General features: G+C 37.3%; 2 protein-coding genes, 1 non-coding gene and 1 pseudogene across 18 annotated transcripts; 2 read left to right on the top strand and 2 right to left on the bottom strand.

Moving 5' to 3' along the window:
• Nucleotides 1-3,485: 3,485 nt before the first annotated feature.
• On the top strand, nucleotides 3,486-32,407 carry TMEM64 (transmembrane protein 64). The gene is made up of 3 exons (XM_030862857.2): nucleotides 3,486-4,564; nucleotides 21,875-22,030; nucleotides 28,197-32,407. Exons 1-3 carry the CDS (start codon nucleotides 3,761-3,763, stop codon nucleotides 28,386-28,388), a joined length of 1,152 nt encoding a protein of 383 aa, XP_030718717.1. The 5' UTR covers nucleotides 3,486-3,760; the 3' UTR covers nucleotides 28,389-32,407.
• On the bottom strand, nucleotides 20,116-90,944 carry LOC138842387 (uncharacterized). Of its 16 annotated transcripts, none has more exons than XR_011376851.1 (5): nucleotides 90,224-90,944; nucleotides 82,216-82,350; nucleotides 73,726-73,869; nucleotides 20,928-21,064; nucleotides 20,116-20,242 (listed from the first exon to the last, which is right to left on the bottom strand). XR_011376851.1 is itself a non-coding variant. In XM_070043968.1 (5 exons), exons 1-5 carry the CDS (start codon nucleotides 90,316-90,318, stop codon nucleotides 20,217-20,219), a joined length of 441 nt encoding a protein of 146 aa, XP_069900069.1. In that variant the 5' UTR covers nucleotides 90,319-90,944; the 3' UTR covers nucleotides 20,116-20,216. The 16 variants fall into 16 exon arrangements, 3 of the variants coding, with proteins under 3 accessions (XP_069900069.1, XP_069900068.1, XP_069900070.1); XM_070043968.1 differs by lacking the exon at nucleotides 73,726-73,869 and adding an exon at nucleotides 80,153-80,200; XR_011376852.1 differs by lacking the exons at nucleotides 20,116-20,242; nucleotides 20,928-21,064 and adding exons at nucleotides 68,354-69,249; nucleotides 69,339-69,441.
• On the top strand, nucleotides 47,153-47,225 carry TRNAK-UUU (transfer RNA lysine (anticodon UUU)). The gene has a single exon. It is a non-coding gene; the product is annotated as a tRNA-Lys (tRNA).
• On the bottom strand, nucleotides 56,902-59,086 carry LOC115856552 (vascular cell adhesion protein 1 pseudogene; annotated as a pseudogene).
• Nucleotides 90,945-121,896: the final 30,952 nt, after the last annotated feature.

Genomic DNA, 121,896 nt, shown 5'->3' with positions numbered 1-121,896 from the left:
ACTGGAAGTTTTATCTGTAGAGTCAGCCTATTGCTTTTCATTTTCTTACTGTGAGTAGTAATTACTAAACAATTACTTAGCTGATATGAGTGCATTTTTCCCTTCTTTCCACTAATCCTTACCTGCCATCTCTGACAAGATCCACTTCTTTGGGGTCAAATATATAGTGAAGAGCAATGAAAGAGGAGAGGGGAGCTGGAGATACTCCTCAGGAAGATGTATACTTGGTAAAGGATGGACAGGCATGTAAGCGTAAGGATGGCAGATTGAGCCTGGATGAGACTGTTGCATTTCCCACCATAACTGTAATGCTGGACAGAAGGCATTGTAGAAGATTGATTATATTCACAATTTAGCTCAGGGAATTAAGGAAGCCTTTAATTGGAAGTATTCTAGTTAAATACAACCCAGGAACAGAAGTAATAGCACTCTTTGGAAATGACTACCCCATCAGTAATTATCTTCCTTGTCTCTGCCATCCCAAACCTCTTGGCATCACTCTGATGCACCTATCACACATGATTTGTAGTGGAGTTATTTTTCTCTTCTCCACAATTAGACTCCCCAAAGGTAGGAAATGCCTTTAATTCATCTTTACATTCTCAATGGAATCTATCAAAGTATGTATCTCCAATATGCTCTTGTTGAACAAATAAGTTAAATACACGTCATTCAGAAAGAACTAGTTGCTAACACTGAAATAGCAACTTCATACAGGGTCCAGATATACTCATTTAAATTATATATCTTAAGCAGGTCTGAAAAGAGAAGGCATTTGTCTTTTATACAGTGCTCCAAAAGGGTGTTCAAAGTATCCATCTTGCTAGCTAGAGAGCCTACTGAAGAACAGCACTGTTCTCCTGTTACTACCTTTGATGCAGTACTTACACTTCCATTTCCTTTGGCTGCAGTAGTCATTGAAAGATGCCTGACGTGTGTTTATTTGACACAGAGTTTGTCATGAAGAATTCAAAGGCTTCTGGAAGCCTATTATAAAATAAGCCAGATTCTAATTTTGATCCCAGAGCCCCAAAATCTCCCCCAAAACATACAAATCAAAGACATAAATAGAAGCAAGAGAAAGGCAAAGACATCACAGACCACCCAAGTCAGAAGAAAAAGAGATGCTTAATTGTGCATGAGAAATAATTTGCATGAATAACAACAAATCACAGCAAACCAATTTTAACTGTTAGCTTCAATATTCACATATCAAACTGTATTTATCACTACTTAAATTTAAGTGAAGGTAACATTTTACAGTACATGGAAATCCATAATTGTAAAATAGATAATTCAGAGTTTGCAGAGTAATTTACCATTGAATTAGTTTTTAATAGCATCTTCCCATTTTGCATTTAAATATGATTACTTAACAATGTTTGACTGAATTCCCTCTTCTACCCCATTCTCTGTTCTCACAGATACTAACAAAGTAAGGTATCTAAATGACAAGCACAGTGGAAAGTCTACAACAAGGAGGCCGGAAAAATGTACCCATTGTATGACTGACACCTGAAGAGCTGAGAAGACAAATCAGTCCTTATTTGTGATGAGGGAAATTCATGGAAATCATGCCCTAGGCTACCAAAGGAGAAAGAAAAACTATCAGCATCTCCCCAAATACATTCAAATAAACCCTCAAATGACAGACTCCATTACAATTAGAAATAAGCACTGGCAACTCTGCATTCATTTCTATATCTCTTCTTTGAACTTCAAGCATTGTCTCCTCTGCATCTAATCCTTTCCCCAGATCTTAATCCCATTCCTTCTAATCTCCTTCAGAGCCTGGCTTCATCACTTACTTTCTCCCTTCTGTTCCTTAACTGTTTTCTCACTCCAGCCTTCTTTATCTCAGTTTATAAACACACTGGAACATCTCACTTATAATATCCCCATCTTCCTCATCCTGCATTACCTTCTAGCTGTCATCCTTTCTTTCCTTCCTTTTTGTTCAGGATGATCAAAAGAGCTATTTAAACTCACTCTTTTTTTATTTTTTCTAATTTTCTATTGTAAATTACTTATAAAATTTACCATTTTAATCACTTTAAAAAATTTTATTAAAGTATAGTTGATTTACAATGTGTTAGTTTCAGGTGTACAGCAAAGTGATTCAGTTTATATATATATATGTATATATATCCACATATATATATTTTCAGATTCTTTTCCATTATAGGTTATTACAAGATATTGAATATAGTTCCCAGTGCTGTACAGTATGTCCTTGTTGTTTATCTATTTTATATATATCAACAGTAGTATGTATATGGTAATCCCAAACTTCTAATTTATTCCTCCCCCCCCTTTCTACTTTGGTAACCATATGTTTGTTTTCAATGTCTGTGAGTATATTTCTGTTTTGTAACGAAGTTCATTTGTATCTTTTTTTTACATTTCCCATATAAGTGATATCATATACTTGTCTTTCTCTGACTTACTTCACTAGGTATACTCGTCTTTCTCTGACTTACTTCACTAGGTATTATAATCTCTAGGCCCATCCATGTTGCTGCAGATGGCATTATTTCATTCTTTTTTATGGCTAATATTCCATTTTATATATATATATACACACACACACACACACACATACACACATATACCACATCTTCTTTTTCCATTGCATTCCATGCAGGAGTGCAAGGGAGGGATAGGAAAAGAGACACAGACTTGGGGCTTATCAGCATATGGGGACGCAGTGGGATCAAAGCTATGGGCTCAGATGAGAGGGTTTAGCGAGCTCTAAATAGGAAGAAGGAAAAAAGAGGACCTGGGGAACACTAACCTTAGAGGGCAAAAAGAAGAAAGGAAACCAGCAAAAAAATAGTTTGAGAAGGAGCCATCTGATACTGCGAATCCTAAAAATGTCCTTCGGTGAATCTTTTTGAGAAGTCCCTAGTCCAGGTGTCTGGCGCTCAGTAAAGGACTTCTGGGGTCAGAAGCGGCATTCTGTCAAGGTTGGGCCTTTGTACCTAATTCCTTCAGTTCCTTAAGGACCAAACGACGACCTGAAACCTATACGGGAACTTCACTACCTGGGTAGGTAAAAATTAGCAAATCCTCCTTAAAGCAGATCAAGAACTTTTTCCTCTAGTGTCCCAAAGGAGCTGTGAATGTGAACGATCAGAGGTTACTGCAGAAACAACCAACAGGTATTGGGCAAGGATCCAAGCAGCTGGCGGACTGCGACTGGGTCCGAGAAAAGGAGAGCTTGCCCTGACAGGCAGGCACGCGCACGCCTAATAGGAAGGCCGGGAGCGCCCGGCGCTCCCCGCGCTCACCGCGCGTCACCCGACTCTACACCTCATTGCAGTCCCCTCCTTCTCCGGTGCCCGCATACTCTCTGATCTTTCTGCCCTCCCAAACGCTCCCCTCAGCATTCCAGCCCTCCCTACGCGGTCACAACCCCTCTCTTTACCCGCTCAGCCGGCTGGGCTGTGCGTCACGGTGGCGGGGCCAAAATGTAGCTCCCGCCAGGCCCCGCCCCGCGCGCCTAAGGCCCCGCCCCCTCTGGCCGAAACTGGGAGGGCACTGCTTGTGTGGGGTCCGGAGTTTTCTAACTCAGCGGCATCATCCCACCGTCTCCGAGTCCTTGCCTTTTTCTGAGGCCCTCTACTGCCACCTGAGCGAACGCGGGGAGTCAAGGCCAGGCGTGCGGGGCGTCATGAACGGCCGCCGCCTGATGGGCGCGGCGGCGGCGGCGGCGGCGTCGGAGGGACTGGTCGGCTGAGGGCCTGTTTGGGGCCGAGGCATGTGGAGCCCCAGCGGGAGCTTGCTTCAGACTCTGCCACGACTTCTGCAGCACGACACCCTTCCGGGCCACGCAGAACTGCCGCCCCGCTGGGCCCTGCCGCGGGCGGCGGGCGGGGACGACTCGGCGGACCGCCTTCCCCGCGGGGGCGGGGCGAGCGCGGCGGAGGCGGCGGCGGCAGCGGCCTCCGGAGCCTTGCTCGGAGCTTATCTGGGGCACCACGGTCAGCCTGCGGCCTCTGAGCTGCCGGCGCCGGGCGCGGCCTTGGCGGCCAGCCCCGGGAGCGGCGGCGGCGGCGGCGGCGTGGTGGTCGGCGTGGCCGAGGTGAGAAACTGGCGCTGCTGCTGCCTCGGCAGCACCTGTTGGTGCCGGAGCCTGGTGCTGGTCTGCGTGTTGGCCGCGGTGTGCTTCGCTTCCCTGGCCCTGGTCCGCCGCTACCTGCAGCACCTCCTGCTCTGGGTGGAGAGCCTTGACTCGCTGCTGGGGGTCCTGCTCTTCGTGGTGGGTTTCATCGTGGTCTCGTTCCCCTGCGGCTGGGGGTACATCGTGCTCAACGTGGCCGCCGGCTACCTGTACGGCTTCGTGCTGGGCATGGGACTAATGGTGGTGGGCGTCCTCATCGGCACCTTTATCGCCCATGTGGTCTGCAAGCGGCTGCTCACCGCCTGGGTGACCGCCAGGATCCAAAGCAGCGAGAAGCTGAGCGCCGTTATTCGCGTCGTGGAGGGAGGAAGTGGCCTGAAAGTGGTGGCACTGGCCAGACTGACCCCCATACCTTTTGGGCTTCAGAATGCAGTGTTCTCGGTAAGTGGTGTCCCGCTGGTCCATCTCTCTCCAAGTCTGTTTTTGAGCGATCTTGTGACAGCCCTGGGAGGACGCTCCAACAGATAAATGCCAGCAGAGAAGTGACATTAACAACAGGAATTAAAATTACTTTCCGTCGTACCCTGAGAAATCTCAAACAAAGCAAATCTAAGTCCGGCACTCAATAGGAGATTTGGTAGAGAAAGAGCTACTCCTTTTTTGGCGTATGAGTTTGATTGAAAATGAAGAGCCCTAGAGAGGGTGGGAGGGAGGCTCAAGAGGGAGGGAATATGGGGATATACGTATACATATAGCTGATTCACTTTGTTGTACAGCAGAAACTAACACAACATTGTAAAGCAATTATACTCCAATAAAGATATAAAAAGAAATGAAGAGCCCTTTTAACTATGAGGGGAGATGAGTGGAAATATCCATTTTAAACATTTGTCATCTGATTTCTGTAGCAGCTTTGGCAATAGTCAGGGGGTAAAGGCTTCACATGCCTAGCTTTCTCTCTAACCTGCGTAAATGCATCCAGTGTTTTGACTCAAGTTTTTAACAACGTGGGGCTAAAGGAAGTGTTTGGGTAAACAGTGTAGAGGGTAGTTACAGACTCCATATTTTGGAGTTTCCTAAAATTTTTAATAGGCTTTTTTTTTCATCAAGTAATGTGCTTTTACAGTGTAATGGGGGGGAAGCCTCCTTTTTATCTTATTTTGGAGGAACTTCATTTTGAAATCACTAGGTAGTAGGATAAAACAAAATAGGACAGATAACCTTTCTCCCAGTGAGAATATATTTGTCTTTTTACACACCTTCTGTGCTCTTTTTGCCTTGTATTCATATGTTCTGCTTATTCAGTTTAGGTATTTCTAGTTAATGTACATCACATTGTAACTGACTGAGGAAGAGAAACACTGCGAAGTGAGGAAACCATCCCATTGGAAGAAAGGAATCCAGTATTTACAAACTTAGTGTCTTTGGAACAAATTATTAACACTATCTGCCCTTGCTTTCCACTTTTCTAAGGTGAAGGGGTTGAAGTGGTTACTGAGTTCCTCAAATTCAATGATTCTAAAGTTCAAAGAGTTCATATAGAGATTCCCAGGAACTCAACTCTTCAGCTAGACCTAAAGAAAACTGTGTGAAGAAAGAAATTTAGCACTCAAATCCATAGGAATCAATGTATTTTATGTTATTCTGACACATTCTTTTGTCTCAAAAATAAATTGGTAGTCTCTAGAAACTTTCTCATTTGTTTTATGTTAAGAATAATTCTAACCAACCTACCTCTCTGTGATGAAGTTAAGATTTTTCTCTTTTTTCTTCTTTTCTTTTTAAATGCCTTTTGCAAATCTCATGTTGATTCTAACCAACAGCAGTAATGACTGTAGATTGAAGCTTGGGGAGGCATGGATATAGATAAGGAGTTTTCTGTACAGATACAGTTTGGTGTTTACAGGCAGTTTGGTATGTTCGCTTCCTTAAACTTTTACCTTTTCACAACCTCCTATAAACATGAACTTTGACCCAACCTTGGATAATAATAGGTCAATTATCCTAAGACTTTGAAAGAGAGTGGGAACTAAGGAACCTGAATAGTTTCATACCTTTAGTTTGCTTCCTCTCTAGTATAATTTCCGTGTGCATTTTCTTGTCCACCTACATGTGCCTACTATCCTAGGCTCTTTCCCACCTATTATTTCTAATCTAAACTAACCCTGCAGAAGGTGATTATACATATTTTATAGACTATTGTCTAATAGTCTGGAACACAGGGCTGGTGCTCTGGAATTCTACTGTCCCCATAGAATCTGTTGACCTTGGTCAAGTTACTTATCCTCTCTGTGGTTCATTTTCTTATTTGCAAAATGGGGAAAGTAACGGTACCTACTTCATAGGATTATTGAGACAATTAATAAAATAAATACTGCTACTGACCTTGGATTAACAAACACTCACATGTTGGCTTTTGTCACCATTACTGTTGTTATTACCCAGGGTCACCTAGGTAGAGTCAAACTTTGCACTATGGTTTGAAGATAGGGTCTCAACCCATAACTCTGTTTCTTCATTGTATATTTAATACCTAGTATAGTCCCGGGTATATAATGTGGACTCTATATATTTCTTAATTAAAAATAAGTTAGGTTTTTTTAAAAGTAATCTCTTAAACATATTAAACATGTGATTAAGAAGTTATACTTCGTACTTGGAAATAATTTAAGGTAATTATGTAATTGAAACCAAACTTGACAAGGGGCAATTCTCAGTTGGCCTTGTGGGGTCAAGAGAAAAGAAGGAAAAAAAGAAAACTGGCCTCTTAAAATAGGTATTATTGGTACAGTTTTACTGAGGAAGAAATGGAGGCTCAAGCATGCAGGAACTTGTTCAGGATCACCGACCTACCAAGTGGTGGAGTTGAGTTATAAACCCCAGACCAGCTGAAAAAGTGCATGGTACTGTGTGTAATTCTCACTCTTGGCCATAAGCAGGGGGTTTGTGGAGCCATTGGATATAGTCTATTATATCTTGTTCATTTCTATTATTGACTGTCTGCTTAGTAGCTCTTTCAACCAAAACTGTTTACTGAATTCACCCAGGGTATGTGAGTGAAAAGAAAGCTTAGTTTAGGCTGATTTTTGTTTTAGCCTGACTTTCCCTTCTGCCTTCTAGAACTTCATTCTGCCTCTAACCTCTCTGCCCTCCTACCCCTCAGGCTACCCACAGCTGCCCCCTTTCCAGGCATATTTCTTTTGTTTTTTTCTTCCCTACTTATCTTTTTTTTTTTTTTTTTTTTGCGATACGTGGGCCTCTCACTGCTGCGGCCTCCCCCGCCGCGGGGCATAGGCTCCGGACGCGCAGGCCCAGCGGCCATGGCCCACGGGCCCAGCCGCTCCGCGGCATGTGGGATCCTGCCGGACCGGGGCACGAACCCGCGTCCCCCGCATCGGCAGGCGGACTCCCAACCACTGCGCCACCAGGGAAGCCCCCTACCTATCTTTTAAATTATCCCATTTCCCCGCTATTTCAGTTAAAACTCATCTTCAGTGTCCACGATTGATTGATCTTTAATCAATGCCCATGATTAAAGAAATTTATCTGGGCTTACTTCAAAGAGGAAGTGAAGTATAGTGGTCATGAGGGGCACAGGCTTTGGAAATAGACAGTCCTTGATTAGTCTGTGCTGAGTTATGAGGCTTAAATAAGCTAATGCAGTGAAGGCATTGAGTATTTGCCTGGCACATACTCAATTCTAAAAAATTATTAGCAATTATTATTCTTAGTGGTTTTTATATTTTAGAGGCAGGAGCTGATTGTAAAAGGTGAATGTATAGAAGAAGGAAAGGTGCTCTCCCTTGCTTCCTATCTATTCTTTATTTCTTTCCTTCTCCCATGTGTGCTAGAAAGGGATAAGCAAACTGACACTCACTTTTGAAAAGCTTGAAATGGAAAATAAGTACATAACACTTCATTGTATCAATTCTTAGATTATAAGAAATATAATTTCCAAAGGACATATTTAAATTTTTTCCACTTTTAAAAATGCACTCATTGTTTCTGTTGGGAAATAGTTAACCCCTCTCCCCCGACCAGTGTTTTTGATGTAGTCTTGTATCCGTAGGTATTATTGTACATTAAGACAGATTTCTAGACGTGCAGTCTGTGTGTGTTTCTAGATACTGTTCTTATCTGGGCACGTATCTAGGATGACTGTTTCTTACTGCTTCAGTCAGGATAGGCTAAATTATGCTACAGTAACAACTCCCAAACCTCAGTGGATTAAAAAGCAAAGGTTTGTTAAAAATGCAGCTTGAATTATTGTTTATGATGAAAAGGAGATAAATTTAATTTATATTTTGAATTCAGCTTTTATGATTTGGGGGACTATAATATATGCTTCCAGCATTTATAATACAATTAAAAAAATTTTTTTGATTAAATAGACTCTATATTGCATATGATGCCATATTTTTCCCATGACTTCTCATAAATATATGTTCTTTAAGTATAAAAAAGAAAAAAATCAAAGGTTTGTTTACTTACTTGACACAGATCCAGGTTCAACTTGGTTTGGGGAAGGGGTGGGGAGTCTCTGCTTTATGTCGTTTTTACTTTGGGATCCAGGATGACAGAGCCACCATTTTTCACTTGGTTTATGTGACATGGTGAATTGCGCACTGGTTTTTAAAGCTTTCACCTGGAAGTAATCTCACTTTTTACTGGCCTGAACAAGTTACATGGCCACAGCTAACTTCAAAGGGGTAGTGTGTGTGCCAGGAAGGAGAGAGAACTGGAGTGTTTGGTAGCAGTCTTCATGACTCTGGCACTTCACTTATGGATTCTGCCTCCCAGGCCCTTCAGTTCAGTCCACTGCCACTACCCTGGTTCAGGCATCTCAGGCTCCCATCTGGTCTCCTTGCTTCTTAAACAAGGGTTTCTAATTTTTTCTCTCTCCAGAAAGATCTTTCTAGAATGCATATCCAATCTTGGTACTCCCTGCAGGGAAACTCTCAAGTGGGTTTTCTTTTCCCCTCAGGATAAATTCCCAGTGCTCACCTTACCTCTATAGCCTCTCTCTTATCATTCCACAATTACTAAGTGCCCTTTGATGTGTTAACTATTTCATCCTCATTCTAAGAGGTAGACATGATTATTTCTGATTCAGACATAGCAAATCTTGTCTGTAGCCTCAGAATTTCCTTTTTGTTGATAAAGTTGAAAACTGTAAACATTCATAAGAATAACATCCCATGCTGTATTGAGTAAGCATTAAAGCATTCTTGTAAGGTTTCCTATAAGATGCCCCCTTGGAGACATCTGAACTTCTACAGTTTAAAGTTACCACCTGTGAAATGTCAACTTTAATCCAAATATATTACACGATAATTGGTTGTTATGGGTAACAGTATTCATATTGGTGCTTGCAACTTCCAAAGGGGTTTGATTTTGTTGTTGCTGTTGTTCCATAGGAGATCCTAAAAATCATTCTCTGTTTTCACTTCGGTTATAGAAAAACTTCTCAAACAATTCCACATGGGAAATTTTCTTTCCATCATGGTTAAATCTTTGAAACCTCAAATAAAAACATAAAACATAGTATGGAAGCTCCTCTTTTTCATATGTTGTATACCACTTTACAGTATGCAGAGCAAATTTACATACATGATATTCTTTAATCATCACAACACTCCTCTGAGGAGTTATTAGTGACTTATAGGCAGTTATATAGAGGACAAAATATCACACACTTGAAATTAGATTTAGTTCTAACATTTACTCTGACGTCTTGAGCTACTCTTTTGAGCCATACTTTCTGTTGTAAAATGTGTTTACTAATACCTGCTACAAAGCTGTGGTAAAATATATAGCTTGCTCATTACTTACTATTTCTTTCTGTCTATCCTCTGCGTTCCAAAAAAAGGACATTGATACTCAAAGTTTTTTTGGTTTGTTTGTAATTTAACCATTATTTATATTGTACTTAATAACTGCCAGGCACTGTTCTTCTAACATGTACACATTACTTATTTAAGACTCATATAAACCCTAATCCTCATCTTAAGCTAAGGTAGTTGAGGCAGAGTGATGAAATAACTATCCCAGAAACATACAGTTAGTAAATTGTAGAGTCATGAACTTACCTAAAATTCTATTGTTGATCTGAGCAGAGCTGGGTTGCTCAGAGATCTCCTTATTCCATTGATAGTTGCAGAGCACTTGCCCTAGGGCCTCCCATGTGTCAGGCACTGGGCAAGGTTCTACACAGTTGAATTAGACATCATCCCAGGAAAATGATTTGAAAAAATATCAGAAGAATAATGTTTTGTGCATGTGAGAATTACATGAAATTGGAATTTTAACATCCGTAAATAGTGTTATTGGAATACAGCCATGCTCATTCATGTATGTACAATTTGTGGCTCTTTTTAAGATAAAACAGCAGAGTTAAGTAGTTGTGACAAAGACCCTATGGCCTGCAAAACCTAAGATATTTCCTACCTGGCACTTTGCAGAAAAAGTTTGCCTTAGAGCTACAGCAGTCACAGCCACCAGGCCTGAGCCCCTGCAACTGTAGGAGGAGGCCGTTAAGCTCTCATATATATATTTTTACCTTTGTATTTAGCAAAACCCTTTTTATAAAAAAGACCATATGTGGATAAAAAGAAAAAAAAAAGAAAGAAAAGAAAAGCAATGAGTAAATTTAAAAGTGCAAGGCCTGACCCATCATCCTGGCTCACTTCTCAGTGGAACCACTTTAAAGAATTTTATGTTACCTAACTGTTAGTTACTTTGACTATTTTTATTAGCCCACAATAGGTTAGAAGCAGCAACAGAAAGGTTCTTTGTTTGTTTTGGGAGGGGCAGGGAGCTGTGAAACTGGTGTACTGACTAAAATAATGACAGCAAAATAAGATTAAAGACAAAGTTGAAGCAAATGTAACTGTAGTGTATTTTCCTAGAGTTTGCCTTGAGTAATCAAGAAAAAGATACATTACTTCTAGTAATTTAGTTCACAATCGAACTGAAATTTATTATAATTAAATAAAAGTATTTTATTAGCTAGTGACTGAAAGACCAGAAAAATGGTAAAATCTTAGCCTCATGGACTCTTTGGGGACCTTAGGTTCTGTCTCAGCTCCTGTGTGACTTGGTGAAGTCATTTAATGATCTGGCCTCCAGTTTTTGTTATTTGTAAAATGAGAGAGGTTAGACCAGGTCTCAGAGTTTGCTCTTAAAAAGACAAATGTTCTGAGTAACTAGCATTACTTTTTATTTAACAGTTTGGTGATAGTATGTTTTATAAAAATGTTTTCTCATCTTCTTACATTCTGATTCTGTGTTACAGATATAATCATTCATTCATACACAGATGATGGGTCATGATACTTGTCACTGTACCAGTATATCTAATGATTATTTCTTCTTACTATTAAAGGATACTGATTCATTGCCAGTGGTACAGTTCAGGTGGAATAGAAAGACAGAGGCACAGTCTGTGTTTTGAAGGAGCTTGGAGTCATCAAGTCTTAAAGGTTGAGACATGATGACCACGTTGAAAAATGTCATGCCACCTTAGCCCACATCCTTAGACCTCACAGTACCACTGAGTATAGCTGGCTATTGCTTCCTCAAAACTGTGTTCTCCTGTTTGTGCCTCTTCAGTTATCTCACCAGCTTCTGTGGTTTTCATGTATCATATATGGGGTTAGAATTCACAAATCTGTATCTCTAGCGTGTTGTATCACAGTAATGAATACAGTATATCTTATTACCCCTTCCTAGATAAAAAAAAAATTTCTTTAGAGACAGAGAGTCTTATTAAAACTTATTTTAACAGTATTTGCTTTTTCTATGAAATAAGTATTCATTGTAAAAACTTTGAAAAGTATAGTAAGTACAAAGAAGAAAAATCAGTAACATTTCAGTGTTTGTTTTTCTAGTCTTTGCGTTTGTTAATGCATGTGTTTTCATTATATAACATTGTGGGTGAATGTTATAAATGATTTTTGTAACTTTTTACTGAATGTAATGAACATTTTGGTCATTAAGTATACTACAAAATGACTTAAAATGACCACACAGTCAGCTGTGGTTTTCTATCTTTGTATCTTTATCCTTGCTTAGACCTGGGCCTTACGTGTAGAAGGCATTTGATAAATTTTTGTTGAATGACTAGAAGTAATAAACCTATCGTTTGTCATAACTCTATAAAGAAGATCTTTTTAACTTATGTTCCAGAAATTATATGCAGTAAGATATATATATATTTTCCCCCCCCGGGGAGGAGGTTCAATGTGTGTATTAATCAGATTCTCAAATGGATCACTGACCCCTAAAATATTTAGGAACCATTAAAAGCAGTTCCTAATTTAGGGATAGTAAACTAATGAAAAAATCTGTATATATGAAGATGGTTTCTGCATTGTAGACAGATTTATTGTCCTATCTCTGTCAGTAGAAGCCTCTACACTGATGCTCTCTCTACCTGTTATTGTGGGGTCTCTCAGAGCCCTTGCCTTGTTGGGTTTTTTTTTTTCCGGTAGCAAGACTTTTCTCAGTACATTGAGGGTTGCTGCCTGAACAGAGGGTCTTAACCTTGATAACAGGTTGACCTCAGAGGTTACTGGAAATGCTTTTAGTGTTCATTCAGTATTCACTCAACAAGTAACTGATAGGTACTACTCTGTGCCCACTGCTGTTCTAGATGCTAGAGATACAATAGCAATGAATAAAGCCATCCCAGATCCTTCAGGGTGCTTGCAGTCTAGTGGAGAAAACATTCTGGATATATCAAGGCTAATATTTTGCTGATAATGAATTAATTTCCATTTAATACATTATTTCTCTGAGGGGAAGGGGGAAAGCATGTTTAGTTTCTGAACAGCCAATTACAAGTGGACTTTGCCTCCTAGCCTGTTTATAAACTGGCAACTATTATAAGTCTCCACATTTATAAACAAAACAATTTTAATGTTGGTACAGTCTACATCCAATCAACATATATTTAGTATCTGATATATAGTAGGCATCATACTAAAGACTAGAGACACAATGAGGACCAAGACAGATGGGTCCCTTCCTTTACAAACTTATAGTCGGAGGAAGGGGTAAAGGGCAAACAGATGGTGAAACCTTCCGTTACTCTCTAGTGTGAAGGGACTTGGCAAGTAATAGTGTCTGTCAGAGAACTTGAGAGCAGTTCTTAATGCAGACTTGGGACCTTGGGATAGGTGTCCTAGAGAAATTGATGACTGAGTAGTGAAAGATAGTTTGGGACTTTGCCCAAATAAAAGGAGTGGGAGGAAGGGTCTAAGTGTTCTTGCCAGAAGGAACAATGTATAAAGGCCCAAAAAGAAGAGAGCAAGGAATGTTCTAAGAACAAGAGAATTTTGATGTGTCTGGAACATAGTGTGATATGAAGCATGAGACATTCAGAGGCCAGGTCATGAAGCAGTTTGCATGTTGAAGAACCTGACCTTCATTCTGATGGCAGTAGGAAGGAGTTTAAGCAGGATCGGATTTGCATTTTTAAAAGATTTCTGCAAAATTTAGCATAGGTTGTGAGTGGAGGGTAGGTCTAGAGTATCAAGACTAGAGAGGGGGAGACTGAATAGGAATAGGCACAGACAATGGGTAGATTTCTAACATATGTAAAAGGTAGAATCCATAAGAAAGGGTAGATGATTGGATGTGAGAATGAGGGAAGAATGAGTGGTGTGACTGACTTCCGAAGTGTTTAGCTAGGGCAACTGAGATTGGGAACCCTGAAAGAGGTATTTTGGGGAGGGAAGGGAATGGGCAGTTAATGTTTTTCCTTTAACCAGTTTTTAAAATTTCATATTTCTGGAAATGAAAACTACTTGCCATTTGTTGACTATTTCTCCCTCTCTGTTTCTGAAATATTGATAGTAAGTATCAATATTTAGGATATATATTATAAAATATATAATTTATCAATAATATTTAGATGAAAAGAGCAAATGTAGTCATTTTAACTTCTTTTGACCATTCCTTAAAAATTATTATAGGGATTCATGATTTTTTTCTGTATAATATTACTAAATATATATTTTAATTGGAATTTACTTTAATAGTAACTTTGTCAATAAGCAGCATTGCTTTTATATAAACTAAGAAACACACCTATACAGGAAGGTGTAATTTGCCAAAACTAATAGAGATTCACAAAGCTATGGATAAAATTTGAGTTCTTCCATACACAGATCACCTTTATATTCTTCACTCGATCTGTGTCAAGATATTCTTTGTAAAAATGATAAAGTTTCTTAGTGTGTTAAATTAAAGCCCGTAAAGCCATTGTGTAAACAGCCATAAATAGAGAAAGCAGAGGGGCTGGAGGCAGGATTGCCAGGGGAGCTGTGCTTTGTGCCGTGCCTGAAAGGACAGCAGGCCTCAGGTTCAGTGAGCATCTGAGTGATCCATCTAAAGACAGAGTTCTCTTACTGTCAGCTTCAAAAATATGTGTTCAGAGAAGAATCAGCTCTTGCTATTCAGAATTAAGTGTTTGTTTCTCTTTTTTTTCCTTCAGATGGGCACGTCTTTGTTTTCAGGATCTATCTGGTATATGGTAAAGTAATATTCTACAGTAACCCCTACTGACCCAGACAAGTGAGTTACATCTCCAAGTAAATCACAGTACCTCTGAGAATAAGAATGTGTATACTTTCATGGTGCTTCTAGAGTTTTAAAAGCATGGGAAGATGGCTATCAGGTAGCATTCACCATCCCTGGAACACTCACTGGAGTATTTCTGATCACAGAATCTAACCAGCAGGATAACACTGACATCCTAGGCTGAGATTTCTAGGAGTCTTTGGAGTAGGAAAACAGTCCTGAGCCAAGATCCCAGGGTATTGTAGTCAGGAATTCCAGTGGGAATACTCTAGGCTCACATTTAATGTCTTTTTGGAAAGTAGGACAAGGAGTCATGTTTTGTTTTGTTTTAAAATCTTTATTGGAGTAAAATTGCTTTACAAAGGTGTGTTAGTTTCTGCTTTACAACAAAGTGAATCAGTTATACATATACCTATGTTCCCATATCTCTTCCCTCTTCCGTCTCCCTCCCTCCCGCCCTCCCTATCCCACCCCTCCAGGCGGTCACAAAGCACCAAGCTGATATCCCTGTGCTATGCGGCTGCTTCCCACTAGCTATCCACCCTATGTTTGGTAGTGTATATATGTCCATGCCACTCTCTCACTTCATCACAGTTTACCCTTCCCCCTCCCCATATCCTCAAGACCATGCTCTAGTAGGTCTGTGTCTTTATTCCCGTCCTACCCCTAGGCTCTTCATGACATTTTTTTTCTTAGATTCCATATATATGTGTTAGCATACGGTATTTGTTTTTCTCCTTCTGATTTACTTCACTCTGTATGACAGACTCCAGGTCCATCCACCTCACTACAAATAACTCAATTTTGTTTCTTTTTATGGCTGAGTAATATTCCATTGTATATATGTGCCACATCTTCTTTATCCATTCATCTGTTGATGGACACTTAGGTTGCTTCCATGTCCTGGCTATTGTAAATACAGCTGCAATGAACATTGTGGTACATGATTCTTTTTGAATTATGGTTTTCTCAGGGTATATGCCCAGTAGTGGGATTGCTGGGTCATATGGTAGTTCTATTTGTAGTTTTTTAAGGAAACTCCATACTGTTCTCCATAGTGGCTGTATCAATTTACATTCCCACCAACAGTGCAAGAGGGTTCCCTTTTCTCCACACCCTCTCCAGCATTTATTGTTTCTAGATTTTTTGATGATGGCCATTCTGACCGGTGTGAGATGATATCTCATTGTAGTTTTTTTGTTTTTTTTTCGTTTTTTTTTTGCAGTACACGGGCCTCTCACTCTTGTGGCCTCTCCTGCTGCGGAGCACAGGCTCCGGACGCGCGGGCTCAGCGGCCATGGCTCATGGGCCTAGCCGCTCCGCGGCATGTGGGATCTTCCCAGAGCAGGGCACGAACCCGTGTCCCCTGCATCGGCAGGCGGACTCTCAACCACTGCGCCACCAGGGAAGCCCTCATTGTAGTTTTGATTTGCATTTCTCTAATGATTAATGATGTTGAGCATTCTTTCATGTGTTTGTTGGCAATCTGTATATCTTCTTTGGAGAAATGTCTATTTAGATCTTCTGCCCATTTTTGGATTGGGAGACATGTTTTTTTAAAAGTCGGTGGGTAAAGGCTTACCAGGGAAAGAAGGTTGGATGGGTCTCTTTGTGGGAACAGGTATTCTAAATTAGCTTTGTTTGTCAAAGACTGGAACTAGGTGCAGATTCTGAATAGGATCATGGCTTATAGGAAATGCCATATTAGAATAATTTAGAAACTGTTTATCTTTAATACACTTAGTAATAGTTGAAAAACTGTATGTGTGTGTATTATTGTTTTGTTCTATTGGTTAAATTATTTGACACACCAGCAAAACAGTTTACAATGATTACCTGAAATTAGTTTCTTTGCTTTATTTAGCTATGCAGCTTTTCAGAAAAGAACCGTATTTAAATAATAACACTTGCTTTTTCTGTAGGATGAGGTTCGGTCATGAAACGTTTGATAAACTTTGATTTATGCTTTGGACAAGGGTCTTGTTAAAGAGTTAAGTGGCAGGGTTGTTTCAGATTTATGATATCTGTTCTTAAAATAGCCGTTTGGATATTATTGACGTCATCCATGAATGTCAATTATGTGTTCTCTTTGGAGAAACTTCATTACATTTAAAGATTATGAACTGAAGCTTTGCATTCTGATATTTTGGAACTTAAATATTTATTTTAAAAATAACTTCCCTAACATATAATGTTATTATTAACTGCAGTGTAATAATTTTTATGATTCATTTTTGTCATATTTACTTATTTTATATATTTGACATGTTTAATTCTAAAGCAAGTTTTCCATTCCTGTAAGTGCTCCAGACTGATAGAGGAACCTTCCTAATACTTAGCCCCATTCATGTCATTCATGTCATTAGACTCCCCAGAGCTTTTCTACTGAGTACAAACTCATTCGCCTTTCACCCAAGGCCCATAACAAGTATCACCCCAAATACTTGCCCTGTCTTTATTTTACAGGATTCCCTTGCCCTATAAATAATCCAAACTGTACTGCTAACTTTACTAATACATCCTGTATGTTCCCTACCACATTGTCCTTATTCATTCTCTTCTTGGAACACCTTAACTTCCTCATCCCACCTATCTTTGCCTGCCAAACCCATATTAGCTTGTGGAGTTCATTTCAAATTCCTCTTATTCCACAATATTGCCCTTTGGCCCCCCCCACTCCTACAGAGATTTTAATCCCTGTTTACTCTTTAATACTTTCTGTGTAGTTCTTCTCAAGGCTCCCTTTCTGCCTGTTTCTGAAGTAGTGTGTGTACTTGTCAGTGTGTAAATTCTTCAAGGTAAAAGTTGTGTCATACTGCCTCTCTTGCAGGCACCTACCAGAGCATCTTGCATGGAGCAGTCTTTGAGTCAGTAATTGTTTAGGTGAATCTTTAACAAGCAGTCACTGCAGTAATTCTTTCTAAACCAGCAGTGGTGTATCTCCAATTAATCATCTATGAGTAGAGATAAATGTATCTTTATTGAAAACATGATTTACATAATTATTAGGTTAGATTGTAGTTATAGAGTAACCTGTAGCTGATTAAAATACCAGACTCTAAAAATTAATGAAAGTGAAATTTAATAAAATAGCCACTAGCTTTCTTATATAACAGTAATACCCAGTTAAGGATGTGGAAAAGTTATTCTCAAAATTAATGGCAGTAGCAACAACAACTATAACACAGAATGCTTAGAAATAAACTAATAAGAAATAACTGATACATGTGAATAAAACCACCAAACTTTAGTAAGAAATGTGGAGGATTTTTAAGCAATTATAAAAACATTTCTTGATAAGAGGACTGAATATTCTGGAGATTGCATCTCTGTCCAGATTAATTTATAAATTTACCTTAATCCTAGTTTAATATTTACTAATTTTTTTGAGTGACAGAGTGATCCTAAAATGTATCTGTAAAAATGAATAGGTAAGAAGGTTATACAAATTTTAGAAAGAAGAGTAATAGGGGTTTGAAGGATGGGAAATTCCTTATGAGATATTAAATTGATAGTCTTTACAATAATTTGATTTCAACACAAGGTTTAAGATATCAGTGGACAGTATTAGAGTCCCAAATAGAGCCCTTTATATACAGTAACTTCATTTATAATAAAGTAAACATCATAAGTTGCTGGAGAAGTTATTGATTATTCAATAAATAATGCTAGGAAAATTGGCTACTGGGGAAAGGGAGGAATAAGGAATCCTCACCTTTAATTCAAATAAATTGCAGAAGGAATAAGTGGTAAATATTAAAAGGAAAATATAATAAAAGAAATATAGGAAGAAATTAACAATGGGTTCTGAAAAGACATTCTTAAGCTAAAAGCAATGGAAAATCAGAGGAAACAATTAATAAAATATATAAATAATATATGTATAAATTTAGAAACATTTGAATGTCAAAACATAAAATTAAAGAGACACTTTAAAGGAAAATATTTACCACATATAATGGACAAAAAGTTGCCCTTACTATAAAAAGAATAAATATCATGAATAAATAAGAAAACACTTAACATTTCAATAAAAATGAGCAAATGTGAACAAATAAAGCCATAAAGATGTGCAAATGTATATTTAAAACTAATGTAAATATAAATTAAAATAGTACAGATTAAACAATGATCAAACATTATTTTTACCCCTATCAAACTAAGAAAGATTGAAATTTAAAACTTAAAGTTGGTAAGAGTATGATGAAATGGACACACCTATACATTACTTACTGATAGGTATGTAAAACTGTGAACCTTCTGGGAAAACAGTTTTTACTGTTTGATCCAGTAATTCCATTCCGAATGATCTTTCCTAAAATAATGGAGTTGCATATTAGTCATTTCTTGCTGTGTAACAATCACTCCAAAACTGAATGGCTTAATAAACATTTATTATCTCACAGTTTCTGTGGGTCGGGAATTCCTGTACAGCATAGCTAGGTGCCTCTAATTCAGGTTCTCTCTCAGTACTACAATCAAGATGTTGACCAGAAAAAAAAAAGATGTTGACCAGAGGTGCAGCCATCTTATGGCTCCACTGGGGGAGAATCTGCTACCAGGCTTACTCTGGTGGCTGTTGGCAGGTCTCAGGTATTTGCTAGCTGTTGGCTGAAGGCATCAGTTCCTTGGTACAGCAAGGAACTGTAAGCTCTCCATAGAGCTGCTTACAACATGGTAACTTACCTTCTTGAGGGAGAGATGGAAGTCCTGTTTTTTTTGTAACCTAATCTTGGAACTAACATCTCATCCTTATGCTGTGCAGTCTGTTTGCTAGAAGAAAGCACTAGGTCCAGCCCACACTCTAGGGGAGAGGATCACACAAGGGCATGAATACTATGAGATGGATTTATTGGGGATATTTTAGACACTGTTCTCCCACAGAGGTTAATGTAGAAAGGTTTTCATATAGGTTTAAAAAATTTATAATAGCAAAAAAAAATACGTAATCACATATACACAAAGAAGTAACTAAGGAAACAATTTTAGATGTTCTACAGCAAAAGATTGGTTAAATTGTGCTACATCCACGCAGTGTTATTGGGTTGGCCAAAAAGTTCCTTTGGCTTTTAAGTAACAATAAAGTATACATTTTTCATTTTCACTGAGAACTTTGTTGACCAATGCATTCACTGTTTTGTTCCACTACCTTCTGCCATTTTCAGGCAACTTCATAATTCCATCTTTCCAAAACTTTTTTTGAGCAAAGAACTGTTCCAGGTGCCTTTTACATCCTTCCAGGAAATTGAACTTTTTTCCATTAAGAGGAAAAAAAAAAAAAATATATATATATATATATATATATATATATATTTTTTTTTTTTTTTTTTTTTTTTTTTTTTTTGTGGTACGCGGGCGTCTCACTGTTGTGGCCTCTCCCGTTGCGGAGCACAGGCTCCAGACGCGCAGGCTCAGCGGCCATGGCTCACAGGCTCAGCAGCTCCGCGGCATGTGGGATCTTCCCGGACCGGGGCACGAACCCGCGTCCCCTGCATCGGCAGGCGGACTCTCAACCACTGCGCCACCAGGGAAACCCTATTAAGAGAATTTTTTAAAGACATAAATAAATGGAAATCCGAAGGTACAGTGTCTGGTAAATATGGTGGATGAATCAGCACTTCCCAGCCAAGCTGTAACAGTTTTTGCCTGGTCATCAAAGAAACATGCAGTCTTGCATTATCCTGATGGAAGATTATGCGTTTTCTGTTGACCAATTCCGGACGCTTTTCATCGAGAGCTGCTTTCAGTTGGTCTACTTGGGAGCAGTACTCGTTGGAATTAATCGTTTGGTTTTCCAGAAGGAGCTCATAACAGAGGACTCCCTTCCAATCCCACCATATGCACAGCATGACCTTCTTTGGACGAAGACCAGCCTTTGGTGTGGTTTCGCTTGCTTCACGATCGCTTCCATTCCATATTATTGTACAGTATCCACTTTTCATTGCCCATCACAATTTGTTTTAAAAGCAGAATGTTTTTGTTACGTTTAAGTAGAGAATCGCATGCGAAAATACCATCAAGAAGGGTTCCCCCCACCCCACCCCACCCCGCCCCGCTTAACTTACAAGGAACCTAAACATCAATGCGATTAACATAACCAAACTGGTGCAAATGATTTTCAATGCTTGATTTGGATATTTTGAGTATGCTGGCTATCTCCCATGTGGTTTAACGTTGATTGTTCTCAATTAATGTCTCGATTTGATCACTATCAACTTACCTGGTCTACCTGACAGTGGAGCATCGTTCAGCAAGAAATCTCCAGCGCGGAACTTTACAAACCACTGTTCAGTCATAGCACCTTCTCCATACACTGCATAAATCTTTTTTTGCGTTTCAGCTGCGTTTTTACCTTTCCTGAAATAATAAGCATAATATGCAGAAAATCTTGCTTTTTTTCTTCCATCTTTAATATTAAAATGGCTACACAAAAATTCAGTTTTGATAAGTTATTGTTTAAATGCACACCGATACGACAGCTGTCACAATACAATCTAACAAAATTGTTTCGAATGAAGTTAAAGACACCTAAGTGCTACTAGAGCCATCTTATGGAAAAAAACTGAATGAACCTTTTCGCCAACCCAATAGTGTAATTGTATAATAATAATAATTTCTACCTTTTTGAGTGTCAGTCATATGCTAGCATTTGTTAAGATATTTACAAATATTTCTCATCCTAACAACAACCATGTAAGGTAGTGGTTATTATCCTCATTTTACAAATGAAAAAACTGATATTCAAAGACTCTGCCCTTCAATGTCATTCTAGAGTTACCTGGCTTCAAAGCCCAGTGACCACATTGCCATTTAAGTATGCTTATGAAGAATATTTAAATGACATGAGGAAGACTTAAAAAACTGTTTTTACAGAGTGATCTGTGTGTGCACATTTTATTTACGTGTAAGGAAAAAACAATAGTCACAAATGTTAGCTTTCAATGGCAGAATAATAGAATATTAAAATTTTTCTTTAAACTTTTATTTCATCTTTTACATTCTGTATGTATTCCCTTTATAATCATTTTTAAAAACCAGAATGCTTTGAAAAGTAGTTCAGCTTCCTCTACTCCAAGGGAAAACTGCTAGCAAGACTTGTACCACAGTTTTATGTAAAGTTGAAATTTTATGTTGTAATGAATCATTCCATTTAATCTGCTCTTCTAGATTACTGATCTCTCCTTACCCAACTATCTGATGGCATCTTCGGTTGGACTGCTTCCTACCCAGCTCCTGAATTCTTATTTGGGTACCACCCTGAGGACCATGGAAGATGTCATTGCAGAACAAAGTGTTAGTGGATATTTTGTTTTTTGTTTACAGGTGAGTTTAAGGCCAAGGCTTGTCTTTTTTTGTTTCCTTTTTGTATGACATTACTGATTCAAATCTAAGAAATTTCACTGAAAATAATTTAAGAAGATTTTTTCCTTTTTACACCTTTTCTTGTTCTTTCAGTACTACTTCATATTTTGACAACACTTACATTTTTAATTGTGTGGATATATGGAAATATATAGAACTGAATTGACACTTATTGAAAATTCTCTTAAACACAAAAAAAAGGAATGACAAAAATAGGTTTCTTTTTGCAGTGATTATTTTCAAAGTCATGACTAAATCAAATACTGTTTTGAGTTTGTATGAAGTGTTAATACTACATTTCTAAAGATAATGAGATTTGGTAGGGTTGGGTTTTTATCTTAGTTACTTTACCTTCAAATTTTGAAGTTATTGAACTCTTCTATTTGTATTTTTTAGATTATTATACTGGCAATGTAAATTTATTTCTAGTACAATTTGATGTGAACAAAAATTTTTTAGAAAGTATTGCTTTATAAAAAGTATAGAAGTATTCCATTATAAGTTCAAATAATATTTGTATAATAAATTATTACTACCATGCAGATTATAGCATAGTTTGGGGTACATACAATTCAATATAAGAGGTTAATAAAAGAGGAAAATCCTGCTATGTAGGCAGACTTATTCAGTGCCTTAAATTATATGCAGGAAGAGTTAAAAATTCATTTGCTTGTGATACATTTCATTCCTGAGATTTACCAAAATATAAAATCACCATAATTTTTGATGATTTAGTAAGATGATGATGATCACTAACATTTATTGAATGCTTTATATGCCATATATTTAAGCTCATTTAATGCCTACCAAAACCTTAGTAGGCATATAATTTTATTATCTATTATCTCGAGCCAATTGTACATTCAGTGATGTCACACTGGTAGCTTGAAATTGGTCATGACGGGGGTATCTACAGTTATGGAAAATGGCAAGTGCTCTAAGTCAAGCTTCCCACCTCCGATCCTTAAGAGCTAGTTTACTAGCACACCATTGGATAATAATTTGTCTAATGTCTGAGCTGCAAGGGGTAGGATCAGGATTTGAACAAAGGCAGTTGGTTCTAGAGACCACACTTATAACCAACGGTCTACTGAGCAGATAATACTAGTGAGATAGCTGACTTAACTTACTGGTCCCTTGACTTGTAAGTTTTAATTTATACTGTTATTGAATATATGGTGTCACATTGCAATTTACTGTTAGTGGTATTCTCAATTTATTGAGGTACTATATTGTATTAAAAATACTACGATAAATAAAGCCAGAGTTAATTTTCTTTGTGCTTATGCAGTATAAGTTTAGTAAACAAAGTAAGCCCAGGAATATTTACATTAAACTATAAATAAAGCTTGTCAGTGAAAGGGCTTGCTTTAACAAAAATTTTGTAATAGTTTTGATATTCAGGAAGTCAGTTTTTATTTTTCTTTACTATTTTTTCTTCAGAGCTACATTTTTTTAAGATAACCTGCTATAGGTTTAGAGTTTTTGTTACAGTTGGTTTATTTTTATTAATGTAGCATGCCAATCACATACTAAACTTTCTATGTGTTACGTAGTATCTATGTTAATAATTTATGTTTATAATCATCCCAAGGTACTCTAAGATTCTGATGTACACTACATTCTCAGATTGATTTTTTTAGTATATTTAAGCATATTTTATGTTTTTCAAGTTTCCTGAAAACAATTTGAAACATCTTTTTTCTTGACATTGTAATTAGAATTCCTCATTATTAGTAGTTTTCAGAAGATATTCACTATTTGATACTTTATATTTCTATGCATCTTAGTAAATTACTCAACTATAATCAATGGAATTGTAATAGAACAAACTAGTTCATGCATTTGTCAGTGGTGCTTCTTAAAATATAGGATGTTCTTTTTTCTAAGCGATTTCTTACCCCTTTGCTTGAATTGGCAAATTATTTAAGCTTAGGATACAAAACAGGGGGAAAAAGGTAAATGTTTCTTAGCCCAGACATTTACAAAAAACAACCACCACAACAACAAAAAAGTGAAGGCATGTTTATGCCTTGATTGGATATATTGATGATGTTACTTGTAATTTGTTTCAGGGAGGATTTAATTTAGCTTACAAAAGATATACAGGAGAATAAAAAGAGAGGAGAAAGAAGTCATCTTGAAGGAGAAAATTAGCATAGGAAAAAAGGATGAAGCATAGGTTAAAGTTAGCAGAGTAAATAACATGAGGTTCCTCATATTCACTAGAAATGAGCCACAAATTTGCCTCCCACTGTAGCCACCTAAATAGAGTCCACAGTGTCTGTAAAATCAAAGAAATACCAAACAGATGTTCAGAGGAAGGCACAAGTATTTACTGTACTGAAATCCAACTTAGATTCCATGGTTTGTCAGTTCAGTTAATCTTTTCCATATATTTTTGTGTGTACTCATCAGCCAAAACCCCAATCCTGGATAAATGCAAGTTTTGATCTGCTTTAGCACCTGCTCTTTTGGGGAAGTCATACAACCAAGCAAGTTGGTGATATTTAATTCATGGTTGCAAACCTTCAGCTGGTTTCTCAACACTGCCCTATATTCTGTTTCCTTTGTCTTCGCATTCCCCCATTTTCCTCAATGACTATTTCAAACTTATCCTCACCCTCCTCACAGTTTTTTCCTCCTCTCCTGGCTTCCTTCTTCATTCTCAACAGATTACCTCTCTTGCTTAACAGAAAAATCAAAAGTCTTCAAATGGGAAACCCCTCAATTTCCAACTAAGAAATGTACTAACCCTCTTATGTTCTGCTCATACTCTCGGCTTGCTTTTCAGTTAACAGCGGAAGAAATCACTTTCTGTAGGCTTTCCCCTTTAAAACTTGTCTTTCTACTTGGGTTTGATTCTTCTGTTTTTTTGTTTTTCTTTTTGTTCTTTTTTTTTTTTTTTGATTCATTTTAATAGGGAAACTTTTAAAAAAGTTTTTTGTGTTTTTGTTTTGTTTACTTCACTGGGCTGTTGGGAAGAGTCAGTACACATTGCCAGGCCCTGGGCTCCAGAAAGGCATCTGGGGGAAAATCCCATGTAAAGATGTAGCCCATTCACCCTTGCTGGGAACCCAAAAGACTTTTTCAGTGGTTCTAAACTTATTTTCTGTGGCCTCACCAAATTCTTCCCTCAAGCTTTCATCACTAATCTTCTCTATATCAGATACACTTTCCAGTTCTCATCTTAACAACCTAAGATTCTGTTGACTATGCCTTTTAAAAACACCTTCTTCTCTTAGCTTCTTTGATAACACTCTCCTGATCTTTTTTGCTGTTTGCCTGGCTCATTTATCAGCACCTCCTTCTCTTTTCACCCCTAACTTGGTCTTCCTCAAGATTCTAGCCAGAGCTTTTTAGTCTCACTCTGAAAACTTTTCTTCTTGGTAAATCAAGTTCCTGTGGTTGCTGCTATTATGTTTATTGCAAGGACTCCCTAATACACATCTTCAGCTCAGCCTTCTTTCCATACCTTTAGACCCATTCACTGAATTGCTTTGGATATCTAATAGGCACCTCAAATTCAGCATGTCCTAAGCAGAACTTAGCATCTCATCCACACCCTCCCCCAATTAGTTAACATTTTTTTCATCTCTTTACATTGTATCACCATCCACATAGTATCAAACTTAGGGTGTTCAATAAGTATGTCTTGTGTTTTTAAGAGAGCTCATATGTTAGAGAACAAAGACAAGATTTAAAGGCCTACATTTAAAATAACTAATTTGGGGCTTCTCTGGTGGCACAGTGGTTGGGAGTCCGCCTGTCGATACAGGGGGCAGGGGTTCGTGCCCCAGTCCGGGAGGATCGGTACAATGAAATAACAATGTGGTATACAATGAAATAACTACTCAGCCATAAAAAAGAATGAAATAATGCCATTTGCAGCAACATGGATGGACCTAGAGATTATCATACTAAGTGAGGTAAGTCAGACAGAGAAAGACAAATATCATGATATCACTCATATGTGGAATCTGATTTTTAAAAAAGATACAAATGAACTTATTTACAAAACAGAAACAGACTTACAGACATCAAAAACAAATGTATGGGGCTTCCCTGGTGGCGCAGTGGTTGAAAGTCTGCCTGCCGATGCAGGGGACGCGGGTTCGTGCCCCGGTCCGAGAGGATCCCACATGCCGTGGAGCGGCTGGGCCCGTGAGCCATGGCCGCTGAGCCTGCGTGTCCAGAGCCTGTGCTCCGCAGCGGGAGAGGCCACAACGGTGAGAGGCCTGCGTACCGCAAAAAAAAAAAAAACTTATGGTTACAAAAGGGAAACTGGCAAGGGAGGGATAAATCGGGAGCTTGGGGTGAACATACGTACACTACTATATATAAGATAGATAACCAACAAGGACCTACTGTATAGCATAGGAAACTCTACTCAATATTCTGTGGTAGCCTATATGAGAAAAGACTCTAAAAAAGAATGAATGTATGTGTATTTGTAACTGAATCACTTTGCTATACATCTAAAACTAACACAACATTGTAAATCAACTATACTCCAATAAAATTAAAATATTTAAAAAAAGAAAATGTTTTAAATAAGGATGAATAAAATAAATATCTTTGTTTCCTATAACATAAAAAATAGAATAAAATAACTAATTTGATTAGACTTGTATTAAGTAATGGGTATTCGCTTCATGTACAGATTCCCTTGTGCAAGTTCCAGGTTCCCCCATCTACTCAACCTACCTTACTCCCAGTATCCTGCCCTTCCCCCTACCTCCCTCAACGCTTGTATTTAGAATATTTCTCCCATAAAATTATAGGTAGGCTTAATTGAAACAGTGTTATATTTAAGGATCACTATGCTTAGAGCAGCCTTTGAAAGCTTGCTGGGACATTAAACAATATCTACTGAGAATATTTGCTCCGAACTCTAAAGAACTGCTTTAAAATGAACTTTGGAATAAATACCATTTAAAAGATGTAGACTGCTTAGACATTCATTGTGCTGAATTGTATGTAGAATGTTTAAGCACAGAGGGACCACAACTTTTGGACAGTGGGAGAAGCCCATGTGGTTTAAAGGGACTTACCTGAAATCACAGCACTAGTGAGTGGCTAAACCAAGACTAGAACCTGATTTTCAGTTTAAAGCTTTTTCTAGTTATCCCTTTGACTGGCGTTTTTCCCCTCACCGTGTTCCTTTGTTTTTGTTTTGAAAAGTATAGACAGTTTCGTGTTCACAATCTCTAGTTAATTTCTTTTGAAGCTTATTGGCATTTCATTTTTTTTAATTGTTTAAATTAATTTATTTATTTTGGGCTGTGTTGGGTCTTCATTACTGTGCGCGGGCTTTCTCTAGTTGTGGCAAGCAGGGTCTACTCTTCGTTGCGGTGCGTGGGCTTCTCATATGGTGGCTTCTCTTGTTGTGGAGCACAGGCTCTAGGCGCACAGGCTTCAGTAGTTGTGGCACGTGGACTCAGTAGCTGTGGCTCGTGGGCTCTAGAGAACAGGCTCCGTAGTTGGGGCACACAGGCTTAGTTGCGCCATGGCAAATGGGATCTTCCTGGACCAGGGCTTGAACATGTGTCCCCTGCATTGGCAGGTGGATTCTTAACCACTGCGCCACCAGGGAAGTCCGGCATTTCATTTTTTAAAAGTGTTTCTTAATATTTTAAATTTTGGCTGCACCAGGTAGGTCATTTGCAAATGGTAGTGCTTCTCTCTAAGTGGGCTTAAAAATACCTATGGACATTTATAGTTCTGCACAGAAATAATACTACATTATTACATTAATAAAGTTTAGCCAGCTTTACCTCTATTGTAGAAATTTTTTTTATTCCTTGAAGGAAACTTTTTGGTACAAAGAGAGAAGCTTGACTTGTATCAAACAAACATCATTTAATATGGACTAAAAGGGATGTATAGTTGCCTTGTGTTAACCGGATACCATATAATGGTTACCCTGTAGATTTTGGCCCTCCACACCCGGCAGCCAAAGGAAGAATAAATGACAACTGTGTGTAAACTATTTAAAAATTTTACCTAACGGTATTTGACAAGCATCCTGTTTGTAACATTTCTAAGACAAATATTTATTGGATATATTTCTCCCCTTTTTCCATGTAAAATATTGTTAACTGTAATATTTTATTTTTATTCACAGATTATTATAAGTATAGGCCTCATGTTTTATGTAGTTCATCGAGCTCAAGTGGAATTGAATGCAGCTATTGTAGCTTGCGAAATGGAACTGAAAACCTCTCTGGTTAAAGGCAATCAACCAAATATCAGTGGCTCTTCATTCTACAACAAGAGGACCCTAACATTTTCTGGAGGTGGAATCAATATTGTATGATTCTAATGAAATGTATGATTGTCAGAGCCTAGTGTGTGGTCCAAGGTCTAGCAGTCCCCTCGCTAGTGGGCAGATGCAAGTTCTAATTGTATTACAGCACAAAAAAACAAAACAAAACAGAAACTGACTAGTTTTTAAATTGCACATTTTTTAAAAAGCAAGAATAATTTTCTGGATAAGTAAGTGTAAATGTAGATGCAATTTTGGCTGCAACTCTTTATCATTTATTATACCCATAATGGCCTATAGGTCTGCACTTTAGTTTTTCTTCATCGTTTTCTTTATGGGTACTTATGAATAGAGAAATAATCCAAATATTTTTTTGCTTAGTGTCTTTATTTATAAAGTCTATGAATAGTTGTAAGCATCTTTCCTACTTATAAAGATGAGTAAAAGTATGCAATTTTAAATGTATAATATTATTGGACATTCTTTGCTTTGGTAGTCTTTCCAGAAAGGATAAATGGTGTGTGTGTTTTTTTTTTTTTTTCTAATTGTTTTAGGTGGGACCACTTTGCTTTCCTTTTCCTTGCTAGTTAGAAAATAGACGTGAACTTTTGTTTGAATGTATTTTTGTAAGGATCAATTATACCGATACACACAAGCTTAAATCCTACATTGTGGGACTGAAGTGCTCTTAAGATACCTTTTTTAGTTTCACTGTGTAATATGCAAAGCAAAAGGGAAATTATTTAAATGGGTGGTGGCTCAAATTAGAACTTGAGTTCTAATTTCATTACATTGGTTTTACCCTCCTTAGGTCTTCCATCAAAGGGCTGTCCTATTGCAGTCTTACTAAAACATTTTATTAAAATAAACTTCTTTTTCTTTTTATATTCATAATTAGGCTTTGAAATAAAGATGTTATTCCTTTAAAGTGGTGGGCTTACCATCATTAAAGATGTCACTCAGGTGGCCTTGTTTGATCAAAACGCCTTTCTAAAACACTAAGCTTTAAAATCATGTTTATAATTCCATTGAAGTACATATATATTTTTCCCATAGTCTTCATCTTTAAAACTATAAGTAATGTTAACTTAATGCCCAGATTTGTATTATTTGCCATACTGTAGAGTAGGCTTATTTTGTTTGGTTTCTGGTACTTATTTTTCTCTAAGACTCAGGAATTCTGAAATGTGAAATTAAGTCTCGCAATTCTTTCTCCTGTAGAATGAATTGAGTGTATTTATTAATAGCACTTATGTGTATAGAATATAATGATTTGGCAATATGATTCATATGACATATTATTCATTTATCACCTTATATGTTTTAAATAGCTTAATTGTGAACTTAATGATTCATTTTTTTTACAATGGAGATTATAGATATGAATGCAAATTTTCTAATAGGTATCTCTTTTTTAGCTATGAAGATGTCACCTTATCAGAGACCTCCCATATGCCTTTTCATTAGGGTAAAATCTTTGCCCTGATTTACTAAAGTGCAAAAGAATTATTTGTAAGCATATTATTTTAGTTTTATGCTAAAGATGCATTTGACCACTTTAATGTGTAAATTTTTTGCCCTGTTGCAGGTATAATTGTTTTCCTGTCCTTCATAATGCCTAAGTTTGCTCACCTTTGAGTAACAGTGAAGTTCATATGTACATACCAAGAAGAACTCAGTGCAAATTATCTTATAGGCACCTGGGTCTAGTCTATAGCATTCAATTGGCCTACAAATCCTTCCTTCTTTTATTGGTAGAAAAAATATATAGTATTGGAATATTATTATTCTTTTTTGAATCCTAATTACTTGTTTGGTTATCTTTAAAAATTATTTAGTTTAATTATCCCAATAAACAATATGTTTGATTTATTCTTTTCTGTCTAACTTGACAGTATTTCTCTTGTGCTTCTTGTTTGTGTTTAGTTTTTGGTAAAGAAATCAATAATTTAAGATCACTACTTTCATACACTTGTATTACACTTCATGTATTTTGAAGTGCATTTATTTAATTAGCATTTTGTAACTTGAATAATTTTGCCAAATGAATACCTTTTGGTAGTTCGTCATGAGTTCTTCCAACTGTTGCATTTTGCTTAGTACTTAAAATAAATATGTAAAGGTAAAAGAGAAGTAATTTTCTGTATTCTGCCAACATAATTTTATATAATAAAATCATCCATTTTTACTTAAAATAGTATGGATTTACTATTTCTAAAATACTAATCTAAAGCTGCAGTTTTCCTTTTGTTCATCATCTCTAGCCTCCACATAAACTATTTTCCCTTATAGCCATGCTATTTGATAGCTGGTTTTTTATATGAGCTGTCTAAAAATTGTACAAAGCATTACCATGCCTTATTCACTCCATCTTTAACTCTGTATCCCAGATTTCTGGCAGCAACAAATTTCTACAGGATCCTTTTATGTTGCCCAAATATTACATCCAGTCGTAGAGTATATATTTATAAGAGAAAATGTTTTGGATTTCTCAGATCATTTAAGTGCAGTATAAAGTTGCTTTATGCATATTTTTAAAAGCACACAATATACCTTATCTCAAATCTGATGAAAGATATGTTCTATTTTTAATTCGTTGGGCCTTTTTCTTAGTTTTCCACATTTTCTGGGTTATTACTAATGATTTTGTTTACTCTTTGCCAAGTTCTGTCATGTAAATTATTTTTAAACAGCAGCACCTCTTTTTAAAAACATAATAATTTACTAAATGTTTTCATGTCCATTTTCATTTGATCATCTGATTTGTGAAATAACTTGAAATCTGTACTTTGGTTTGTGAAAATAATAGAACCAAATCGCTGTCATTAGAATGTGTATTTTGAGTTTATGTTCAGAAGTGACTTTGTGGGTTTGTTCAGAACCAACCATACTCTCCTTTTAAGCACTTTGTAACCAACTGCAAACCTTTTAAGAAGACTTTCCCCTGATAGGATCAAGCCTATGACTATAAAACATTTCCCTCCCTGCGAAGCTATTAAGTTCAGTATCTACTCTTATTTACCATTGCTCTAACTGAGCTAGGTGGTGGAGCTACAAGCATATACCAGTATGTGTTTGTTAATGTGCAATGCTGATTGGAACTGTTCTTAGGAAAGGTGCTATGGCTTACATACGTCAATATTTGTGGGACTTTCTTTAGAATGCTGAAAGTTGCTAGGTATGTGCCAGGTTGATGCAGGTAAATCCTGAGATGCATGGTAAATCCATGCTGTTCAAAACCAGTCAGCATTTGCAGAGAATAAGAGAGCTTTAATGAGGACCTCAGGAGCAATGATACTGACCTAGGTTGATGACTTCAATGATGGAATTTTGTTTCAGACACAGGCCACTCAGTGTACCAGAATGGTGGTCTGAATAACACTATCTGGTTTTTAAATTGGACATTGCTAATTTCTGTTATAATAAACTGTTCAGGATATAATTTTTTTAAAGGTCATGTCTTTAACCTAAAAAGCTTAAAAGAAGGGAGTGGAATCACTTGTTCCACAGGATATTTAAAGCTAAGGAGTTCCAATAACCTCACATATGTTGAATGAAAACTGTTAAATAATTCAACAACTAAATAATAACTTGGTACTTCTGAATTGCAAAGTGATTGCTGCAAACTATTTTCTCAGGTAGCTGAAGATTTAAAATAGATAATTCTAAAGGTAAATCAGTAAAATCTTTTGATAATTGGTATGCCAGATCACTTGTGTGCCTGAGAAAATAAAAGATTATGCCAGGGGAGGGAGCAATTCAAGAACAAAGGAGGACATGCTCCTAAAAATGGGAATGCTGGTAATTGACCTTAGATGGGGGTGGTTATGGTTATAGCAGAGGCCCTGTGGAGAAATGGTTCTGATGTCTTACACTGACACTCGATCTTCTGTGTTTTTTTTTCTAATATCCCCAAATCATGAAATGCTACCTGCCAGTCAAACAATTGTTAGTCATGTATCTCAGGCTGCAGTAATGCTTATGATGCCTTTCATAATGTTACAGGACTTTGGTAAATCTAATTTCCTGTTGACCTCTACCCTGTTTCTATGACTGTTTCCTTGAGGCCACATTCCAGCTGCCATAAAACTTTCGTCTTAATACTGAGAAAGACACTTGTTCTTGTTTATTTGTAGCAGATCCCATCCTGTTGCATGTATACGTTTCCTAGACATTTTAGGTCAAAATTGCTTGCTAGAGCATAAAATAGGCCAAAGACGGGACACCACATGTTGCAGACTGCCTTCAGCTGGGGTGGTGCAGTGGAACACTCACTGGATAAATGTGTTAGCAGTGTGTTCATTACCCAAGATTGTACAGTACTTTCTGCCATGCTCACTCTCCTTGGCTGAGGGTGCCTGTCAGCACTCAAGTGTGTGGGGAAAACATATTTTAATAGTATACAGTATTATGAGTTAAATATTATGAGTTAAATATTGAACATTTTTAGGGAAAGCATTATATGTGTGATAGTGTTAAAACAGGATATATGTAGGTGGTAAATTTATATTTAATCATTCTGTCATGTTTCAACAAACCTGATTATCTGAATTAAGTAATTACTAACTGATACTACTGTCTTAACAGTGACTAATATTCTGTGGGATAACCTGTTGATTGAAAGCCTTAAAAATCATAAAATATGCACGAAGCTGAATAGAAAAGAGTGAGTAGAATATATATTGAACCAGAAAAAAAGAGTAATTTGAAAATTATAAAATTCTTGAAGTAGGTATACAATTATGTTTTAATGTAAGTATATTTATCCGAGGATGCATAAAACTCATAACCATCATAAGAGTGAATTCTTTGATTCTGTCTTTGTTAGTTATAAAGCCATTTTCAGTAGAAATGTTTTGATGCATGGCCTGTTTCATGCTCATTTCTTACAATCCTGCACTCAAGTTGACCACAGCTGGGAGGACAGGGAACTGAGTAGTTTTCCACTAAGGTTTTTCAGTTCATTATTCTGCTGTTAAGTTAACTAACTGGTTTTATGTCATCATATTTCTATTTAAATGTATAATAGGACAGCTTTGCTTGGAATCAGCATTCTAGGTAGGTTTCATAGCAGTGCATTAAATTATTAAATGGACTTGGAACAGATTCTGGTAACATTGAACCTGAGAGTGTCTTTGCTTCCCTCCACTTGGCTGCTAGGATCAACTCTATTATGAGTTTGTGGGGGTCTTGGTATACAAAACCAGAGCAGGGGTTTCTCCTGCATGGGCTGCCAAATGCTGGTAAGAAAGCCTGGAAAGCTGCAGATCTTGGGGAGACTTCAGCTTTGAAATCCTGTGGGTTTCCGAATGGAAGTTTGATATCGGTCGCACAAAAATATGTCAGCTCTCCCTGACCTCTAAAAGGCTGAGAAGGAGCTGAATGACCTTAATATTCCTTGCTGCTCGAAGAGGAGAGAATTCAGGAAGACCATATATAGAGAAGCTTCCTGCAAACTTCCTCGAAGGAATTCGCAGCGAGCCTACTTCACATTCCACCTCTGGCATTTCTGATGCCCCATATTAATTGCAGCATTGTTCTTAGTGCCAAACAACTGGAGACAAAGTGAACACGGTTCATAATAGGGGAATGGCTAAATAAATAATGTACCATCCATACCATGGGAGATTGACTAGCCACTTCCTTAGAAAGGAAGAACCAGATTTATGCCAGTAAATTAGAGGGATTTCCAGGAAGTATTGTTTTGTGAAATAAATGAGATGCAGAAAACTACGTAAAAATACCACATTTTTGAGAAAAAGTCCTATCTCACTTTCCTGTGCATGAGTTTCTGTATGTGACTTTCTATACATGAATTTGTGTACATGTGAATAGGTGCATCTCTCCATATCGGATTAAATGAGTAGCGAGAAAAATGTGAAAAGAAACCTACTAGCTTAAGATGGGTTATTTTGATGGTGGTGGAGAGCAGGTGTGGGGGACTAATAGAGAAGAAATGAAGAGGAGAGAGAATGAAGGTAATACAGCCAAAAGGAAAGTGGGGAAAATTGCACTAATTTTTTTAAAATAGGTAAAGTGAACCTATATTCCTTTCTTTGGCATGGTAGAAGTCATCCTCTTATTAAACCATCCCAATTGATAGATATTCTGTTCAAGTACTCGAGGTCATATAGTACAATATTGAAGTTGGCTCTCTTAAGGCCAACTGCCAGTGGTCAAATCCCAATACCACTGCTTCCTGGCTACATGACCTTGAAACACTAAGAAATTACTTAACTTCTCTCTGTGCTTCAGTTTCCTCACCTGGATGATAGCCTACCTCGTGGGGTAATTGTGAGAATTAAAGAGATTAAAATGGGTTAAGTGCTGAGAGAATACCTGGTAGGTAGTAAGAATATAATAAGCGTTAGGTATTATTACCCAAAACCAACCTTTTAGGAGTTGCGAAGCACTTTGACTATTTGAGTGTATATTTGGCAGACTACATTGAGTTGATCATTTATGGAACAGAATAGGGCAGAGTATTAAAACTTTTACCTGGCTCCTGTGTTTACAGAGCACACAGTGAAGTTGGAGAGAGAACATATACACAAAATAACCACTATATAATATGTACAGGGTAAAATATCAGTGAAAAATTATAGCACAAATTGAGTAATTAGTGAAAGGAGTACTTAGATCATTGTATTTAGGTAAAGGTTGGGGAAGTTTTCTAAAGAAGATTTAGCTTATTGTTTTTTTGCAGATAGGGGCTGTAAAGTACATGGTTCTCAAAGGGATCTGTGACTAAAAAAGACTAAGACACATTGTTATGTGTCTTAGTCTTTTTAGGTAAAAGGTGAAAGTTGTGCAGATAGGAATTTTGTTCCTTTCCTTATTGTGTACATAGTTTGAATTGGTGCATCAGTATATTTATGTCTCTCCTCTTCCTTTACACCTCATAGACTCTATTCATGTCTGTGAGGCTAGCCACTTTCTAAATGCTAATAAGAAAACAAGTTTCACCAAAGAAAACTGTAATTTATCCTACTTTATGCTATTTGAGGGTTGGTTTTGTTTGTTTGTTTGTTTGTTGGAAAATGAAGGAGTTTTCAGTCTAGTAAGTTTTCCCCAGTGGACTGCTTTCTCTACCAGCAGCTCTTTTAATTTTTTAAGCCAACATATAACTTAGACGTATTTGAATTGATATCTTATGAACCTAAGTTATTTCCTTCATAAACAGTTGACTTTAAGTTTATTGCCTTATTGTGGTTTGTGATGCCAATATTACCCTTTTATCAAGATTCGAATTTTCTGAACATTTATTGTCAGTCATTTTTTCAGAAAATACTGAAAAAAAATTAGCTAGATATCAGACATTCTGCTAGGCTTTGGAGTTAGAGAGATAGGAATAATACTAGAGGAACTCTCATTTAGTGGGAAAGGTAGAAGAATAAAGGAACAATTACAATAAAATGTGATCAGATCCACGATAAATGTTTATACCATAGAGGCAGAAGGTTAAATTAGAATCAAGAGTTGCAACAAGGACAAAGGGAACTGGGGGGGGGGGGGGAATGAACCAGGGTAGGAAAGTATTCCACAGTTAGTGATAACTGAATTGAGTTTGAAAGGATAAGTGCAGATTGTCCAAGGGAAGAGGAAGAAGAGCATTCTAAAGACAAAAGCACAAGAGCATGGCAAATAATTAAATACAGCTAGAATATAGAGTGCAAGTGGGAATATTGAATTAAGGCTAGAGAATTACATATATGATGTGTGTGTACGTGTGTGTGTTATATACCCACATATATATCACATGAATAGATTTATGTAGAATATTAAAAAGTAAGAAGTTAGGATTTTATGTTCATGGATGAGGAGATATCAAAGTGGCAATTGAGTCTGCATTTTATATGACACTAAGAATATTGGAGGAATTGAAGAGTCGAGACTACTACTCACTCTGAAGACCAGGGGAGAAATGATGAAGGCCACAAATAAGACATAACAATAAAAAATTAAAAAAGAGAAAGTGTTACATTTGAGAGGTATAGAAAATAAATTTGGTGAGTATAGGATGAGGGTGCCAAAAAAAAGGGGAGAAGCTGTGATGGCTCCTCAGGTTCTGTGAATGGTGACATATTTATGAGCAGTTTGGAGATGTGGGAGATGGTGAGTTTGAAATGTCTATGAAGCATGGAGATCAAGAGGATATGATCTCTCTGATTAAGTGGATATGTGGGTCCAGAGATATGGGCTGGGAATAGAGGTTTGGAACTTATCAACACACATAGATGGTATTTGAGGCTTTTGGTGTGGATTTGGTACCAAGTGAATACGATGGTGACTAGGAGACTGATAGAGAGCAGCCAGAGAGAATAGCAACCAGGAGGGAGTGTCATAGGCAATGGAAGGAAAAAGTTTTGAGAAATAGGAGGCTGTTAAATACTACAGAGAGGCCCAAATAAGTTAAAAACTTGAAAGTATTCATTGGGTTTGACAATTAGGCAGTCATTGGTAACTTGGTGGCAGTAATTACAAGCAAGTAGGGGGTGTGCAAGCCATGTGCAAGTGTGTTAAAGTGTAAATGAAGACTGCAAATGTAGACCACTCTCAATAAACTTGGCAGTGGGAGCATAGAAAATTACAATTAACGTTGAAATTAATTAGAAAAGGACCTGCTTTTCAAAAAGATTTGCATTTCTTTACCTACTCTAAAATTTGCATTGCTTGTATAGTTTCTACATTAATTATGTCATTTAAAGTTTTTAAAAGGCTATGAATTAAAGAGGAGAAAGCAGTAGCTGGGGAGTGGGGAAAGATAAAGGAGGAGGTAGGACTGTGGTTCTCTCACATTGAGTCACCTGGACACCTTTCAAAAAATATCCATGCTTTGCCCTTACTCACCTATTTTCATAATCTCTGCAGGTAGGGCCTAGGCATTGACTATTTTTTAAGAGCTCCAGGTACCTTGATACCCACTGAAGGTTGAAACCACTGAGAAAAGATTTTTCTCTTAAGATGGGAGTGACTGAAGACTGTTTAAATACTGAGAAAAATGAACAATCTATAATTTATATAGCTTATTGATTATATGTTATAATTTATTGATATGAGATACCATTAGCTTATATCAGAAGATACTGTTATTAGAGAATTAAATAGATTATTGACCTGGGGGTTAAGAGACATATGCACTTTATTTCTGACTGTCACCAATTTGCTATATAATTTTGTGCAAGTCAAAAAATATCTACACATGTATACAGTGTGGAGGCTATGATTCTGTACCTAAGGACCATTTCCATCTCAATTTCATCTTATTTTTCATCTACTTCTTGAGCAGAATCATGGCTCTCTAGAGTAAGTATCTAATTTGTATCTGCAGTTAAATATAGTTCCAATTCCAATTAATCTTAGGATGTTTCCTTAATTTTCCTTTTCTTCCATCTCTGAAATAAAAATTTCAAAATGTTTACAGGATGAAGCACATCCTAAGAACTGCATGGCTTAGAGGAAACTCATACTGCGTTTACTGCATTCTCTTCTACTCTCAACATTCATACTCCAGGGAAATTTATTTTTAAATTAGTTTGTTCAATTTTGGAAAAAGGTGTTTTAAAGCTGAAAAGAATGAAGATTCATCTAGTTCTGCATTCTCATGTTGAAAGAGGAGGACACAGGATCAGAGAAAGTTAGCAACAGAGCATCTTATTCCCCCATTCTGTGCCTTCTATACTAGTGCACTCTTTGGCAGATGGGAAGCCTACATAAGCAGTGACACAAAAGCATCCAGCCTGTGTTGCCTTGGTGACATGGGAAGCTTCAGAAGCACCACAAAGCCCAGGGACCATCACCCTGATTAAGTGAAAGTTTTATTACATATCCACTTAAACTTGATATAATTTGATTAACGCTGAATTTTAAACTCACTCTGAAAATATCAAGCCCTAGAAAATTGCATCTATAATAATAACAAATAATTATCAAAATAGTTTGAGGCAAATGGAAAAATATGTATTCCAATCTCTTAGTTTTAAATATTTATCATTGAGATCAAGAAAAATGAATTTTAGGGCACTTAGGTTAGACAGTGTCACTCAGAAAAAAGTTTGTTATATGTAAAAATAGATATAATTCCCATGAAGCAAAAGAAGCAAAATCTATTTTCAAAATACAGAGAAATTTACAAAAAGTAATTGAAAGGAAAAGGAAAAGTATTCCTAGGTAGCAGTTGCAAGCATTATCATATCTCCTGGATGTAGAAGTAGGGCATCAGTTCAGTTATAAGATCATTTCGGCTCCAGCATTAGTCTCAAGCTTAAGAAATGATAGTGAAAGTTCTAAGTATGCATATGGTTATAAAATGCTTTCAAGGTTAAATATGTGCACTAAACACTCAGGAGTAGATATCAACTGAGCTTATTATCAGACTTAGCTTATGGACTTTTTGTACTTATTGATTTGATAGACAAAATTAGAACTAAAATAGGATTTATTCAAACTGATTGAAAGAAACAATTTTAGTTGTAATACTACAGAAAAGTTGAAATTTTATAGAAACTACTTTGACAAATCATCTAACCTAAAGTTCTGAATTATTTAAATGAGTTAACTCTGCAGAGAGGAAAGTGAACAGTAGTTGGCTTCTGATTCAATTTTTGTACTGTATCCCCCCCAAAAAAGTTAAATGCAAAGCACTTATCCCATAACAGACATTTAAGAAATGTGAATTCCTTCCCTCACTGCTCCCCATTTTTTCAGTGACAGAGTTAATTACCATTTCTGCAGGGGACACTGTATATAGGCTCCATGGGCGAAAGGGAGGCCCTAATTGTCTCACTGAGATATAAGAGACCAAATAATTGAAAATTATGTCTCTGTTGGGTATCAGAGTTACTCTTGGCTCATCAGTTAAGAATTAGCCTATTTAGATGCAGCTTTTACTACCATTTAGTATCACATAAGTACACTGAATTTCTTGCCTTGTTACTCCTGACACATGAGCTGAAAACTCTTCGTGTTGATTTAACTTGAAGTCAAAGTCAAAATTGATAAAGCATTTTTAAATTTTATAATCAAATTAGAAACACCTCTCTCATTTTGACTTACTCTTTCATATCATCATTCAAATAAATAAAATAAAAAAATAAATAGAATGTTGTACTATTTTTCTTACAGGGATTATAATATATTTAAACTTTTAGCTGTTCTGTTAGCTGGGAATGAGTGAGCGGGACTGTACTATTCTTGTAACATGAAAGAGGCAGTTCATCGCATCGTTAAATCACACATTGAATTCTCTCAAATTATCCTGTCAAGTAGGTCTTCTTACAATAATTATTCCAAAGCATTGTTCTTGATTTTTATTTTAATAAACTGATGCACGGATCATCTGCAATAATAAAAGTGTGAAAATGTCCAGGAAAGTTTAAAAAAAAGGTAACAAAAGAGGACTTTCTGTGCAAAAATTTCATATGTAAAGTCATTGAAATCAGAAGAAATAGTTAGATTAATGGAACAGAAGAGAAAGTGTAGAATCAGACCCATGTATACATAAGAATATATTATGTAAAGAAGGTGATATCAATAAATAGCATTGTGAAAACAAGCTATCTTTTGAAAAAATTAAGGTGAATTAAAGATTTAAAGTGGAAAAAAAGGAATTACAAGGTGCTACCCTCAGAATTAATGAACAAGGATAAATTTTAAATTTTTAAAAATAATTCAAGCCTAATTCCACCTCCCTAAAATGTTTAAATTTTTCAACTATTATCCTATACATATTGTTTAATGCAGAAATGTGTGTTCATTATGTTTTACATTCCATTTTATTTAATGTTGTATGATTTGTCTTAGGTCTATTTAGTATTTTTAGTTATTTTAATGAAATCTTATCTTTTTAACAGGTATATATAATTCACAACTAACAATTTAGTGCAAAGATTTTTGGATATTTTTCTCTATAAATATGCATCTAAATAGGTTTGTATGCATTTATCTCACTGACAAAAATGGAGACATACTATATATACTATCGCAATCCTTAATTTTTTTTCTCTATAAAATATATTTTAGAAATGACATAACCTTTAGAATCAAACTCTCTCATTTTGAAGTTCAAAACAAAAAGACCGTCTGTGGTTTTGTTTGGAAACCAAATTGTAAAGAAATCATTATTTTCTAAATTAATTTCTAGGCTGCATTTAAAATTTTTTCTACTTTGTTATCTATTTTAAAGAATATACTATTTCAAATTATTTTTATTTTTATCTGAGATTTACTTATTTTGATTGATTAATTTTTGCCACTTTTATGTTTTGTCATTTTACTTTATAATTTAAAAATTTATACTTCTCCCTTTTCCTTTTTCCATTATGGTGTTACTCTATTTACATTAATATTTTAATAACGTTTGAAAGTAAATATCGTACTTTTAACACTTTATAAATGAGTTAAAGCAATTCACAGTCATGATACTGCAATTATCAATTTATAACTAATCAAGCATCCTACATTTTTGTTTCCTTTTAAGGAGAGAAAAATAATTTTATGCTCTTTAGTGATGTTTTCTGTTCCCTCATTCTTCATCATTAGTTAAATGGGAAAGTCTTTTTGTTGTTAGTTTTAACTAATGTTTCAGTAGTCATAATAAGTAGTAATATTACATCCCTTACCTTTCTAGAGTATTCATAATTACTCTTGTTCTGTCAGTAATTACATCAATTTTTAGTTATAGTAACGTTTTTTACTCATCTCTAAACTACATAATACTTATTCTAAATATTGAACTGCCTCTGTTGGGACCTCTTTATCCCTGTCCACAGGTTGTCTTGAGTTTTCTAGAGATCTTTACAGGAAACATATACTTGGGTAATAAATATTGCAGGTCTAAAAATGTTTTTAGGTACTTTTATACACAGATGATAGCTCTATTAAACAGACTAATCTTTGACTACATACTTTCAGTTTTTAATTCAACTTTTTATTTTGAGATAATTGTAAATTCAATTCACATGCAGTTGTAAGAAATAAGAGATCTTGTGTACTCTTTACCAATTTCCCCCAACGGTAACATCTTGCAAAACTAAAGCTCAATATCACAACCAGGATTTTGACACTGATATAGTCAAGAAACTGAACATTTCCATCACAAGAAAGGAAATTTCTTTCCTTTTATAGCCACAGCATGTTGTTCTTTTATAGCCACATTCATTTCCCTCCTCCCACCCCCTCCTTTATCCCTGGTAACCAATAATCTGTTCTTCATTTCTATAATTTTGTCATTTCAAGAATGTTATGAAAATGGAATCATAAAGGATGTAAACTTTGGGGACTGGCTTCTTTCACCAGTATAATTCTCTGGAGATACACATCCAGGATGTTGGATGTATCAATCATTTCTTCTGTGTTATTTTTTCTAAAAGTTTTATAGCTTTATAGTTAAAGTCAGTGATTCATCCTTGAATGACATTGAAAATTTCCCAGGACATGTTTGATCTTGGTTTCTGTTTGTTGGTTTTCTTCTTTACTTCCTCCCCAACTCAAATCATATTTCTTAATATATTGAAAAGCATCTTCAGTTTACAGTTGTACCCCTTATTAGTGATTCTGGGGGGTTTTGTGTGTGTGAATTCTTTACTTAGCACTTCTATTATTCAAAAATTTGTGTCTGTATCTTTTCTTTTCACTGGTGCATGTCCTGCTCTTAAAACAGCACCTGCCACATGGTAGGTGCTATATAATTAACTGTTAAAGGATTAAATAAATATCTTTAATGTTTCTCAGCTTATCTGTCATTTTCTTTCTCTGTTATTTTCCCCTCGTATTTTGTATTTCTTCCTTAAGTTTATATACTATTTCACTAAATTCAATTTTGTTTTTTTGTTTGTTTGTTTGTTTTAAAGGTACAGATTCCTTTTTTTAACATCTTTATTGGAGCATAATTGCTTTACAATGGTGTGTTCATTTCTGCTTTATAACAAAGTGAATCAGCTATACATATACATATATCCCCATACCTCCCCCCTCTTGTGTCTCCCTCCCACCCTCCCTAGTGCACCCCTCTAGGTGGTCACAAAGAACTGAGCTGATCTCCCTGTGCTATGTGGCTGCTTCCCACTAGCTATCTATTTTACATCGGTAGTATATATAAGTCCATGCCACTCTTTCACTTCTTGATCGGACTGTTTATTCCAATGATGATAATAACTTGTTTCAAAGACCTGGTGTTTATAAAATATTTTGAGATGGAGTGCAACAGTGTCCCAGAGGAAAGCCTGGGGTTGCTCAAGGAAGGAGCACAAAGTCTAGTGGTGACCTAATGAGGTCATGAGATTGGTTTTATACATGAGGAATAAATAAACACACTGTGTATAATGGAAGTCATGTTTCTCACTGTGATAGGAAGGAGCTACAAATATGGAAAGCAGGAATGTTAGAATGAACTTTTTGGCATTGGATTAGAATTTCAGTCTTGATTTTCTAAACAGAAATAGAGATATGTAAATATATATTTATATATAAGTATGTATGTGTACACATATGTTGTATATGCATATAGATTTTTTTTTTTCTATCTCTGTTCACTGAGATGGTCTGGGAGCAATGGCACTCCAATAATAATGAGAACACCTAGTACCCAGATCTTGGTTTCAAAATGCCATTCTCTGCTAAAAGGAACCAGTGCTCCTTGGACAAATGGTTAATCCTAGCTGGGACAAATGGCTAATCCTAGCTTTTTTTTTTTTTCACCAGGCAAGGGCAGCTGTGTTCTTCCTTCTCAGACACTTTCTCACCCAGCCTGACCATAACCCGGCCTTGTTCCCACCCCACTTTGTCCCTCCTTTGGTCTTGCTCTTTTTGTGAACAGAGCAGGACAATGTGGTCCTGGAGGTGTTTTTTTGTGGTGAAGAGAAGGAAGTGCTCGAAGAATGATAGGACACCTCAAAGCAAGAAAACAAACAAAACAAAAAAAACCAGGAGCTGGCCTGAAAGGACTCCTGCTGGCCAATTCTGGAACAATTTGAGCACCAGCATAAATAAAGATAAAAACAAGTCATAGCCCATTAATGAAATAGGAGTATATGAGTCAACACTGAAAAAAATTAGTAAAGAAATGGGAAAAGAGAAAGCTCTACTTTATAGCAGAATGCCAACTAATAAATCTAGAAGATATTGTGGACATAAAAAATCACCATTCAGCAACTACCAGACTTGTGGAGAAATCTGGCTGGTACCACCTTTAACCAAGTGCATATCACCAGAAATGGTATCATCAAAATTGTATACCACATATATGGTGGCCATGGAAATGCCCTGCTGAGAGAACATACCTTGGAGAGAAAAGCTGCTGACACTTCCAGCCACTATCCCTATGAATGCTGAGGTCCACTTCTCCTAGTCTACTCCCAGCCAATCACTGAGCATGGTGGGGATATTTAAGCCTGTCCATTCCTGCCTGATGTGGGATTCCTCTAACAGGAAACATTTTCTTGGGGACACCCCATCAGTCTGTCTTGAGGTTTTCTCAGAACTGCACTAGAGTGTGAGTTCTTACCTCCTTCTCACCTTTCTCAGGTGTTTGTCCCAAATATTGGTCTAAAGACCCTCTCTCTGCCAATTCCTGCTTCTTCCCCTTTATTCTTCACAGGCATTTCTCCCAATAAGTCTCTTTTGTGTTTAATTCAACTTGGCATCTTTTTCTTGGAAGACAATCCAATATGAGGCAATGAGGGGGGAAAAAACATCACTTCTGTGATATTTATGCCAAAAATGCATAATCTGAATCTCTTTATTAGACAAACCCACACTGAGGCATCTTGTACAAAATAATTGACCTGTAATCCTCAAAAGTATGAAAATAAAAGACTGAAAAACTGTTCCAGGTTAAAAAAGTCTAGAGACAATATAACTAGAATGTGACATGTGATCCTGGATTGAATCTCTTAGTCACAAAGTCATTATCAAGATAATCGGAACTTCCCTGGTGGTGCAGTGGTTGAGAGTCCACATGCCAATGCAGGGGACACGGGTTCGTGCCCCGGTCTGGGAGGATCCCACATGCCACGGAGTGGCTGGGCCCGTGAGCCATGGCCGCTGAGCCTGCGCACCCGGAGCCTGTGCTCCACAACAGGAGAGGCCACAGCAGTGAGAGGCCCGCGTACCGCAAAAAATAATATTAATAATAAGATAATCGGAAAACTTGAACTGGTTCTTTGTATTAGATGGTAAAAACGTCTTGATGGCAGGAGAGGAGATACTCACTGAAGAATTTAGGGACTATGAATGCATCATCATATCTGAAACTGAGTTCAGGAAGACCTTTGTCTTTGCCCTATACCTGAAAATTTCCTGTAAATTTGGAATTCTCATTTTTCAAAAAGTAAATCTGGTGGTATGTGGAGTATGGATTAGAAGAGGCCAAGAAGTAAAGTCTCCAGACTTTCACAGGTGCCCAGATGAGAAAGACTGGGCCAGCAGATTTGGCAAAAGCAACAATAGATTCAAGGTAGATTTAAGTGATAGAATTAGTGACTCATTAATAAATTGGGTATGGGGGGGTTAAAAAAAGACTTTTTGTTGTTGGTGGTGTTTTTTTTTTTTTTTTTTTGACCACACCAGGCAGCTTGTGAGATCTTAGTTCCCCAACCAGGGACTGAACCCAGTCCCACGGCAGTGAAAGCATCGAGTCCTAACCACTGGACCACCAGGGAATTCCAAAAGAGGTTATTAAAAATAGATTTTTGTTTCTGGCTTTAGCAACTGAGTGGAGGCTAGCCATTCAGTGTAGCAAATAAGATGGAGGGGTTAACAGGTTTGAGAAGAAATTCATGAGTTCTGTTTTAGACATGTTATAATTAAGAATCCTAGTATTAGTAGGCAATTGGTTATATGGGTCTAGAACTTAGAGTAGAAGTTTGGGGCAGAGATGTAAATTTAGGAGTTATTAGCATATAAAAGCCATTGAGATGAATGAGATCACCTGCAGAGAAAGAGTAGACATTGAAGAAAGAAAGTCCATAAATTAAACCTGGATGATCTCCAACATTTACATATCAGTTAAAGGAGGAAAGCAGCTAAGTAGACCAATTCTGATGGAATCTATTTAAATAATTGCTCATCTGTCCCATACTTCTAAAATGCAAAGTAGATAGGATCTGCATATTTATCCAAGAGGAAGGCATGCCAGAGTGCTAGGTTTGTCAGCTCCTCTCTCTCTCCACATAGCTCTCTCTATCCACATAGCTCCCTCTCTCCACATAGCTCCTCAGGCTATGTGGACTGACCATTCCTTCCTTCCAGCATTATCCTCCATTGCAATAGTAGCTGAAAACAGATGAGCTCTAAATCTGGTTTTAAATTTGCACATGCAGTAATACGCTCATTCCTTATAAGAACTTGGGAATTATTGTTTCTCCTGGGGCTCATTTAGAAGCTTCCTAGCATTAACAAACAGGTAACTATTTGCCTTATTACATATATAAGAGAGAGAAAACTACTCTCACTTTCAATTCACTATCAGTATAATCATCAAAGGGGATTGTAAATGAGAGCTTTCTTAAGAAATACAATTAGCTTGAGACTACTTAAGTATTCTTTCACAAAATTTTAACTCTGTCTCTGAAAGATACAAAACATATGTGGATTGATTTTATATATTTTACATTTGCTATTACACAAATTCAATAAAAATAGCTGGCATTTTTATTTTTAAAGATAAGTCATGGGCTTTCTGGGTACCCCAGTAACTGGTGAATGGGAAAGAAAAACAAAACTAAGTAACCATTAAAACAGTTCTTCCGGGCTTCCCTGGTGGCGCAGTGCTTGAGAGTCCATCTGCCGATGCAGGGGACGCGGGTTCGTGCCCTGGTCCGGGAAGATCCCACATGCCGCGGAGCGGCTAGTCCCGTGAGCCATGGCCGCTGAGCCTGCGCGTCCGGAGCCTGTGCTCCACAACGAGAGAGGCCACAACAGTGACAGGCCTGCGTACCACAAAAAAAAAAAAACAAAAAAAAACAAAAAAACAGTTCTTCCTAGAAGCAGGATAAAATGGATGATCCTGATGACATTTTGGCAGGGGGATTTCTAGGAAGATGTCACAGATATTCATAGTGACTCCAAGGAAGATATCTGGTCCAGTGTCCATAGGGTATGTACTTTGTACACCCTTACAAAATTGTATTAAGAGAGATATTTAGAATGCTGATGTTGAAAGACTTGAAGAATCTTACTTGATCTGTAAATTTAATAGAAAGAGTTCTATCTCAGCTCTGCCATTCACCTGTGAAAGACTTCACTAAATGGAGTTTGGCCCTGACATTTCCCTCAGTTCGTGTTTTCTGTCCTTCTCATGTTTATGAACAAGCATAGCTAGAGTTCTTGGCTCTAACCCTCCAAAATTTTAATAGTAAAATCAGTAGTAGTAGCATATTGAGTTACTTGAATGGTATTTGCCATTGCACAGAGTAAAAGAAGGGGCCAGCTGGAGAAAGTCTCTCTTCCTTATCACTAGCCTGTACACAACTGCTTTTCTTCCCTTTCCTAGAATAGACCAGGGACACTGATTAGGGCTCAGCTGAAGCAGAAATACAGAAACCAGATGTTTCATGGAGTCTTAGTCATAGGTACTAATGTATATTTAATTATTTTATTTCAACACCCTCATTCTCTCAGAGGCACTTGTCTTATTCCCTGTTTTGTTCATCACTGTATTGCCAACACCTAGAATAGTGCTTGATATCAAGTAGATACATTACAAACATTTGTTGACTTACTGAATACTAAAATTAATATGACCTTGTGTAGATGGAATATGACTTGCTTACTTCACTGTATTTAATAAATATTCAAAAATGTTGACTCTAGGGAATTCCCTGGTGGTCCAGTGGTTAGGACTCCACACTTTTACTGCTGAGGGCCTGGGTTCAATCCCTGGTCAGGGAACTAAGATCCCGCAAGCCGCGTGATGTGGCCCCCCCCAAAAATGTTGACTGTAAATAACTTTTCACTTCTCATACGTGATATAAATGCTAGGGAATATAATTTAATACTCATAATTATACTATACCTGAGGCTCTTTCCTTTTCTGCATTATTGAAAACAAGAACATTTAATTTTTTTGTGAATTTAATAGAAACTTTCTGAATACTTTCATAAATTCACTGAGGGATATTGTAGAGCTCAGTGTAACAAGTACAGCCATTAAGGTTTAGAAATTAGTTTCTTTCTTTACTTTCAGTAATTCAATGTTTATTTTCTTAAATCTTTTATCAATACCTTAGAAATTTTGATATTTCATAAAAATGGGGTAATTTTTTGATTAATTGATTAACCCTTTGATATTTGTATAGGAAGTATTTTTCCCAATTTATTTTCATTTTATTTTTCTTAGAGTTTTATAGATATCTATAAAAGACTGATATAGATATAAGTTGTTATATGTAAGCCTCATGGTAACCACAAATTAAAAGCCTACAGGAAGTACACAAAAGGTAAAGACACAGGAATATAAGCATACCACTACAGAAACTCATTAAATCACAAAGGAAGAGAGCAAGAGAGGAAGAAAGGAACAGAGAGGAACTACAAAAACAGCAAGAAAACAATTAACAAAATAGCAATAAGCACATACCTATCAATAATTACTTTAAATATAAATGGACTAAATTCTCCAATCAGAAGACATAGGGTGGCTGAATAGATTAAAAAAACAAGACCTATCTACATGCTGCCTACAAGAGACACCCTTTAGCTGTAAGGATATACACAAACTGAAAGTGAAGGGATGGAAAAAGATATTCATTGCAAATGGAAACCAAAAGAAAGCTGGAGTATTTATACTTATATCAGACAAAATAGACTTTAGAACAAAGACTAAGAGACAAAAATAATAATAGACAAAAAGGGGCATGATAAAGGGGCTAATCCAACCAGAGGATATAACATTTAAAATATTTATGCACCCAACATAGGAGCATCTCAATATATAAATATTAACACACCCAAAGGGAGAAATAGACAGCAATACAATAATAGTAGGAGACTTTAATACCCCACTATGCCAAATGATAGATCACTGAGACAAAAAAAAAAAATCAATAAGGAACCATCTGCCTTAAATGACATGTTAGACCAGTTGGGCTTAACAGATATTTACAAAAGGTACCATCCAAAAGCAATGGATACACCTTCTTCTCAAGTGTACACAGAACATTTCCTAAGATACATTGTGTGTTAGGCCACAAAACAAGTCTTAATAAATATAAGGGGATTGAAATCATATCAAGCATTTTTTCTAACCAATGGTAGAAATGAGAAATTAATTACACAAAGAAAACTGGAGAATAAACATGCTATGGAATAACAAATAGGTCAAAGAAGAAGTCAAAAGAGAAATCAAAAAATACTTTGAGACAAATGAAAGTGGAAGTGTAACATACAAAAATTTATGGGATGCAGTAAAAGCAGATTGAAGAGGGATGTTCATAGAGATAAACACCTACCTCAAGAAACAAGGAAAATCTCAAACAACTTAACTTTACAGCTTAAGGAAGTAGAAAAAGAAGAACAAACAAAGCCCAAAGTTAGAAGGAAGAAAATAACAGAGATTAGTGCAGAAATAAATGAAAGAGACTAAAAAGACAATAGTAAAGACCAGTAAAACTAAGAGATGGTTCTTGGAAAAAAGTTAACAAAATTGACAAACATTTAGCTAGAGTCAACAACAACAAAAGAAAAGATTCAAATAAATAAAAATCAAAATTGAAAAAGGAGATATTATAACTGATACCACAGAAGTACAGAGGATCATGAGACCAATATGAACAATTATATGCCAAAAAACTGGACAACCTAGAAAAAAATGGATAAATCCCTAGAAACATACAACCTACCAAAACCAAATTATGATGAAATAGAAAATCTAAACTGACCAGTAACTAACAAGGAGATTGAATCAGTAATCAAAAACTTCCCAACAAACAAAAGTCAAGAACCGTATGGCTTCCTGGTGAAATTTCACCAAATATTCAAAGAAGAATTAATACCAATTCTCCTCAAACTCTTCCAAAAAATAGAATAGTGGGTAATTCTTCCAAACACATTTTACAAGGCCAGTATAACCTGATGCCAAAACCAGACGAGTTTGCCATACACACACACACACACACAAAGAGAAAATTACAAGCCATTCCTAATGAATATAGATGCAAAAATTCTCAACAAAATATCAGCAAATCAAATTTAACAACACATTAAGTGGATCATACACCATGATCAAATGGGATTATTCCCCAGATGCAAGAATAGTTCAACAGCTGCAAATCAATCAGTGTGATACACCACTTTACACCATTAGTAAAGTGAAGGATAAAAATGATATGATCATCTCAATAGATGCAGAAAAAGAATTTGACAAAATTCAACACCGATGTATGATAAAAACTCTCAACAAAGCATGTATAGAGGAAGCATACCTCAATATAATAAAAGCTGAAAGCTTTTCCTCTAAGATTAGGAACAAGACAAGATGTCCACTCTCACCACTTTTATTTAACATAGCATTGAAAGTCCTAGCCAGAGGAATTAGGCAAGAAAAAGAAATAAAAGGAATTCAAATTGGAAAGTAAGAAAAAACTTGCAGGTGACATGATATTATATACAGAAAACCCTAAAGACTCCATCAAAACACTATTAGAACTAATAAAGAAATTCAGTAAAGTTTCAGGATACAAAATCAATATACAAAAATATGCTGTGTATGCTTATTAGTGTATGAGCTATCATAAAGAGAAATTAATAATCCCATTTACAATTGCATCAAAAAGAACAAAATACCTAGGAGCAAAGTTAATCAAGGAGGTGAAAGACCTGTATATTAAAAACTAAAAGACATTAATGAAAGAAATTGAAGAAGACACAAATAAATGCAAAGATATTCCATGTTCATAGGCTAGAGAAATTAGTTTTGTTAAAATATCCATACTACCCAAAACAATATACAGATTCAGTGTAATTCTTATCAAAATTCCAGTGGTATTTTTCATAGAAAGAGAACAAACAATCCTAAAACTTATATGGAACCACAAAAACCTCAAAGAGCCAAAACAATTTTGAGAAAGAATAAAGCTGAAAGCATCACACTTTCAGATTTCAAACTATATTTTGAAGTTATAGTAATTAAAACAATATAATTTTTGGAATAAAAACAGACACATAGATCAATGGAACAGACTATAGAGCCTTTACAACAAAAAAACCAAGAATACACATTGGGAAAGGAGAAGTCTCTTCAATAGATAGTGTTGGGAAAATTGGACAGCCACATGCAAAAGAATGAAACTGGACAGCTATCTTACACAATACACAAAAATTAACTCAAAATGGATTAAAGGTTTGAACATGAGCCCTGAAACAATAAAACTCCTAGAAGAAAACATAGTCAGTAAGCTCCTTGACATGGGTCTTGGCAATGATTTTTTTGTATCTGACACCAAAAGTAAAGCAAAAAAGCAAAAATAAACAATTGGGAATACACCAAACTAAAAGGTTTCTGCACAGCAAAGGAAAATATCAACAAAATGAAACGTAAAACTACTGAATGGGAGAAAATAATTGCAAATCATATATCTGATAAGGGGCTAATATCCAAAATATACAAAGAACTCACACAACTCAACAGCAAAAAACAATCCAATTTAAAAAATGGGAAGAACACCTGAATAGACATTTTTCCAAAAAAGACATACAGATGGCCAAAAGGTACATGAAAGATACTTGTCATCATTAATCATCAAGGAACTGCAAATCAAAACCACAATGAGATGCCACCTCACACATTTCAGAATGGCTATTATCAAAAAAATAAGAAATAACAAGTGTTGGCAAGGATGTGAAGAAAAGGGAACTCTTGTGTACTGTGGTGGGAATGTAAACTGGTGAAACCACTATGAGAAATGGTATGGAGGTCCCTCAAGTAATTAAAAACCAAACTAGCATATGATCTTGCAATTCCACTTCTGGGTATTTATCCAAAGGGGAAAAAAATCACTACCTTAAAAAGATATATACATGTCCATGTTCACTGCAGCATTATTTACTATAGCCAAGATATGGAAAGAGCCTAAGTGTCCATTGATGATGACTAGGTAAAGAAATTGTGGTATATATCTACAATGGAATATTATTCAGCCATAAAAATAATGCAACGTTGCCATTTGCAATAACATGGATGGATCTTGACAGCATTATGCTAAGTGAAATAAGTCAGGCAGGGAAAGACAAATACCATATGATCTCTCTTATATGTGGAATCTTAAAAAAGAATGCTCATAGATACAGAGAACGGACTGGTGGTTGCAAGAGGCCATGGGTGGGTGAATTGTTTTTGTTTTGTTATTTTAGTTTAAATAAATCTAATTTAAATTCTTTAAAAGAATTACAAACAGTATTAATTAGCAATAATAATTTTAAAAAGAAAATGAAAATAGGCAAGTCAGAACAGATTTGTTTACAACTAAAGACATGTCTCAGGGGAAAAAAATGGTGACGTTTGCCAGTGAAGCCATCTGGTCCTGGGGTTTTCTGTTTAGGGAGTTTTGGGGCTTTTTTTTATATATATAAGAAAATAATAGATACCACAGAAATTTTACCCAGTATCTCCCAGTGGTAGCATCTTGCATAAGTATAGTACAGTATCAAAACTGGGGATATCACAACTATTGCTACAGTCAAGATATACTACAGTTCTATCACCACAAGGATCCCTCATTTTCCTTTTTCATAGCAACACCCACTTCTCTCCTGTCCCCACCCCCTACTTAATCCTGGCAACCATTAATCTGGTCTTCATTACTATAATTTTGTCATTTCCTTTTTTTGGCCGTGCCACACGCCATGTGAGATCATCTTTCCTGACCAGGGATCAAACATACAGTGTTTGATCCCTGCAGTGTTTCAAAAATGTTATATAACTCATAGCATTCTTCATGGTGCCCAACTTCAGGAAAGACTGAGATGCCATCCTTGTGGGGAAACACAAGTAAGGCCGGATCCAGGGCTCAAACCAAAGCCTCAGGCAGGGGGTCCACAGCCCGCTTTCTGAACCCCCCAAAACTCTTATGCCCTAGATTCTCAGGAGGCCTGCCATGCAGAATGCCATGAGTTAGAAGCTGGGGGAAGGAGGGCTTAGAGGTGCTTGAGGGACGTCCTTAACCTACGTGAAATGTTGGAAGTTGAGGTGAAAAATATGGCTTTGATATCTTCATGGAAAACTGCATTATTTCAATCCTGAATCTGGTTCAGTTCCCTTACTGACTTATTATTATATTAAAAATGTTTATTTAGCAGTGATTGTAAAATGAAAGTAATTAATATGCAATGTTTTTTGTGGGGAGACTAAGGGGAAACAGGTGTTCAGCCTAGAAAAACATTTCTCATTGGATTTCCTGTGAAGTCAGTGTGTCTTGGGTTTAACTTTGAAACAAATTAAAAAGTTTAAAAAGTTTAAAAAAAAAGTTATATAAATGAAGCCATATAATATGTAATCTTTTTGTAATGGCTCTATTTCACTCAGAATAATTCTCTGGAGATTCACGCAGACTGTAAATAATTTGAAAAGAATTCAATCTAGTAATGAAGAAAATATAAATGAAGATGATGGTGATATTATTTTGTTAAACCGCCAAAGCTTAAAAAACAAACACACAAACATCCAACATATGTAACACAGCAGGGAAATATACACTTTCATGAAAAACAACTAAAATAACTAACATTGAATGCCTATTACTCAGGCAAGGTTCTAAGTATTTTTCTGTTTTAATTTACTAATTCTTACACAACGCTACGAAGTAAGTGCTGCCATTATCTCCATTGTATATATGAGCAAACCAAGCACTGAGACGTTAATTTGCCCAAGGTCATAGAACTAGTAAAGGTCAGAGCCATGACTCAAACATTTGTTTCCTGGTTATTTTCAAATAACAGATAAGCATTATTGTAACATCAAAAATTCATCTGCTCACAATTAAAAATCGTCACCAAGTGTTCTGGCATCATAATTATTTCAATGCTTCACTTTATCGCCTATGTCCTACAGTGCTAAACACCAGAGCAACAAATAAAAATTGGTATTATTATCTCTAATACAAATAATAACCAAGTTATTTCTATATTTATAATTTTTTAAATATTTTTTTCTTTTTGACTGTGTCCAAAAGCTCTGAAATCATGATTATCAATACCTAATTTAATAAAATGCTACAACAGTAAGGTGTATTAACATTTTACTCGGTGTTATTTCCCAAGTTCTAAAATATCTGAGGCATCTACAAAAAAATGAAATTTATTTCTTAAAAGGGGGAATTTATTTTAGACATACAGACACAGATATTTAGAAATGAAGGGGAAAGAAATCAATTACCCTGAAAATATCACCTAATATAGTGTTTTAAAACTGTAAGCATTCTTTATGGAACCAGAAATCCACATTAACTCAATGGGTTGCAAATAATCAAAGCTATTATGTTTATCAAAATGATTTCTGAGTGTATATAAGTGAAACATAGTAATAATTTATATAGATTATGTTAATCATGTAAATATTGTCTGTCTACTTTTTTTTTTTTTTTTTTTTTTTTGCGGTACGCGGGCCTCTCACTGTTGTGGCCTCTCCAGTTGCGGAGCACAGGCTCTGGACGCGCAGGCTCAGCGGCCATGGCTCACGGGCCTAGCCGCTCCGCGGCATGTGGGATCCTCCCGGACTGGGGCACGAACCCGTGTTCCCTGCATCGGCAGGCGGACTCTCAACCACTGCACCACCAGGGAAGCCCTGTCTGTCTACTTTTGTAATAAAAAGCTATTTACCATTTTTTCCTCTGATATTTGTTCCACTCTAAAAGTGCTGTTACCGTTTTTCAATTTTAAAACTATACTTTATAAATATATGTACATATACATTAATCAGAGAAAGAAAATTACATAATTATCTTAACATTACTCAGTTAAAAAGAAACTATTTTTCTAAACTTAAAACTACCATATTATGATTACTGTGGCTTGTTGCATTTAAGTGGTGATTAAAATTACAGCAAAGCATTTATGCTTTCAGGCAAAAGTGTTGTATATATGATCAGCTTATTGTCATCATTATACATGTAACTGTGAAGGTATATAGACAATCTACCCAATATTAACACACCAAAACCAAAACAAAACAAATAAAAAGTAGTCACTGAAATGTCTGTGAGCCAGAGCACATTTGCATGTGAAATCCCTTACTTCAGATACACAGACTTATTCTTGTCACTAGAAATAATAACAATAAACGTATCTTTCTTTTGACCCCTGCGCCATTATAAATCAAGGTTGAAAATGTGTTCATTTTGGGGCTTCCCTGGCGGCGCAGTGGTTGAGAGTCCGCCTGCCGATGCAGGGGACACGGGTTCGTGCCCCGGTCCGGGAAGATCCCACATGCCGGGGAGCGGCTAGGCCCATGAGCCATGGCTGCTGAGCCTGCGCGTCCGGAGCCTGTGCTCCGCAACGGGAGAGGCCACAACAGTGAATGTGTTCATCTTGGATTTTCTTCTTTTTTATGCTTCTTGAGAGTATAAAATACTATCCCATACAAAATTATTGTGTAATTTTGTACAGAGATTCCTTGTAGCAAATTCTCCATAGGTGAAAATATAAAGAACTCAAAATAACTCTCAACAGATTTCAGATATTAATTATATGTTTTAGCGGGAAAAAAAAAACCATTAAATTTGCCCTTCTGCCACGGAACATAAGAATTGTCTAAATGAGATGTTAATTACATGAATGAGATAGAATCTCTGAGAATTAAATTCTATTTAATATTTAAGTATTAACTCTCCTTTCATATTAACAACTATTCAGTTTGATTCACATATTTTGGCTCTTTTCAAGGTAAGTAAAATTACTTCTTGACTTCATGAAATTCACATTCAATTTTATAAAGTTTTCAGATAATAATACTTATGCAAAACCCATATTATCTTAGGTTCTTAATGGTCACAATAAGTAATTTAAATGATATTTTCTTTAATGTAGAAAATAGTTTCATTTCTGAAATGGGACTCTGTGTTTAAAATACTGTAAATTAGATCATGTTTGCCCATTGAATTCTACTCTATATCTAGAATTATTCTTTGGGAAAATGTAAGCCACAATCTAGTTTAGATGTGGCATGGCTCTCGAGGGCAGAGCATGAAGATTTTGATGGTTATAATGTAGCACTAGCTCTAGTGACCCATTCATCTTATGGGAAGTTTGTGTACCTCTTTACTCCATATGATCTGGCTTACTCATATTCGGATAGTACCAAAGTTTGAGTACAAGGTAACAGCTAACTTTTTTTGAGCTCCTACTGTGTATCAGACATAATTCCAATCACTTTCAGGGATGATCTAACTCTGTGCAGTAGAATTGATTAGCCCCCTTTACAGGTGAGGAAAATGAAAGTCAGAGCTCTCATGGCTAAGAAGGGCTTGAGAACACAGTTTGATTTCAGAGATGAGTTTAGGACCACTTTGCTATGCTGCCTTCCCATTTTCAAGACTAGAACTTCTCAATCATGAATGGGTAACAAATATGTTCAGATATGGGCCCTCTCAGCACTTGGGATTGATGGACAGGACCTGGAGCCCAGAACCCTGGTCTGTTCCCATGTCTGTGAGCAGCTTCATTTACTTACACCAGTGCACTACACAAAGATGATTTTCTACATGTGCCATAGTGTGAAAAAGTTTGACAAGCATGCTGCCCTAGAGCAAGGAAAACATTTAGAGATAAATATATTAACTGTGTTCCTAATTTGTAACTGACATTAAATTTTCAGAGTCAGCAATCTTCTGACAAGGGATAATTTATATACCTTATATAATTCTACTTTATGTTGCTTTGCTAATAATTTCCTCCACTGATATTTTGTTATGCTTCATATTAATTCTTAACTGGCAACATTTATCCTGACTAGAGTTACCATGAATTCTTTTTTTTTTCAATTCCAGAAATTATCACTTTACTATACAAAAAAACCTAAACATTTACAAAAGAAAATCAAAAGAAGTTGCATTTTTAGACCTCATTGGGAAAGTTACACAAGAGTCTGATGAAAAAACAATATCATAAAACGTCTCCGTACCATGTCAGTACCATCCAGAGAAATCCAATCAACCATTATACCATAGATTGAAGTGTTCAGTACCTGAAAGTCAACCCAGTGCCCTCTTGGTTTATCATTTGCCTATAACAATATAAAACTCTAGCATCTTTACAAAACATGGAATTGTTGTCTATGAACTTTATAGGAATAAAATTTTGTTAAAGGAAATAATATAGTACAAAGATGACATGGTTCAGCTGCCAATCAATATTAACAGGAATTAAGTTATAACAGTCAGTCCAAGCAACATTTTAATAATTTTAGAAATGTGACTATAGTGTGCTGATATTCCAAGCAATCTTGCTCTGACATAGTTTTATTTTACATATATACAAGTCATGTTATTGCATATACACATCAAGAAACTACTCCAGTTATCACATCTCAAAGGTAGTGCCTATTTTTTAGGCCAAAATTTTCCTTTGGCTTCTGGCTCACAACAAGGGGCATAGGCAGCCATTTCTTTCCAAGAGTTTACTACATTCAAGGAAGTCTGGACTCCTAGCTTGTTGTTTTCCTCATGGAATGATGAGCAGTACTGAGGATTTGAACATTGTGTCTCTGAGCATTTCAAACATTAGCTACACTTTTGATTTCCTTGCTTCTACAAGACTGTATGACCCTTTCATGTTAGCTTTTCTAGCAAAGTAAATAATCATTCCAATGGCAGGTATTATTAAGGAGGATGCACAATAGAGCATGAGAAGTTCAGGAGAAAAATAGTTCTTGTTACTTTCTCTTCCTTTAACATCGAGTGTTATGCTTGTTAATTGAAAGCCAACTTCATTTTTAGATTCACATTCATATACTCCCGCATCCTCTAACTGGGCCCTGTGGAGGGTATATGCACCATCTGTAGACTTAGGCACTATGTAGCCTGACTCTGCTTTTTTCTTCAGGATTATCAAAGTTTGGGGAACATTTCCACATGTACAGGAGATAATGACAGTGTCTCCTTCCTTGACATTCTCAGAAGGAAAAGCTGTTAAGTTGTATATCTTTTGGAGCAACTTGGATAATTAATTTGACTTCTTTTCTGCTTATTCCAATCTGTTTAATGCCTTCACAGACATAAATACCAGAATCTCCTATTTTTGTAGACGTTAAGGTGAGAGTGATATTCTCAGAAAGAGGCTATAGATCCCCATTACTTAGCAGCCTGCTCCACAGGATTTTCGAAGCTGGAAGGCCATCGCTAGAGCATGTCATATTCACAGACCTACCTTCCTCCAGGATGGAGGAGGGGCTGACCAAGAGGGTTGTATCACCAGGAGCAACATTAACATATAGTACCTGTGTACTCTGCCTTTGTTTATGTTCAAATTCCATTTCATCAATAGGTAACTTAGTCAGACAAACAAGAACTTTTCCAGTATCTTCAGTGGTGGGGATGAAGATCATTTCCAATCTCTTGGTCTCTAGGGATTTCTTACTTACATCTTCCAAAAAGATTTTATTTTTCATAATACTCTCCCCTTTAAGTAATTCAATCTCCAGCCGGTCAAAAGGATACACAACAGGAACCTTGCAGCTTACAGTGACCAGGTTTCCACTCACTAACAGACCACTCATCTCAATTTCTGGATCTCTAGGGAAGGAGTAGAGCTCCACCTGGATTACCTTTTCCAGTTTCTTATGTCCACATGTCACAGTGCATAGGTAAAAATGTTTGTTCTCAAATCTCACAGGGCTCAGGATCAACGTGGACTTGGACCCCTTGCTCCTCACCTTCCCATTCAGAGGGCTGTCTATCTGGGTTCTCCAAGAGAAAGACAGGGACTCGCAACACATGACATCACAGGTCAACACAACTGAGTCGCCAATCTGAGCAGCAATCTGGGATCCAGGAGAGATCTCTACAGTAAACATTTTCTCTTGAACAATTAATTTCACCTCTTTTCTGTCTTTCCCAACCAGGTTAACTCCTTCACACACATAAATTCCAGAATCTTCCATCCTCATAGCAATTAAAGTGAGAGTTGCATTCTCAGAAAGGAGCTGTAGATTCCCATTGTCTAATTTCTTGCTCCAGAAAAATCTGTGGAGCTGGTAGACCTTCACTGGTACATGTCATTGTCATGGAGTCAGCTTCTTGCAGGCTTGTGCAGGGATTCACAGATATAACTGTGTCCTTGGGTGAGACGTAGACTTGCAGTTTTTTTGTAGTCCCCCATACTTGGGGTTGAGAATCAATTTCATTAATGTGTACTGTAGCTTGACAAACAAGAGCTTTCCCAATATCCTCATAAACAGGAGTGAAGGTTACTTCCAAACTCTTTGTTTCCTGGGACTTCATTTCTGAAGGCTCCAGAAAGTTCTGTGTCTTCACTGTACGGTTGCCCTTCAGTAATTCTATCTCCAGCTTTTCAAATGGGTAAACAGCAGGGACCAAACACATGACTGTGACTGGCTTCCCAACTTCCAGGGAGCCACTCAAATGAATCTCTGGGTCCTTAGGGAAAGAGTAGATCTCCACTGGGATTCCTTCTTCCAGTTTCTGGGACTCACAAATCACTGTGCACAAGTAATAGTGTTCATTCCCCAGACTAACAGGATCCATGGTCAGCGTGGATTCTGTCCCCTCATTTCTCACCTTCCCGTTCAGCAGACTGTCTGTCTGAGTTCTCCAGGAGAACGATGGGGACTCGCAGTCTGTTGTGCTGCAAGTCAGTGAGATGGAGTCACCAATCTGAGCAATAATTTTGGATTCAGGGAAGATGTTGATTTTAAAAGCTTGAGCTGCTAGTATTGGAGGGTCTCCTGCAGAGGTGGGGGTTGGCTGTGGCTTACCACAGGGACAAGGACACTGGCAGCAGAAGCTCTGGGAACTACTCCTTGGTGTGAGCCCTCCCAGAGTCCGCCATTAGCCCCACCAAAGAGCTGGGGAGGCTCCAGTGCTGGGTTTCATCAAGCCAAACAACCACCATGATTTCTTGAAATCATTAAAATGGAATTTTAATTATTCTTGATAAATTATTTTTTACTGTTCATATGGACTGCCTACTTCTCAATCAGAATTGGCAAATATTTTGGCTTGAATGCTGGAGTAACACAAAGCACATGAGGGTGAATAAAGTATTGATAAATAAGGGAATGCTTTCTTCCTTTCTTTTTTTTTTAAGATGGGGGGCAGGCTCCCCAAATCCAAGGAGAAGAGTTGCTCAGGGACTTCGAGGTCCAGGCTTTCTTTCTTGCCCCTGAGGATTTCTACTGTGGTCCCCCCACGCTTCCGCAGTCCCAGGCTCGACTCCATGCCACTTCCCACACCTCAGCCACTGTTCACCTTGACCCACCACTGACCGTCACCTTGACCGGCCCAGCTGCCAGGAATGCTTTCTAAAGAAGTGATGCTTGAAAGTTAAAAAAAATATATGGAGAGTCTGTTTCTATTTTGTAAATAAGTTCATTTGTATCATTTCTTTTTAGATTCTGCACATAAGTGGCATCATACGATATTTCTCTTTCTCTGATTTACTTCACTCTGTATGACAGACTCTAGGTCCATCCACCTTACTACAAATAACTCAGTTTCATTTCTTTTTAAGGCTGAGTAATATTCCATTGTATTTATGTACCACATTTTCTTTATCCATTCCTCTGTCGATGGACATTTAGGTTGCTTCCATGTCTTGGCTGTTGTAAACAGTGGTGCAATGAACACTGGGATGCATGTATCCTTTCAGACCATGTTTTTCTCTGGATATATGTCCAGACTTAGAGAATGACTTATGGTTACCAGAGGGGAAGGATTGGGGGAAGGGATAGTTAGGGAAAGTGGGATTGACATGTACACATTGCTATATTTAAAATGGATAACCAACAAGCGTCTACTGTATAACACAGGGAAATCTGCTCAATATTATGTAACAACCTAAATAGGAAAAGGATTTGAAAAAGAACTGATATATGTATAACTGAATCACTTTGCTGTACACCTGAAACTATCACAACATTGTTAATGAACTATACTCCAATATAAAATAAAAAGTTAAAAAATAATGGAGAGAATAGGAGTGCTGTCTTAATGAGGAAAGCTTGAGCTGTTTAGAAGCCCTTGCACAGTACTGAAGTGAATTTTGAGACTTCACATCACTTCAATGCCAGGATAAAATTAAGACAGAATAGTTTAGAATCCCTGGGACCGTTAGAAACAGCACAGGGAAACCCAACTGGCAATCCCAACTGTCTTAGGTCAACGTGTAGTGATGCATAAACACTTGCACTCAAGTGTTTTCACTGTGTTTAAAATGATTTGTTCAGAACGCATTAACCATGGAAGCTCATCTGGAAGTGTGGTTTGTGGTTTTCCAGATTTTACCTCCATAAAAGTTTTCAGGTAAAGATAAATGTTGCAGGTGAGTCAAAAAGGAAAAAAAATAATTTCCTATTGGTTGCAATAGCCAGAGAATGATTGCCCAATTACACATGTTTGTTCTGGCTTAGAACTTTGGTGGGGGCCATCCTTGGAATTTGGACAGTTTGCCATCTGGTTTAAGTATGTGATTACACGTGAGATACCAGGGAAGGGGAAGGAAAGGTGACTCCAAAGTTGTAAGCCTCACTGATTCAGTAATAATGGGCCATTGTCAAGGAAAGTATTACCAAGAAGAGGAGCTGGTTGGGTGTGTTTGGGGTGGAGAGGATGATGAATTCTTTGGAGAACATGTAGATCTGAAGGAATGAGGAGGAAATCCAAGTGGAGGTTTCATGAAAGCAAATGAAAATGCTTGCTTGGAGTTGTGTGGAGAGATTAGGACTGACGGTTTGTGTTGGAAGTCATCTATTCATAGCCTTAGGAGTGAAAGAGATCTTCTCTCCAAGGAAAAAAGGAAAAAGATAAACTAAAGGGCACATTGCATGGATAACCATCTTCACAGGGGGAGAAAGGTGGAAACAAAGGAGACAGGCCACACTGGCCTCCGTGGTGTCCTTGAACCCACCAAGCATAGCCCCCTGAGAGCTTGCACCTTCCATCCTCAGCCTGGAATACTCTTCCCACAGAGGCAGAGGTGCTTCCTCTGTGCGCCTATAATACTCTAAATGTTTCTGATGCTACATTCACCACAGATTATGACTTCTGTTTGTGTTGTCTCACCTGATACATAATAAATATTCAGAGAATGAATGAATGAATGGGAGAAGTGGAATGAGAAGAGATTGCGTTCAGGGTCACATTTCAGAAATGAAGATCTTGGAGTTCTCATAAGTTGGTCAGACAATATATTATTTCAAGAAAAATATAATCCAGTGCTTATTGTGTGCCAGGCACACAATCATCTGGAACAAAAGCCAGATGTTTTGGGACTTCCCTGGTGGCGCAGTGGTTAAGAATCCACCTGCCAATGCAGGGGACACAGGTTTGATCCCTGGTCCAGGAAGATCCCAAAAGCCGCAGAACAACTAACCCCGTATGCCCCAACTACTGAGCCCGTGTGCTGCAACTACTGAAGCCCACATGCCTAGAGCCCATGCTCCACAAGAAAAGCCACTTCAATGAGAAGCCCACACACCGCAACGAAGAGTAGCCCCCGCTTGCTGCAACTAGAGAAAGCCCGCGAGCAGGAATGAAGACCCAATGCAGCCATAAATAAATAAATAAAAGCCAGATATTTTAAAGTAGCGTCAAGACAACTTTCTCCATTTCTTGGCTATGGTTTTTCTAAGTACCGGCCTCATCTTCAGGTAGGTTCTTTTGAAGTGGCAGGAAGCCAACACTCACTCCTTCAAAACGATTCTGTCTCTGCTGGAGTCATTTGCCTACCTTTGTGAAACTAGGGGAGGTTGGGCCCCTGATGGATTACCCAGGCCAGAGGGGGGACAGTTTTGAGAGCAGAGTATGATATGAGGGCAAAATCAAAAAGTAACAAGTCCATTCTTGAAATCAAAAAAGAGGCCATCTAGTGGCACTGTGATCTGAAACAACAGTAGGGAACAGAAGGGGAAAGAATAAATTCACTCTCCCCCTCCTCCATCTTATTGTCAAAATTACACTGTACTGTTCAGAAACAAGGATGGATGCTCTTCCCTGAGATTGCCTCTGTTGTGTGTTTAAAGTTCTGTAGATGAAGGAGAGTTGAAAAAGCATCACCTGAGAATAAAGCCACTTGTTAGTGTTAGAACACTGAGCTTTGATGTTTTTATTTATATAAATCTTGCCTTTGGTATGATATGAAAATATAAATCTAATATAAAGTTTTATATAAACTTTAAAAAGTTCTCTAAAGTCCCATATATATAATGTTGTATGTATATCATGGGCTTTGTAAATAGGCCCAGGTTCAAAGCCTGCTATACCATTTACTATTTGTGTGAAGCCTAGACATATGAATTAAGCTTTTGTGTCTCATTCTCTCTGGTACTTACCTTAAGGGTTAACTAAGAGAGTGCATGAAAAGCATTTAGCACATTGTCCAGTGCACTAGTCAATATTGGTAGGTATTATTGGCATTATTGCTGTGGCTTAAGAATTTTTTATTATGGTAAATAAAATATGCATAAAACATACCATTTTAACCATATGCAGCTAAGTGGCATAAAGTACATTCACATCATTGTACCACCATTACAAATATCCATCTCCAGAATTTTTTCTTCTTCCCAAACTGGAACTCTGTATCCATTAAACAATAACTCCCCATCTCTCCTCTCCTCCCAGACTCTGATAACTACCAAACTTTCTGTCTCTCTGAGTTTGTCTATTCTAGGTTCTTCATGTAAGTGGAATCAGACAAGATTTCTCCTATTGTGTCTGGCTTAAGATTTTTTTTTTTAATAACAAAAGCTAAATCCAGATTTTTTAGTCACTGATTCCTAGGGTTCCTGTACTACATAGGCCCCAACAGATGAGCCTAAATTCCACTATCTTGGTGATAGTATCTACTAATTATAGGCACAATCTTAGTAGGTGAGAAATAGTCTCTACAGTGCAGGTTTTAGATACCCAATCTATTTCCACAGCATCACAGAAGCAGAGTTTTTTAGTGTCTATAGAATCTGAAAATATTTCTGAAAGGTAGCTGAAATGCTTGGGTGCTTTAACTGTGGATAAGGATAAAAGTTTTCACAGCTTTTTAGTAATCAGCCTCAGGACCCCTGTCCCAAAGTGACTGTAAATTGTGCAATCAGTAAGCAAAATAGATGACAACGAGGCATAAAACTTTATTATTAAACAATGATATAAGCCTAAATAAGACTGTTCAGAAAAAAACTCTATATAAAAATTTTCTCTCACAACCTGTTTCTTTTTATCATATTATGAGCTTAATGAGTTATTTCCCTGCCTGGCAAATCTGCATTCCTTCAGTTTTACATTTCCTGGACAAAAAGCAAGAACTGTTCAGCCTGTAACCATCAAGTACCAAGCAAGTTGCTTCTGTAGCAACAAATCACCCACATGAAGTCTCTTAGGGTTTTTATCTCTTGACTTCAATGACTTTTCAATGCAAATTTGGCTATTTTCAGTCAAGTGGAAGATCCTAAAACTGCTGCTTAAAAATCTAGGAGCAGACTCTTTCTCCATAGCTCAGCTCCTTTGAGCCTGGTCTCTCTAATGTCCCTGACCCATATTACGATAATCATCACTACAAACAACATATGCCACCACTGACTGTAATTCTATTTTCTTTGTATAATCTTGGGCAAGCAATTTATAATCTCTGAACCTTAGGGTTTCATCTATAAAATAGGCAGATAAAGACAGTTTGTGAAAATGCCTAGCATGGCATGTGGCATGTGATAAGGTACACAGGCAAATATTTAGGAAAGAAGCATGTGTGTATGTTGTACTTTCCAGCCCTCTTTCTCCTTGAGACTATTTTTCATTTCTCTCCTAACAACCGTCTCACAGCTTCTTGCTCTAGTATTTAGGAACTGAAATTATCACCTCATTTGCCCTTCTACTAGCAAGACCTGTCCTAGCATAAGCTAAGACTGCCTTAATCATTGCCCTTCCCACTTAATTATGTTTATCTCTTCCACATCCTGGGCCCTCAGCACTCTGCCTGCTGCTTTGCAGAAAGCAAGTTTGATAGCCTGCTATTTCTAGTTTTTAATCTAAATGAAATGGCATTGATTCAGACATTTGAAAGTACACTGTGATAATTAGAAAATCAAAATTCTGTAAGAACAAAAGCTTAAAAAGTGTTTATATTTTATGTTAACCCTGGGCTTTTTGTCAGAAAAGGTGATGCTATGTTCACTGTATACTTCTATTTCTTTGAACAATTATGCTGGTATTTATTGAGTGCTTACTACAGCCCAGGTACTGTGTTAAACACCTCACATACATTATTATTCATTTAATCCATCCAGCAATCCTAGTAGGTGTCACTCATACCCATGTTATAGATAAGGAAACAAAGGCTTAGAAAGGTTAAGTATCTTGCCTAATTTCACACAGAGCTGGATCAAAACCAGGCTGACCCAAGAACCCATGGTCTGGCCACCACACCAGGGTTTTCAGTGGTGTGTTCAAATGCAGGTCCTCAGTCCAGAAAAGACAGTAGTGAGTTACTTTAAACTAGGAAGCCTCTGGAGGGCCTTAAATGATGGTCCTTTTTACCGCATATTTTTTTTCCCACTTACCTTCTTTATTTTTCTATTGAGGTCCTTAGGTTTAATTTTTAGTACTAAAATCTATCTGTTCTCTGTTCCTTGCAGTAAGAAACATAAGGCTTCGAGAGCGTCATACAACTTTACAAGTTTGAAATTCCTGTGGCAACATAACACACTGAATCCATTCAAGAGTACATGGTGACCTCAGTGATTCTTGTGGTTGGAATTTTTCTTTTGTAATCAAAATAGTAAGAACACTTGATTAATTTTCTGTGAAAGTGTGCCTGAAATTAAGAATGTTCCCCACATAATATTTTATTTCTTCAAGTAAGAAATATACAGTCCCATGTGCAGAATTTATGAAAAAATGAAAATATGAAAAAAAATCGGAACTCTGATTTTATGTGGGTTATAACAGTTGTCTCCAGAGTGGGTCTTCCAAGTCCCTTGGGAAAGTTCTATTTCTTCTATTAGAATTTTGATTTCTAATTTTTTTCTGCTCATTTTTAATTTCTACATATACTTTATAATGTATATATTTTATACAAAATATATTATATACAATTTATTTGAAATTATGTACTATTATGTACATAACATATGCAATATATATTCACATGTATTTTTATTCTATATATTCATGTATTTTTGTTCATATATATAAAGTATATGCTGAAAACATTTTATTGATGAAATGAGTCATCAAAATTTTAAGCTTCCAGCAATTCTAAAATATAACAAGAATTTTTTTTTTGTAATCTAAACAATCAGAAAATTTTTTAAAGATACAGTATTTTCATGAGAAGGAGCTAAATCATAAATAAATACCCCGTGATAAAGTTAAAAGGCCATTTGTAGGATATACCATGTTCATCTAAAATATAATGATGATTAAAAGCTATAACAATGTTCTTGGGGGTTTGCAAAATTCTTAATTATCCTCTAGCTTAAATTGTCATGTGTCTAGTCTAAAAGTAAAATTATATAGAGCCAGTCATTGGTAAGTGATTTTTTTCAAGTTAATTTCTGATACCTGCAGGGGCTCCATTGTCCCTGAGGTGACATACAAGATTTTCTAGTATCCTGATGGTGTCCAATCCTATCTCATTGCTCAACACTACTCTCAAGTCTATGCTAAATTCACTTCTCTTTAACAATTCTCTTGCCTTTGGGCACTTGCAGAATCCATTCCCTCTCTAAGAGAGAAACATCCTTCCCTTCTCTTTGCCTGGCTACCCTCTTCCCATCCTTTCAGCCTCAGTTAAACTACGTTTCTTTTAAATTCATATTAGTTGCCCCCTCTATGTATTCCAGGGCATCCTATACTCTCCTCTCCTTTAACACATTGTATGTCTAGATGTCTGTCTTCCAACCTAAATTTGTAATACTCACCTCACATTTCTGGCAGATTGGACTATTTGAATCCAAGTCTAGGTGGAGAAATAATGGCACATGACTGAAGCCTTCCAACGTGAGTGATACAGAAGTTTCTCTGGCCCTTAAGTGGCACTGCATACCCTCTCTGGTCAGTTGGTTTATACCTTGTGGACTGTTTATTATATGCTTTGATATCTTTACTTAACTCATTCCCTCTTTTTTCTTTTCTCCTTGTTCTCTCTTCTTTTGTTTATTAGACTGACAGGTTAGCCCTGCTAATATTTCTGATTTTCCTCCATATACCTACTGTCTATAGGAAATTAACCTTGCTCATCTAGGCAGTGTTAAAACTTAGGCACTGATCCAGAATGGCCAGTTGAGAAATGCTGCTGAGCAGAGGCAAGAGAATGCACTAGCAGCATGGGGAAGGACCAAGCTGACTTTAGATGAGACCAGATTTAGTAGATATTTGACCCTTGATCAACAATCAGTCTTTTAATGCAAATTTTCCCTACTTTGGGGAAAAAGAGGTAGGTTTTTCTTTCTCAGCTCCTAATCTTTTTTTTTTTTTTTAATCACAAAATGCATTTTCTCTATCTTTACATCCACTTGACTCTAGGGCAAGGATAGTTTTTAATTATGCTGTCAGCAAAATTATATTTGATTATGAAGGCAAAAACATTGCTAAATTATTTGAAATTCTATTTCATTTACATTCTAATTCAAATTTGACCTTCCTTGATTTTGTTTGATTGCAATAGTGTATTATAGTCATTCATCAGCCATTTTTCTGGATCATGAACTCAGATTTATATTGTTTGTATTAGTTGATTTGGAAAGTGCTTTCAGTTTTCATTGTATTATTTCTTTGTGGATCTGAATTGTAGATTTGCTCTTCCCACCTCTCATAGTGCTATCATAAGCAAAATAAAGTCTTAAAACCGGCACCATTCTCAAGATTTATTTTTACAATAATTTTGCCTGTAATGATACTGTTGGCTTTAAAGTCTTCTCAAGATTGTGCCTTACACCCCTTCTCATGAAGGGATGATGTACTCAATTTTTTTGGAAATTACTGGCAGGATGGGGAGGTGATACACTGTTTTCTATCAAAACTGCCTTTCTCGGGGAAGCCTTTGCTGCCTGCCTTGCCCATGGGTAACTTACAGACTCGAATACAGATCACTCAGGGAAATAAATTGCAGTATCAATGGAGGGGAAAAAATGCCTTATATAGAAAATTAATTTGTCAATTTCTTAGTGTCCAAAGTTTTCTTTTAGATTTTGATAAACAGGCAAAATTATTTTAACTAGCTGTAAGTGAAAGTGTGAAACTCTTGTTTAAGGATATTATTTGCCTTTCAATGGTTGAATACATGATGAAGTAAACATCCTAAGGTTCACATTATTAAAGTTATCACAGTAATTGTCAATAATTAATTCTACTTAAAAGTATAAATGATTAATCGGGAGACCATGTATATGTAGAATCACGTTCTGTTAATAATCATAGATTAAGAATAGGCTGAGTTGGACTTAAACATGATGACATCTGGCCTGAGGAATGAGTCCACATAAGTGGCTTTTTAAAAGTTGAACTAGTTACTTAAAAATTTTTAAATATATACATTCTTAAAAATCTTTTTTCATGTTGCAAGATGTAGAGAATACAGAAAATCAGATAAACAAAAAGAACATAATTACCCAAAGTCCAACTACCCAGAGACAACTATTGGTAATATTGTGTGTAGAAACAAGTTTTAAAAAGTGTACAAATAGTGTATATAGCATACCTATTTGTGCAAAATGATAGAAAAAGGCAACTTCTCAGTTCCTGGCTGTTGTTTTGTTTTTTCGATAGTACACTTCCTAGTTTTTAATACAGAAATCTTATAGAAAAAATAATACATACATATCTCAACACTTTTTAATAGAGAAAAATAACATATTTACATCACCCAAACTCAGTACAATTTTAAGAAAACAATGCTTGGGAAAGCCTCGAGTTATACTGCAGACACATTGGTAGGTTAAGAATCAAATGTACACGTTTTGGGACGCTCACAAGTGTCAACAAAAGTCATCTGCTTCTCTGAAGTCAGTGCCTGAAGATGCCCTAGTCAGGCATACAAAGCAAAGGTTTGTTAGTATGTCTATTATTGGTGATTAGTAGGTGATGTTTTAAGGAATTTTTATCCTAATATTATAGTATGTTACATATATAAACATTTTACTGTGGTTTATATATGATTTAGGAAATTGGGGGTCTGGGGGTTGACATGACACAAGATGCATTAGAATGATAAAAATAGGCACCTGCTTAACATTCTCTTGCAGATTTTCAGGACTGTATTATTAATGTTAATAACACATTACCATTAATGTGCAGGCATTAACATTAACTATACAGGTGTGTGAGATACCTGTATATGTAATTGTGCATACATAAACAATTTCTGGAAGCATATACCAGAAACTGGTATCACTGACCGTCTCTGGGAAGGGGACTATGTCACTGGGACAGGAATGTCAATTTTGAACCATATGTATATGTTAGCTATCAAAAATGAAATTATATAAGTACAATCAAATATAATGTGAAAAATATACTCATGCCTTTGAATATGACTAGTTTTATCTATTTTCAGTAAAAGCAAACATGATTTAAGACTATGATTCATAGTCTGTATCCATATTAAATGTGCAGTGATTTACTAGGGGCTACTGAGATATGAGGAGATGTTCATATCTATAGTAGACTTAGACTGGTGGTCTTGAAACTCTAGTCAGGTATCCAGTGGCCCCTTTAAGGAGCTATTGGGCAACAGCTGGTATCTCTCATTAAGGAGCACTCTAGGGAAAGAAAGAGAGAGAAAGTGAGGGAAGGAGAGAAAGAAAAAAAGAGGAAGAAGAAGAAAAAAATTGCCCTGAGCACTTCTCACTTTTCTGCTTCTTTTTGCTGGCTGTTATCTGATTCACAATCCATTGCTCCCAACTACACTCGGCCCTCCAAATCCCAGGTTCTGCCTCCTTGGATTCAACCAACTGCAGATTGAAAACATTCAGGAAAAAGAAAAATTCAAGAAAGTTCCAAAAAGCAAAACTTGAATTTACTGTGTGCCAGCAACTATTTACACAGCATTTACATTGTATTTAAATTATTTACACAGCATTTACATATTAGTATTAGGTACTATAAGTAATCTAGAGATAATTTAAAGTACATGGAAACTGTGCATAAGTTATATGCAAATGCTACGTACACTATTATACAAAAGGGACTTGAGCATCCTTGGATTTTGGTATTGGGGGTCTTGGAACCCATCCCCCATGGATACAGAGGGACAACTGTACAACTTTTGTTATCTCCACTGATCAGCTCCAAGTGTTTTTTTTTTCCTTCCAGTTTTATTGAGATATAATTAACATACAGCACTGTTTAAAGTGTACAGCATAATAATTTGACTTATATACATCATGATTACCACAATAAGTTTAGTGAACACCTATCATCTCATATAGACACAAAATAAAAAGAAAAAAACTTTTCTCCTAGAGATGAGAACTAAGGATTTATTTTCAACAACTTTCATGTATTACATACAGCAGTGTTAATTAATCATGTTGAACATTATATCCCCAGTATTTATTTATCTTATAACTGGAAGTTTGTACCTTTTGACCACCTCCATTCAGTTCTCCCTTCCCCCGCCTCTGGTAACCACAAATCTGATCTCTTATTCCATGAGTTTTTTTAAAATTATTATTATTATTATTATTGGCTGTACCACACGGCTTGTGGGATCTTAGTTCCCCGACTAGGGATTGAACCCTGGTTCTTGGCAGTGAAAGCACCAAGTCCTAACCACTGGATCACCAGGGTATTCCCAAGTTTGTTTATTTTTTGGTGTAGAATTGACCTACAACACTATGCTAGTTCCCAGCGTACAACATGACAATTCAATATTTCCATATATTACAAAATGATCACCATGGTAAGTCTAGTCACCATCTGTTATCATACAAAGATATTACATTATTATTGACTACATTCTCCATGTTGTACATTTCACCCTGTGACTCATTTATTTTGTAACTGGAAGTTTATACCTCTCAATCTTCCTCAACTATTTCTTTCCTCTCCCCACTCCTCTCCTCTCTGGCAACCACCTGTTTGTTCTCTGTATCTATGAGTCTGTTTCTGTTTTGTTATGTTTGTTCATTTGTTTTTTCTAGATTCCACAGTAAGTGAAATCATATGGTATTTGTCTTTCTCTGACTTATTTCACTTAGCATAATACCCCCTAGGTCCATCCATGTTGTTGCACATGACAAGATTTCGTTCTGTTTTCATGACTGGGTAATATTTCATTACACAGTCATGAAAATACACACACACACACACCACATCCTCTTTATCCATTCATCTATGGATGGGCACTTAGGCTGCTTCCATATTTTGGCTATTGTAAATAATGCTGCAATGAACACAGCAGTGCATGTATCTTTTCGAACTAGTTTTGTTTTCTTTGGATAAATACCGAGGAGTGGAATTACTGGATCTGGTAGTTTTATTTTTAAATTTTCTTTTTTTTAATTTTTGGATGTGTTGGGTCTTAGTTGCGACACAGGGGATCTTCGTTGAGGCATGCGGGATCTTTTGTTGTGGTGTGCAGGCTCTTCATTGCAGCGTGCAGGTTTTCTCTCTCCAGTTGTAGCACGTGGGCTCCAGGGTGTGTGGGCTCTGTTTGCAAGCATGCAGGCTCTCTAGTGGAGGTGCGCGAGCTCAGTAGTCATAGCACATGGGCTTAGTTGTCTTGCGGCATGTGGGATTAGTTCCCTGACCAGGGATCGAACCCACGTCCCCTGCACTGTAAGGTGGATTCTTTACCACTGGACCACCAGGAAAGTCCCTATTTTTAATTTTTTGAGGAACCTCCATACTGGTTTCCATAGTGGCTGCACCAATTTACATTCCTACCAACAGTGCACAAGAGTTCCCTTTTGTCCATCCAGGTATTTAATGATCTCCCAGATGCTACTTGAGCAAACAAATGAAATCCTGCCTGTAGGAGCAAAGATTAAACTTCTTTCCTGTTCAATGATTTTTGGAAGTGCCCTGTTTAATCCTAGTTCTGGATTTGTCTAGCTCCAGCAGAGTATAGGGACACTGTTAGCTCATGAGGGAAACTCTCAGAGTCCCTGCCCATCTGCAGATTTTTGGAGGCATGTGTTCTAATTGCTCTGACTTATGTCAGAAGTCCAAAGCTAGGTTTCTGTTCTCACATGCATTAATCTCAAGATACAGGATCTTCCCATTTAGGAAAATAATAATGAATGAAATTATTCCTGGCCACCTTTCAGCCTGCTCATCATTATGCCAAACCCTTCATCCTCCAAATGTTTCCAAAAAAGGCTATTTGAACTCTTTTTTGCTTTTATAACACCCTCCTTAGCTTTGGTAATCAGGCATCCACTCTTTGCCTCATACCATATGTACTGGCTTATTATGGAAGTCTAGTCCTGGCTGAAATAAACTGCATGGTCTGTGGTCACTGAGGGTGTGTATGAACTAGTTTTCATATCAGCTACCTGATAAATCTGGTAGCCTGATAAATCATGGCATCTATCATAGTTATGCTATTAAGGTTTATCAAGGCTTCATGTCACTTCCCCTTGAGGACTCATGACAGTCAAAAGCTGATTACTTTAACATGATTTATTTCCAAACCACCAACAGCTCTTCAAATGACAGAAAGTTATCAGAAGTCTTTCAACAGCCAGCCTGACACTCTGTCCTATAAGCTTTAACTGGCTTTCCTAAGAACATTGTCTCTTAAGCAATTCTTCACTCTATAATTTTTAAGCCACTCAACACAGGCTGTACCAAACCAGCTTTTTCCAAATCCTCAGTTGACTTCAGCTGAACACCCTGTTATTATTACTGAGAATAGGTTCCCTTATTGTCATCCTGTCAAGGAAGTACCAGGTGCATGTGTTACACCTAGGCAATGACGCAGTCCTCTTATCACCCACACAAGCACCCTAATGCAGCCTAAGTTCCTATAAGATACCTCTATCAGTCTGCTTTGTCTTCCTCATTACAGTTCTGTCTGCTTCCTCATATCTGCCTCACATCAGTTTGTATATCTCATGACTTTTCAAGTGAAAAATTTAAACTTTTAACGGTATGCAAAGTTCTGTGCTTGCAGACAACAATCCTTGCTCTTTAGGAACTTATATTTAGAAGGATACAGGAGACATATGCCTTAATTACTGTGACGCCAATCAGCTGATTGTGTGATGTATCAGGAGTCCAGGCAAACCACAATAGAAGTTCAGAGGAAGAGATCTCTGTCTGGGGCGGCAGAAGGCTTCATGGTGGAGACAGCATCTGAGCTAAGATGTGAAGGCTGGCTAGGGTTTTAAACCACAACTAAAATGGAAGAGTTGACATTCCAGGAAGAAGAAAATAGTCAAGTAAATGGAACATCTGAAATTATATGTTTAGAAAACAATCAGCAGCCCATTTCTGGCTGAAAAACAGAGTAAATGAAAATAGTAAATCTAGACATTTTGGGATCAACTTGTGGCATGCTTTGATTTTCCAAATTATAGAGCTGAATTAATATGTATTAAAAATAAAATGGCAGGATTGGAACAATGTTTTAGAGATGAATTTGATACTGAAATGCAGAGTCAGAAGGATGGAAAAATAGTTAAAAGATTACTGAAACAGTAGTAAAGCTCTCTTAGCAACAGGATTGTAAAATAACTGAGTGCTGTAAGGAATTATACAATAAGTTATGTGATGAATACTATGAAAAAATAGTATCACTGTATGACAACCAGTTAGCTATTTTAGACCTAATGGATGACTTAGAAAGAAAAGGAATGATAACACACTCCGTTTTTGTATGCTATGCAGCATCTATCATTTTTCTTTGCTTATAGTAGGTGTTCTATAAATATGGATTCAGATGCTCTATTTTTAATATCTGATTTCAACATTCAGGATATTTCTAGGTAAGCTAGTCTCAATTTTGTTGTAGCTAATTTAAAATGCTGGATTTATAACTACTAGAAATTGAAGTGCACTATAATACTATTGCTATATTATCATTGAAATTCTTTGATAATTTATGACAAGTTTCACAGGGTATACCATCATAAATTTTAATCCTTACATTTTATCTGCAAGAGTAATACATACTTGTAACAAATTCACAGAATATAAGAGCATGTGAAATAAAGGAAGCAAATTCCAATGCCCCTGGAAACCTGGCAGGTAACAACATGAGTCAAGTCTGACACAGAGAGGGTACATACCTTTTAAAGGGGGCAGCGTTTATCCAGCTCAAGCCAATTGTTGCCAGGCAGGAATACGGGTCCTGGGTTTCCAAATCTTATTTTAAGAGAGCTGGAAGTCCAGGTTTTCTCATGAATTCTTTTGATCTTTAAAACATTCTCTCTCTGTAAAAAATACATCTGCTAGTTGAATCAAGCTGGCAGGTCACCAGTTTGCAGTCTCTGATATGAAGTAAAAAAGTAAAGTCTTTATGCTCTAGCCTCATTTCATAAAGATGTGCATTGTGGACAATTTGATGCACTATGATATGATGATTATGTCTATTAGTCTATAAATTGGTTTTTGAAATTAACAATAGATTGAGGACATTTTATATGCCAGCCTATGGAGATGCTCTCCTACTTCATCTCTTCCATCTTCCTTCTCTGGGCTCAGTTTTTCATTGTTAGAATTACATAATTAAATTACCTATTTGTACCACTTTAAGGGAAATTTATATTATTTCCCTTTTTAAAAGTTACCATTGGTAACAGATGGACAGCCTTACAGAGGTATCATTCTTCTCTTGTGCTAACATGGATTCTGTGATGTGGTGTTGCTGGGTGAGTGAAAAGGCACGTGCATTTGAGATTTTAATAGATATTTCCAAATAGTACTCCAAAAAGATACCTGGAGTGTTAGAGAGTGCTAGATTTTATCATCTCTTGTAAATACCAGATAGAATCTTAGACATTTTTCTCAGCCTGATTAGAAATGTTGTATTTGATTATTTTTTACTGGTGAGGTCAAGTACCTTTCTCTACACTAATTGGTCATTTGTAGTCTTCAATAAATTTCTTGCTCATAGTTTTTGCTCATTTGTCTACTCAGGTTGTTTGCCTTGGTTACTGATTTGCAGCTTAGTATTTTCTCCCATCCTGTTTGCTCTTGGCTATGGTTCATGTAGTTTACCTTTGGACTTTCTGCCTTTCACTGTATGGAAATGTTAATTTTCTATATAATCAGATAAGATCATCACATCACCAAATATTTCCTATGTGTCTTCTGAGTTCTAGGTCATACTTGGAAATGCCATTTTCTCTTCAAGATTATAAAAGTATTCACCCACATTTTCTTGTACAGTAATATATATATATAATATACATAATATGCTTATATACATATTAAATACTACTATATTGAATTTAGATATTTAATCCATAAGAAATTTATTTTTCTAAATGGTTGGGGTAGGGATCTACCTGGTTTCCTTCAAATGGTCCAACTGTCCAAATATCATTTGTTTGGGTAACTGGACCAGCTGATTTTAAGTGTCACCTTTGTTATATATGATTTCCCACACATATGAGTTTGTTTTTGTTCTCTCTATTCTGTGCTACTATTTGTCTATTCTAGTACCAGTACCAGATTTTTAAATGTCTATAGCATTATACTACATTCTTATATACAGTAGGAAGCTCCTTTTTAAAAAATTTCTTGACTATGCTGAAGCTAAACATCATTTGACAGTGACTTTTCTGATTCGATAATATATCATGTATTACTATTAATCCAAAACTTCTACAATGTTAGTTGAAAAAGTTTGAGTTTATTCCTAGATATTTTATAATCGGGGTTGTTGGTAAATGAGTTTTTGCTTTTTTTTAATATATAACTCATTACTTGGATACAGTTGTCATATAAGAAATCTATAGTTATTTATAGTATCTTTGGGGGGACCATTTTATCTAACTTAACTATTTCTAAGCAGATGATTTTAGTCTCCTGTCCTGTAGGATGTTGAGGAGAAAACGATCAGTGAGTTGAGCTGCCACAGAAGGACCTGAGATTTTGGCAGCCTAGTATGTGTTTCTAAAAGTCTGGAAACTCTCAGGACTAGGTAGTGTTGATGATATACATTCTAAAGGAAATTAACTACTAGTTGAAAATAAATTAAGATGTTAGCATTGCATTCCAAAATAGACAGTGGCACTCAATTTAAAGTTCTAAAGAAAACTGTTATAAATGATTATGCTCAGAGGCATTTGTCTGAAATGTTTGCACAACAATTCAGCACTTTATTAAGGTGAAATTTTAAAAAACTGATCACCAACTTGAGTCAGTAAGCATATGTTTCATAAACGGACTTACACTGAAAGGTAAAAAACATCAAGTTCTTTTATAAGTGAATCTGACAAATATTTCCTGTAGCAATAGCAACCATTTAAATTTTACAGAGCTTTGTAGTTTACCTGCAATCATTTAATCCTCAGAAAAATTCTATGAGATGGAAAACAAGGCTCTAGTGTTATCCTCACCTTCTCAATGAAGAAACTGAGGTTTAATGAGGTTAAATGAGTTGTCCAAATTTATATAACTCTTAAGTGGTAAAGTCAGGGTTTAGATGCAGATCCCCTGAAGCTTATATCAATATGCACTGCAATCCACACTGCTGCTTCCAAAAGGATCCAGCATATTGTAAAATGACATATGAAATATCCTGATCATCTTGTCTTTGATCCTTGATTACATGGCTGTGCAATCACACATGCAATCTGTGTGACCCCTATCTGACATTAACATTGCATGGGTACACCAAATTCTCCACCATGCAAGTCTGAATACTGTCTTTCTGCCATGGCCAATGAAAGATTTCATTAAAGCCCTCCAATGTTTTTTTGATATCCATATTGACTTTATGCTAAGCAATTGTGTTCTATATAATAATCAATTACAACATAATTCCAAAAGAAGTTTTTTAGTATTTACAATCCTAAATTCAATGAGCTCTTTACTCTGCCATTGGCATGACAACTTGATGTTCACAAGGATTTGATATTTTTGAGTTTCAGAATCTAGAATATTTTAAAAAGCATTTCTGAACTTTCCATAACAATTTTTTCCTTCAAATTGTGAGGCTGTAGAACTCGTTGTGTATTATTTTTCCTATGTCAAATGCCCTCTTCCCTGGTAGAGAAGGGCTGTAGAGAGGATGGAATATTAATGGATTAAATCTCAATGAATGCCCTACTGATGGCTGGGGAACATACTTTTAAAAATTTAATTATACACTAAAACTTTCAAAAAAAATTGAGATTTGTTATGATTCTTACTTCTAAAACCCTCACTTCCTCTCTTTTCCATCCCTTTCCTACCCCACCCTTGTCATATTACTTTTTCCTCAAATTCACCAGATCACCAGGGACTAACACATTTATTCTAAGCCATCTCTATACAGCAAAGTGCTGGATAACAGGTATGAAAAAAAAGAGCCTTTCAAATATTTCTAGTTGAGGAATAATACAGATAAAAGAATATCTTAAGGATTAACTTCTTAGTTCTATTTTGTGTTGGCTCCTGTCAAGCTTCCATAATTTGAACTTTGAATAAAAATACATATGACCTAAAAATTAGTAATCAAAATGAAGTAAAAAAAGTACCTTTCTGTGAAACTCTCAGAAAGTTGTACTTAAACAAGGAGAAGTCAGTATATCATATACTGTATTCAACACTTTTTTCAGATTACATGCCAGGGTTTAACAGAGTAAACTGTCAATCCAAATTATGGCTAGATTAAAACCTCTCTCTAAACCAGTGACTGTAGTGAAGACAAGGAATATCACATAAAAATGTTTTCTCTTAAATAAAAAAGCCTATACATAATGTTCTAACCAAGGCAATCCTTGTTTCATGCTTACAGCTGAACTGCTTATAAAATGGAGATATGCTGTCATGGCATTATATATGTAGCACCTCAGGGAAAATATTGTCAAAGCAATAAACTTATGTAGAAATACATAAAACATTCACAAGTCTTTCCATATAATATTCTAGCATATGTTTAATAATTTTCTCACTTATTTCTATGAGTTGTTTACTGTTTACTTGGCTAAAGAGTAAGATATTACCATAATGAGTCAGAATAGTATATTCCCTAAACAGAAAATTCTCTAAAGGTTTAGTTTCTTAGCATAACTTTTTGCCTGCTAATAAATGTTTAACAAGAACGCTCAGGTTGCTTGAGTGCAAGAGATATTAGTTATGTACCAAAAAAGTTTTAATTAAATATTAATTTTGATGTGAAGACATACCCCCTATATTCTCCACCAATAAAATAGGGCCAGTAGCCTCTGCAAGTTAGAATTTTTCTTTATTTTAGAGGAGAGGAAGTTGCTCAAAATAATAATTCCTGAAATATATTGGCATTTGCTATGTGCAGGAACTATGCTAACGATCTAACAGGATAGAAAATGGGTATTTACACCCATTTTTCAGCTAAGAAACCTGAAGTTGTGAAAGTCACTTGTTATAAATGGTAGGGACAGGATTCAGTCCAGGTCTACTTAAATTTAAAACCTGAAGCTTCAACTAGACATACAGCTACAGAAGAGCACAGGGAATATCTGGCTTCCCCTGAACATATTTTTGAAAAGAATATGCTTTCTTCTTTTTAAGAAGAAAATTAGAACATTATGTTGATACAATGGTTATGATTACAATAGTGGCAGCAGCGTGAAAATAATAATGTCAGATTCTGGCAACAACCCTGCTTTAAATCACTACACTATAGTACTTTCCACGACACTGAGTACTTCACGAGGACTTTTTTTTTTTTTTTTGTCTGTTTTATCTATTCACCCATTGCCCGATTATTTGTTATTTCCTGGTTACCTTGTCTTCCAGCTTTAGAAATGGCCTAGAAGTCAGACATCATTTTTTTAAAAAACTTCTCAGAGAGGAAATATGTGGTCCTCCTAGAATTCCTGGAAGGACTGGATTATCTTTCTTCTCCCACAATAATAATACTATCTTATGAAGAAAATGTCAGGAGGTCATAAAACAGTTACTCTTCCTGATAGTGGTGGTAACTGCACCTAGATGTAGTCCTACTCTTTCACGTGCCCTAGTGACATATATTTTTAGGACATCTGGTAAGATTCAGTAGGTTAGAGAAGCTTACAAACAATCTTGGGGTATTGAGTTACAGCTTCAAGGAAAAGAGCATGAATGTATCCACTGAATCATCACTACTAAAAAAAGACTTCAGAATCTCTCATAGTTAGACTTTGATTCATTAGGTTTTCAATAGCAAAGACTTTCTGCACACAAGTAGACAACAGACAGCTTGGTCAGGAATTAAATATGATCCTGGACTTCACAAAGTTTGCTTATGACATTGGACAATGCTACAGTCTATTCAATGAAATGTCCTAGGCCTGAATCTGTGTTGGGACAGGTTGTTTGCAACTAAAATATTTATCCCACATCATCTAGGTCTATTATAGGTTGAACTATGTCTCCTACAAATTTATATGTTGAAGATCTAACCTCCAGTAACCTCAGAATGTGACCTTATTTAGTAACAGTCATTGCACATGTAATTAATTAAGATAAAATGAGGTCATATTGCAGTAAGGCGGGCTTCTAATCCAACACAAACTCGTGTCCTTGTAAAAAGGGGAAATTTGGACACAGAGACATGCACACAAGGGTAATACCACGTGAACATGAAGTCAGTTGGAGGTGATACATCTACAAGTCAAGAAATGCCAGATTTCCTGCAAACCACCAGAAGCTAGAAGAAACACATGAAGATTATCCCTCACAGCCTTCATAAGAAACCAATCCTGCCAATATCCTTGATATCAAACTTCTGACAATAAATTTCTGTTTGAGCAGCCTAGTTTGTGGTGCTTTATTATGACAGCCCTAGGAAACTTATACATGGTCCTTCAAGAAAGATCTTCATTGATTTAGGATGAAATATATGTCTCTATGCCTTCAGAGGGTTGATATGAAAAACGCTGTTTAAATAATCCTTTATATTTTATAAAACTATTGTTAAAATAGCCACACACTATGATAAAGACTATTATAATAAATTCCCATGTGGATTTAGTTGCAAGAAGTTTTGCCTTAGTATGCTTTTATGTTTTCCTTTTTAATAGTACCTCAATGTGCTTCTCTTCTTACTCTAGCACCCAGAAAGCTTGGAACCAAGTGTATTGCCCCCAAACTGAACATGTGTATCTGAAAACATCTACTCCTGAAATGAAAACATTTGCAAAACATCCTTTAGATGTTTTCTCTTGTTGTATCCTTACTTGTCTCATCTGAATGTAATTCGTAAGTAGTTTCAAAGCCTTTCAGGAAAGAAAAATCAATTTTTAAACAAAATGATAGCATATGCCCTCTAGAAGTTAGTCATAATTTGTGACAGTGTCAGAAAAATTAGAATTACTAGCTGGAGAACAGCGTTTGGGTAGCCGAGTACTGAATAGCTATTAATTCGGAAAAAAGTGTTGGGGTGGGGGGGTATGGGCATGGAATCATCCCTTTGAGATCCAGGAAAACTCTTATACAAGAGAAAGCATCAAAGACACAAAGATTTTTCCCATATGGTGTTTCATCAGTTCATCAATAACATTACTTTCTGTGATTGGTTCATGATGTCTAGAAAAGGCTCACCTTTTTTTTTGTAAAAACTGAAACAAGCAGAGGTAGTATATTAATGTCCTAGGAAGAAACAAAAAACAGTTAAGAGGAGGACTGATGGTGGCAAAAGCCTAAGCAGGGAAGTTGAATGATAATTGTGGCAGCAGAGCTGCAAGTAAGCAGGTGTCTTGATGTCAAAATGAAGCGAGTCAATGAGTCAATACCAAATATCAATGAGGTCTGAGTCTGGTGATACAAACTGCAGCTTGCATCCCTGCACTGAAGCCCATTAAGCCAAAGACACAAGAAGTCCAGAAATACAGAGCATCGACAGTGATGCCACAGAACATGTGTGCAGAGAGCATAGCATGAAATTCAAGAATTCACCTTAACCTTAGTAATTCTCCAGATGATGCACGGCAGTATGCCAGGGCACATCAACCAACATATCCAAGCAGCTGGCAAAGTAGGTGGATGTTTACAGTCACTGCATGTAGCTCAATGTTCATAAGCTGTGTCATAGCTCTATGTCATACCCCCTCTCCTTCAGCTACTACTGCATCTGTACCTAGGGCTCCATGAGCAGCCATGAGTTCCAGGCACTCAGATAATTTATGATCTCATGTCATGTTCACAATAACAGTATGAAATAGGTTTTTTTAAAAAATCTTGCTTTAAGGTAAGGAAACAGAGGATCTGAAACGTTAAGTAATTTGTTCAAGGTAACCCAGCTGATGAATGGCGGAGTGGTATTCAAACTTAGGTCTGTTGGAATTTCAAGTGTTCCTACCCAGCCTTTCCAAAGAATCATTGCTATTGCTAACTCAATCATTGTCCCTGCCCAGTTCGGAAATCTCCAGATCAATATTGTCATTTTTCTTCTTTAGGAGAGTATTTCTGGCTTTTCACAAAATGTCTTGCCCCCTTTACAGTCATCCTTGTCATTTCACTAATGTCACTTATTCTTCCCCTCCATAGTGCTGTTGATGGCAGCTTATCTCTGGATACAAGGTCTTTTAGGAGAGGGTGGATAATTGTGTCTACTTGGAATCAGCTGTAAGTATGCCTTCTGATTTCTTCTCAGCATCTCAGAACGATTGATTTTGTCCCTGGTGTGACCCAGTTGTCTTGCCCCTTTACAAAGCTGGAGATCTGAAGTCAAAGTAATTTAAGGTCTGAATTTGCTCTATGGAGAAATTTCAACAGCTCTAGGCTCACACAATGGACAATGACAAGAGGGTCTTAGCATCTGCGGGGCATATGGGTCTGGCCACCACACTATGCCTTCTTTCTTTTAGCTTACATTATAGTATTTAAGTCAAGCAACTTAAATTGACACTCATTGTAGTAGCCTGAATAATGACAAATTATGTCCATTTCCTAATCCCTGAGACTGTGAATGTTACCTCATACAGTAAAAGGGACTTTGCAGTTATGATTAAGGATTTTGACACAGATTATCCTGGATTATCTGGGTGGGTCATAAATATTATTACAACTGTCTTTAAAAGAGACAGAGGGAGATTTGATTGCAAAGGATCAGGTGATGTGATGGATCTGATGATGCTATGAAGCTCTAGCAACAGAGAAGACAAGGAAAGGGATTCTTCCACCCAGAGTTTCCAAAAGGGAGTACAGCCCTGTTTACATGTTGACTTCAGCCCAGTGAAACCAAATTTCAGACTTCTGACTTCCAGAATTCTAAGTAAATGTATATTGTTTTAAGCACCAAGTGTGTGTTAATTCATTATAGCAACCATAGGAAACCAATGAACACATATTTTTAACCTTAAATGGAATGGGCCCCAAATACTTGAAATGTTACCATCTTCTTTATCAATGTCTTTCAGAAAATAACTCCCTTAGAGATTCCACTCAGTTTTACTAATAAGGGGCTGGAAGCCCTGTAATACAACTTCAAAAAAATATGCAACCCTTCTTTTCAATAAATGTGTTAATTAATGTGAGCCACAAACTTTGCCTTTTAATATTCTTTGTTCAGCTGGCATAATACAGCTGGGGGTCCTATGCTTAAAAGAAATAGTAGGAAGAGTTCTTAAGTGTCCTTGACTATGCCCCCTCCTCCCCCCACTTACCTTTTAGTGCTGAGGGTCAGGCTGCAGAATGCAAATTTATTTTGTAGATTAGATCTTATTTCTTGTACACCAGGTCTGTGTAGCTGCTTATTTCTAGTATCTGGGTGAAATAAGTCTAGAAAATGCCAAATAGCCCTATGCAAAGGTGAAAGAAATGAAAAATTATCAAAGAATGTCAAATAAATATGCACACTTATTATAGTTATTTTTGTGTTTACCATGTAAAACCATTAGAATATTACTACTCTTTCTGTGGCTCATATGAATTTATATTGATAACTTCTTATTCTAAATAGACGACATGAAAGACCTTTGGATTCAGCTACTTTCCTTTTCAAATTTCACTCTCAAGAAAGTGAAGCCAATGATCATGAATTGGCACAGTGTACATTTTAGACAGATTCTTAGGCTCATGACCCAGTTCTGCTACTGCTCAGATTTCTGACTCCTCCCTGGAGCTCATCCAAAAGCACCTAAAAGCCACTTTTTACTTAACCATGGTGATTTCAGGGTCCCATGGATCTGGTTCATCTCAGCAAGACTAATAATTCATTGAACAACATACCCAGGAAAAGAAAACTTAAAGATGTTTTCTGGCTTTATTTAAAATGACTTAGAGCAAGATGCTATTTTGTTCTTTGTGGCAAGTGTTCCTGTTTTAAAGACACAGTACTCCAGTAAGTCTTCCAATTTTGACCAGGAGTTGCTTTGTATAATTCAGAAATTACTGATTGAAAATCCTTTAAATCCTTTAAAGTTTTTTCCTCAATATTTCAAATAGGTGAAGATTTACTGTTACCTAAAGCTTTCTAATAGGAACATTTTGATTTAAATGGGATTTGGGGGGCTTCCCTGGTGGCGCAGTGGTTGAGAGTCCGCCTGCCGATGCAGGGGACACGGGTTCGCTCCCCGGTCCGGGAAGATCCCACATGCCGCGGAGCGGCTGGGCCCGTGAGCCATGGCAGCTGAGCCTGCACGTTCGGAGCCTGTGCTCCGCAACAGGAGAGGCCACAACAGTGAGAGGCCCGCATACCGAAAAAAAAAAAAAAAAAAAAGGGATTTTGGTCATATTTGAAACTATCAGTTAAAAATCACTGGACTTCCCTGGCTGTCCAGTGGTTTAGACTCTGTGCTTCCAATGCAGGGGGGATGGGTTTGATCCCTGGTTGAGGAACTAAGATCCTGCATGTCACACAGTGTGGCCCAAAAAAAAAAAAAAAAAAAAAAAATCACTTCTTTATAATTCTTAACCAATTGGGTGCTGTTTTTCTTGCACAAATTGAAAAACAATTATTGACCTTAGAGAGGAAACTGCATGCCCTGGGTTGGTGATGAGTCCTTTTCATAATTCATTGTACATACTCCAAATCTCGGTGGAAATCTAGAAATACTATGGAGCAAAAGAACAGAGACTTGCCTAGTGGGCAGAGAAGTTGGGCAAACAGGTTACGGGGCAAATGCGTGGGCTAGAAGCATTTGGGAACAATTAGGGAAAGAAACTGAAAAAACAAAAGAAAGAAGGAGGATAGAAGCACAAGGTCGTAAGAGGCAAGAGGGCTCATGGGAGGTTAAACTGTAACAGAGGAGAGGGACGTTCATGAACTTAGAAAAGGGAAAAGTGGGACTAAGTGCTAATTTGTTAAATTTGGAAATGGAAATTGAGGGATGTCAGATGGCATCTATTGTTTCAGTGAGTAAGATAGGAAGGAGACTAGAGTTCAAAGAGGGGAAATGTTCAGGATAATATTTGTGAATATGACAGAAAGTCAATTAATGACTGAAAAAATTGTTGAGTGGAATGAAGGCTGGGTTGAGACTGCATATCTTACAAGTCTGTAATAGAACAATCAGCTAGGCTATGCTTTGCAAATTCAGGTACCCTTGGGTCTATCAGCTGTGTGCCTACAATAAACAAAGCTGTAGGAATAACAACATCTTCCTCTAGTATCAGTTTTACTTGAAACATTTGAATGAAATTTTAAGTGCTTAACTGAATGTTTTAAAAATATTTTAATATAGACAGAATGAAAATCAGGGTAAATTTTTTAAGATAAATGAGAAACTTCAAACAAATTAAGTGCTTGTGGTAAGCTGCTCTTGATTATAACCCCCAACACTCTCAGGACTGCTACATGTAACTGTTCATTTTCTTCTACCCTTGGGGAATGCCTACAGAAAAGTTTCAGATGCTAGGGAGCTGTAGACAACGTAAGCAGGAGCAGAGAAAGCAAGAGGGCTGATTTCTCCCTGGGATTGGCAAGGGCTGGAGGCCAATGAGGTGAGGAATTATAAGGTGCTTGTGCAAGGCATTAAAGGTGGCCTTTTACTCCATAGGATAAAGTGATTCTCCCAATCTGTCTGACATAGATATTATATTTATCTGTTTTACAGATTTGGAAACTAAACCTCAGAGTGGTAAACCATTTGCCTAAGACACATAGTTAATAAGTAACAAGGGAACTAAGTGTGGTCAGAAAGGCTCTGATGGCTTAGGAGACCAAGAGGCAACAGAGGGACTACAGGTCTTGATGACAGTAAAGGCAGGGTCAGCAGGGGCAGGGCCTAGGCAAGGTAGAAAGACATCAAAGGGAGGCACTGTATTTATTGGTTGTTTGAAACCAAAACGTCATGGTTTAGATTTAACAAAACTCCGTAAGCACCATTCAAAAAAATCAAATCAGCCTTATATCTCCCACCAGCTATTTAGGGTGGCTGTTCCTCTGCCTCATTTTTCTTTCCTGGAGGACAGAAACTTCAATAAGACTGAAATTTCCTTCTGTTATGCAACAATCACAAATTAAGAAAATGGAGTAAACTACATTGGATTAGTAAGCAGTGAAGTTTTTCTGCACACCATTATTTGGGGAAAAGCACAATCTCTAGCAAATTGTATCTTCTTGCTTCTTAATAACATACATATAGTATGCCAAAGATTTGGGACCTATGAGAGCTTCTGTTCCTCCCAGTTACACATCATTGTGTTGCCTGTGGTCAGGCTCCCTCATTACTTTAAAAGACATTTTCCACATTAAGAGCAACCTTTTCAATCTCTTGGGGATTTCAAATTATTATTTTTGTTACTGTTCATTTAATATGTATTTATTGAGCACAAGCTGCATTTTAAACATTGTGCTATTTGGGGGGCAGGGGGCAGCGGAGGGAGGCACCAAGAGACTTGTTTACAACCCAGGACTCATCTTTAACTGCTACCTAGTTTACCTACAAATCAGACTTAAACCTGTTTTCTAATAGATGGAAATCCTAAATTATCAATAGTAAGGTCAAATAAAGGAGCTTGCAGTAGGCCTGGTTGGTCCATTTTGGAGCCTGGTGTTTCCAGAGAAGCAGGATTCCAGAGAGTGAAGAGTCAGGCAGAGGACTTGGGGGACTAGGTATGAAGTAAAATCACTGTGTGCAGCAGAGCTGGAAGGTCACAATAAAATTCCCACAAATTAGGGAGGTTAAAGATGCACTTGGTGTGCTTTAAAATGCATTCATGAGCTGTGTGCCAGACAGGTGAGAATCAACCAGGGCAGCTCCATCCTTACCCATGATCCCCTTCCTCAGTTCAACTCATCAGCAGTAGCAGTTACAGATTAAAAATAGCAACAGTAGCTCTATGTTGGCTAATCCTACTCCAGAGAGGCCACTATGTCTATATACATTAAATGGCTTTACCAAAAAATGTCCATTTGAAATGATGGACAGGAAATGAAATTTCCTGGCAAAGGAAGTGGTGAATGCTGATTAGAAGACACTGTCTTTCATGAACTCAGTAGAGTAGACTTCTCTATTAAAAATAAGAAGCAATCTTATTGCTTTGTCTGGGAACCAATATTTCCAGATTCTTTTGATATATTTGTCTAAACAGTGGAGGCTGAGTGGAGAAATGTTACTGATTTTCAGATTAGACAAGTTAATTGTTATTACAGAATCGACTAACTTAACAAGTGTGTATCTGAGTTGACCAGAAGTACCTCACCTCATGCAAATCAGTTTCCCAATTAAAAGAATTTCTGAGATCACATCATTTTGTTTAAGGTAAATGGACTAGCTTTTGATGTAAAATACCAAAATCATAATTAAGACTAAGAAGTGTGAATGATCCATAATATATTTTGAAAGCCAAGTAGGTAAAAATCCAAAAATTTAATCATTCAAGAGCAGTAATGCAGAAATGTCATGAAAAACATAAATATCAAATTCACAAATACCATCTGACAGACATTTCAGGTGAATGGTAGCAGTGTGGGTCCAATAACAAGAACAAGAAACAATTATAAAATCTAGGGGGCCTTCCAGTCCTTTCCATTAGACATTTACATGACAAGTCTGAAGATGTCTTAATAGGAAGTTTGGAGATTTTATCAGAATGACTTTTTCCTTCACAGACTCTAAGGAATGAGACATGTATACCATTGGTGCAGATATTGAGATTAAATATCCTCCATAGGATTGTGCAACATTCATTAAACATTCTGGTGTGCAAACTATGTTCTAAGTGTTGGGATAACTCTGAAAAATCTACTTAAGCTATTTTTTAATCTTTAAGTGGAAAAAAGAGGTGTGGGGAGAGAGGCAGTGTGAAAACGGCACTAAGAGGGATATGCTGGGAAAATACTGGAAAATCAAAAGGGTTTCTGAAAACTTGGGCAAATTTAATAACTATGTTTAGGAGAGGCAATTTAGAAATCACGACTATAGGAGCCCCTGTATTGTGTGAGGTGCCATTGCATGAGCAAGGATGGTGTGAAAAGGGACATCTCAGGCTGCCACCATGGCTGACCTGGGTGGATAACGGAGGATCAGTAAATATTTCTTACAAATCTTCCTATTAGATTGCCAGTTGTGGTAACATATTTGTAATTTTTGAAAAGCAATTAGGTCAGGAAAAGATTTTCGAGTTTCTGAAGGTTTTGGGGTTGAGGATGAGTGCTACCATGACCAGGATGGGGGCTCTGAAGCCCAGCCCTCTCCCCTCCCAGCCTTGTGTCAGCACTGGTGGTTTTGGTGAAGATTAAAGGAGAAGCACATACAGAGCATCTGCATTCTACCTGGTACAAATAAGAGCTATCCTGATCACCAACATCTTTTTCATCATCACTCATAAAGTGCTGGGATATATATGAGACAAATGGTGAAAACTTAATATTTAAACAAAGAATTTGAAATGAAGAGGAGAGTTACAAAAACAACAAGACCAGAATGAGCAGCCAACTCTCAAGTGCCAGGTTCCAATGAAGAGTACACATGCCAAGGGAAAGGGCTCCCAGCCTTTCCTGTCAGCAGGCAAGTTCGGGGGAGAGTAGACTAGAGCACATTTCTCAAAGGGTGCCCACCACATTCACCTGAGATGTTCTGTTGGAAAGGTGGATGTCTTCAAATCACTTCCCAGGCACCCCAACTCAGGAGTGCAACAAAGCACAAATGGGAAAGGAGCCACTGTCAGCAGGGGCGACTCATAGGGATGTCAGGACTCACTTGTTGCTCTCAAACTACTCAGCTTCACAGACCTCTGAGTTTTCCTGAACTTCTCTGTTGCTCTGGTAGTATGAGAACACGTTTCCCAAGGGAAAGGCCTTGTGGAGGGATTGCTTCTTCTCCATGGCATGGAGATCTCCTGTCCATCTTTGCCCTGTGGGAGAAGGCTGTGGCAGAGGCCCCTGGCCTGGGGGTTCAGTGCCTGGGAATCCCACTCAAGCCCATGCCAGGGGGGTCTGGCAGGCAGTCTCTACCTCATTGATGTGCAGGGCCACAACCTCAGTGGAACCATTGTTGGCAGTTGGCACCACCTTCATGAAGCTCACTTTGCTGGGGTCCTACTCCTTTGAGAGGCAAAGTGCTGCTGCTGAACCCTTCTCAAGCCCAGCTCCATGATCCCCAATGGGGAGGCTGCTGGGGCTGCAGCTCTCGGGACATGTTCTGGAACATGTTCTGGACTCTAGGTGTTGGTTTGGTCATTCCCCAGTCTGTCACTGGGCCAAGGGACAGCACCATGCTGGACACCTCACCATGCCTCTGGTCCAGCTTATATCAAAGCTGGGGTCACAAATAACACCCAATGCCCAGAGCTCTGCTGATGACATGAACTCAAACAGGAAGAACAATACCTGGCATGAGGTTTGCTCTCAATCCACATGAGCCCTGTCACAGGCCACCTGGCCTGCTGCCTCTTGCCCCCAACCCATCACTATTCTTCCTTATGTCCTTAAGTAATGACAGACAATGAGACTTGAGGATTGTTCTTAACTCAGCTAAGGGGCTTGGCATGTTCTGTTTTCTCCACCTGGAACAGTCACACAATTGGCTTCAGGCCTTTGCTCAAAGGTCGCCTTCTCAGGAAGTTGCCCCTGGATGCTCCATCTAAAGTTCCCTCACAACATTCCTATCCTTGTCCTGATTTTCTCTCTTTAGCATTGACTGCTGACTATGAGTTCTATCTTCCCCACTAACACCATAAAAGCCATGGGTTTGTCTGTTTTGTTCACTGCTATTTCCCAAGCACCTAACATATGGAGGCATTGAATGGAGTTCAATTGGTGCTCCCTCAATCCTGTGAGATGCATCCACCCCACCCTCTGCTGCCATGGGTGTTTGGGGGATGGGGGTGGGAGGGGAGGCACAGCCCTGATCCTGAGAAGCAAGGCCCTGCCCCTCTGAGAGTTCATGGGCCACCAAAGCAAGCAGAAAATAATGAAAATAGACAAATTTACAAACTCTGGTAACCTATGAAAGAGAAGTGCAAAGCACTACATGGGGCCAGCCCCACGGCAGGCCGTTTGCAGAATAATCACAATGGTACTCTGAGGTATGTGTTACAGTTCTCACTAAGGACCCTGGCTAAGATCCCTGATGCAAACCCAGATCTTCCTGTCCTAACCTCACAGCTGATTAGCTCTTCTTTGTTCTTCATCCTTGGAGAGAAGGTTAACAGTCATACTTTTTATTTGCAGGCCAACAGGCGGCGCCCCCCCACAACTCCCCTCCATTCTTTTGTCCCTTGCTGGGGTCTTTCATTGTACTGACTTGAAGCCACCAAGCCCAGAAGTTTGAGCCCCTCCCCAGGGATAAGGCTTGCTGGGATAAGGGAGATTTCACTCTCTCGGAAGAGAAAGAGGATTCAGTCCACTTTTGAGGGGGTGAGGGATTCCTGTCTTTCTGCAGCCCTTGGTGCTGTTTCCTTTCCCTCTTCTTTCAGCAAACACATGCCTGGGATCTGAAGGGAGGCTGACTAAAGGCTGAACTCAGTGCTCATGGCTCCAAACCTGGTGGTGTCATCTGAGGCAGACCCAGAGGGCCTGATATCAACTGCTGACCCAAGGCAACTCTCACTCATCCATATTTCAGGGCTAAAGGTCACATGCACTATCTTGCTGTTGTATCCTGATGGCAGTCTTAACTAAATCACTCTCGTCTTGCAGAAAGGCATGAAGACTCCAAGCAGTTAAGTCACTTGCTCACAAATAGCTCCTGCTCCTCCTAAACGCTGCATTAACTTTATTTCAAACTACCTTTGGTCCACACAGGGTGGGGGAATGAAAGGGTGAGCCTCTGAGCATTGTACAGTAGGACTAATGCTCAATACTCAAACCAAGTTTCATAGATAGAGAAACCTACCCTGCAGGTCTAGCCTCACAATTTGAAAAGCAAGATAGGAGATAAGACTACAAAGAAAACAGGGCCGCTTCCAGGAAAAACCAAGTACCCGCTAACATGGGACCTAGCATTAACAAATCCTATCAAACAGCAACATATACCGGGCCCAGCGCTAAACTATCGAATCTAAATGACCACACCAGGAAGGAATTCCAGAGAAGGGAAGTAACCGGCGCCAGGGTGGCACAGCAAGTCAGCAGTGGGGTCGGGATTTAGCCAGCGCAAAAGGGTGGAGAGCACCGCTGGAGACCTAGGCCCAGAAAATGCCAGGCCCAGGCAGGGTTGGGGACGGACACAGCGCAGTGGCAAAGCCCGACCTTGCTAGGGATTGTGCTCGTGCGCAAGCACTTACCGGGGTGCAGCTGAGCGCGCACTGCGCGTGCTCGTACCAATGCGCCGAGAGAACGGTGAGTGCGCGAGGCACATGGTGGCGAGCACGAGCCACATGGCCTCGGGGACCTACGTCCAGCTGCCAGCCCTAGCTGCCGCGGCGCCCAGCCAGGCCAGGTAGAGCAGCCCCTCGAACGGCAGCACCGTGAGGCGCCGCAGCAGCGCCAGCCACCGGTTCGGCCACAGGGCGGCGACCAACTCACTCACTGTGAGTGCAGGTCCAGCAGCAAGGAGCGCGCGCGCGCGCGCGGCAAAGAGGGTACGCGGCTGCAACCTGGGCTTGGGCTGCTCGACGGGGTGGGCCAGGTCTAGCAAGGCCGAGCCCCTCAAGACAGGCCGCTGCCCCCAGGCCCAGCCAACATCGCCCCCGTCTTTCCCAGAGCCGCGCTGGTTTCCGCATAGGCACCGCCTCACTTCTGACGTTTTACTTCCGCTGAGCCTTGGGCGCCACCAGAGCATCGCGGAATCAGAACAGCTGGGGACACGTAGTGGGCTGGATCCGGAAGTGGCTTCTCAGGGAGACGCCATGACAGGTTGCTGCCGGAAAAAGAGGCTGGGCGCCGCCATGACAGAAAGGGCTTGAAAGGGCTAAAGGCGGCTTGTCTACCCTGCCACGCCGGACTGAGACCGGAAAAAACGAGGCAAGCCCGGGCGCCGTGACAACCTGAACCGGAAAAGGCGAGTCCTCCTCCGAGACTACACGGCACCGGCCTATCTGGTTCACGAAGGACGGAACTTGTACACTTCGGAGGCAGGGCCTGTCAGGGAAAAGCTGGTGTTCAGGGGGCGGGGCTTGCTATGAGGTGGGGCTTGTGTCTCCTGATGAAAGCCTCCGCCTTCAGGGTCCTGGGGAGGGCTCAGGACTGGCAGGCTTACAAAGGTAACACAGGACACAGCCACACATGACAAGAGCCATCATGCAATAGATAGTAATTACTCACAAAATTACTACTTTTAACATAAAATATGAAAAATCGGTGTTTATTTGAAATGATGTGTTTTTTCTGTATTATTTACTTTCCAGTTACATAAATGCTGTTGTTTGAACAAAACCAAAATAGTATTGTATTACTAATAGAAAAAGGTATATCAATATGTTTATAGTGTTTCTGCCCTCTGATACAGAATTTATGAGCTATATTTTCAACTGTTTATTGGATATTGAATTTTCTGTTACATTGCATGTTCTTAAGATTCTTAAAATACATATGTGTAAGACTGCAAAAGGAGAATGTAAATGCACTAGGACTTGGATAATATTCTATATTTAATAAAATAACGGTGATGTTTCTTTTTTTCCCATTACACAGTAGGATATTTTTACTCTTTCACTCTTCTTTTCCAATTATGCTTATATGAACAGACTGCGACCTTTAGAACATCCTTTTCTTTTATGTAGTTATAAAACTAAGGCAAAGATGACATCATTTTGACTTGCTCTTATCAAGTTCACAATTCTTGATTCTTGGTGTCATTCCAATGTGATGACATCAAGCTAAATATCCTCTCAACTAAAGCCTTTCTTTACTTACTAACAACAACAAGCTTTTTGACTTGTAAGACTTTGTTTCTAGTTCTCCAAAGCAGGTTTGTTTTGTAGACCAGCTTATTTATCAATCAAGCCTTTGCATCTATAAATTCATCATATGCTGCTATCGGTGTCCAAAATGTTTGTAGATTTTTGAACACTCAGAAGCACGTGGGATATCAACATACATTAAACCTGCCTTTCTCCGGGAGAATGGTTTTAAAGCATAGAGGTAATTTGAAGTTGTAAAATCAGAGTTGGATTCCAAATAGTTACATTTTTAGGAAAGAAACTGAGAATTTTTTGTTTAGTTTGACTGCCCTTTCCTGATGACATTTTGAATTCTAAAGCAGGTTTATTTCAAAAAATGAGTAATTTTTTGCCATATGAATTTTTGTCACAACCTACACATAGTGTTCAACAACTTAGGGGCAATTGGTTCATCCTTGTCTTGTGCTTTTGGTGTCATATGCAAGAAATTGCTACCAAGACCAATATCAAGGAGCTTATTCTCTCTGTTTTCTTCTAGGGTTTTTACAGTTTCAGGTCTTATGTTCAAGTCCTTAATCCATTTCAAGTTAATTTTTGTGAGTGGTATAAGATAGAAGTTCAACTTCATTCTTTTGCTTTTGGTATTCAGTTTTCCCAACACCATTTGTTGAAGAGACTACCTTTCCCCATTGGGTATTCTTAGTTCCCATGTCAAATATTTGTTGACCATATATGCATGGGGTTTTTTCTGGGTGCTGGTGGCCTTATGGAATGAGTTAGGAAGAATTCCCTCTGCTTCTGTCTTCTGAAAGAGACGTAGATGTAATAATTGGTATACTTTCTTCCTTATAGGTTTGGTAGATTTTACCAGTGAACTTGTCTCGGTCTGGTGCTTTCTGTTTTGGAAGGTTGTTCATTATTGATTCAATTTCTGTAATAGATAAATGCCCATTCAGATTGTCTGTTTCTTCTTGTGTGAGCCTTGGCAGATTATGTCTTTCAAGGAACTGGTTCATTTCATTCAGCTTATCAAATTTGGGGGCATAGAGTTGTTCATAGCATTCCTCTATTATCCTTGTAATGTCTATGAGATCTGTAGTGATGTTCCCTCTCTCACTTCTGATGTTAGTAATTTGTGTCCTCTTTCTTTTTTATCAGTTAGCTGGCTAGAAGCTTATCAATTTGATTGATCTTTTTCAAAGAACCAGCTTTTGGTTTTGTTAATCTTCTTTATTGATTTCCTGTTTTCAACTTCATTGATTTCTGCTCTAATTGTTATTTCTGCTTACTTTGGATTTATTTTGCTGTTCTTTTTCTAGTTTCCTAAGGTGGAAACTTAGGTTACTGATTTTAGATCTTTCTTCTTTTCTAATATATACATTTATGTATAAAAATTTTCTCTAAGCACTACTTTTGCTGCATTGTAACAATTTTGATATCTTGTTTTTTTTCATTTTCTTCTAGTTCAAAATATTGAGTTGGCCAGAAAGTTCATTTGATTAATGAATATGTTGTTCAATAAAATTATTGGTGAAAATGAAAAATGTGTCTTTTACACACATTTACTAGAGAATGGACTTGAGGATATGGGGAGGGGGAAGGGTAAACTGTGACAAAGCGAGAGAGAGCCATGGACATATATACACTACCAAACGTAAGGTAGATAGCTAGTGGGAAGCAGCCGCATAGCACAGGGAGATCAGCTCGGTGCTTTGTGACCACCTGGAGGGGTGGGATAGGGAGGGTGGGAGGGAGATGCAAGAGGGAGGAGATATGGGGGTATATGTATATATATAACTGATTCATTTTGTTGTGAAGCAGAAACTAACACACCGTTGTAAAGCAATTATACTCCAATAAAGATGTTTAAAAAAATGTGTCTTTTACTTTTACTTAAAACATAATGAACTTTTTGGCTAACTCAATGTTTTAAAATTTCTCTTGAGATTTCTTCTCTGACCCATATGTCCTTTAGAAGTATGTTGTTTAATCTCTGTGTTTTTGGATTTTTTCAGTTATCTCTCTGTTACTGATTTCAAATTTAATTCCATTTTGGTCTGAGAGAAGACAATATGTGATTTCTATTTTTATAAATTTTTAAGGTGTGTTTTTTGGCCCCAAATGTAGTCTATTTTGTTGAAATGGTCCCTGTGAGCTTTAGAAGAATTGTAATCAGCTGTTGTTGGATGAAGTAATCTATACATATCTATTATAACCAGTTGACTGGATATGCATCTCTTCCAACTGGCTGTTCCTGAGTTATATCTTTTTTTAAAAAACTGGTAACCTAGTAAGTAAACTGTTTTTCTGAATTCTGTGAGCTGCTCTAGAAAATTAATTGAACCTGAGGAGGAAGTTGGAGAAACCTCTGATTTATAGCCTGTAGGTCAGAAGTACAGGTAACAACCTGGAATTGTAATTGACCTCTGAAGTGAGTGGGAGAAATCATGTGAAACTGAGCTCTTAACCTGTGAGGTTTGATGTTATCTCCAGGTAGATAGCATCAGAATTGAGTTAATTGCTTGGTTTTGTTGGAAAAACAAAACAAAAAAACACATACCAGAGTGTCTGACATTAGTTGGGGGGAAATTCTCAGTCATTAACGTTTCAAATGTTTCTTCTGGTCCTTTTTCTCTCCTTCTGATATTATTATTATATGTAAACTACACTTTTTGCATTTGTCCCACTGTACTTGGATAGCTGTGGTTTTTTGTTTTTCTCTTTTTTTTTTATTTTTGGAGATTTCTATTAACATATCTTCAAGCTCTGAGATTCTTCCCTCAGCCATGTCCTGTCTACTAATAAGCTCATCAAAGGCATTCTTCAATTCTGTTACAGTGTTTCTGATCTTGTGAAAGAATATCAATCTAAAATACAACCAGAGGATATAAAATGGAGAATCTCACACATGTGCCCTCAGGAAGACAAAACTTAAGGACTAAGAGAAAGGTTTCCCATAAATGCCTGCTTTACAGAAAACTGATAGTGTCAGAATTTTCTCAGATGATAGGGATTGATCAAAGTTGTCTTATACCAATTTTGGAAAGTTTTGCTGGAGACATGAATAGGTGATAACCCAGGTTGTGTTGATCTCACAAAGTGGGCTGAATTGAGCTTGGTTTGTGTGACTGGACTGATTTTGTTAGCTCAGTAAGTTTTCATGGCTAGTATATATTCTTTATTTTAACGGACTCTAACTGAACTTTCTCTTCTTTGCATTCCCTTTGCATAAATACAGCCTACTCCAAGCCCTCAATGGGCTCACCTGTAGCTTGCTACACTTTGCTTGCCCTGACTTGCAATTTCTCTAACTATTCCTGCACAAACTCACCTTTTCGAGCTTACCTCAGTTTATATCTTTATTGTCAACAAACTCTAACATTTCTATTTTGTTATTTCTTAGGATTTTCATCTCACTGTTTACACTGCCCATCTGTTCTTGCATGCCATCTACTTTATCCACTGAAGCCCTTAGTATGTTAATTATAGTTGTTTTAAATTCCTGGTCTGATAATTTCAACATCCCTGTCATGTTTGGTTTTGATGCGTGCTCTGACCCTTGAAATTATGTTTTATGCCTTTTGATATACCTTGTAATTTTTTCTTGATAGCCAAGCATGAGGTACTGTGTTAAAAAAAAAAAACAACTACTGTAAATAGGCCTTTAGTCATGTGTGGTGAGGTTTCAGGAGCAGGGAAGCAATTTATAGTCCTATGAATAGGTCTCAGTCTTTTAGTGGGCCTGTGTCTCTAGGCTCTCCCTTAAGTGGGAGAGAATGGCTAGAGTTGACTGGGATTAGTATTTCCCTTCCCTCAGGTCAGGTAGGCTCTGATAATACCCCAGCAAATTAGGCTTTGGTTAACTAGTTTCCCCTGAGGACAGGCCTTGTTAAGAACAGTTCTATGACATTTATCAAAATGGTTCCTTTTTGGAGGGGGATGGGGAAGATGACAGAGTAAGAGGATGTGGAATTTACTTCCTCCCACAAAAACATCAAAAATACATCTACATGTGGGACAATTCTCAAAGAAAACTAACTGGAAACTGGCAGATCTATACAACCAAAGCTGCAAGAAGGATCTCCACATAACTGGGTAGGATGGGGGAAAAAAGCCATCACATCAGGACCAGCACCCCTGGGAGGGATCTGTAAGGAAGAGAAGGCCCACAGATGAACACTCAACCTGTGGAGCCCCCTTCCTGCTGAGAAATCTTCTGATACTGATTAGCCTAGACTCTACTCATGAGGAGTGTGCGTGTGCTGGCTTGCTAACAATCAGTGCAGAGAAAGACTTGCACTGGCAGCTACTGCCTCACTGCACTTCCCAATCCAAAGGGGTTAATGCCCCAGCCCTGCTTACTCCCCACCACAGCCTGACATGAGAACAGGACAAAGGTTTGGTCTAGCTGTGCAGAGACACAGGTGGGGGAGCCTGGGGTGTTATTTTTGCAAAACTACAGAGACCACTGTCAGTGCGTGCACAGGGGTGGTGGGTAAAACTGGGCAGACATATTCAGCATGCACACCAGGCAGTGCCACAAGAACGCCAGCAGCTAAGTGTTAAATCTCAGGGTAGACAGTCCCTGGGAAAGGATCTAGCTATGCAGAGACAGACTGGAGTTTCTGGGGTGTGATCCAGGTGAAGCCGCAGAGCCCATTATTAGTGTGTGCACAGAGGCGGCAGCTGTAGCCACAGAGTTCATTGTCAGCAAGTGCACAGTGGTGACAGGTTCAACTGTGGCAGACATTGTCAGTGTGTACACCAGGTGGTGCCACATGAATGCTCAGGGCCTAGGTGCTAAATCTCATGTGGTCAGGCCCTGGGCAGGAGTATGTGGTGATACATTTCCTGGAGGAAGCAGCCCAGCTCTACCCACTCCACACCACAGCTTAGCACCAGATCTGGGGTGGACAGGTCCTGGGAGAGTTCTGCCATAGAGGCAGCCCAGGTCCCAGGCAGAAGAACAGCCACCTAGATTTCTGCAGCCACAATGCCCTGATCCCCAGGCCCAGCCTGCTACACACCACAACCTTGCATTAAATCTGGGATGGACACAATGGAGAAAGGGACACAACCTTGGAATGCTTCTGTGCAGAACCACAGACACATACACAGGCAGTGCATAGGTTCACTATGCCTGGACATGCCTCACTTGCTTCAGCAATCACAGTCTTTGGGACAAGGCATGCACTTAAGGGAGATGGAGCCTGATAGAACCTGGCCCTAAGGGCCACTATTCCATCAACTGGGGATCAGACCCACATCAACAGTGTGATGACAGCCAGAGAGTGAAGAGAAGGCCCCACCACACATCCAGCACAGACTCTGGACCCCCCAAAAAATTCACACTCCCTTTCAAGGGTATAACGACCAACACACTCTGAGGAAAGATGTGGCTGGCATCCATACCAAAACCAGCCCTCCCACCAAAAATATTTGATGCGCAGTTTACACAGGAACACTCCTACATAAAATCACCACTTCAAGACCACAATAGATAACTGTTTCTCCTAAATTCATAGACACAGAGAAAGTTAAGTAAAATGATAAGGCAGAGGCACTACTCCCAAATAAAAGTACAAGAGAAATCTTCTGAAAGAACAAACCTCAGTCTACTAGACCTCGAGTTCAAAAAGGAGGTAATAAAAATGCTGAAAGAATGGGCATAGAAATGCAGATAACTGTAACAAGGACCAGAAACTATAAAGATGACCCAATTAAAATTTGACAATTCGAGTTCCAAGGTAAAAGTAAATCTAGAAAAAATGAATAGCAGGCTAGTGACCCAGAAGAACAAGTAAGTGATATGGAATATAGAATAATAGAAATCACCCAATCAGAACAGCAGACAGAAAGACAAATGAAAAAACTTTGCAGGCCAGAAGGGAGTGACATGATATATTCAAAGTCCTGAGAGGGAAAAACCTGCAACCTAGGATACTCAACCCAGAAAAATTATCATTTAGAATAAGGTAGATAAAGGATTTCTCAGATAAACAAAAACTAAAAGAATTCACCAGTACTAAACCTACCCTAGAAGAAATGTTGAGGGATCTTCTGTAAAAGAAGCAAGAATCTATAGGAAAGGGAAAATCCCAATAGGAAAGGCAAATATATAGTAAGTATTGAAGATCATTTAAACAAGCAAGTATGTGGATTAAAAAAACAAACAAAAAATGTAAAAGCAACCATAACTGCAATAAGCAGTAAAGGAATAAGAATGAAGATGTAAAATATGACATCAAAATTACAAAATGTGGTGGAAGGGAATATAAAAATGTAGATTTTTAAGAACGTTTTTGAACTTGTAGGACTATCAGTTTAAAGCATGTAGCTATTGTTATGGATTAAAATACTTGAACTCCATGGTAACCACAAATCAAAAACCTATAGTAGGTACACAAAAACCAAAAGCAAATTAACTCAAGCATACTACAAAAGAAAATCATCAAACCACAAAAGGAAAAACAAAAAGAAGAAGAAATGAACAAAGAAGAACTAGAAAGACAACTGGAAAACAAGGTTTAAAATGGCAATGAGTACATACATATCAATAATTACTTTAAATGTCAATGGACTAACTGCGCCAATCAAAAGACACAGACTGGCAAATTGGATAAAAAAACAAGAACCTACAATATGCTTCCAATCAGAGCCTCACTTCAGGATGAAAGACACACACAGACTGAAAGTGATAGGAAGGAAAAAGATGTTTCATGAAAATCAAAACAATAACAGTGGAGGTAGCAATACTCAAACAAAATAGACTTATAAACAAGGGCTATAAAGAAAGACAAAGAAGGACACTATATAATGATAAAGGGATCAATACAAAAAGAGGATAGTGAAAAAGAAAGGGGGCGGGGGACTTCCCTGGAGGTCCAGTGGTTAATACTTTGCCTTCCAATTCAGGGGGTGCTGGTTCAATCCCTGGTCAGGGAGCTAAGATCCCACATGCCTCACAGCCAAAAAACCAAGACATAAAAGAGAAGCAATATTGAAACAAATTCAATAAAAATTTCTAAAATGGTCCACATCAAAAAAAAAAAAAGAGGATATTACAATTGTTAACATATATGTACCTTATATAGGAGAATCTAAATGTATAAAACAAATGCTAACAGACATAAAAGGAGAAATTGACAAGAATACAGTGATAGCAGGAGACTTTAATTCTCCATTAACATCAATGGACAGATCATCCAGGCAGAAAATCAATAAGGCAACAAAGGTCCTAATTGACACCATAGATTAGTTGGACTTAATTTATATCTACAGGACACTACACCAAAAGAATCAGAATACACATTTTTTTTCAAGTGCATATGGAAGATTCTCTAGGATAGACCTCATACTAGGTCACAAAACAAGCCCCAACAAATTTAAGAGCATAGAAATTATTTCAAGCATCTTTTCTGACCACAAGGGTATGAAACTAGAAATCAACACAGAAAGGATAATGGGAAAAGAAGTAAAACATGGAGACTAAAAAACAGGCCACAAATAAATAAATAAATATATAAAACAGGTCAATAATGAAATCAAAGAAGAAATCAGAAAATACCCCAAGACAAATTGAAATAAAAATAAAACCATGCAGTTTTAAGAGGGAAGTTAATAGAAATACAGGCCTTCCTCAAAAAATAAGAAAAATCTCAAATGAATAACCTAATCCACCACCTAAAATAACTAGAAAAAGAAAAACAAAACCCAAAGTCAGCAGAAGGAAGGAAATAATAAAGATCAGAGAGAAATTTTTAAAAATAGAAATAAAAAAATAATAGAAAATATCAATAAAACCAAGAGCTGGTTTTTGAAAAAATAAACAAAATCTATAAACCTCTAGCCAAGCTCACCAAGAAGAAAAGCAAAAGGACCCAAATAATCAAAATAATAAATGAAAGAGGAGAAATAACAAAACTGATACTGCAGAAATATAAAAAATCATAAGAGATTACTATGAACAGTTACAGGGCAACAATTTGGACAACATAGAAGAAATGAACAAGTTTCTAGAAACACACAGCCTTCCAAGACTGAGTCAAGAAGAAACAGATAATTTGAACAATGAAATAGAATCTGTAATAAACTCTCAGCAAAGAAAATTCCAGGGCTGGACAACTTCAATGGGGAATTCTACCAAACATACAAAAAAGAACTTATACCTATACTTCTCAAACTATTCAAAGAAATTGAAGATGAGGGAACACTCCCAAATTCAATCTATGAGGCCAACATCACCCTGATACCAAAACCAGACAAAAGCTCTACAAAAAAAAGAAAATTACACACCAGTATCTTCGATGAATATAGATGTAAGAATTCTTAACAAAGTATTAGCAAACTGAATCCAACAATACATAAAAAGGATGCATGATCAAGTTGTATTGGTTCAACATTTGCAAATCAATCAATGTGATACACCACATTAACAAAAGGAAGGACAAAAACCAAATGATCCACTCAATAGGTGCAGAAAAAGCATTTGACAAAATTCAACATTTATTCGTGATAAAACTCTTACCAAAATGGGTATAGAAGGAACATATCTCAACATAATAAAAGACATTTACAACAAACCCATAGCCAACAACTATCACCACTTCTATTCAACATAATATTGGAAGTCCTACCCACAGCAATCAAAAAAGAAAAAAATAATCAAAAGATATCTAAATTGGATAGGAAGAGGTAAAACTGCCACTATTTTCAGATGATCTGATACTCTATATAGAGAACCCTAAAGTCTCCACATAAAACTATTAGAACTAATAAATGAATTCAGCAAGACTGCATGATACAAGATTAGTATACAGAAATCTGTTGTGTTTCTATACACTAAAAATGAAATATCAGAAAGAGAGAAAGTAAAAAAGAAAATGGCTTTTAAAACTGCGTGGAAGGGCTTCCCTGGTGGTGCAGTGGTTAAGAATCTGCCTGCCAATGCAGGGAACACGGGTTCAAGCCCTGGTCCAGGAAGTTCCCACATGCCATGGAGCAACTAAGCCCATGTGCCATAACTACTGAGCCTGTGCTCTAGATCCTATGAGCCACAACTACTGAGCCCATATGCCACAACTACTGAAGCCCACGCACCTAGAGGCTGTGCTCCACAACAAGCCCCAGCAATGAGAGCCCACACACCACAACGAAGAGTAGCCCCTGCTTACCACAACTAGAGAAAGCCCACATGCAGCAATGAAGACCCAATGCAGCCAAAAATAAATAAATTAAAAACAAACAAACAAACAGTCTGGAAAATAATACAATACCTATGTAACTTAACCAAGGAGGTGAAAGGCCTATACACTGAAAACTATAAAACACTGATGAAGGAAATTGAAGATGATTCAAAAAGAAATAGAAAGATATCCTGGGCTCTTGGGATGAAAAGTTAATATCACTAAAATCACCATACTACCCAAAGCAATCTACAGATTTGATACAATCCCTATCAAAATACAGAGGTGAACTGTGTGAACATTTAGAATAGAACTAACACCTATCCTTCTCAAACTCTTTCAAAATAGAGCAGAGGGAGGAACACTCCCAAATTCATTTTACAAGGCCACCGTCACCCTGATACCAAAACCAGAAAAAGATGTCCCCAAAAGAAAACTACAGGCTAATATCACTGATGAACATAGCTACAAAAATCCTCAACAAAATACTAGCAAACAGAATGCAACAGCACATTAAAAGGTTCATTCACCATGATCAAGTGGGGTTTATCCCAGGAATGCAAGCATTCTTCAGCCTATGCAAATTAATCAATGTGAAACACCATATTAACAAACTGAAAGATAAAAACCATATGATCATCTCAATAGATGCAAAAAAGCTTTCAATAAAATTCAACACCCATTTATGGTAAAAAACTCTCCAGAAAATGGGCATAGATGGAATTTGCTGCAACATAATAAAGGCCATATATGACAAAACCCACAGCCAACATCATTCTCAATGGTGAAAACATGAAAATATTTCCTCTAAGATCAGGGAAAAGACAAAGTTGCCCACTCTAATCACTATTATTCAACATAGTTTTGGAAGTTTTAACAAGGGCAATCAGAAAAGAAAGAGAAATAAAAGGAATCCAAATCAGAAAAGAAGTAAAACTGTCACTGTTTACAGATGACCTGATACTGTACATAGAGCATCCTAAAGATGCTACCAGAAAACTACTAGAGCTAATCAATGAATGTGGTAGAGTAGTAGGATACAAAATTAATGCACAGAAATCTCTTGCATTTCTATATACTAACAACAGAAAAATCTGAAAGAGAAATTAAGGAAACACTCCCATTTACCATTGCAAAAACAGAATATAATACCTAGAAATAAACCTACTGAAGGAGACAAAACACCTGTATGCAGAAAACTATAAGACACTACTGAAAGAAATTAAAGATGATACAAACAGATAGAGAGATATACCATGTTCTTGCACTGAAAGAATCAACACTGTGAAAATGACTATACTACCCAAAACAAACTACAGACTCAATGCAATCCCTATCAGGCTGCCAGCGGCATTTTTCACAGACCTAGAAGAAAAAAACTCACAATTAATATGGAAACACAAAATACCCCAAATAGATAAAGCAATCCTGAGAAAAAAAAAAAAAAAGGAGCTGGAGGAATCAGGCTCCCTGACTTCAGACTATACTACAAAGCTACAGTAATCAAGACAGTATGGTACTGGCACAAAAACAGAAAGCTAGATCAATGGAACAGGATAGAAAGCCCAGAGATAAACCCACGCATATATGGTCACCTTATCTTTGATAATAGAGGCAAGATTATACAATGGGGAAAGACAGCTTCTTCAATAAGTGGTGCTGGGAAAACTGGACAGCTGCATGTGAAAGAATGAAATTAGAACACTTCCTAACACCACACACACAAAATAAATTCAAAATGGAATAAAGACTTAAATGTAAGGCCAGACACTACAAAACTCTTTGAGGAAAACATAGGCAGAACACTCTATGACATAAATCACAGCAAGACCCTTCTTGACCCACCTCCTAGAGAAATAGATATAAAAACAAAAATAAACAAATGGGACCTAATGAAACAAAAACTTTTGTACAGCAAAGGAAGCCATAAACAAGAGTGAAAGACAGCCCTTAGAATGGAGGGGCTTCCCTGGTGGCGCAGTGGTTAAGAATCCGCCTGCTAATGCAGGGGACACGGGTTCGAGCCCTGGTCTGGGAAGATCCCACATGCTGTGGAGCAACTAGGCCTGTGAGCCACAACTATTGAGCCTGCGTGTCTGGAGCCTGCGGTCCGCAACAAGAGAGGCCGCGACAGTGAGAGGCCTGCACATGGCGATGAAGAATGGCCCCCGCTCTCCGCAACTGGAGAAACCCCTCACACAGAAACGAAGACCAAACACAGCCAAAAATAAATAAATAAATAAATTTGTAGAATGGAGAAAATATTTGCAAATGAATCAATGGACAAAGGATAAATCTCCAAAGTATACAAGCAGCACATGCAGCTCAATATCAAAAAAGCAAAGGACCCAATCCAAAAATGAACAGAAGACATAAATAGACATTTCTACAAAGAAGATATACAGACTGCCAACAAATACAGGAAAGGATGCTCAACATCACTAATCATTAGAGAAATGCAAATCAAAACTACAATGAGGTATCACCTCACACTGGTAAGAATGGCCATCATGAAAAAATGTATAAAAAATAAATGATGGAGAGGATGTGGAGAAAAGGGAACCCTCTTGCACTGTTGGTGGGAATGTAAGTTGATACAGCTACGATGGAAAACAGTATGGACGTTCCTTTAAAAACTAAAAATGGAACTACCATATGACCCAGCAATCGCACTACTGGACATATACCCTGAGAATACCATAATTTGAAAAGAGACATGTACCACAATGTTCATTGAAGCACTATTTACAATAGCCAGGACATGGAAGCAACCTAAGTGTCCATTGACAGATGAATGGATAAAGAAGATGTGGTACATATATACAATGGAATATTACTCAGCCATAAAAGGAAACGAAATTGAATTATTTGTAGTGAGGTGGATGGACCTAGAGTCTGTCATACAGAGTGAAGTAAGTCAGAAAGTGAAAAACAAATACCATATGCTAACACATATAGATGGAATCTAAAAAAAAAAAGAAAAGTTTCTGACGAACCCAGGACAGGAATAAAGACACAGACGTAGAGAATGGACTTGAGGATATGGGGAGGGGGAAGGGTAAGCTGGGACGATGTGAGAGGATAGCATTGACATATATACACTACTAAATGTAAAATACATAGCTATTGGGAAGCAGCTGCATAGCTCAGGGAGATCAGTTCTGTGTTTGGTGACCACCTAGAGAGGTGGAATAAGGAGGGTGGGAGGGAAGTGAAAGAGGGAGGGGATATGGGGATATATGTATACATATAACTGATTCACTTTTTTTTAACATCTTTATTGGAGTATAATTGCTTTAAAATGGTGTGCTTCTGCTTTATAAAAAAGTGAATCAGTTATACATATACATATGTTCCCATACTTCTTCCCTCTTGCGTCTCCCTCCCTCCCACTCTCCCAATCCCACCCCTCTAGGAGGTCACAAAGCACCGAGCTGATCTCCCTGTGCTATGTGGCTGCTTCTCACAAGCTACTTATTTTATGATTGGTAGTGTATATATGCCCATGCCTCTCTCTCTCTTTGTCACAGCTTATCCTTCCCCTTCCTCATATCCTCAAGTCCATTCTCTAGTAGGTCTGTGTCTTTATTCCTGTCTTACCCCTAGGTTCTTCATGACATTTTTCCCCTTAAATTCCATATATATGTGTTAGCATACAGTATTTGTCTTTCTCTTTCTGACTTACTTAACTCGGAATGACAGACTCTACGTCTATCCACCTCATTACAAATAGCTCAATTTCATTTCTTTTTATGGCCGAGTAATATTACATTGTATATACGTGCCACATCTTCTTTATCCACTCATCCAATGATGGACAATTAGGTTGTTTCCATCTCCGGGCTATTGTAAATAGAGCTGCAATTAACATTTTGGTACATGACTCTTTTTGAATTATGGTTTTCTCAGGGTATATGCCTAGTAGTGGGATTGCTGGGTCATATGGTAGTTCTATTTGTAGTTTTATAAGGAACCTCCATACTGTTCTCCATAGTGGCTGTACCAATTCACATTCCCACCAGCAGTGCAAGAGTATTGCTTTTCTCCACACCCTCTCCAGCATTTATTGTTTCTAGATTTTTTGATGATGGCCATTCTGACTGGTGGAAGATGATACTTCATTGCAGTTTTGAATTCCATTTCTCTAATGATGTTGAGCATTCTTTCATGTGTTTGTTGGCAGTCTGTATATCTTCTTTGGAGAAATGTTTATTTAGGTCTTCTGCCCATTTCTGGATTGAGTTGTTTGTTTTTTTATTATTGAGCTGCATGAGCTGCTTGTATATTTTTGAGATTAATCCCTTGTCAGTTGCTTCATTGCAAATATTTTCTCCCATTCTGAGGGTTGTCTTTTGGTCTTGTTTATTGTCTCCTTTGCTGTGCAAAAGCTTTGAAGTTTCATTAGGTCCCATTTGTTTAGTTTTGTTTTTATTTCCATTTCTCTAGGAGGTGGGTCAAAAAGGATCTTGCTGAGATTTATGTCATAAGGTGTTCTGCCTATGTTTTCCTCTAAGAGTTTGATAGTTTCTGGCTTTACATTTAGGTCTTTAATCCACTTTGAGTTCATTTTTGTATATGGTGTTAGGGAGTGATCTAATCTCATACTTTTACATGTAGCTGTCCAGTTTTCCCAGCACCACTTATTGAAGAGGCTGTCATTTCTCCACTGTAAATTCCTGCCTCCTTTATCAAATATAAGGTGACCATATGTGCGTGGGTTTATCTCTGGGCTTTCTATCCTGTTCCATTGATCTATCTTTCTGTTTTTGTGCCAGTACCATACTGTCTTGATTACTGTAGCTTTGTAGTATAGTCTGAAGTCAGGGAGCCTGATTCTTCCAGCTCCATTTTCCATTCTCAAGATTGCTTTGGCTATTTGGGGTCTTTTGTTTTTCCATACAAATTGTGAAATTTTTTGTTCTAGTTCTGTGAAAAATGCCAGTGGTACTTTGATAGGGATTGCATTGAATCTGTATATTGCTTTGGGTAGTAGAGTCATTTTCACAATGTTGATTCTTCCAATCCAAGAACATGGTATATCTCTCCATCTATTTGTGTCATCTTTAATTTCTTTCATCAGTGTCATAATTTTCTGCATACAGGTTTTTTGTCTCCTTAGGTAGGTTTATTCCTAGATATTTTATTCTTTTTGTTGCAATGGTAAATGGGAGTGTTTTCTCGACTTCACTTTCAGATTTTTCATCATTAGTGTATAGGAATGCAAGAGATTTCTGTGCATTAATTTTGTATCCTGCTATTTTACCAAATTTATTGATTAGCTCTAGTAGTTTTCTGGAAGCATCTTTAGGATTATCTATGTATAGTATCATGTCATCTGCAAACACTGACAGCTTTACTTCTTCTTTTCTGATTTGGATTCCTTTTATTTCCTTTTCTTCTCTGATTGCTGTGGTGAAAACTTCCAAAACTATGTTGAACAAGAGTGGTGAGAGTGGGCAACCTTGTCTTCTTCCTGATCTTAGTGGAATTGCTTTCAATTTTTCACCATTGATGATGACGTTGGCTGTGTGTTGGTCATATATGACCTTTATTATGTTGAGGAAAGTTCCCTCTATGCCTACTTTCTGCAGGGTTTTTATTTTAAATGGGTGTTGAATTGTGTCGAAGGCTTTCTGTGCATCTTTTGAGACTATCATATGGTTTTTCTCCTTCAGTTTTTTAATATGGTGTATCACGTTGATTGATTTGTGTATATTGAAGAATCCTTGCATTCCTGGAATAAACCCCAATTTATCATGGTGTATGATCCTTTTAATGTGATGTTGAATTCTGTTTGCTAGTATTTTGTTGAGGATTTTTGCATCTATGTTCATCAGTGATATTGGCCTGTAGTTTTCTTTTTTTTTGACATCTTTGTCTGGTTTTGGTATCAAGGTGATGGTGGCCTCGTAGAATGAGTTTGGGAGTGTTCCTCCCTCTGCTATATTTTGGAAGAGTTTGAGAAGGATAAACATTAGCTCGTCTCTAAATGTTTGATAGAATTCACCTGTGAAGCCATATGGTCCTGGAATTTTGTTTGTTGGAAGATTTTTAATCTCAGTTTCAATTTCAGTGCTTCTGTTTGGTCTGTTCATATTTTCTAGTTTTTCCTGATTCAGGCTTGGCACATTGTGCAATTCTAAGCATTTGTCCATTTCTTCCAGGTTGTCCATTTTATTGACATAGAGTTGCTTGTAGTAATCTCTTATGATCTTTTGTATTTCTGCAGTATCAGTTGTTACTTCTGCTTTTTCATTTCTAATTCTATTGATTTGAGTCTTCTCCCTTTTTTTCTTGATGAGTCTGGCTAAAGGTTTATCAATTTTGTTTATCTTCTCAAAGAACCAGCTTTTAGTTTTATTGATCTTTGCTATCATTTCCTTCATTTCTTTTTCATTTATTTCTGATCTGATATTTATGATTACTTTCCTTCTGCCAGCTTTGGGGTTTTTTTGTTCTTCTTTCTCTAATTGCTTTAGGTGCAAGGTTAGGTAGTTTATTCGAGATATTTCCTGTTTCTTAAGGTAGGATTGTATTGCTATAAACTTCCCTCTTAGAACTGCTTTTGCTGCATCCCATAGGTTTTGGGTCATCATGTCTCCATTGTCATTTGTTTCTAGGTATTTTTTGATTTCCTCTTTGATTTCTTCAGTGATCACTTCGTTATTAAGTAGTGTATTGTTTAGCCTCCATGTGTTTGTATTTTTTACAGATTTTTTTTCCTGTAATTGATATCTAGTCTCATAGTGTTGTGGTCGGAAAAGATACTTGATACCATTTCAATTTTCTTAAATTTACCAAGGCTTGATTTGTAACCCAAGATATGATCTATCCTGGAGAATGTTCCACGAGCACTTCAGAAAAATGTGTATTCTGTTGTTTTTGGATGGAATGTCCTATACATATCAATTAAGTCCATCTTGTTTTTGTATCATTTAAAGCTTGTGTTTCCCTATTTATTTTCATTTTGGATGACCTGTCCATTGGTGAAAGTGGGGTGTTAAAGTCCCCTACTATGAATGTGTTACTGTTGATTTCCCCTTTTATGGCTGTTAGTGTTTGCCTTATGTACTGAGGTGCTCCTATGTTGGGTGCATAAATACTTACAATTGTTATATCTTGTTCTTGGATCGATCCCTTGATCATTATGTACTGTCCTTCTTTGTCTCTTGTAATAATCTTTATTTTAAAGTCTATTTTGTCTGATATGAGAATTGCTCCTCCATCTTTCTTTTGGTTTCCATTTGCATGGAATATCTTTTTCCATCCCCTTACTTTCAGTCTGTATGTGTCTCTAGGTCTGAAGTGGGTCTCTTGTAGACAGCATATGTATGGGTCTTGTTCTTGTATCCATTCAGCCAATCGTGTCTTTTGGTGGGAGCATTTAGTCCATTTACATTTAAGGTAAATATCAATATGTATGTTCCTATTCCCATTTTCTTAATTGTTTTGGGTTCATTGTTGTAGGTCTTTTCCTTCTCTTGTGTTTCTTGCCTAGAGAAGTTCCTTTAGCATTTGTTGTAAAGGTGGTTTGGTGGTGATGAACTCTCAGCTTTTGCTTGTCTGTAAAGGTTTTAATTTCTCCATCAAATCTGAATGAGATCATTGTTGGTTAGAGTAATCTTGTTTGCAGGTTTTTCTCCTTCATCACTTTAAATATGTCCTGCCAGTTCCTTCTGGCTTGCAGAGTTTCTGCTGAAAGATCAGCTTTTAACCTTATGGGGATTCCCTTGTGTGTTATTTGTTGTTTTTCCCTTGTTGCTTTTAATATGTTTTCTTTGTATTTAATTTTTGACAGTTTGATTAAATGTGTCTTGGCATATTTCCCCTTGGATTTATCCTGTATGGGACTCTCTGTGCTTCCTGGACTTGATTAACTATTTCCTTTCCCATATTAGGGAAGTTTTCAACTATAATCTCTTCAAATATTTTCTCAGTCCCTTTCTTTTTCTCCTCTTCTTCTGGACTCCTATAATTCGAATGTTGGTGTGTTTAATGTTTTCCCAGAGGTCTCTGAGGCTGTACTCAGTTCTTTTCATTCTTTTTTCTTTATTCTGCTCTGCAGTAGTTATTTCCACTATTTTATCTTCCAGATCACTTATCCGTTCTTCTACCTCAGCTATTCTGCTATTGATTCCATCTAGAGTATTTTTAGTTTCATTTTTTGTGTTGTTCATTGTTGTTTGTTTCATCTTTATTTCTTTTAGGTCCTTGTTAAATGTTTCTTGCATTTTGTCTATTCTATTTCCAAGATGTTGGATCATCTTTACTATCATTATTTTGAATTATTTTTCAGGTAGACTGCCTATTTCCTCTTCATTTGTTAGGTCTGGTGGGTTTTTATCTTGCTCCTTCAACTGCTGTGTGTTTTTCTGTTTTCTCATTTTGCTTATCTCACTCTGTTTGGGGTCTCATTTTTGCAGGCTGCAGGTTCGTAGTTCCCGTTGTTTTTCATGTGTGTCCCCAGTGGCTAAGGTTGGTTCGGTGGGTTGTTTAAGCTTCCTGGTTGAGGGGAATAGTGCCTGTGTTCTGGTAGATGGGGCTGGATCTTGTCTTTCTGGTGGGCAGGTCCACGTCTGGTGGTGTGTTTTGGGGTGTCTGTGGACTTATTATGATTTTACTCAGCCTCTCTGCTAATGGATGGGGTTGTGTTCCTGTTTCTCTAGTTGTTTGGCATAGGGTGTCCAGCACTGTAGCTTGCTCTTCGTTGAATGAAGCTGGATGCTGGTATTGAGATGGAGATCTCTGGGAAATTTTTGCCGTTTGATATTATATGGAGCTGAGACCAGTGTCCCATCTTGTCCCACACTTGTGGACCAGTGTCCTGAATTTGGCTCTCCCACCTGAGAGGCACAGTACTGACTCCTGGTTGCAACACCAAGAGCCTTTCATCCACACGGTTGAGACTAAAAGGGAGAAAAAGTAGAAAGAAAGAAGTAGTAGAAGTAGAAAGAAAGAAAGAAAGAAGGAAAAAAGGAAGAAAGGAGGGAGGGAGGGAGGAAGGAAAGAAGGAGGGAAGGAAGGAAAAAAGAAAGAAGGTAAAGTAAAATAACATAAAGTAAAAAATATATAATAAAGTTATTAAAATAAAAAATAATAATTAAGAAAAAAAAGAAAAATTGGACAGATAGAACCCTAGGACAAATGGTGGAAGCAAAGCTATACAGACAAAATTTCACACAGAAGCATATGCATACACACTCACAAAAAGAGGAAAAGGGGAAAAAATCATAAATCTTGCTCTCAACGTCCACCTCCTCAATTTGCGATGATTCGTTGTCTATTCATGTATTCCACAGATGCAGGGTACATCAAGTTGATTGTGGAGCTTTATTCCACTGTTTCTGAGGCTGCTTGGAGAGATTTCCCTTTCTCTTCTTTGTTCTCACAGCTCGCAGGGGCTCAGCTTTGGATTTGGCCCCGCCTCTGTGTGTAGGTAGTTGGAAGGCATCTATTCTTCGTTCAGACAGGACGGGGTTAAAGGAGCCGCTGATTCGGGGACTCTGGCTCACTCAGGCCGGGGGGAGGGAGGGGCACGGTATGCTGGGCGAACCTGCGGCGGCAAAGGCCAGCGTGACGTTGCACCAGCCTGAGGCGCACCGTGCGTTCTCCCGGGGAAGTTGTCCCTGGATCCCGGGACCCTGGCAGTGGCGGGCTGCACAGGCTACCCAGAAGTGGGGTGTGGATAGTGACCTGTGCTCGCACACAGTCTTCTTGGTGGCGGCGGCAGCAGCCTTAGCGTCTCATGCCCGTCTCTGGGTTGCGCGCTTTTAGCCGCGGCTCGCACGCGTCTCTGGAGCTCCTTGAAGCAGCGCTCTTAATCCCCTCTCCTTGCCCACCAGGAAACAAAGAGGGAAGAAAAAGTCTCTTGCCTCTTCGGCAGGTCCAGACTTTTCCCCGGACTCCCTCCCGGCTAGCTGTGGTACACTAACCCCCTGCAGGCTGTGTTCACGCCACCACCTCCAGTCCTCTCCCTGCGCTCTGATAGACACCCGAGCCTCAGCTCCCAGCCCCGCCTGCCCTGGCGGGTGAGCAGACAAGCCTCTCGGGCTGGTGAGTGCTGGTCTGCACCGATCCTCTGTGCGCGAATCTCTCCATTTTGCCCTCCACACCCCTGTTGCTGTGCTCTCCTCCAGGGTTCCCCCTCCGCTGCCCACAGTCTCTGCCCGCGAAGGGGCTTCCTAGTGTGTGGAAACCTTTCCTCCTTCACAGCTCCCTCCCACTGATTCAGGTCCCGTTCCTATCCTTTTATCTCTGTTTATTCTTTTTTCTTTTGACCTACCAATGTACATGGGGAGTTTCTTGCCTTTTGGGAGGTCTGAGGTCTTCTGCCAGCATTCAGTAGGTGTTCTGTAGGAGTTGTTCCACGGGTAGATGTATTTCTGGTGTATCTGTTGGGAGGAAGGTGATCTCTGCGTCTTACTCTTCCACCATCTTCCCCTCGTCCCCCTGATTCACTTTTTTATTCAGCAGAAACTAACACAACATTTTAAAGCAATTACACTCTAATAAATATTTTAATAATAAATAAATCTCCTTTTGTGTAACTTTTTATATGGAATTTCCAGATTGAATTTTTAATAGTTTCTTGAAGCTACGGAGCTAATCCAAACAACTGCCATCAGTCTTCACCTGCAATGCTCACAGATTTGGGTACATTCCTCCCTTCTGGAGGTCCCCCAAATATCCAGGAATTTCTGTGCCTGCCAGGAAGTTATCTTATTCACCAGTAAGGCTGCTGGGAACCCTGTAAGCAAGGTACCAGGCTGTTTTTCCAAGGGGTTTTAATGGTTCCATTAAGTCAACCTTGGTTCCTTCAAGCTGTCTCATCATGCCTTTCTGGTCTGTGTCTATATGTGCCTCTCTCAAGTATGACATTCCAGTCAAAGGCTTGGTAATATAACCAACGCTTCCAATTGTGTACTGTATAACTGTACACGGAATAGATTCTTACTGAACCTATGAAAATAAATATATTGCCAAGAAAATAAGAATATTTATAGAGGGCTTCTGAATTCTGAAGGGATATTGTAGGGAGAAAAAGATAAATGTTTCAATTCTGCCTACAAATGTATAATTTATAATATTTCTATAAATCTTTAAAATATCTTTGTATCTGGAAAGCAAAGATTTTTAAAACTAGTAATATTTTAGACAGAGTTATAAAAAATTAAATCCATATTCATCAATTCATTCAATCCCTTGTAACTACTTCTTGTTCTGCTTGAGTCTAGTTTTCTGCTAGTTCTGACACCTTGCCTGATTACTGAGGGTGGTAGTGACACTGATAATTCCAAGAAGTTTGCAAGTTTTTTGTTAAGGCTCCTATGATTTGACCAGTCAAGTTGGTGCCCTGATCACTGAATATTGTTGAAAGCATACCTCAAGTGGAAAACACATCTTCTAACAGTTTTATTGCCACTGTGAGAGCATCAGTCTTGTAGCCAGGGAAGACTTCAACACACCTAGAATACATACATACAATAACAAGAACATTTTGACAACCCATACTATGTGGGAGATGAAAGAAGTTCAGTTGCTGTGTGTTTAATGGGTTCAGAGGAAGGAAGTCTGAGGCCTTTGTGGACAAAAATAGACTTTTTCCCCTAAGTTATAAACCTGACTGGTCAGATATTGTTGGTAAACTGTTTTCACAACTTTATAGACATCTTCCCACCAATAGTTACAATTTGAATCATCTTAAATGCACTATGGTGGGTGAAGGAATGTAAATTTTAAAATGTGGTTTGCCAGAGCCAAGAAGAAACAAGTGCTGTCTTGGGTTTCCCATAGCCCCAACTGGTTGTTTAATTTACCATGCTTAGTTATCCAAAATAACAATTAAAGACTTTATAGGTAAATATAAATTATATAGCTGAAAAATTTAGTTATTTTAATATGAGAACTAGGTTTGCTTAAATAATCAAAGACCTGATAAAGATAATACAGAACATAATTGATTATTTTGAAAAGACACAAGAGCTTTTTTAATAGGTAAATTACTTAAAGGTAAAGAAAAACCTTTCACAATCTCTTACTATCAAGAACAGATCAATAAAAAATGCATAACTTTATCCTTAGAGAGAAAACCAAATTCAAATTTTTGCATCAGTTTACTTTAATATTAAAAATCATTTACCTAATTTAATTAATTCCAATCTTGTCCAGTCCTGACCACACATAAAATTCTTTTCCAAAGATTCTTTATTCAGAAACATTTTGCAACTTTATATGTCCATTTTAGTTTATCCCTCATTTTCTTTCTCATTTAGAAATAACCAGCTTTAGGATAAAATTACTTTCTTTATACTTAACAAAATATTTCCAGATCTTATACCCTTTCTTACCCCAAAATACATCCAATTTCTATTATTATATCTGGTAGTGTAACCACACATATTAATTAAAATTCATAATCCTTTGAAATCTTAATTTTTTCACGAAAAGAAAGAAGTTAACAATTGTGAACTTTATTAACATTTTGTGGCTTGGCGAACTTGTAAACACATTTTATAATTTCTAGGAACATAATTTAACACATAATTTAACATAGCAAAACACTAAGGATGTAAATTACCAAAGAGATTTAGGAAATTATTTAAGTAGACATATCTATAAAAATTATTGTTAAAAAGTACACTTAAAAACTCTTATCGCATTTAGGTCTATTTAATTTATTTGTTCTTAAAAATCATGCAAAGATTACTCATGAAAATTTCATGAGACACTAATGCGGTTTGCCATTTCCTTAATTTTGTGTTTGCTTCTTCTTTACCAACAAACTTTACAATAGAGACGAAATTAGCCCATTTGACTAGAAAATCTAGGTGGAATGAAAGTTGAATAAATGAATTATATTTAATGCTAACTCTGAAGACACAACTGTACTAACTGACAATCTTAAAATTAGCTTTAATTTACTAAATATCATCCTAAATCATGTGAATTTGAAAATCATTTGAGTTAGTTTTTTACTATACTTTTGAGAATTTTTATATAGGCACTTGTTTGCTAAAGCCAATATTTTCTAAATATATGACAAATTATATTTTTCCTCCTTATTTTATACAATTTACATTTAGACAACAATTTTCTTTTAATTTTTATTTTATATTGGAGTAGAGATGATTTACAATGTTGTGTTAGTTTCAGGTCTACAGCAAAGTGCTCATTTATACATATACACATATTTATCCTTTTTCAGATTCCTTTCCCATTTAGGTTATTACAGAATATTGAGTAGAGTTCCCTGTGCTATACAGTAGGTTCTTATTAGCTATCTATTTTATACATAGTGGTATGTATATGTCAATCTCAATCTCCTAATTTATCCCTCACCCCACACCTTTCTCCTCTGGTAACAAAAGTTTGTTTTCTAAGTCTGTGAGTCTATTTTTTATGTAAATAAGTTAATTTGTATCACTTTTTAAGATATCACATATAAGTGATACTATATGATATTTGTCTTTCTCTATCTCACTTATTCACTTAGTATGATCATCTCTAGGTCTATCCATGTTGCTACAAATGGAATTATTTAATTTTTTTTTTGAGGCTGAGTAATATTCCATTGTATAAATGAACCAAATCTTCTTTATCCATTCATCTGTCAATGGACATTTAGGTTGCTTCCATGTCTTGGCTATTTTAAATAGTGCTGCAATGAACATTGGGGTGCATGCATCTTTTCAAATTAGGCTTTCTCCAGATATATGCCCAGAAGTTAAGTTGTTGGATCATATTCTAGCTCTATTGTTAAGGAACCTCCATACTGTTCTCCATAGTGGCTGTATCAATTTACATTCCCACCAACAGTGCAAGAGGGTTCCATTTTCTCCACACCCTCTCCAGCATTTGTTTGTAGACGTTTTGATGATGGCCATTCTGACTGGTGTGAGATGATAACTTATGGTAGTTTTGATTTGCATTTCTCTAATAATTAGTGATACTGAGCATCTTTTCATGTGTTTGTTGACCATCTGTATATCTTCTTTGGAGAAATGTCTATTTAGATCTTCTACCCATTTTTTAATTGGGTTGTTTCCTATTTGGTGTTGAGCTATATGAGATGTTTATGTATTTTGGAGATTAATCCCTTGTCAGTTGCATCATTTGCAAATAGGTTTTCCTATTCTGTGTGTAGTGTTTCCATTTTGTTTATGGTTTCCTTTGCAGTGCGAAAGCTCTGATGTTCAATTAGGTTGCATTTGTTTATTTCTGGTTTAATTTCCTTTACTCTAGGGACAGATCCAAAAAGACATTGCTGCTATTTATGTCAAGGGGTGTTCAGCCTATGTTTTCCTCTCAGAGTTTTATAGTGTCTGACCTTACATTTAGGTCTTTAATCCATTTTGAGTTTATTTTTTATGTGGTGTTAGTAAATGTTCTAATTGCATTCTTTTATATGTAGCTGTCCAGTTTTCCCAGCACCACTTATTGAAGAGACTGTCTTTTCTCCATTGTATAGTCTTGCTTCCTTTGTCATGGATTAAGTGACCATGGGCGTGTGGGTTTATCTCTAGATTTTCCATCCTGTTCCATTGATCTACATTTTTTGTGTGTGCCAGCACCATACAGTTTTGATTACTGTAGCTTTGTAGTAGAGTCTGAAGTCAGGGAGCCTGATTCCTCCAGCTCTGTCTTTCTTTCTCAATATTGCTTTGGCTATTCAGGGTCTTCTCTGTTTCCATACAAATTGTAAAATTTTTGGTTCTAATTCTGTGAAAAATGCCTTTGGTAATATGATAGGGATTGCATTGAATCTGTAGATTACTTTGGGTAGTATAGTAATTTTGACAATATTGATTCTTCCAATCCAAGAATATGGTATATCTCTCCATCTGTTTGTGCCATCTTTGATTTCTTTCATCAGTATCTTCTAGTTCTCTGAGTACAGGCTTTTGCCTCATTAGGTAGGTTTATTCCTATGTATTTTATTCTTTTTGTTGCAATCATAATGGGATTGTTTCCTTAATTTCTCTCTCTGATCTTTCCTTGGTAAGGTATAGAAATGCAACAGATTTCTGTATATTAATTTTGTATCCTGCAACTTTACCAAATCCACTGATGAGCTCTAGTAGTTTTCTGGTAGCATCTTTAGGATTTTCTATGTATAGTGTCATGTCATCTGCAACAGTGACAGTTTTACTTCTTTTCCAACTTAGATGTCTTTTTTCTTTTTCTTCTCTGATTGCCAAGGCTAGGACTTCCAAAGCTATGTTGAATAAGAATGGTGGAAGTGGACATCCTTGTCTTGTTCCTGATCTTAGAGGAAATGTTTTCAGCTTTTCACCATTGAGTATGATGTTACCTGTGGGCTTGTCAAATATGGCCTTTTTTAGATTGTGATAGGTTCCCTCCATGCCCACTTTCTGGAGAGTTTTAATGATAAATATGTGTTGAATTTTGTCAAAAGCTTTTGCTGCCTCTATTAAGATGATCATAGGGTTTTTATTCTTCAATTTGTTAATGTGGTGTTTCACAATGTTTGATTTGCACATATTGAAAAATCCTTGCATCCATGGAATAATTCCATTTGATCATGGTGTATGATCCTTTTTATGTATTGTTGGAGTCAGTTTCCTAGTATTTTGTTGAGGATTTTTACGTCTATATTCATCAGTGATATTGACCTGTAATTTTCTTTTCTTGTGATATCTTTGTCTGGTTTTGGTATCAGGGAGATAGTGGCCTCATAGAATGAGTGTGGGGGTGTTTCTTCCTCTGCAATTTTTTGGAATAATTTCAGAAGGATAAGTGTTACCTCTTCCCTAAATGTTTGATAGAATATGCTTATGAAGCCATCTGGTCCTGGACTTTTGTTTCTTGGAATTTTTTAGATGACAGATTCAATTTCATTCCATGTGATTTGTCTATTCATATTTTCTATTTCTTTCTTCAGTTTTCAGAGATAGTACTTTTTATGAATTTTTCCTTTTCTTCTAGGTTGTCCATTTTATTGGCATATAGTTGCTTGTAATAGTCTCTTATGGTCCTTTGTATTTCTGTAGTGTCCATTGTAACTTCTTTTTCATTTCTAATTTCATTGACTTGAGCATTTTCCCTTTTTTCCTGATGAGCCTGGCTAAAGTTTTATCAATTTTATATGACTTTTAGAAGAACTAGATTTTAGTTTCACTGATCTTGTCTATGTTTTCTTTGTCTCTATTTCATTTATGTCTGCTCTGATATTTATGATTTCTTTCATTCCACTATCTTAGGTTTTGTTTGTTCTTCTTTCTCTAGTTCCTTTAGGTGTAAGGTTAGGTTGTTAATTTGAGATTTTTCTTATTTCCTAAGGTACAATTGTATTGCTGTAAACTTCCCTTTTAGAACTACTTTTGCTGTGTCCCATAGGTTTTGAATCATTGTGTTTTCATTTTCATTTGTCTCTAGGTATTTTTTGATTTACTCTTTGATTACTTCAGTGATCTGTTGGCTGGTTAGTAGCTTATTGCTTAGCCTCCATGTGTTTCTGTGTTCTGCAGGGTTTTTGTGTGTGTGTGTGTGTGTGTTTTTTTTGTATTTGATTTCTAACTGTGGGAAAAAAAGATGGTTGATATGATTTGTTTTCTTAAATTTACCGAGGTTTGCTTTCTGCCCCAGCATTTTGATCTATCCTGGAGGATGTTTCATATGCACTTGAGAAGAATGTGTATTCTGCTGTTTTTGAATGGAATGTTCTATAAATGTCAATTAAATCCATCTGATGTAGTGTTCATTTAAGGCCTGTATTTCCTTGTTGATTTTCTGTCTGGATGATCTGTCTGTTGATGAAAGTGGAGTGTTAAACTCCCCCACTATTATTGTGTTACTGTCGATTTCTCCCTTTACGGCTGTTAGTATTTGTCTTATATATTGAGGTGCTCCTATGTTTGATGCATATATATTTACAATTTTGATATCTTCTTGGATGGCTCCCTTAATCATTATGTAATCTACTTCTTTGTCTATGTAACATCATTTATTTTAAAGACTGTTTTGTGTGATATATGTATTACTATTCAGACTTTGTTTTGATTTCCTTTTGTCTAGAATACCTTTTTAAAAAATTTTTATTGGAGTATGCTTGTTTTACAATATTGTGATAGTTTCTACTGTACAAAAAAGTGAATCAGCAACACCTATACATATATCCCCACTTTTTTGGATATCCTTCCCATTTAGTTCACCAACGAGCACTGAGTAGAGTTCCCTGTGCTATACAGTAGATTCTCATTAGTTATCTATTTTATACATAATAGTGTATATATGTCAATCCCAATCTCCCAATTCATCCCACCCTACTTTCCCCCTTTATATCCATAATTTTGTTCTCTACATCTCTGTCTCTATTTCTGCTTTGCAAATGAGATAGTCTATATCAATTTTTTCAGATTCCATATATATTTGTTAATATATGAAATTTGTTTTTCTCTTTCTGGCTTACTTCACTCTGTTTGACAGTCTCAAGGTCCATCTATGTCTCTACATGACCTAATGTTTTTCTTTCTTATGGCTGAATAATATTCCATTGTATATATGTACTATATCTTATTTATCCATTCCTCTGTTGATGGACATTTATGTTGATTCCATGTCCTAGCTATTGTAAATAGTGCTCCAATGAACATTGGAGTGCATGTGTCTTTTTGAATAATGGTTTTCTCTGAGTATATGCCCAGAAGTTGGATTGTTGGGTTATATGGTAGTTCTATTTTTAGATTTTTAAGGAATCTCCATACTGTTCTCCATAGTAGTTGTATCAATATACGTTCCCACCAACAGTGCAAGAGGGTTTCCTTTTCTCCACACCCTCTCCAGTATTTATTGTTTGTATATTTTTTAATGATGACCATTCTGACCAGCGTGAGGTGACACCTCATTATAGTTTTTATTTGCATTTCTCTAATAATTAGTGATGTTGAGCATCTCTTCTTGTTCCTCTTGACCATCTGCATGTCTTCTTTGGAGAAATGTCTATTTAGGTCTTCTGCCCATTTTTTGATTGGGTTGTTGGTTTTTTTGATATTGAGCTTCATGTGTTGTTTGTATATTTTGGAGATTAATCCTTTGTCACTTGCTTCATTTGCAAATATTTTTTCCCATTCTGAGGGTTGTCTTTTCAACTTGTTTATGGTTTCCTTTGCTGTGCAAAAGCTTGGAAGTTTCATTAGGTCCCATTTGTTTATTTTTGTTTTTATTCTCATTACTCTAGGAGATAGTTCAAGAAAGATCTTGCTGTGATTTATGTCAGAGTGTTCTGCTTATGTTTTCCTCTAAGTTTTATAGTGTCTTCCCTTATATTTAGGTCTTTAATCCATTTTGAGTATACTTTTGTGTATGGTTTTAGAGAGTGTTCTAATTTCATTTTTTTTTACATGTAGCTGTCCAGTTTTCCCAGCACCACTTATTGAAGAGATTGTCTGATCCACTGTATATTCTCACCTTCTTTGTCATGGGTTAGGTGATCATAGGTGCATGGGTTTATCTCTGGGCTTTCTATCCTGTTACATTTATCTATATTTCTGTTTTTGTGCCAGTATCATACTGTCTTAATTACTGTAGCTTTGTGTTATAGTCTGAAGTCAGGGAGCCTGATTCCTCCAGCTCTGTGTTTTTGTTTCTCACGATTGCTTTCTCTATTTGGGGTCTTTTGTGTTTCCATACAAATTGTAAGATTTTTTTGTTCTAATTCTGTGAAAAATGTCATTGGTAATTTGATAGGGATTGCATTGAATCTACAGATTATTTTGGGTAGTACAGTCATTTTGAAAATGTTTATTCTTCCAATCCAAGAATGTGATGTATTTCTCCATCTGTTTGTTTCATCTTTGATTTTTTCATCATCACCTTATAGTTTTCTGAGTACAGGTCTTTTACCTCCTTCAGTAGGTTTATTCCTAATTATTTTACTCTTTTTGTTGCAATGGTAAATGAGATTTTTTCCTTAATTACACTTTCTGATATTTTGTTGTTAGTGTATAGGAATGCAAGAGATTTCTTTGCATTAATTTTGTATCCTGTGACTTTACTAAATTCATTGATTAGCTCTAGTAGTTTTCTGGTGACATCTTTAGGATTTTCTATATGTAGTATCATGTCTTCTGCAAACAGTGTCAGTTTTGCTTCTTCTTTTCCAATTTGCATTCCTTTTATTTCTTTTTCTTCTCTGATTGCAATGGCTAAGACTTCCAAAACTATGTTGAACAATAGTGGTGAGAGTGGGCACACTTTTCTTCTTTCTGATTTTAGAGGAAATACTTTCAGTTTTTCACCATTGAGAATAATGCTTGCTGTGGGTTCATCATATATGTCCTTTATTATGTGGAGTCTTGTTCCCTCTATGCTCACTTTCTGGAGAGTTTTTTAAATCATAAATCAGTGTTGAATTTTGTCACAAGATTTTTCAGCATCTATTGAGATGATTGTATGGTTTTTAATTCTTCAATTTTTTAATATGATGTATCATAGTTATTGGTTTACATATATTGAAGAATCCTTGCATCCCTGGGATAAATCTCACTTGATCATGGTGTATGATTTTTTAATGTGTTGTTGGATTTGGTTTGCTAGTATTTTGTTGAGGATTTTTGCATCTATGTTCATCAGTGATATTGACCTGTAATTTTCTTTTTTTGTTATATCTTTGTCTGGTTTTGGTACCGGTGTGATGGTGGAATCATAGAATGAGTTTGGGAATGTTCCTCCCTTTGCAATTTTGTGGAAGAGTTTGAGAAGCATAGATGTTAGCTCTTCTCTAAATGTTTGATAGAATTTCCCTGTGAAGCCATCTGGTCCTGGACTTTTGTATTTTAATCACAATATTTTAATCACAGTTTCAATTTCAGTGTTTGTTATTGGTCTGTTCATATTTTCCATTTCTTCCTGGTCCAGTCTGTTAATGTTTGCCTTATATATTGAGGTGCTCCTATATTAGATGTCTGATATAAGTATTGCTACTCCAGCTTTCTTTTGATTTCCATTTGCATGGAGTATCTTTCTCCATTCCCTCACTTTTATTCTGTATGTGTCCCTAGATCTGAAGTGGGTCTCTTGTAGACAGCGTATATATGGTTCTTGTTTTTGTATCCATTCAGCCAGTCTATGTCTTTTGGTTAGAGCATTTAATCCATTTACATTTAAGGTAATCATAAATATGTATTTTTTTGCCATTTCATTAATTGTTTTAGATTTGTTTTCATATTTTTTTGTTTCCTTTCCTCTTTTATTTTCTTCTCTTGTGATTTGATGGCTAAAATATTGTTTGTTTGGATTCCTTTTATGTGTGTGTTTATGTATCAGTTGTAGATTTTCAGCTTGCTGTTCCCATGCAGTTTTTATTTTTTTAATAAATTTATTTATTTATTAATTTTTGGCTCTGCTCATGCTTTCTCTAGTTGTGGCAAGCACGGGCTACTTTTTGTTGTGGTGCAGGGGCTTCTTATTGTGGTGGCTTCTCTTGTTGCAGAGCATGGGCTCTAGGTGCATGGTCTTCAGTAGTTGCAGCATGTGGGCTCAGTAGTTGTGGCTTGCAGGTTCTAGAGCACAGGCTCAGTAATTGTGGCACATAGACTTAGTTTCTCCATGGCATGTGGGATCTTCCCAGAGCAGGGGTTGAACCTGTGGCCCCTGCATTGGCAGTCAGATTCTTAACCACTGTGCCACCAAAGAAGTCTCTCCCATGAAGTTTGATATAGCAGTCTATATATATATATATATATAACTGTTTTAAATTGCTGTTCTTTTAATTTCAAATACATTTCAATATAATGCATTTATACTCTCCTTACAATTGCAGGTTTTGATATCATATTTGTTTTTGAATGATTTCCTACCTTTACTGTACTTTTGTCTTTACGAGTGAGCTTTCCCATTCATAATTTTCTTGTTTCTAGTTGTGGCCTCTTCTTTTCTGCCTGTGGAATTTCCTTTAGAATTTTTTGTAAAGCT

The sequence above is a fragment of the Globicephala melas genome, chromosome 17 (assembly GCF_963455315.2).
Source record: "Globicephala melas chromosome 17, mGloMel1.2, whole genome shotgun sequence".
In the NCBI taxonomy this organism is placed as follows: Eukaryota; Metazoa; Chordata; class Mammalia; order Artiodactyla; family Delphinidae; genus Globicephala; species Globicephala melas.
Note: the sequence above shows the minus strand (reverse complement) of the source record. Positions and strands in the feature narration are given on the sequence as shown.

Bases quoted from the DNA above. Each gene is read 5' to 3' on its own strand.
- TMEM64 (XM_030862857.2), top strand. From the start codon at position 3,761: ATGTGGAGCCCCAGCGGGAGCTTGCTTCAGACTCTGCCACGACTTCTG. The intron at 4,565-21,874 runs GTAAGTGGTGTC...CTGCTCTTCTAG, and splicing joins TTCAGAATGCAGTGTTCTCG to ATTACTGATCTCTCCTTACC. The intron at 22,031-28,196 runs GTGAGTTTAAGG...TTTTATTCACAG, and splicing joins ATTTTGTTTTTTGTTTACAG to ATTATTATAAGTATAGGCCT.
- LOC138842387 (XM_070043967.1), bottom strand. From the start codon at position 90,318: ATGTGGCTCGTGCTCGCCACCATGTGCCTCGCGCACTCACCGTTCTCT. The intron at 82,351-90,223 runs GTAAGTGCTTGC...ACCTTTGCATAG, and splicing joins GCGCGCTCAGCTGCACCCCG to GGCTATTTGGCATTTTCTAG. The intron at 80,201-82,215 runs GTAAGTGGGGGG...GTTTCTTCCTAG, and splicing joins CTGACCCTCAGCACTAAAAG to GACATTAATATACTACCTCT.